This window comes from Biomphalaria glabrata, chromosome 16, assembly GCF_947242115.1.
Source record: "Biomphalaria glabrata chromosome 16, xgBioGlab47.1, whole genome shotgun sequence".
Classification (NCBI taxonomy): Eukaryota; Metazoa; Mollusca; class Gastropoda; family Planorbidae; genus Biomphalaria; species Biomphalaria glabrata.
In genome coordinates, this window is record NC_074726.1 from 31,559,051 (window position 1) to 31,703,229 (window position 144,179).

At 35.9% G+C, this 144,179-nt stretch overlaps 6 protein-coding genes and 3 long non-coding RNA genes across 30 annotated transcripts in view; 4 read left to right on the top strand and 5 right to left on the bottom strand.

Moving 5' to 3' along the window:
• The first annotated feature begins 5,700 nt into the window (after nt 1–5,700).
• On the top strand, nt 5,701–13,396 carry LOC129923365 (uncharacterized). Of its 2 annotated transcripts, none has more exons than XR_008775327.1 (3): nt 5,701–5,877; nt 10,685–10,785; nt 13,244–13,396. It is a non-coding gene; the product is annotated as an uncharacterized LOC129923365 (long non-coding RNA). The 2 variants fall into 2 exon arrangements; XR_008775326.1 differs by lacking the exon at nt 5,701–5,877 and adding an exon at nt 10,137–10,440.
• Nucleotides 13,397–20,961: 7,565 nt separating this feature from the next.
• On the top strand, nt 20,962–25,267 carry LOC129923364 (uncharacterized). The gene is made up of 4 exons (XR_008775325.1): nt 20,962–21,125; nt 23,140–23,199; nt 23,395–23,463; nt 24,799–25,267. It is a non-coding gene; the product is annotated as an uncharacterized LOC129923364 (long non-coding RNA).
• A 1,145-nt stretch (nt 25,268–26,412) lies between these two features.
• Nucleotides 26,413–28,997, top strand: LOC129923361 (protein hook homolog). 2 transcript variants are annotated; one of them, XM_056013894.1, is made up of 3 exons: nt 26,413–27,695; nt 28,459–28,535; nt 28,811–28,997. In XM_056013894.1, the coding sequence occupies exon 1, from the start codon at nt 26,579–26,581 to the stop codon at nt 27,635–27,637; it is 1,059 nt and encodes a 352-aa protein (XP_055869869.1). In that variant the 5' UTR covers nt 26,413–26,578; the 3' UTR covers nt 27,638–27,695; nt 28,459–28,535; nt 28,811–28,997. The 2 variants fall into 2 exon arrangements, with proteins under 2 accessions (XP_055869869.1, XP_055869870.1); XM_056013895.1 differs by lacking the exon at nt 28,459–28,535.
• An 11,216-nt stretch (nt 28,998–40,213) lies between these two features.
• Nucleotides 40,214–53,329, bottom strand: LOC129923363 (microtubule-actin cross-linking factor 1, isoforms 6/7-like). 6 transcript variants are annotated; one of them, XR_008775323.1, is made up of 7 exons: nt 53,190–53,329; nt 51,377–51,609; nt 50,882–51,106; nt 50,494–50,529; nt 47,645–47,746; nt 45,344–47,475; nt 40,214–40,565 (listed from the first exon to the last, which is right to left on the bottom strand). XR_008775323.1 is itself a non-coding variant. In XM_056013903.1 (6 exons), exons 2-6 carry the CDS (start codon nt 51,569–51,571, stop codon nt 40,554–40,556), a joined length of 570 nt encoding a protein of 189 aa, XP_055869878.1. In that variant the 5' UTR covers nt 51,572–51,609; nt 53,190–53,329; the 3' UTR covers nt 40,224–40,553. The 6 variants fall into 6 exon arrangements, 4 of the variants coding, with proteins under 4 accessions (XP_055869878.1, XP_055869880.1, XP_055869877.1 ...); XR_008775324.1 differs by having other exon boundaries at nt 40,222–40,565; nt 47,350–47,475; XM_056013903.1 differs by lacking the exon at nt 45,344–47,475 and having other exon boundaries at nt 40,224–40,565.
• A 336-nt stretch (nt 53,330–53,665) lies between these two features.
• LOC106074495 (dystonin-like) lies at nt 53,666–58,346 on the bottom strand. The gene is made up of 6 exons (XM_056013583.1): nt 58,306–58,346; nt 57,238–57,423; nt 55,820–55,939; nt 55,406–55,732; nt 54,588–54,797; nt 53,666–53,731 (listed from the first exon to the last, which is right to left on the bottom strand). The coding sequence occupies exons 2-6, from the start codon at nt 57,379–57,381 to the stop codon at nt 53,666–53,668; spliced, it is 867 nt and encodes a 288-aa protein (XP_055869558.1). The 5' UTR covers nt 57,382–57,423; nt 58,306–58,346.
• Nucleotides 58,347–62,743: 4,397 nt separating this feature from the next.
• LOC129923362 (uncharacterized) lies at nt 62,744–85,250 on the bottom strand. 5 transcript variants are annotated; one of them, XM_056013897.1, is made up of 8 exons: nt 85,172–85,250; nt 80,140–80,345; nt 73,599–73,648; nt 71,043–71,166; nt 68,293–68,475; nt 64,401–64,471; nt 64,086–64,207; nt 62,744–63,205 (listed from the first exon to the last, which is right to left on the bottom strand). In XM_056013897.1, the coding sequence occupies exons 4-8, from the start codon at nt 71,056–71,058 to the stop codon at nt 63,046–63,048; spliced, it is 552 nt and encodes a 183-aa protein (XP_055869872.1). In that variant the 5' UTR covers nt 71,059–71,166; nt 73,599–73,648; nt 80,140–80,345; nt 85,172–85,250; the 3' UTR covers nt 62,744–63,045. The 5 variants fall into 5 exon arrangements, with proteins under 5 accessions (XP_055869872.1, XP_055869876.1, XP_055869873.1 ...); XM_056013901.1 differs by lacking the exon at nt 71,043–71,166; XM_056013898.1 differs by lacking the exons at nt 73,599–73,648; nt 80,140–80,345; nt 85,172–85,250 and having other exon boundaries at nt 71,043–72,257.
• An 18,418-nt stretch (nt 85,251–103,668) lies between these two features.
• On the bottom strand, nt 103,669–108,734 carry LOC129923274 (uncharacterized). 2 transcript variants are annotated; one of them, XR_008775191.1, is made up of 5 exons: nt 108,515–108,734; nt 106,274–106,364; nt 105,385–105,448; nt 104,156–104,236; nt 103,669–104,033 (listed from the first exon to the last, which is right to left on the bottom strand). XR_008775191.1 is itself a non-coding variant. In XM_056013542.1 (3 exons), the coding sequence occupies exons 2-3, from the start codon at nt 104,177–104,179 to the stop codon at nt 103,734–103,736; spliced, it is 324 nt and encodes a 107-aa protein (XP_055869517.1). In that variant the 5' UTR covers nt 104,180–104,236; nt 104,333–104,381; the 3' UTR covers nt 103,670–103,733. The 2 variants fall into 2 exon arrangements, 1 of the variants encoding a protein (XP_055869517.1); XM_056013542.1 differs by lacking the exons at nt 105,385–105,448; nt 106,274–106,364; nt 108,515–108,734 and adding an exon at nt 104,333–104,381 and having other exon boundaries at nt 103,670–104,033.
• A 1,722-nt stretch (nt 108,735–110,456) lies between these two features.
• On the top strand, nt 110,457–112,266 carry LOC129923269 (uncharacterized). The gene is made up of 2 exons (XM_056013536.1): nt 110,457–110,552; nt 110,918–112,266. Exon 2 carries the CDS (start codon nt 111,541–111,543, stop codon nt 112,042–112,044), a length of 504 nt encoding a protein of 167 aa, XP_055869511.1. The 5' UTR covers nt 110,457–110,552; nt 110,918–111,540; the 3' UTR covers nt 112,045–112,266.
• Nucleotides 112,267–119,443: 7,177 nt separating this feature from the next.
• The window catches only part of LOC129923277 (uncharacterized), a 30,299-nt gene continuing 5,563 nt past the window's right edge, over nt 119,444–144,179 (bottom strand). For 7 of the 10 annotated variants that reach the window (XR_008775213.1, XR_008775212.1, XR_008775214.1 and 4 more), the window contains 3 exons: nt 122,632–123,881; nt 121,474–121,631; nt 119,444–121,345 (listed from right to left, as the gene is read on the bottom strand). This is a non-coding gene — a long non-coding RNA (uncharacterized LOC129923277). The remainder of the gene's footprint in view (nt 121,346–121,473; nt 121,632–122,631; nt 123,882–144,179) is intronic. The other 3 variants (XR_008775209.1, XR_008775210.1, XR_008775211.1) reach the window with 3 other exon arrangements.

Genomic DNA, 144,179 nt, shown 5'->3' on the forward strand with positions numbered 1-144,179 from the left:
CCGTCATCATCATCATCATCAAACTCCATTTGAGTGAGGGCTTGAGAGGCTCAAATCCTCTCTTGCAAAAGCCCTGGACAGAAACCCTGCTGTCTTGCGTAGTGCATACATGTCACCATACAGGTCGAGAATTTTTGGTTTCCCAGACCTGTCGAGACGGAGATCAGCAAGTCTGGTGCAGTCAAACAGAATATGAGGCACGGTTTCCTCTTCTTCCCCGCAGCGGGGGCACCGTGAATCGAAATTTGGCATAGCCGTGAGAAATATGACCCAATAGGACAATGGCCCGTCCTGCACTGTGCTATAATAGCTTGCTCAGGCCTGGACAGCCTCCACCACGGGGAAGTGCGGCCAGGGCGCATCATGCGCTCCCAGACTCCACGGACTTTTTGGGATTTGTCCCAGCACTCAAACCACTTTTCCATTTCCGTTTTTTTAATTATAGCGGAAACGGCACGACTCTAACACACCGCGTGGGTCTATTATTAGATTTAGTAGAATGACGCTAGCATGTATCTTAGTTTGAGGGAGCGCTCCTATTAAGGATAATTTTTACCGCGTTGTGGCCATAAGACTTTACCCCTAGGAGTCACAGGCCATTCATCCCCGTCGGAAAGTGCAAACTGACCGATCGGCGGACATATTCCACCACAACGCGTGTAAACTGGGACAATGGACAACGCAGTGATCGTCAAGTTGGGACAGTTTATGAACAATTTTAACGTGAACTGTTGTGTAAACCGTAAACTTATGTTAGTGTCTTATGTGTTGTTGGCAAGGTAATCTTTTCAGTACTGAATAAACATATTAAAGTTTAAAATGTCTTGTTATATGACGTACTTGAAAGGTGACTCGTATTTTCCTAGTTCAGTGACATTGCGGTCTGCGAGATACCGGGCCTGGCTGACAAGACGGTGTGTGTTGGAGTTATCCACTCGTTTGACAGTCACCACTGGATAATTCATCTGTAAGATCTGTAAGACTTCCTTGACGTCCATTCGACCGATAATCCGCACAACTGTCTATCAGAGAGCAGAAAAAAAAAAAAGATTTTTTTTATGTATTACATTAAACACTCATTAAATTTCAGTTTTTTTTTAGTTAATTTATTGTTTTCAATTTTCGCACAATATATACAGACACAATGAGCAGAGCAACAAACGAAAAAAAAATCTTGAATATTAATTTACAGAAAACTGTTTAAACCAGTAATGCCCAAAATACGGCTCGCGGGCTACATCTGGCCTGCCATGTGGTTACATCCGCCCAGCCGAAACGTCGGCACAAAGTGTAGAAAATCAATTAATCCATTAAGTTTAAATTGATGCAAACTGCCTTAGCTTCGCCAGCTCCTGGTTTTTCCTCAAGGTTGACCCCCTGACAACTAGGAATTAGATAATTTTACCAACATTTGGAAGCAGCTCAAATGCAATATGTTGAGCGCACCGGTGCCTTAAAAAAAATAGACTGTGGAGCCGCCGGCGCAGCAGACATAACCCATGGTGGCGTCAGGTCGTGCAGGAACCTGACTTCCAGAGGAATGGCACCATCATCTCTAGTCTAAATTCTGAAGCTGTTCGTGTGTAGTCTTATCTTATCTTATAGAATACAGACGTTACTTCAAAAAAGAAGATGATTACGGCCTACGCGTCATGCATTTAGTCATGCATATTAACCAATGACTTAAATTCTGCCAAGTCACTGGTTTTCCTGGCTAGCTCAGGCAACCCATTCCATGCTCTAATAGCACTAGGGAAGAAGGAGTATTTGTACAAATTTGTCCTAGCATATGGGACGAGGAATGTGCCTTTATCTTTGTGTCTTTCAGAGTATTTTATTAAATTTTGTTTTTGTATTTGAAGATTATGGTTCAGTGTTTTATGTGTGATTGCTACTTTACTTTTGAGCCTTCTGTCCTGAAGGCTTTCTAAATTTAGTGATTTTACTAAAGGTGTTGCTCTAGTCAAATGTGAATATTCGTTTGTTATGAATCTCACTGCTCTATTTTGTGTCTGTTCCAGCTTCTTAATGTTTTCTTGAGTTGAGGGGTCCTAGTCCAGTTCCAGATGTGGATACAATGCCGTACAAACCTAAGAATTAACACAAGACAAAGAAGAGTTGACTCGAGGCAGAGCTTAGAGTTAACTCAGGACAAACAAGAGTTGACAGGTGGCAGAGCAAAGAGTTAAGGGAAAACTAATAAGAGTTAATACAAGACATGGCTAAGAATGAACAGAAGTTAGAGCTGAAAGTTAACACAAGGCATGAGTTTACACAAGACAGATCTAAGAGTTAGCAGTGAAGAGTTGAAGCTGGAAAGAGTTTACATTTGAAAATAACTAAATACTAAACAAAGCTATGACATATAGGTGTATAGTCTATATATGGTGTACAGTACGTACATCCCTATAAGTTAACTCCCTTTAAGTTAACTCCCTTTAAGTTAACTCCCTTTAAGTTAACCTCCTTTATGTTAATTTTCTTTAAGTTAGCTCCCTTTAAGTTAACTCCCTTTAAGTTAACCTCCTTTATGTTAATTCTCTTTAAGTTAGCTCTCTTAAGTAAACCTCTTTTATGTTAATTCTCTTTAAGTTAGCTCTCTTAAGTTAACCTCCTTTATGTTAATTCTCTTTAAGTTAGCTCTCTTGAGTTAACCTCTTTTATGTTAATTCTCTTAAGTTAAGTTAACTCTCTTGTAGTACGCTCCTTTAAGTTAACCTCCTTTATGTTAATTCTCTTTAAGTTAACTCTCTTAAGTTAACCTCCTTTATGTTAATTCTCTTTAAGTTAGCTCTCTTAAGTTAACCTCCTTTATGTTAATTCTCTTTAAGTTAGCTCTCTTAAGTTAACCTCTTGTATGTTAATTCTCTTTATGTTAACTCTCTTGTAGTAAGCTCCTTTAAGTTAACCTCCTTTATGTTAATTCTCTTTACGTTAGCTCTCTTAAGTTAACCTCCTTAATGTTAATTCTCTTTAAGTTAGTTCTCTTAAGTTAACCTCTTTTATGTTAATTCTCTTGTAGTAAGCTCCTTTAAGTTAACCTCCTTAATGTTAATTCTCTTTAAGTTAGCTCTCTTAAGTTAACCTCTTTTATGTTAATTCCCTTTAAGTTAACTCCCTTGTAGTAAGCTCCTTTAAGTTAACTCCCTGAGACTATACTAAGAATATGACTGTGTTTGTTTATCCTAATTGGACATTTGTTGTTATTACAAGTACTCATTGTTTGTTTTTTTTCATTATAGAAAAACGGGGGGGGGGGAGAATATCAATTACAGAGACACAGCACACAGAGAATGGCTTTCTAAAGTTAACTCATATTTTGAAAACTTAAACTTTCTTGAGTCAATGCATATCACATTTTACAGACATTTTTCAAGAATTTACTTTCTAAAGTCATATCACAGACTTTGGGTTTCCTAAGATTTAGCTCAGATTTGTAAAAAGTTAGCTTTCTAAAATGTTAAGTTTGTATACATCAACTGTGGTTCAATGTAATCACTATCATATGAAGGCAGAGTATAACTTACAGGTAGGATTTTCCAAAAAAAAAAAAAGTCTTTAAAAAATTTTAAAAAATTGCGATTAGAGACGCCCCCAATAGTCCAACCAACTCTAATGGATACCTGAGATCAGTAGGAGAAAAGTAGAGATTGTTGGTCGTTGTGCTGGCCACAGGACAACCTTGTAAACCGAAACTCTTCGAAACAGATGAGCTTTACATCTCTGCACTAGAGATCGAAAGGTTCAAAAGGGGAACTTTGTAAATCTAGAATCTTTAGTATCCATACTGCATTCAGGATCAAAATCGTCTTCTTATTAATACTATTGGATTGTTTGTAACAGTTGACATAAATGATATCAAACGTTTTTTTGTTTCAAATAAAATCACACTGCAGTTTTTTTTAAAACCAAACATGAGTTACGTACCATATGCGTATTCTTCTGGCTTAAAGCCTTTTCTCCAGGCGTTAGTCATTGCTCACTCTGTTCTGACCATCACGTTATGTCTGGGCTGGAACCAGAAGTCATAGCCAATGGTTATATGGCTTCTTTCCCAGTTTCCCTTCAGACTAAAATCTCCAACCAACAACACAGACCCACCTGAAGATTTACCTATAAAAATCTTTAAAATATTTACATATATACGTTACAAATTAGATAATCTTTTGCAGTAAGTTTGTAAGCCTACCAAAGTGCTTGCCCAGAGTTCCAATTGTAAATCTTAGCCATTGAGTGGAAGGGCAAGGTTCAAATAACATTACAACAGTGATGCCCAAAATATGGCCCGCGCTCTAGATCCGGCCCTAGACGTGGTTCCATCCACCCTACGAAACGTCGGAACAAAGTGTAGAAATCCCCCCCCCCCTCCAAACGAAAAAAAAGTATTAAAAATGTATCTTTACCTACGTATGGGCCCTCTCGTTTTCTCTGATGGATTGGTATCATAATCACAACCACAAAATGAGTCGTTGGTAAAGCTACCTATACTGTTGCCTACATTTTAAGAAGAGAAATGAAGCTGTTTTCTGACGCGTAAAAATATAATTGTCCAACAACTTATTGGTTAAGTATTACATCTATAGGTTTCTACCAAAATAGTTGCAGAACAATATCATTTCATTTTTTTAAAAACTTTTCGGTCATGTGGCCCGCAAGACGAGTGCTAGATATTAAAATGCCCCGCGGGTGGAATTAGGTTGGGCATCACTGGTTTAAACAATGAAGAAAATAAGTTGATTGCATGTGTGTGTGTGTTTATATATGTGATAACTATTAACAATTTGCATGTGTATGTATTTAGCACATCTTGTTTTTTCTTTAAATTATAACACTAAAAAAAAAACTATTTAAATTTTTCAACAAGAGAGACAATTAGGACAGGAAGATGAAAGGTGGAATTTATTTGTTTACTTCCCTTTGACCAAAATAAAATACATTTTCAAGACAACCCAAACCGGATATGAATTCAAGAGGATGGACCAAATGGACAGTCAGCTGAATTCAGAGGTCCCTATAATGGTCACTCCCCCCCCCCCCCCCCCCGGGCCCCAAAAATTCAATCTCTACCACTGAATGCAATCTTACACTGCTTAGAGAATTGACGTTGCTGGTCAGTGTTGAAGCCTTCTAAGACATTTGGTGACGCTTGTTCAATGTAGACGCGGAACCGTTGATATGTTTGCCTTGTGTGTTATTTTTAATTAACTAAGACTTCAACTGAATAAAGTGAAAAATAAAAACGAAAATTTTTTAATTGTAATTCTTTCTAATTACTTTGCTTGTACATATCTTTCAGCTTGCTCAGTGCGTTACGGTCCTATCTCTTTTGTCGACCACTGGGGGTAGGGGGGAGTCTGGTATAAAGCTTCCGTGTTGCATTTAGGAGCCCAGAAAACATTAGTTATTTTAGAAAGAAAATCCGCTGCCGAGAACAAACAGAGACGGCGAAAAGAAAATCTAAATCTACCACCTGCGGACAATTGTTATGCTTGCCCTGCATGTGGCAAAATATGTAGGTCACATCTGGGGCTGCGCAACCACGTGACTTGGACTCACAAGACAAATCTTATTATTATTAGTTTTGGAACGAAGTATAATCGACTTGACTTTGAACCCGACATAGTGACGACATAGGCATTGGGATTCAAGATTAGGATTGTAGATTTTTAGATCCAATTATTGCTAGGTTCTCAAGGGGGATAACATTGTCGTAGTGACTGACTCAACTGTGGCCCATTCTGAATTAAAGATTGTTATGATGTTTTCTTCTCAAGTGACTGTCCATTGAGCCTGTTCGTTACTTTTCGCTCTTTGTGACGTCATGTAGATCGATATTTTCGGACTCGCACCTGTAATACACGATCTACAATTATCAAGGTACTTTAGAAATACTTTAAGTACAACTTACATACATACATTCGTTATACAACTTACTTTGTCTCTCTCCGCTAGCAGAGTGGTTACCGTGTTGGATTGATAAACCTAAGAAGGCTTGAGCCACGAGTTCAAATGGAGGTCATTTTCCTTTTTTTTTTAATTTTATAAATGCTTTTTTTTAAATTGAGTATCTAGATCTACAAATTTAATGACATGCCTGATCCTATGCTTAATATAAGATTTAAAAAACAAATATATTTTCTTGTTGTGACCTCTACTGGGAATACAAAAGTGTTTTATTTCGTAAAAAGTGTCTCTGTTATTTTTTCAAGAACACAACTATCTCCAATATATTTTGGACTTTTATTCACCAGTAGTAGTTTCTAAAAATGCAAAGAAATATTGACAATTAAATTATTACATATACTTGTTAGTTATTATAAATGACCTTAGAACATTTCTAGTTCAATTATTACGGCATCTAGTAACTAATAGTGATGTAAGCCCATGTGGGTTGTAGGTCTAGGCTTGTAAAAGGACAAGCAAAGGAAAACGAGAACTATGAACAATTCTGAACAAAGTTCTTACATTTGTTGTTGTGATACCATAAAATTTTTTTTTTTTTTTTTTTTAAATGCAATGTATCTTTTGGAAAGTGAATAAAAAAAAAGATTCTCAGTAATTGTGGGGGCAATCTAACACAATTACAAAACATGGTACAAATATGTCAGAAATCTAAAGCTCCATGCCTGACATCCTAGCTGGTAGTCTCTACTATAGTGTATTCACGAATCTATGAGTCCACTAGTTTGACTACATATATTCATTTGGTGAAATGTCGAAATGATATTTATACTATGGTTATTATGGAAGTACATGCATACCATGCACATTAGCGGTTTTATAATGAATTTAATATAATTTATATATAGATACTAAGATAGTTTTTAATTTCGTGCATATTTTTCAGTCTTATATTTTTGTTTTCTTTTTCATTTGGGGCCATCCTAATGATCCTATTCACTTCTTCTAGGACATCTCATTAGGCAAGCCCGGCGTTTGAGTCGCCTCCCTTAATCTGACAACCTTTCAATGCAATGTGAAAGGTCAAGGTTCTTACAAAGCTTCCCTGCTGTCCAAAAGCTCCATTGTTGGACAAAGAAATTATGTCCATGGGTCTGACCAGTGTGACATTAAAACTTGCCTTCATTGCCGTCAGTGGGCTGGAACGATGTGGTAAATAGATACAGGATGGCTGCCTGGTCGTGCGGTTTGCGCGCTGGACTGTCGTTCAGATTTATCGATGGTCGCGGGTTCAAACCCTGCCCGCTCTCATCCCCCGTCGTCCTGCGGGAGGTTTGGACTAGGAAGTAATTATCTTCAACTCTGAAGGAACATCCGAAACATGTAAAACATTTTTACATTTGTACCTGTCAATCAGATAGTATCAATTAATCAATTAAAAGACTGAACAATGATTGCTGCTGCGAGGAGAGGGGAATAACTGTTAAAAAAGATCATTGTTGCTTATTTTTACATTGTTTCGAATGTTCCTTCAGAACTGATGACTAATTCAATTATAAGTACTTAATTAACTAATTGGTTAGTTTTCTTTATTGATTCGTGTCTTATATCAATGAGTAAAAAAAAGCAAAATTTTAACTAAATAATGGAAAGGGTGTGGGAGAGATAACGTGTACAAACTTTTTTACAGACAGACAGACAGAATGAGTTGATATTAAATGATATAAAAATGAAAGTTGAGCATCGCATAAAAGATGTTTGAGATGCCACTGCGAGATGTTTGAGATGCCACTGTGAGATGTTTGAGATGCCACTGTGAGATGTTTGAGATGCCACTGCGAGATGTTTGAGATGCCACTGCGAGATGTTTGAGATGCTACTACGAGATGTTTGAGATGCCACTACGAGATGTTTGAGATGCCACTGCGAGATGTTTGAGATGCCACTACGAGATGTTTGAGATGCCACTACGAGATGTTTGAGATGCCACTGCGAGATGTTTGAGATGCCACTGCGAGATGTTTGAGATGCCACTACGAGATGTTTGAGATGCCACTGCGAGATGTTTGAGATGCCACTGCGAGATGTTTGAGATGCCACTGCGAGATGTTTGAGATGCCACTGCGAGATGTTTGAGATGACACTACGAGATGTTTAAGATGACACTACGAGATTTTTGAGATGCCACTACGAGATGTTTGAGATGCCACTAAGAAATGTTTGAGATGCCACTGCGAGATGTTTGAGATACCAATACGAGATGTTTGAGATGCCACTGCGAGATGTTTGAGATGCCACTACGAGATGTTTGAGATGCCACTGCGAAATGTTTGAGATGCCACTGCGAGATGTTTGAGATGCCACTACGAGATGTTTGAGATACCAACACGAGATGTTTGAGATGCCACTGCGAGATGTTTGAGATACCACTACGAGATGTTTGAGATGCCACTGCGAGATGTTTGAGATGCCACTACGAGATGTTTGAGATGCCACTGCGAGATGTTTGAGATGCCACTGCGAGATGTTTGAGATGCCACTACGAGATGTTTGAGATGCCACTGCGAGATGTTTGAGATGCCACTGCGAGATGTTTGAGATGCCACTGCGAGATGTTTGAGATGCCACTGCGAGATGTTTGAGATGACACTACGAGATGTTTAAGATGACACTACGAGATGTTTGAGATGCCACTACGAGATGTTTGAGATGCCACTAAGAGATGTTTGAGATGCCACTGCGAGATGTTTGAGATACCAATACGAGATGTTTGAGATGCCACTGCGAGATGTTTGAGATGCCACTACGAGATGTTTGAGATGCCACTGCGAAATGTTTGAGATGCCACTGCGAAATGTTTGAGATGCCACTACGAGATGTTTGAGATGCCACTACGAGATGTTTGAGATGCCACTGCGAGATGTTTGAGATGCCACTGCGAGATGTTTCAGATGCCACTACGAGATGTTTGAGATGCCACTGCGAGATGTTTGAGATGCCACTACGAGATGTTTGAGATGCCACTACGAGATGTTTGAGATGCCACTACGCCTATGTGTTCCCCATCCCCTGTTTCCGCCTATGACGTTACTTACACATCAGCTCCGTTCCCGGAGTACCAGGAGTAGTAAAGACCAACCAGCGTGTTGCTGATGTTTGAAGTGTAGCTCATCTAAAAATGCAAAGAAATATTGACCATTAAATTGTTACATATACTTGTTATTTATTATAAATGAATTTAGAGAATCCTTTTCTTTTCCATTGTCGTTTAGTGACTTATAGAGCTTCCGTTAATTTCGGGCTCTGTGTCATAATTACCAAACATGGATGAAACATGTCAGAACTCTATAGCCCCATACTTAAACTCCTAGCTCGTGGTCTCCACTATAGTCTAAACGTCAAGGCTCATTCACGAATCTTTGGATCCACTTGTTGGATTACATATGTTAAAAGACTACTGTTTTTCCATTTGGTTAATAACAGTGACCCAATAGATGATATCTTCCTAGATATTTCTAAAGTTTTTGACAAAGTTCACCACCATAGTTTGCTTAAGAAATTAAAAATATTTTGGCATTGGTTGTCCATTTTCTGATACGGAGAGAACAAACTGTTATCTGTAACAATAAATGGCTCTAAACCAACACCAATAACAGTAAAGGGGGATGTAATTTGAGTACAAAGTTCTCTACATTTTGTGAATAACCTTCACCTATCTACAATTGTGTGACAAGTATTTTGTGTAGTTTTTTATTGTTCTATATATTATGCAATCATCTGCAAATAACCTGACTTTTTGTTCCTGAATTAATGCCTTTTGGTAGGTCCTATGTGTATATTAGAAACATCAGTGGACCTAAGACTTCCTTGAGGCACACCTGTGTATTCTGTTACTGGAGCTTATTGAGAGCCAGAACCGTAGTGATGGGGGGAGTGGGCAAGGGGGCACGATGCACTGGGCACCACACACAGAAAGGCTTCAAAAAATACAATTATTGTAGATATTTTTGTTAGGTAATACATTATAAGGTTATTTGTGTTGTTTTAGTACGATTCACTCTCTGTTTTAATCAGGCCTTTTCCAAACACTGCTCAATACACACATCAAACTCAAGAACTTGACAACTAGAGTTCCAAAATATAGTAGTACAACACAATTGGCAGCACAATAAACTGAGTACAAATGTTTCACAGTACATCATTGTACTGCCGTACTAAACTAGACCACTGTCTCTATATCTCTTCCTGGATTGGTACGTTTTACTCGAGGACTCCACTAGGACCGATTGCATGGTCAACAGTCCCGGCCTCCTCGCTGTCCTATACTGAAATTACACTACATTACACACTCTGTCTCTGGTCCACCAAGGCTTCTGATCACATGACCGCAACACGGGCCATCTTTACGTGCAAACGTCAGACCAGTATTTGTCCTTTGTCCGTCGACGTAGTACGCTAAACTGTATTACTGGCCTGTGTCACATGTGTCAGCTGATTGTACACAGTTAACACTATCGCGTCGCCAATAGGATTACAACAGTAGGCCTATTATTATTAAATACATTTTATCAACAAGTCTATATTTCTATGTGATGTTCATGGGGCGGGGGGCGCCAATAGTGTACCTTTAGCCGGGTGCACGCTTTGCTCACTACGCCTCTGTCTATAACGATGTGCTCTTTACCTGGATAAATCCTGGATGCAATGAAGCAGTAATACCACAATGTTTAAGTAAAAGTGATAAACTTTAGATAAGACTACTAAAATGATATCTCTGTTACAGCCCAGGGTGAAGAAGGCGTGACTAAAAAACTAAAGTTAGTTGAAGCAGAGCTGGCAAAGTTAAAGATAAAGTATGCTGTAAGTTATTTGACTAATTTCATGGTAAGATTATTAGTCTATCTACTTATCTTATCTTATCTTTGATTTAAAAAAAAATGGGCGTGATGGCTGAATGGTAAAGGGCTTGACTTCTGAAACAAGGGGTCTTGAGTTCAAGACCAGGTGAAGACGGACTTTAAATGTTTAATGGATACCTAGCATTTGTTGTGGATAAGTAAAGGTGTTTGCCCCGTAGATCTGAAAGGTTCACATTTGGACCTATTAGCTCCTTCGTTCTGCGGTCGGGAACTTGTGGTTCTAGTCCTAAACCGTTTTAGAACTCTTCGAAAGTCCCCTTTCAATATGCTTGCTTTATACTTTTTAAATTACAGATTTCTACAAGTCTCGCTGCTACAAATTTTAATTTTAAGATAATTCTACTCTTTCATATAAACCATTTTCAATCTGGAAGATTCTTTTCATATTATGAGTGAGTCTGGTGTGAATGTACACTTTGGTTTCTTATAGTTATAATGTTTTTCGTTTGGTGTAATGCACAAATTGTAAGACAAATTTCCTTACGGATAATAAAGATTATTATTATTATTATTATTATTATTACCTTCCAAGACGGTTTATATATTTGAAATTGTCCTCTTTTCAGGAGCTGGAACATTCTCAAGAGATAAAGAATAAGCAACTTAAACAAGCGAAGGACATAAGTTATATCTTTTACTATCAAAGCGTAATTATATTTTTTTTGTAATCTATAAGATAAGAATTAAAATTTGAAACAAATATGTTTTAACATAATTTAACATAATAATTTTCACAAATATGTTTTCTCTTCAGAATCGAAAGATGGCTCTGAAAAAGAAGGACCAAACACAACACTGAATTGAAATTGTAAAAAAAAAAAACAACTTAAGACTTTGTTTATAAAACACATTTTTTTACCTCCAGGTTCTAAAACGGGAGCTTCAAGAATTAAAGTAAGTATCTAGCTTCACAATTAGTCTCTCAGTAGCACTTATTTTGTTCTATAAATTAGCCCAAGTAAAATCTGAAGAAAAAAAATAAAAAAATAATGTTTTTTATTTACTTCAATGAATTTTTTTTTCTAGTCTCACTTGTCCTCCTTGAATGTTGTCCTCCTTGAATGTTGTCCTCCTTGAATGTTGTTCTCCTTGAATGTTGTCCTACTTGAATGTTATCCTACTTGAATGTTGTCCTACTTGAATGTTATCCTACTTGAATGTTGTCCTACTTGAATATTGTCCTACTTTAATGTCTAACTTGAATGTTGTCCTACTTGAATGTTGTCCTACTTGAATGTTGTCTAACTTGCATGTTGTCCTACATAAATGTTATCCTACTTGAATGTTGTCCTCCTTGAATGTTATCCTACTTGAATGTTGTCCTACTTGAATATTGTCCTACTTGAATGTTGTACTACTTGAATATTATCCTACTTGAATGTTATCCTACTTGAATCTTATCCTACTTGAATGTTGTACTACTTGAATATTATCCTACTTGAATGTTATCCTACTTGAATGTTATCCTACTTGAATGTTATCCTACTTGAATGTTATCCTACTTGAATGTTGTACTACTTGAATGTTATCCTACTTGAATGTTATCCTACTTGAATGTTGTCCTCCTTGAATGTTGTCCTTCTTGAATGTTGTACTACTTGAATATTGTCCTACTTTAATGTCTAACTTGAATGTTGTCCTACTTGAATGTTGTCCTCCTTGAATATTGTCCTACTTGAATGTTGTACTACTTGAATATTGTCCTACTTGAATGTTATCCTACTTGAATGTTATCCTACTTGAATGTTATCCTACTTGAATGTTATCCTACTTGAATGTTATCCTACTTGAATGTTGTACTACTTGAATATTGTCCTACTTTAATGTCTAACTTGAATGTTGTCCAACTTGAATATTGTCCTACTTGAATGTTGTCCAACTTGAATATTGTCCTACTTGAATGTTGTCTAACTTGAATGTTTTCCTACTTGAATGTTGTCCTACCTGAATGTTGTTCTACATGAATGTTGTCCTACATAAATGTTATCCTACTTGAATGTTGTCCTCCTTGAATATTGTCCTACTTGAATGTTGTCTAACTTGAATGTTGTCCTACATGAATGTTGTCCTACATAAATGTTATCCTACTTAAATGTTGTCCTCCTTGAATATTGTCCTACTTGAATGTTGTCTAACTTGAATGTTGTCCTACTTGAATGTTGTCCTACTTGAATGTTGTCCTACTTGAATGTTGTCCTTTTTAAATGTTGTTTTTAAATCATTCTATTTCTATTTCGATATTTTTTTTCCTGGTCTCACTTATCCTACTTAATTATTGTCCTGCTTGAATGTTGTCCTTCCTGAATGTTGTCCTGCTTAAATGAATGACATTTACTTGAATGTTGCAACACTTTAATTTTGTCCCCCTTGAATGTTGTCCTACTTAAATGTTGTTTTTCTTTCTTTCCTTTTTTTTTTTTTAGAGAAGCAACAAACAACTGAAATAAATCAGCCAAATGTTCCTCATTCTTCGAGGACTCCCTTTTGATTACCCGAGGCACTCACTTGGATGGCTGCCTGGTCGTGCAGTTTGCGCGCTGGACTGTCGTTCGGATATATCGACGGTCGAGGGTTCAAACCCTGCCCGCTATCATCGTCGTCCTGCGGGAGGTTTGGACTAGGAAGTAAACTATCTTCAACTCTGAAGGAACATCCGAAACATGTCAAACAAAACAAAACAAGCCTGTAATTTTGTTTAAGACTAATGCAAGGCCTTGGAAATTGTTTTTAAGGAGGAAGAAAACACATGTCACTCTTTTATCTCTGGTTATATTCTTCTTCTAAATCTGTTTTCTCATTCAAAATTGTATACTTGTATATTTATATTTGCTTGTATATTTAATGAAAATTAAAATGCTAATTGTTGTTACTAAAAATAAATAGCAGCCTTTACAGAGAATCATTTTATTCATTGCTTAACTCTTTCTGTCCTGATTGATGATACCATCGTTGATGTGACCCCCAAAAATTAACTTAATTTTTGTTTTTTTTTAACTTTATTTGGTGTTATATAAAAAAATCTATACCATTTATAATATTTTCTAATTAAAACAAAAACATAATTGAAGTTTAATCGTAACAGGGCAGAGAAATATAAATGGCGAAAATGAATAATGAAATCTGAACGCGGAAAATAATTATTTCTGGATAACCTGTATATCATGTAATTAAATAGCCCACTGAACAAAAACCTATCAGAAAATTTTCCTTTGAAACATAATCAAACTAATGATAAGGCTTGTCTACGAGTCCGAAGATTAATGAGGAATGAAGTATTTCCTGTGTTTACGCAGCCCCAGCTGTGACCTACATACTTTGCCATAACTAAATAATGTACAACAGACAACTTTTTGATGTGAGAAAAAAACAAATTACCACAGCGATATGTTAAGGTGTTAAGGTTATCTGTTTCTATGGCCGATGGTTACGAAGGATGTCATGTGGCCAGCACAACGAACAGACATCATAAATTTCCCCATCTATCATAAGTTACGCATAAGACTCAGGGGCATCATAGAAATACCGATATTCGAATTGCCAGTCTTCATCAAGATTCGAATCCTGGACCCCTTAGTTTGGAGGCTAAGTGCTTTACCACTAATCCACCACACCTGTTTTTCCTATGAGATAATCTCAACGCTTGACACATTTTAATGTTTTTAATTGAATGAAAAAGATACCCATCATTAATGTAAATAGTTAGACCCAGGGAAACTAACTATTATATTGTTTTATTTATAAGTATCGGAACTCTGGCCGACGGTGTCATGTGGTCAACACAACGACAAGCCACTTTACCATTAAGAGTTTGGTGGTCTCAGGGGCGGCCTTCTCTGAGATTCGAACTCCAAGACAAATCTGTTCAGTAGCCAAGCGCCTTAACTCTTGACCACCATGCCTGTTAGGTGGGTTTTGTCCTCGCGCTCATCTAGGGTATGATGTACTCCGCCGTGCTCCTCACCTGAACAGTGTTTATTAACTTTATGCCGGGGTTATAATTTAGCCTTGGCTCCTCTGCCTGGGCACCCCTAACAGTCTAGCAATCAATTTATGCAATAAATATCTAGGAACGAATAAACCAAATATTAACGTATATTAGTGAATAACAATATTGCATATAACAACAAAGGTTTAATGAGTTAATGATATATATGATATTATGAGGCATACATTATGAATAAATATCAATAGCAATTACAGATTACATTCAAAAGGCTATAGCACACCTTAATCTCAGTGCCATAGTCAATCAGGCTTCACAACGCCAACACAGCGCCAACGGGCAATAGTCAACTACCAAGCCTAAAACTCAGACTTGACTCCAGCAGAGTCCCAAGCCTGCGTCCCTAGATAAGAAAAATACACACTCCTTTGATACCGCCATTTTCACGATTATTAAAGAACCGATTGTAAAGCTACGACATGTAGAAGATAGTAAAATAAACTGACTTACCCAATACTGGGGAATAACACCACACAGATAACTCAATCTCAAGGCACACCAAGAGAACACAAAGAGACTCATCTCAAGGCACAACAAGAGAACAATGACACCAATATAACGCATCCTTAGAAACAGAACTAATAAGACCTTATGGTGCTCAAACGAAAATACCCTACCAGATGCGCACGACAATGCCCAGCGTGAAAAATGCGTTTGCTATTAACTAGTGATTGGTGTTTAGAGAGTGGTATACACATCTCTAACATTAATATAGCGTTTGTTATATTTTGATATAACAATGTGTGTAGCTATCATATAATTTGAAATGGTAGACATATATTGTGATGGTTGAACAAATAGTGACACTGTCCTACGTATCTGTAACTAATTTTTAAAAATCTTTAATGTCCAAAGTATCTTTTTGTAATATTAATTGTTCTATACATAAGCAGCATAAAAAAATAGAAGAATCATACCAGCATGTCCCCCATACTTAGCACTTCAATTATTTCTTTTTAAAAATTATGTGTCGTTGGTTTTAGTGGTAACTAATGCATAAACTAAAACAGATTTATATAAGTGTTCCTTCTTACTCCTAACGTTAGAGCTTGTGGCGAGTTGCCAGAATCAGGAAAACATACGACTTAGTAGAGTTGAAGTCTGCAACTAATAAGATAATATAAAGATACAGATAAGATAAGGTTAGGGATAAAAATAAGATGAATATAAGATAAGATAAGATACATGAAAAGACAGGATAAAAGGTAAGCTATAATGAAATATTAGTTACAATAAATGAGATAAATTATAAGATGAAATCTTGAATGAATACGTTGAAACATATGATGATAAGTGATGATGACTGATAAGATATAAAATACGTTGTAAAGTTTAGTGAAGTTCCCCTTTCAGACCTTGCAATTCATAGGGCAGGGGATGTAAAAGTCATCTGTTTCTGCCTATGGTTGACGAGGGTGTCTTGTGGCCAGCACAACGACCAAGGGCTTTGATTTTTCCTCAACAAATGTCAGGTACCCATTATAGCTGTGGGGGGAGGGGGACTCAGAGGCGCTCAATAGTTCCGAAATTAAGAATTCCGGTCTTCACGAGGATTCAAACCCGGGAACTCCGGTTAAGAAGCCAAGCGCTTTACCACTCAGCCACAGTGCCTCGGTAAGATGGTAAATAAGTTAAAGTTATATAAGTCATAGTCAGACTACTTTTAATTTTCTTGTAAACTGAAAATAAATTCACAAATATTTTCTATTTTGTTTTGTTTTTAATTAGCAACTTCCATACTGTAGCCAGCTCAGTGAATTGTGATACAATCTCTATAATGGGCCTCTCTCTCTCTCTAACTCTCTGTCTCTCCATCTCTCTTTCTCTTTTTGTGTGTGTGCCTCTGTGTGTGTGGCGGGGGGGGGGGGGGGTATTCGTGAGAAGGTTTCCATGTTACCATTAGACTCTCACCAAAGACAGCGCCTCTCATGTCATGATTCGAACTTAAATCCCCCAGGGTGGCTTCTCGGTTTTATCTGCCACTCATGTAACAAATCAAAGATTTTTTTCTTGGAATTATGGATATCCGCCTCTGTTAAGATAAAACAGAAAGCCATAGATGTAAGATTGTTTTCTTGAAATGATGGGATATCCGCCTCTGTTGAGAAAAACCAAAAAGCCATAGATCTAGATCTCCTTCTATGATAAAGCGCTTTAAGCTATCGATCTAATGGAGTAGTTGTCGTGTCTTTTTAATATTCAAAGAGCTCTTCACCACAACCTGACAGCATCAAAAGTTGATGTCTTGAGAACAGAACGAGGATGTTTCTGTATTGTTACATCAGAATGAGGATATTTACCTTGTCGAGTATTGCATCAGACATAAACAGTGACGACACTCATTTAAGAACGAATATCCCAGTTTTGTTTCTTCTTTTTCTTTTGAAAGAATAGAAAGAAAGGAGAAGTGTTAATATATGGCAGAAAGAAATAAAATAGAGAGAAAGAAGAGGACGACTAAAGAAGGAGAGAAAGAGGTGATGAGTAGAATTTGATGAATTTAATAACATGGGAAAGAGGAGGGCATTACATGCAGAGAGGATTGGGAGCTCTTAACTATAAAGAGGGGGGAGGGGTAAATTAAGAAGGCAAGAGGCAGGCCTTATTATAGATATACAGAGAGAAAGCGATGGTAAGACAACATAAAAGAAAGGGCAGGCCTGTCATTGGGAAAAAATATATTCAAGGCAAGAGACTGAGAGGAATAGAGAAGTACGGTCAACAGATCTTGTGTGGTGCCCCAAAGGTTCAACAGACTTAAGTTGAAAGTGAAGGAAGATGGCCTGAATGCTGAGAGTGACGGAGTGAATTAAAAATATAGAAAGGAAAAGAGGGAAGAAATGAAAGGAGGAGAGGGTGAGCTAAAACTTGGAAGGGGAAAGAGGGGGTGGGGGTGTATTTAAGGCCTCAGTCATCCAGTACAACAACTTATTTGGAAGGCTCTCTGGACAGTGAGAACACATCACTGACCCATATCAAAGTGTGTTTTTGTTGTTATGAAAGGAAATATCCAGTCATTGAATCCTGACATAATTCATACGTGGATTACTTTTCCGTTCTTATATAGGTAGGGGAAATAATGTCTTTTTTTACTTGTTGTTATTCAGGCGTAAAAAGAATAATTGTAATTAGTAAATATGAAGTTATTTACTAGATGCGCGGTGGTTGAGTGCTATAGCGCTTGGGTTTCAAACTGAGTGGTCCCAGGTTTGAATCCTGGTGAAAACTGGTAATTTTAATTTTGGGCTCTTTAAGCATTCCTTGTTATCCCTGCGACAATGGACTCAACGCTCAAAAGCTACGGTCTGCGGGCTTTTTCAGTGCACGGACCAAAGGTTTGGAACTCACTCCCCATTGATCTCAGACAGACAACATGCTACACCACTTTTAAGAAGAACATTGAGATCTATCTGTTTAAAACTTTTTTTAGATTAGTTTGTCATTGTAACTCTCGTGTTTATGTTTGTAATGTTATTACAGCGCATTGAGCCTACATTTAGTTTGTTAACAGCGCTTTATAAATAAAACTATTACTATTATTATTGTTATTATTATTCGGTCTTGAAGACGAGCATAATTATTATTATCTTATAAAATACAAACCTTACTTCCTAGTGACAATCTAGTCATGTATGTTAATTTTAATGATTTATAATCTGCCAAGTCATTGGTTTAACACTTTCCATAGTAAAGACGGTTAGTCGTTGTGCTGGCCACACGACACCCTCGCTAACTGTGGGGCCAGAAAACCTTTACATCATTTGCCCTATTGATTGCAAGGTCTGAAAGGGGAGCTTTACTTTTTTTTTAACATATATTGAATCTGCTTTGAAGAGTACGGTCTGAGCCGGATCCGACATTGACACACACACACACACAAACATGCACGATGACGTAGCTAATATAATAACAGACATGACATGCGTATTTATATAACATTATAGAACCTTGTACGTCGCCGTCTCCTAATAATGATTAAATTATTTCCGTGGGTCTCTATACAAGGCAGAAAAGATTTACACTATCCTCGAAACGAAAGATTACGTAAGAGGGCAGAATTTATTTAATTTATTATTATATATAATAAGGCTTGTCTTCGAGTCCAAAGATTAATGAGGAATACAGTATTTCCCGTGGCTGCGCAGCCCCAGCTGTGACCTGCATATTTTGCCACAGCCAGGGCAAGCATAACCATTGTTCGCAGGTGCTCGATTTAGATTTTCTTTTCGTCGTCTGCGTTTGTCCTCGGCAGCAGATTTTCTTTTGGTCTCAAATGTGTATATATATATATATATGGCTCCTTTTGTCTCGAAATGCAATGGATGTGCCCAGGTGAGTCACTGGTTTTGGTTTAGTCTTGAGACGAGGCAGAATTTGGTGTGGCTAATCAAGCCAATTCTAGAACGGTATACTTGCCACAATTCATGCATGTGTATGCATCTGATTCAGGGCTAGCGGAAAGGGCAGCTTTCTTTTTCCCCTCTTTTTTTAAGGCCACTTCGTTTCTTTTGCTCTCAGAGATGATCATTCCAGCACGCACAGTCTGTCTCCATGCACTCCTGTCTTTTGGCTATTTCTTCCCTCATAGGCTACTTTAGTTGATGTCTGTGGCTCTCATGATAGCAGGTGTATAATGCTAGTTCTGAGCTATAATTTTAACACTATCTCACTGTGAGGCAGATGATCTTCGTATCAAATCTCATTTCTTACCACTTAAAAAGTGTCTAGAGTAAAAGCCATGAAGTAAAAATCTATTGATTATCTTATCTTCTTATATGTAATACAGACGTTACTTCAAAAAAGAAGATGATTCTTTCATATTGAAATTATTTACTGCCATAAAGAAACAAATAAACAAACAAACAAAAAAGCATAAAAAAAAACTGATTCCACAGTCCTAGAAACTGCACACACAAAAATAAATATATATATGAAATATACCTTTATTAAAAGATATCTTATCAATACTTCCTTTATTTTATACACCAGTTCCACCAAGTTATCTATTTTTAATTTTCGTCATGTACGAAAATATCCAATAAATCGTCTTTCTCCTTCACAATTTCTATATCTGAATAGAGTCTAGATTGGAATTATAGGTCATAGACATAAAATATATAGGTCTGTGATGGGAAGTTATACTGTTGATTGGTACAAACGTTAAAGCTCTTTGAACCCGCTTTGTTTACCAAGTTATTCAAGAATAACAAACTAGGGAGAGTTAGATCTTACATAGTGATTTGGAGCATTAGAGTCAATGTGCTATTAGGCAAAAGTCTAGATTTTAAAGTATTCTAGTTAGCTTAGTCTGCATCTAGATCTAATCATTTAATGTCATAGATGATCGATCTAATATCGAATCAAGGAAGATCAAGATGGCTTTCCCAGGAGCCAGGATCAAAAGATTAAATGAAACAAATGGTAAATAATTAAATAAAGACAATATTATTATATATATATATATATATTTATTAAACTATTAAAGATAAGATCATTAGTCTTAGAGACAATAAATTCAGTCACATAAGACTAATGTAGATATGAGAAAAAAACAAATAAACAGAAAAGTGGAGTAGAAAATAACCTGAAAACATAACATTACATAGACATAAGATTACATTTTTTTTTTTTTTAAATTTTTACACAGGTTGCACTTGTGACTTGGAATTAGAATATACTTTGTTAATGAGATTTAAGACAAAACACAAGAGGTTTAAAGATGTGTTATTTACTAGTTTAGACAAAAACCCTATAAAATGCTTAATGATAATGATAATTTTTTTAAAGTCAATTACTTTTTTTTTTTTTTAGTTATAATGAAAATATCACTTTTTTGTTTTCACCAATTCTCCAATACAGACGTTAGGATAGAGAACAAAGGTTAATTTTTTTTCATATTAGATATCATGCCTGGCCATAAAGTCTTTAGTGGCGCTTACAAAGTGGAAAATGCCATTTAACAAAGAAAATAATGGCCATGGACAGTTTTGGTGATAGTCTATGTCTAGAAAAATTTTGTGAACAAAAATAAAAACATATTAGGCTTTGTAAAGCCTAATATTCTGCATATATTCCAATAGTTTTTTATTTCAAATTCACTAGCTGGAGTCTACATAACGATTTTTTTTTTTAAATTCTTTCATAACTCTTGATTACAATTTTTTAATAATTGGTCAATAGTTGGTAAAGGGAGATTACTCTGACACCAATGTTGCTAACTAAAACAAAACAATCATCTGGCATTTCTTGTTGCTCAAGACCCCTTAATTCTTAATTTACTTTAATATTTACACTCTAAACTAGTAAGAATCATAAATACTAATAATGAAATCAGCTTTGATTTGTGAGCTAGAAATTTACTAGATCTACTAATACTAGATCTACTTCTACTATTAATTTCTTAATTAATAAGTAAATCTATCATCTACTAAACTCAATCTGACCTTAAAACTTTTGACCTGGGGAGGCAGTCTTAACTAGCCTTCCCCCTGCTTATCCAGTTACATCCCCTCCTTAGCCAGTGACATCGTCTCATCTCACACAGTTTTTTTCACTAAGCCACTAAGCTAAGTCGTTCATCTAACGACCTTTAAATCCTAGCTCTGGAGACAATTAATACCTTCATGCCCAGTGCTATTTTTGCATACACTGATGGGTCGGCATCAATAGATTCTGGAAGAGCAGGCTATGGAGCCTACATCAACTTTCTTGGCTCTTACACAATTAAAATCTTTTGACCATGTGGTAGTGTTTGCAGTTTTAATGCGGAGACCATGGTAGTCTTTGAAGCCTTAAAGGTCATTGACTCTCAACTCTGCGAGGGATATTTGAGGGCAACACAGATTGTTGTGGTCACTGACTCAAAATCTGTACTACAGGCTTTGCAAAGCCCCAGACCATGGCCCCCCAATATCAGCACTGTCATCATGGCTTCACATAACATCAAACAACGCTATGGCACCCCTGTAATAATGCAGTGGGTACTGAGTCACATAGGTGTGACTGGCAACACAATTGCAGACTCTTTGGCCAACCAGGGAGGGCAAATTCCACCCACTGAACAGGCTGTAAGCTTGCATCAAGCCCTGGCTATAATACAGAAATGGAAAAGTGGTTTGAGTGCTGGGACAAGTCCCAAAAAGCCAGTGGAGTCTGGGAGCGCATGAGGTGCCCTGACCGCACTTCCCTGTGGTGGAGGCTGTCCAGGCTTGAGCAAGCTATTATAGCACAGTGCAGGACAGGCCACTGTCCTGTTGGCTCATATTTCTCGCAGCTATGGCCAAATTTTGATTCACTGTGCCCCCGCTGCATGGAAGAAGAGGAAACCGTGCCTCATATTCTGTTTGACTGCCCCAGACTTGCTGATCTCTGTCTCGACAGGTCTGGGAAACCCAAAATTCTCGACCTGTATGGCGACATTTATGCACTAAGCAAGACAGCAGGGTTTCTCTCCAGGGCTTTTGCAAGAGAGGATTTGAGATGATGATGAAAACTTAAGTAATTGCTTTAGATGACCTGAGTGGTGGGACGGCTGAGGACTACGGGGATCACATCTTTCAAGCAATTCAAAACTTGACAGAAGTGTACTCTAATTTTCTCAAGGCAGATTTACACAAGTGCTGGGATACAATTATCCAAAATATTTCAAACACAATGTCTGACTGGGCTCGTGTAAATCATGCCACTGTGATGCGATTAGGTTTATAATAGATTCAATGAAACAAATGCAGTAGTCTAGTTAAGTTGGTTTATTTTTTTTTTTAGTATGATTAAAGTAAAAGTGCAATTCTGGCCATGTTTGGTTCCATCATTAGAGACAATAGTACTGAAATATTTGAAACTACTGATACTTGACATGTACTTCTAAATTCCTTTAAGTTCAGCTAAAGAACCTTTGGTAATCAGGTGTTATTGACAATCCACCCCTCCTCCATTTCCAGTCCCAGAACCATTGAACTATCAAGAGTCAATTGTCCCAGTATTGAAATCTAGTATAATTTACATTTGTTGCTGAAATAGCTCATCATTTTATCCAGACTAGAATTGACTAAAACTATATCTTGTTGTTATATCGCTATAGATCTATAAAATGGTCTTAATTATTTTTTTTTTCTAAATCTAGACCTATTCTATATATTGAGACAAGATTAGGCACTTACTTGAGTTACATAGTAAGATGGAACAACTGGACTGTATAGAGTGCTTTTAAAAACTTTGCCTATTATGAGATTTATTTAAATTGTAATTGTAAATTTTCTAAAGAATATTTTATGTATGCTAAAAAGGTGTATGACTTTGTTTTTACTTTGTCATTAGATAATATTCCTGGAGTCGGTAGTTACAATCTGTTAGGTGATCACCATGGTCCTATTAAAGGTCTGCCTTTTATATATTTTTATTATTATTATTAAGATATATTGTATTGTATCCATTGTATAATATTTATAAATCTTAAATCTATGCTAGCTTATTAAAAATACTAAGAATTAGCTTACAATAGATAACAAAAGAAAAGTCCCAATTGTAGTTTTTAAATAATTGAATAATATGTTTACTTTTTTTTTTTTGCAGACGTGGACCTCAACAGAACAAGATCCCTTAACAGATTAGATCAAAGTGGAAGGACTTATAAAGACATAGGTAAAATAAAGACTTTAACAATCTATAGACTTGGGCAAGGAAAAATATAATCATTAAATGTTACAGGATTATTGACTTTTAAATTAGTAAAAGAGTTTTAGTGTGCATGAGTGTGCATGAGGATTGCAAAGTCAAATAGTTGGATTCAAAACTTTTCTGATTTAGTTGGGAGTCATTTCCATATATATATATATATATATATATATATAATAGCTCCTCCTTCATGATCGAAGATGAGCACATTTCCTATTGACTCGAAAATTTATTAAAACTCACTCATTCAATGCATTAAACAACAGGTAAATATAACCTTTTGTATGTTTAGATAAGCATGAGAAACAAAAAACTTTTTTTTTTACTTTTGAAAATAATAAAGTTTTTATTTCATGTATTTATGGTTGTTGTTAACCCAAGGCTTAATCTAATAGCTTAGACCCCAAATTCTCATATCTGTTTCATAATTCAGGCCTATTGATTTATTGCCGCTAAATGGTCATCCTATGAAAAACTGTTTTAGACAACAAAAACTGTTTTGCAGGTTGCAGTTATGGCACATTCACACTCTCCAGGCCATGTTGTTCTTTTCTGGAACTCTATCTGACATTAAAATTATTCTATAAAACATAGTGTAAATAAACTAAAAGTAGTTATTAAAAGTAAACTAAGGGTCATAATTTTGTGCAGCAGATTAAAAGCCATCTTATAACACTGCATTTCATTTTCTTAGTCTTATGTCTAATTTAAAAAAATATATTGATGTTTAATTAAGTGATTGGGTGTGGTGGCTGATGGGTAAAATGCTTAGCTTCAAAACCCGAGGGGCCTCTGGTTGGAATATTCAAGACTGGGAATTTGAATTTCTGGATTTTTAGGATATCTCTGAGTCCGCCCAACTCAAATGGGTACATGACATTATTTGGGAAACAAAATTAGTTGGTCGTTGTGCTGACATATGACACAATCATCAATCGTTAGCCATAGAAATAGAAGACCTTTACGTCACCTGTCCTCTAGATTGCAAGGTCTGAAAAGGGAACTAAATCAAGTGAAATTATTAGCAAAAACCTTTTGGTAATTGATGTACAATGGATTAACAAAGGCAAAATACCTTTATGATTATAAACTTGTACTCTAGTGTCTTCTCTAGCAACAAAAGATAATATATGTAAATACTAGATATATTAATATTAGAATAAAGCTAATAATTAATAAGACCAAAAAGTTAAATATACTTGAACTATTCCTGACAGTATTTTTTATTAATCACTATAAGACTAATTTGTATTGGATTGGAAATGATGTCTATTCAGGGCTTTTTTTTTCCCCCTCAAACAGGGTACAGACTAACAGACAAAAATGAAATGCCTGGACACATAGAGTCCTTGCACATGAAACTAAAAGAAGCGCAGGACCAGATCAAAAGCTTGGACATTCTCCTCACTGGGGGCCAACAAACAAAAGGATATGTTTGAAACAAAATGATAAAGTCTTGGAACAGAAGTTGTCTTCAGGTGAACAAAATCTGAAAGAGCTAGAAAGTGAAAAGAACAAATTAAACAAAGCCATTTCACAATTGCAGAAGGAAAATACAGATTTGGAAAGCAAAAGAGCCAGCGCTGAACATGAGAGCCATGCTATTTCTGCTCAGCTGGAAAAGGAAAAGAACATTGTAAAGAATCTACAGAAAGAATGCTCGTCACTTCAGTCTTATGTCTGTAAACTTCAGAATGAGGTGAAAGAACTAGAATTCGAGAAAATCAAATTAGCCAAAATCATTTCAAAGTTGGAAAACACTAAAGCTAATTTGGAGAATTGTTTGAATGAGGAAAAAGAAAGAATGTGCCACTTTAATGTCAACAATAACACAGTTGCAAAGGGAGGGGAAAATCTATGATGAGGAAAACAATAAAATGGACAGAACAATCCAAGAGCTAGTGACAATGAATGCCAGTCTAGAGAAAACTAAAGATATCATCATTGCTACTCAGCTTGAAGCCGAGAGAGACAAGTCACAGAAAGAGTTAAAATCATCCATATCAGTATTACTAGAGGAATCAGAGGCAGAGAAAGTCAAGTTAAGCAGTAGAATAATGGAGTTACAGAAAGAGACTTTAGAATTGGGAAAGAAATTAGAAAATACTGAGCAAGAGTTTCAATCTGTTTCATCCCAACTTTTGGAAGAAAAGAGTTCAGTCAGCACTATCAAAGAAGAATGCTCAGCAATGAATTTTACCATTTTAAAAATGGAGAATGAAATAGCAGATTTGAAAACTGAAAAAATTAATTTAGTCCAAGGTTTATCAGAGTTAGAAAACGTTAGAGCTAGTCTTGAGAAAGACAAAAATGCCCTCTCTTCATGCATAGAGGAGGAAAGAGAAAAGTCTAAAAAAGAATGTTCAGTTTTTATGTCATTAATAACAGAACTAAAACAGGAACATGAACAGTTTCACCCGGAAGTGGTTCAATTAAAAATAACAATTGATGAGCTAGAGAAACAAAATGCTAGCTTAGAGAATGATAAGAAAGCTATTTCTTCCCAATGGGAATTTGAAAGAGACAAATCACAGATTGCACTTGAAGAATCAGAGGCAGAGAAAGAGAAATTGAATGCTGTGATATCAGAGGTACAGAAAGTGTCATTGGAGTTGGAAAAGAAATGAGAAGATTCAGTACAAAAGTGTCAAGCGATTTCTTCTGAACTGAAGGAAGAAAAGATCTCAGTCAGCACTTTCAAAGAGGAGTACTCATCGATGAAGTTAGCTGTTTCATCAATGGAAACTGAATTAGCAGATCTAAAAGCTGAAAGAACAACTTTAGTTCACACTAAGTCAGAATTAGAAAATGCTAGAATCTGCCTTTCTTCTCGCCTTGATGAGGAGAGAGACATGTCAAAGAAAGACTTATCGATTTTAATGTCATCAGTTGTAGAGCTAAAAAAATGATATTGAATATTTTCAAGTGGAAAAAAATCATTTAAATGAAACCATCAATGAGTTAAAGATGAAAAACACTGGGTTAGAAGAAGATAGAAAAGCCTTGTCTTGCCAGCTGGAAGATGAAAGAGAAAAGGCAGAGAGACATGTAGCAGAATTATTGGAAGAAAAAGTCAGACTAAATGATATTATTGCTCTTTTGCAGACAGTCTTTAGCATGGAAAAATCAATTAACTAATTCTGTTCAAGAATGTCAAGTTCTTTCAACGCAACTGAATGAAAAAAAGGTGAAATATTTAGAAATGAAGTCAACTATCTCAAGATTGGATGAAGAAGTGACATATTTAGAAAATACAAAAGCTAGCCTGGAAATGGAGAGGGATAGCATCTCTTCCAGTATGATGGAGGAGCGAGAAAAGTTTCATAACGAATGTTCAGTACTGACATCTTCAATCTTAGAATTACAGACCACAGTAACAAACTATGAAGGCAAGAACAATGTCTTGAATAAAACTGTACTAGAACTGCAATCTAAAAATGCTCATTTAGAAAATGATATGAATATCAGTTCTTCCCAGCTAGATGCTGAGAGAGTCAAGTCAGCAAAAAAGAATTTTGAGCTTAAGTCGACCATATCTGCATTGCAAGAAGAATCTCAGGCAGAAAAAGACCAATTGAAAATGACCATATCTGCATTGCAAGAAGAATTTCAGGCAGAGAAAGACCTATTGAAAATGACCATATCTGCATTTCAAGAAGAATTTCAGGTAGAGAAAGACCAGTTGAAAATGACCATATCTGCATTGCAAGAAGAATCTCAGGCAGAGAAAGACCATTGGAAAGCTACCATATCAGAATTACAGAACGACACCATAGACACCATAGAATTCAAAGAGAAATTAGATTACACTAAGCAAGAGTGTCAAACTGTTTTGTTTCAACTGCATAAAGAAAGGGAGTCTCTAAACTCATACAAATTAGAAAACTCACAGATGAAATCAACTATTTTGAATAAAGAGAAAGAAATAGCAGATTTGAAAGCTGAAATTAGAAATCTAGCTAATACTTTAGTGGAATCAGAATACATTAGAAACGACCTTGAGAAAGGCTTAGCTAATGAAAGGGAACAATTCAAGAAAGAATGCTCCGTTTTGAACTCATCAGTAGCAGAACTGACGCAGAAGCTTGAGCACTGTGAGAATGAGAGAAGTAACTTGAATCAAACAATACAGAGCTCATGACTATGATTGTCCATTTGGAAAAAGACAAGGAGGCTTTGTCATCACAGCTGGAAGAAAAGTAAGTCCATAATTATTGTTTGATGTACATTTCTCTCCTGGTACACTATGTTTAAAAATTATTCTCAGTTAAAAGATTAAAGTAAAGGTTACCTGTTTCTGTGGCTTACAGTTCACAAGGGTTTCAACTGGTCAGCATGATGACCTACCGCCTTACTTTTCCCTAACTAATGTCAGTTACCCATAAGCGCTGGGTGAACTCAAAGTGCCCAGAGATCCCAAAATTAAAAATCCAAGTCTTCACAGGATTCGAACCCAGGACCCCTAGTTCAGAAGCCAAGCACTGTACCGCTCAGATACAGCGCTTCAGTGAAAAGATGTTAACATTTTAGCTTTGAAAAGAAATTTTTTATTTAAAATTACTTTTGTATAGCGCATTTTTCATGCTATAGCAGGCTCAGTGCTCTCTGGTTCAAACACTTGTGGACTTAGTGTGTGGTATGTGTATGTTGGGGGGGGGGGGTATCTGGGAAAAGATTTTGCCTTATTGTAAGAGAGGTATCTGGTTTATTTCTGTGCCCACATGATAGGTAGCTAAAGTGCCATTCATCCATGTCCCAACAAAGTGACAATTTTGTATTGTTTTTAATTACCTGTTTCTCTTAGGGCTCTGTTGTTTGTGTGGTGGTGATATTAGATGTTGTAAAAGAAAATTCCTGATTAATCATGTCCTAAACCTATAACAGTTTGTCTACTAAATGGAATGAATGACTTGCACTTGAAAAAAAAATGTTTACAAAAATTGTTTTACATTTTATCACCAGCTGGAAACTGATTAAAAAAATAGAGCCTTTCAGAGATGTCTTGGATAATTTTGAAATGGAAAAAAAATTATTGTTGGGTTTGTAGCATTTATGTTTGTATATTTTCTTTTTAATAATTACTCAGCGATTAGCCAATTTCTTAGTTATTAATTAGAACTGAGCATTTTTTGTTTGTTAATAATATGTTTTACAACAAAGAATCTAATACAAATCTAATAGATGAGGCATATTTCAGTGCAACATGTAACAATACTTACTCGTGTCATTAAGATTAGTCTTTAAAAAATATATTTAGATATCTAATAGAAAAACAACTGAAAAGTGATATTTATTTATTTTTTTTAATCATCAGAAAGAGACAAATATACAAGTGAGCAAATGGAAAGATTGACCAAAGAAGCCATTAAAAACATGGGTCATCAAAACCATCGCCAGAAAGTCAAATATGTGAAGACTTTAAAAAAGGTAAATTTAGCTTTGCAGGAGGTTCATTTTCACTTTGTAAAATATGTAAACATTCATCATTCACTCTTCTTCCCTCCCCCATGTCACAACTGCCATAATAGTCTCTCAACATGTTTTTGCTCTATTACAAATTTTGTCCCAATTTTCTTTTGCAATGCTGTGTTCTATTTATAATTAAATTTGCTTTAGATTGTTCCGGTGATTACTACTACACATTGTGATTCTTCAAAAATGACACAGACACCTGGTGAACCAAGAATTCCGTTTAAAGGTAAACAAAGCAAGCTTTTTGCATAATAGATACAAAAACTACATTTAGTTTTTTTTTAAATCTAATTCAAGCATAGGATCCTGAGAAATAATAAGGCAATGACATGGATCACAAAAATCAAGACTTTTCTTTATTGCGTACAGTATGGCTGACAAACATAACCGCGTGTATGTTCCACATTGGGGCCCAAAATTCCACATTTTCAACCTGAGTGTTCCACATTCTGGGTCTTGGGGGTTGGCATGTCTGTGCAATCAAATAAAAAAAAAGTTGTTTTTTTCAGATCAAATTCTAATTTGCTTTGCTATCTATAATTACAGGAAAATAAATGCTCTCTGAATCTGAGTGCATGTGCCCAGTATGCATTAGCATACTGCTCCAGCCTGTAACATTTCCCTGCAATCACTCACTGTGTTTAAGTTAAAATGTTACAAGGAAACAGTGAAAAAAGCCAACCTCTCATGTCCAGTCTGCAGGAAGCGCATTTCAGTTTGGGCCAGGAAAGCTGCCAAGGAAAATAAATTGATAAACATGGAAAAGTGGACAGACATCCAAGAGGCCTTCCCTGAAAAAAGTGAGGCGCAGGCTGGAAGCCAGTGAAGAAAGCAAGTGAAGATGAGGAAGATGATTTTGAAGCCCGTAAGTTGAAATACATGAAATTAATGTTTTTTGGATTGTTATTTTGCTAGGTATCAAAAATAGTAATAAAATCCCATCAAGGATGTTTGAGAAATATAGAACATAAAGATAAAATCACCTTCAGTAATCCTTCAGTCTCTTTAGGGCATCCATGAACTGTTGGTAAATTCTCTCCTTTACTTTCTTTTGCCAGAATAAGCAGCTTTTCCATAGACAGGGCTGTACAGTTCATAATGTTGTCCCCCATTGCATCTTTTATCTGCCTCTCCTTCTTTTCCTGGAACTGTTCCCTGCAGAAAAAGTTTTGCAAGCCCTTTAAATAGATGTACAGTCTTAGCCAGCATTTTTTTTTTTCGACAATGATCAGAAAAATATCATTACTGTGATTCTAACCACCTTTAGAATGAAACAGACCAGACTAAAGGTAGATTCATGCAAAGACAATGGCTTTAACCTTGAGTAATGATAAAAAAATATTGAAAAGCTCCCATTTGTTTCAGAGCTGAACAAAATTATTGAAAAGCTCCCATTTTGTTTCAGAGGAAAGAAGACAAATTTCCTGTCCTGGAGAAATCAGACAAGAATATGAAGCTGCTATCCAGCAGGTGAAATATGAATAAACTTTATAATTCCTAGAAATGGAAACAAATTTTAAGTTTTAATTGTCATTCTTTTAGAGTAAACATGGTAGTTACGGTGACATGTTTTTTTTATAGTGCATCTTTCATTCATATTATTCCTTCATCATGTTGTATAAGTGTTTCTCTCTGGTTCATAGGTTTTATATATAGCATTCTCAATGTGCTATGGTCCAATCTCTTTTGTGGATCATTGGGGAGAGGGGGTATCTGGGAGGTTTCGGTGCTTCTCAGCTGCGTCCCACAAAATTCCCATACTGGTGTTGTTAGTTGATTCTCTTGTTTCATCTGACAGGGTGACTTGGCATATACTTGAATCACCTTCCTTGCTTAATTTCTGTTAGTTGATAGTAGTAATGGGGGAGTGACTGGCATCATTAAGTGGTCTCAATTAATTCAGTTGTGGCTAATTATAACTTAAAAACAAAAAGAAAGAAAATCTAGATCAAAATCATTTTATAGCAATTGCACCATGATATAGTCCAGGGGTTCTCAACCTGTGGGTCGCGACCCCCTTGGGGGTCGATTGACGATTTGCCAGGGGTCGCCTAAGACCGTCAAAAATAAGGATTGTTATTGTCTATTCTTCTATTGCTGTATGTGTGTGTGTGTGCGGGGGTCGCGGAAGAGTGGGGGATTGTAAAAAGGGGTTGCCGAGCATAAAATGTTGAGAACCGCTGATATAGTCGATCTGGTTGTGGTATTCTCCATTGGGACTGTGCCATGTGGTTATACACAATTTTTTGTGGCATCCTAGTTTGTTAGCCTGTAAGAGATTGTTGTATTTCGCAAATTCTAAAAGTCGTTGACCTCGTTCATTCGTTGAGAGGTTACTGTATCTTCCACAAGTGCCTTTCCAGGTTTGGTAGGAGTCACTTCCTACTTTGGCATTCCGGTCTCCTTGTACAACAAGGATGTCCTTTTTCAGGACTTTATTGACCACTTCCTATAATAGCTCATAAAACTCTTCTACTGCCTCATCCTCATATGTTGATGTAGGAGTGTATGCTTGAATGATGGTGATATTGAAGGGTGGTGCCTTTAAACTTATGGAAATGAGTCGACTAGATATAGGGTACCAGTTCTCAACGCAATTGCTGTCGTTACTGTGTACAAAGGTACTACCCCTTTCCAGTACCCCCTTTGCCCCTATTTAGACTTAGTTGTTTCAAAACTTGATTAACAAGAACATCTGGATATTGATTATAATACTTTAATAATGTTGATCAAGCATCAACTGTTACTGTCACGCAGACCAGATCTTTCTTTACAGCCCCTTTCTCTCTTTAAATAACTAAATATATGTAGATCTAGATTTATTTTTTAACTGAACTGTAGCTCTGTTCCATCTGCAAAATAACCACAACAGATACCAAAATCAATGAAATTCAATGACCAAAACAAAAATTTTACCCTAACAACTGTCCTACACAAAAAGACACTTCCAATGCAGGCTGGTGCAAAAGTAACTATTAATTATACCATTTCTCTGCCAATTCCTCCATAAAACAACATGTTGTGTTAAATAATATTTGCATTGAGCCCGATCTACTTCTCTGTGGCTATACATTACTGCTATAGCACTCTGTCTTTATAGCATCAGTTGTGCCAAGGCTTTGTTGAGTGTTTTCTTATATCAATAAACTCAAAAATAAATTCTTGTTCCTTTATGGACGTAGGTAGAACTTCACTGGAATTGAATCTCTTTTATATGAAAATGTTTATTATTCAATAGATTCAGCAAAAAAAGGACGAACAGGCAAAGAAAGAGGAGGAGGCCAGTAAAGTACTGTTTGAAACTCTGCAACAGGAAGAATTTTTGTCAGAGAAAGTGGAAATAGAAGAGAAAGCACTGATGCTTGAAAAGGTCAATAAATATTGTAATAAATAAAAACTTAATAATGTAAAAATAATTTGAATTTATTGATTTTGATTGTTTCTAATTCTGTTGAAGTGTCTTTCATATTTTTATTAATCAATGCTTTCATGTTTTTAAAATGGAATTGTGTTTCTTGTTTCAGAAAAAGTCTAAAAAAATAGCCTCCTTTTGAATCCAGTTGTCAGATTAAAGAAGTGTTTAAAAGCAGAGGAATTAGTGTTGAGTTGGAGAGCTAACAACTGTATTCCTAACACTGAAACTTTCCATGACTCTTCACAACTCACAGAAAACAGATCAGCTATACCTGCTGGCAATAGTTCAGAAAAGAATGATGACCTTAGGTTTGCAACAAAATTGCAAGAATTTTTTGACTTAATGGATAAAAAAAGAATAGTTGTGGATAGGTCAAAAGGATCCAGAAATGAATATACTTTGCGTAGAAAGCATAAATGTGATAAGTGACTGTTACATTGTGTTGTTGATTGTTATATGTTGGGTTGAGTTTTTTTTTATGTTTTAGTAATGTTTTTGTTGTTGGCTACTTTCTTTTTGATACTGTCACATGACCCATAACAGTCTGACCTTTTGCACTTACCTATACTATTGAATGACATCGTCATACAAAATAACAATTTAAAAGAAAGAATAATTATAAGTTATGTTATTTATCAGCCTCTAGGCATCAATTTATTGTTTATGTCCAGAATGTACAGAATGCTGTGTAAACATATGATGTTATTCTAAACACTGACTTATTGTTCTTGAGTTGTTGATTCCAAGTGCTTCCTATTCTATCTAGATCACATGTTTTTGAATCATATTGGTCTATATATATATAAATATACATTACAATTTATTGATGAATCTATTTATTCATCATTTGAAACCTTTCATTTACTTTTTTTTACTGCTAATTATCAAACAAAATTTCTAGATTACATGTATGATCTTTGCATAGTCTATGCCAAACATTTACCCTGTATTGTCATGTTATATTTGATATTTTCATGTATTAACTTACTGCCAAAGCCTTAAAGAGAAATACATTCATTAATCTCTGAAGGTAAATTTAGCATTATTTGCTAAAACTTTGTAAAAAAAAAAAACACTATTTGAAAATTATTTGAAAATGTCTAATTTTTTTTTTTTAAACTTTAGCAAGCATTGTTTATTATAATACTATCAGACTTAATCTAAATACATTTTCATAAACTAAATTGAACTAAAACTTTGACAGCACATTGATTAAAATGTAACAGACTTTGTTTTTGTCATGCCTTTTAATAAAAGCCTTAATGACTTATGCCATTTGTAATTGAATCCAGTCTGTATTATATAAACACAGAGAACAAAAACCTGAGGATTGTATGGAGATAGTTTGTACAAAATATAGCATCACTACATTATGTGCTCACCAAGAGAATTATGGGATAGAAAGATAGTAACATCAGAAACAACATACTCTAGTGGCTATTGTCACACAACTATGTACATACTCTAATGGATACTTGCCTTGATCAATATACAACTGACTTCAGTGGATCCTATCAATTTACTGTGTGGGAGACCAAAGTTCAACAACTATAATTAAGATGTTAAAACAATACATTCTAAACACAATCACTAGTTTGATGTGAAGGCACTGAACTATGTATTTCAAAACTGAGCTATTCTGTGCATGCAGTGTCTTCTGTTTTCTTGTCCCATGAAAAACCAAAAGGTCACTCAACACTATTTGATCACATCACTATCCTAACTTTTAACAGCAGTTAGTTGCATAAATAGTTCTGTACATATATATATATATTATACATATAAATTGTAACAAACCAACTTATAGTGAAACCCATCCCATGTAGCTATTATCTAGACATGAGTGTAACAGTGCTAGACAGCAGTGTATTCTAGAGGAACTACTGGGCACAGCCTAGCAATAATTTCTACACAACCTTTGGAAAAGGGGTGGGGGGAGTACAACATATGTTTCTAAAAATGGGATTATGAGTACAGGCAGGCTACACAATAACAAATAAATATGGCCGATGCAATAATGTCAACTTCTAAATGACAGATACAAGAATGTCATTTTCCGAACAATAATATGAATACATTATTTATACTAAAACATGTGTCTAGTGTTTTTGACAGAGTATTAAGAATAATCATAGATGTGTTGGTTAGCTAGAGACACATTGCATTGTGTTGGCTAGCTAGAGACACACAGACAAGACACATTACATTGTGCTTGCTAGATAGAGACACAGACAAGACACATTACGTTTGGTTGGATGTTTAGAACTTCAACAGATAGGCAAGAGACACAACCACTCCACCAATATACAAAAAAATGGTCTTGAATCTAGATTGATATATACCGCAGTCAACTTAAATCTAGGTTGATATATACTGCAGTCAACTAGGTCAAAAATATATCAATGTAGATTAATATAAAATTAATAGTAACTCACAGGAAACACATATCCTAAACAAAATAGGGGTCAGGAGGTATTTGAATACTATGTTTTTTTTTAGTAACAACATAACCAATAGACAGAATGAAGTTCCTTGTAAATATTTTGACCAGCACAACTTTTACTGTCAGCATAATGGAAACAAATCAAGATGAACAATAAAAGAATGACCAATTCTATGACAAGCATCATATATATAAATGTAACTCATACAGAAGCTAGTTAGATTTATACATGTCATAACAATACAGATATGTTTGTAAAATGTTTTACATGTTTAGGATGTTCCTTCAGAGTTAAAGATAATTACTTCCTAGTCCAAACCTCCCGCAGGACGACGGGGGATGGGAGCGGGCACGGTTTGAACCAGGGACCATCGATAAATCCGAACGACAGTCCAGCGTGCAAACCGCACGACCAGGCAGATATGAAGATACTGACCATAGAAAAAGGTTGAAAATAAAAAGTGAAATGAAATCTATAAACAAATACCTAAACTAACTTTTCAAACATTTTACATGTTTTTTCAATACCATACAATTGGTCACAACTATACACACAGACTTAATATTAACATCACAATCTCTGAATGTTTAATAGGCTTTGATTCACTCAGACATAAAGCATCCATTCACTCAAACATCATAAAAGCCTTCATTCACTCAAATATTAACTATTCATTTACTCAAACATAAAGCTTTCACTTTGAAAAAACAAGTTAAAATTACTTTTTTTTTTTTTTTAATTATGAGAGAAATGATCAACTATTCATTAATTCCTTAGCCAATGTTCCAGAGCTGTTTTCAACAAATTATTGTGCATTGGTTAAACTGATTCCCCCCCCCCCCAACCCCACAACCATACATTATTACTTAAAAATTAATTAATTAAAAGTTGTTCATTTTTACAAGTAAGATTGTCCCAGACTTGGGTTACAAAAGTCGGACCTTAACATTCAATTTTAATTAGTATCATAATTATGACAAAATTATGACAATAAAGATCTTATCTTATATAATACAGACGTTACTTCAAAAAAGAAGATGATTACGTCCTACGCATCATGCATTTAGTCATGCATATTAACCAATGACTTAAATTCTGCATGAGATAGGGTCTCATACATAAGGAACTTTGACTAAACCTAACAACTTGGTACAATAACTAACTATTGCTTTTATTACGGCAACAAGGTTTAGTTTAGGACATCACTGGCCTAAATGCAAATTTTCTCAAATAGAAAAACTAGTGTTCACACTGGTGATGACTGCACTCTAGAATTGACCAACACTATTAGTGACCAGCACAGCAATGAGTGGCAAACACACAAGTATGCTGACACAGAAATTAGTGTCCCTTTTCATTTGTTTCCAAAAGATGATGTTTTAAAGGGAAAATGGGAAATATTTATTCGGCTGAAGAGCAAATAGTTTACAAAGGCATATGCTCACATTAAATTCGCGGAAGACAAGTACCGGTGCTCGGATTAGTAGATCTATAGGATTTGAGTGCCCACTCGTGACGTCACACAGAAATTCCGTGAAAATCTGACCGTTTTGCATGCGCAGAAAAATTATGTCAGAAAAACATCAATTACTAAGTTTACCTTACCTTTACCTATCTCTTGGTCTGTTGGACCGTTGGGGCACCAGACAAGACTTGTCGACCGTCTTTCTCCATTCCTCCCTTTTTTTTGCCTTGTTTAGAACCTCTCTCAATGGCAGGCGCGTCCATTCTTTTATGTTGTCTTCCCATCGCTTTCTCTGTCTGCCTCTTCTTCTTTTTCTGGTACTGTTCCCTGAAGAAAGATCTTTGCGAGCCCCGTAGATCTTGTAATATGGCCATAGTTAAGCTTTCGTCTTTTTACAATAGTTAGCAGGTCATCATGGGCTCCGATCGCTGCAGTAAACTTGTCTCTGATCTCTTGGTTTGTAACGCGGTCTTTAAATGTGATGCCTAGGATCGTTCTGTAGCATCTCAATTCCATTTGCTAGGATCCTCCTCTCTAGCTCTGCATTTTTTATATGCTTGCGAGTTGTGGACTTTGAATTACTAAGTTATTCTTGCAAATTGAAAAAAAAAGAATAATATATTCATTTTCTGTAAATCAAAATCATATTATATCAAAAATTGTCAAAACCATCGGACTTTCACTTTAATAAACTCTAGCGGAATAACTGCAGAAAAAAATAACATGTATAGACATTCAAAGTGAACTGGATAGATGTTGCTTATAAGCTAGAGTAAATAATTCATCATGAAGATTTCTGAAAATAAAAAGCTGCTGTATTGCAGGTGATCCTGGGAAGATTATTAGACAAGTTCTGAAATCAGAATTGATGTTCCATGTGTCTTATCTTATCTTATATAATACAGACGTTACTTCAAAAAAGAAGATGTGTTCCATGATTTGCAAGTCTTTGTTTAACTTTGGTTAATAGTTTTGAAGGAGTCGGGGTGGCTGAGTAGAAAAAGCACAACTTGCCTTCCAAACAAGGGTCACGAGTTCAAACCCTGGTTAAGACTGGGATTTTTTTTATTTTGAGGATATTTGGTTGAGCAGAAAAAGCACTTGGCTTTCAAACCAAGTCCCAGGTTCAAATCCTGGGATTTTTAATTTCAGAATCTGGCGCTTCTGAGTCCACCCAGCTTTAATTGGTGTAGTGTGAGTGTGAAGTTTTCTTGTTTAAACGTTATGTTTTTAGGTATAGGAAGTGGTTTGTATTGGGCATGTTTTGATTTGTTCATTCATTTACTATCTCATGTTTTGTACATATTTAAAATATTAGGTCTATTGTATTTAGCCAGAAGCGTAGCTAGCCATGTGCGGCACTCCGATCATAAAATCTCGAAGCTGGTGTTCCATTAGTATAGCTCCATGGTTTTCATGCAAACATTTTTGAATAGGTGCTAACAACATCTAGCCCTGCTGGTTATTATTTGTTTCGATCGCCATCAAAATCCCTGAGCTTTTCAAGAGTCAGATCTATTTCATGCTTTTTGGTCTGACTTTTGAAAGAGATGAATAAAGTGAGACGGAAGTCGGGATTTTACTAGAGTTTTTGACAGCAAAATCGGAAGATCTCTTTGTTCTTTTTCATCTCTTTGTTTAAAGAGTTTTCTTATTCAGACAAAACCTATGGCCTGGTAGAGTTGAACTATCCTCTTAACCTAATCAACTATGGTAACAAACAGATTTCCAGATACCTGCACACCCAGGAGAGGACGAATAGGAGGACAAAGTTTTACAAAAGAGGACAAAAAGAGGACGAAGCTTGATGAAAAAGAAAAAAAAAAGAACAATAGAAGACAACGCTTGATTGAAAAGAGGACAAAGCTTGACAATGGAGGACAGTTTGACAAAAGGTGACAAAATGAGAACAGAGCTTGATAATAGAGGACAAAACGAGGACAAAGCTTGGCAATAGGTGACTAAATGAGGACTGAGCTTGACAATAGAGGACAAAAGGAGGACAAAGCTTAACAATAGAGGACAAAATGAGTTGGATTTTCGGAAGTCTATTTTGCTTTTATCTATATTTCTTTACCACTCCGTGCACGCAAAAGTGTGAGTTATTAAGAACCTTAAGTCGTGTAGTAAAAAGCTAAATAGGCCTACATTTTCTCCAAGATTTATTTTTTCCAAATCTCTTCCATGCGAACACATTGACACTGGAAAATTATCTCCCCATTTGTTTTTTTTATATCTTCTTTGTCTTATAGGAGAAAGGGAAAATAAGATAAGATAAATGTTTTATAAATGTTTTATAAATGTATCTTGTACCTTCTCACGCGAGATTTTGTTGCGGAATCTGATACAATCCACAAGCATCGAGACGAAGGTTTTATCAAACAGATTCGTAACAACAAAATAATTAAAAGTACTCCCTTTTACAACTTCTAGAGCGATTATTTTCCTCCAAATAATTAATGAATGTTAGATTAAAAAACACCTAACTGCTGGTAGACATCTATAGGCGTATTATATCTTGACTAATACAACTTTAAATAACTTCCTTTCGTGAACGAAACAAAATAAAACTTTTATTAAAATATTGACAAAATCTAGTTGATGTGAGATTTAAAAAACCTTTCAGTCTCAGGTTCTGGAGTCGTCTGTCCTAATTAAGACTGCTGACGACAACGCCACCTACGTTGCATCATTCGCACGCTAACATCTCCCCATCTTCACCATAAATAAACACACACACACACAATCCATAACAACCCTTACACCCCCCCCCCCCCCCGAGAAAGAATCCTCTTGGACCGTTGGGCCATCATGCAAGGTTTGTCGACCGTCTTTCTCCATTCCACTTTGTTTTTTTTTGCCTTAGATAGAACCTCTTTCAATAGATGGCCCGTCCATTCTTTTATGTTTCTAGAGTTAATGTCTATGATTATTTATATTCAATTTTCGTGGAACGAATTCAGGTCAAATTATCTCTAGTTACCAAGCGTATATCAACTCATTCTTGTCTGTCTGTCCGTCACGTAAAAAGATTGTACACGTTATTTCTCCTACACACCCATTCTCGGATCAAGTTAAAACTTGGCACAATTATTCATTGGCATAGACAAAGCATGAATCAATAATAAAAAACAATTAATAAATTAATTAATGCTAATTAATTATTTTGCTTGATACCAACAAGGAAAGCTGAGCCTTCAGTATTCATAGATATGGATCAATATGTAGGGTTTTGTCCTCTTAGATAATTGTACACTTTTTTTTCTCACACACCCATTCTCAGCCTTAAACAATTCATTCTTTATTTTTTAACTGGTTCACAGACTAGTGGTTCACAGACTTGTGGTTCACATACTAGTGGTTCACAGACTAGTGGTTCACAGACTAGTGGTTCACAGACTAGTGGTTCACGACTAGTGGTTCACTGGATAGTGGTTCACAGACTAGTGGTTCACAGACTAGTGGTTCACGACTAGTGGTTCACTGGATAGTGGTTCACAGACTAGTGGTTCACAGACTAGTGGTTCACGACTAGTGGTTCACAGGTTAGTGGTTCGCAGACTAGTGGTTCGCAGACTAGTGGTTCACTAGTGGTTCACAGACAAGTGGTTCGCAGACTAGTGGTTCACGGCTAGTGGTTCACGACTAGTGGTTCACAGACTAGTGGTTCACAGACTAGTGGTTCACAGACTAGTGGTTCACAGACTAGTGGTTCACGACTAGTGGTTTGCAGACTAGTGGTTCACTAGTGGTTCACAGACTAGTGGTTCACAGACTAGTGGTTCACGACTAGTGGTTCGCAGACTAGTGGTTCACTAGTGGTTCGCAGACTAGTGGTTCACGACTAGTGGTTCACAGACTAGTGGTTCACGACTAGTGGTTCACGACTAGTGGTTCACGACTAGTGGTTCATGACTAGTGGTTCACAGACTAGTGGTTCACAGACTAGTGGTTCACTGGATAGTGGTTCACGACTAGTGGTTCACAGACTATTGGTTCACAACTAGTGGTTCACTGGATAGTGTTAATATTTTCGTCTCCAGTCCACATATATCGCAGGTTAAGGTGACATTCGTTCTGGTGGTAGAGGAGCCAGCCATTTCTCGTTTGGCACGCTTTTCTTTCAGAGCTGAGACCCATGTTCTTATGTTCCCTGTACATCGCTTTCTTGGTCACCATCTCTCTCCAAGAAGTGCTGTCTAGGACTAAGTCTTCCCAGTGGTCAGTATCAATGTCCACTGCTTTTAGGTTGCCTTGGACGTCATCCACAGATCTGAGATGGACATGTATGATAAAAAAAAACAATTATTGTACTGCGTATGTGTGTGCATGTGTGTACTGTACAAATTATACATGATTTGATGATAGTGTGTGTTGTTGCCTGTTGTTGACTTCTAGCACCAATCAGCTGGCAGACAACTAAACCGCTATAGGCGTAATGTATCTAAACAAATAAAACTTCAAATAACTTGAATAACTTCATTTTGTGAACAAAACTAGATAGAACTTTAATTTTAATATAGACAAAATCAAGTTAATATGAAACCAAATACATGGAGTAGACTTTAGTAAGAATATTTCTTAACATGATCTAATTCACTACAATTACACAACCTTTCAGTCTCATGTTCTGGAGTCGTCTCCCCTAACTAAAACTATATAACGAGAGCGCCTATTTAGTTGATGTAAATCAGATGACGTTAATTTAGGTGATGTTATTTAGGTGGCGTTAATTAGGTGATGTTTATAAGGTAATGTTAATTAGGTGTTAATTAGATAACGTTAATTAGGGGAGGTTTTCCTTGTCTGTATTTGCCAAATACGAGCTATAAATCTACAAATAGAAAACAAAACCTGTATAAATACTCAGAAAGACACAGATATAAAGGTACATTTCTTATTCCATATGCTGAGATACATATATATACAAATGCTCCATCTTTCCTAGTGCTATTTGAGCATGGTATCAGTGGCACAAAGGGGTTCAATGAACCCGGGACCACGATAATCAGGGGACACAGTCTGTGACGTAGCAACACTAGCTCAACGGGGTTTATTTCACTTGAGCCCATGACGGATGACAAAAAGGGGCCACATGAGATTTAGGAGATGATATTGTTACGTCTCTCTCCTACTATCCAGGCTCTCTTCAAACTGCACCACACGACACAACGAACTTAAAGAACCTCACAACTCAGGGCTCCAAAGTATCAGCCAGTTTAATTTCAAATACATTACAAATACTGTACAGTTGGCAACAACATTACAATAACTGTCCAAAACCTAGCCTTGCTCCACCTGACTTCACACACCGTCTGTTTCTAACTTCGCCTCGTCTGGTCACAGTGCGAGGTAACGTGAAGTCACGTGATTCTGACACACTCGCTCTTATATAGTGTCTCTACTGGCCTTCTAGAATCGGATGGAACGTTCTTGACCACTCAGAATGATCACAATCGCCGAGACTTGCGTGCGTAATATTTACACACAGGTAGTTGCCGAACTGGCGTGTAGCCTACTGTCACTGGTCACAGTTGACCGCTCGTCCTGCGCTGGACTGGGGCGATTTGGGTAGGCTAAGAACACACACAGCACTACCCCCATCTGTGTCACCACCAGGTTTACAACAATATCAAAGTGAAAAAAAAAAACTCTTTTGTAAGAACCGATTAAAAAGTGGAATCTACAAAGCTTCCTCAAAATGTTCTTAACTTTCTACCCAAAACGTTATATTCGTTTTAAAACATTAGTCAGTGTTTTTAAGCTAAAGTCAGCGTACTAGCGACTTAAATTACTTCATTGTAAGAAACTGCTCTCAACCAGGTTAATTGTAGTGGTGGCTAGCTCTGACCGTGCATTTGAGATTACTTCATTGTAAGAATTTACTCTCAACCAGGTTAATTGTAGCGGTGGCTAGCCCTGATCGTGCATTTGAGGTAACAATAGTTGCTTGATCATTCCACTCTGTTTCTTCTTCTGTATATTTTATAAAACCATGAATAGTATTCAAGGAATGGGGCGGGGGCAGGGCCCTATGCGAAACGGATTTAGCGGGGCCCAGTCTGTGTGGGGATAAGAATAATAAGGGAAAATTATGATTATTGGTTAAATATGCATGAGTAAATGCATGACGCGTTGGACGTAATCATCTTCTTTTTAAAGTAACGTCTGTAATATATAAGATATAAGATTATGATCTAGAATTAGCGCGGGGCCTAAGAAAGTGCAGGGCCCACTGCTGAGGCATAGGTTGCAATGGCCTCACACCGGCCCTGGTTGGGGCAGGGGAAGAGTTTGGTTAAGAAAATATTTATGTGTTGTAGAGAAAGAGAAAATGGAAATGGGAAGAGGGTTGACAATAACATTTTAGTCTATAGGGATAGTCCTGATGGTCAGGAATCAAAATTGTGACATACTTGCTAATTATTCAATTTTCTGAAAGCTCAATTTGTTTCTTTTTTCTATAACTATAACATAGTTAATTATAGGTATTTTGTATTGACACTCTACCAAATTCTGAGATCTAAACTGACTTCTTTCTGCTGTGTTTATTAAAAAACAAACTTTTGCACTTAGAGGGCCATAAGAGACATTTGTATATAATGTTCTGCTTATTGTCCAGTGCACAATTGTAAGCGCAATTAACGATATGTTAAAAATGTTGGAAAGTTAGCAGCAAGATCTACATAAAGCAGATAGACAACTGTAGAAGATCTATAATGAAATAAATAATTAGAGAATGACTTTTTGAGTGTAAGATAAAAGGGGCTGCTAAAGTAGCAGAACTTTTAATTGTTGATGCAGTTTTTTCCCTCTACACCAGCGGTTCTCAACCTGTGGGTCTCGACCCCCTTGGGGGTCGATTGACCATTTGCCAGGGATCGCTTAACACCATTGAAACTATGGATTGTTATTGCCTACTCTTCTATTGCTGTATGTGTGTGTCGGGGGGGGGGGGGGTCGCGGCAGAGTGGGATTGTAAAAAGGGGTCGCCGAGCTTAAAAGGTTGAGAACCGCTGCTCTACACGATTGCGGAAAGTTAAGAAGCTGTTTGATGAGCCTACTACTAATGACCAAGAAGAGAATACTCAAAAAAAGAAGACTTTCAAATTCAACGCATTTTACGGTACTATTGATGTCATTGTTTCTCAGTAACATGACGAATTTCATGGGCATAAAAAAGTGGTCGAAATGTTTTAGTATTTGAAGCCCATTTCATTTCAAGTACTAACAGCAAAGAGTTGGAGGACGTCAACATTCTTCTAGTCTTATCTGTGACTCAGATGATATTTTTCTATGAATATTGTTCAGAGATAAAGTAAAGTTCCCCTTTTAGATCATACGCTCTATAGGGAAGATGATGTTATAAGTCATCAGTTTCTTTGGCCAACGGTTAACGAGCAGGGTGTCATGTGGCCAGCACAAAGACCAAGCTCCTTTACTGTCCCCAACTGAAGTCAGGTATTCATTAGAGGGTGTACTCAGGGGTGCCCTAATAGTCCCGAACTCAAATCCCAGTCATTACCGGGATTCGAACCCAGGACCCCAGATTTGGAAGCCAAGCCGCTTAACCATTCAGCCGCCGCGCCCATATTGTTCACAGATACAACCCATCAAAAGAAGCCTTTAATGACATCTGTGTGTTGAGCACCTTGCTGTACGGAAGTGAAACATGGTCAACCTACTCATGGCAGGAAAAAAAGCTGAATGTCTTCCACCTCCGATGCCTAAGGCGGATCTTTAAAATAAGGTGGCAAGATAAGATTACCAATGAGGAAGTGCTACAAAGAGCAGGGTGCCAGGACATCCGCTCTGTTATCAGCAGCAGACGCCTTGGCTGGCTTGGCCACATTCGTAGAATGCCAGTAGGTGGACTTCCACAGGACATCCTGTATGGCGATCTAATAGAAGGCCGCTGGTTGCCCACTTTTACGTTATACTGATATATGCAAACGCAACATGAAGCTCTTCAAAATCGACACTGGCAACTGGGAAGAGGTGGCACTGGATAGATCCACATGGAGAGAGAGCATAAAGGAAGGGTCACGGATTGCAGATGTCATACACAACAGAAGCAGAAAGAAGGGTGAAAATGCAACGGCGACTGGTGATTATATATGCCCAACCTGCAATCGCAGCTGTGTATCAAGGATTTAGTCACACAAGAAGTTGCAAAGGGAAAAGATCGTCTCTCAAGACGTAAAATGCCACAGAGATAATACCTTATGATTTGTTAATTCATTGCTACATTAATTGGTATCTTCAAACCATCACTTAATTTCAGACCAACATTTCAATGCAACATGGACAGTAAATAAATCCCCATACCATCACTTTATTATATTTAAACCTTTGCTTATTTATTTTGACTCAAATATTAAAATCCATTCCAAAATAAAAATGAGCTTATTAGTAGACTCAGTTACTAATTTTTGTCGAGAAGAAAATACATTTAATTATTCCATTTTTTTTCTCTTGATACAATTTTGAGATCATGAAACAAGCTTTTTAAGAAAACACAGACCATGTGCATGTTACCAGCAGACAGAATCTACCCACTGGCACTAAGATGTAGAACTAAATAGGAGATATGTTAAACACTATCAAATATTATATTTACACACCAACAAAAAATAAAACACTATTAATCTTTCCATAAAATATGAAGCTCTGATAAGTAATTATAGAAAAAAAAATCAAACAAGTGTGACATAACTAAGCAGGACATCAGAGGGTGACTTTTACAAAGTTAAGAAAAGTGTCAAAAGCTACAAATCACTTAATGTCGTTAATTTCAACAGTTATAATAAGCATGCATATACTGGATGTCAAGTGCTCCACTATCACTGTAGGATACTGATTTGAGCCAAGCATGTATACATATACTGGATGTCAAATGCTCCATTATCACTATAGGATACTGATTTGAACCAAGCATGCATTCACTGGATGTCAAGTGCTGGGCATCACTGTAGGATATAGATTTAAACAAATTTATCAAGCTTGCATACACTGGATGTCAAGTATTCTGCATCACTGTAGGATACTTACTGGAACCAAATATGCATATACCGGACGTCTTGTGCTCCACATCAGTGCATCAATACTGAACAACACGCTTATTTTGGATGTCAAGAGCTCTGCTCTGCATGACTGAAGGATATTCATTTGAACAGATTCAGTAAACATACACAGGATGTCAAGTGCTCTACTAAAGGATATTGATTTGATCAGATTCAGTAAGAATGCACTGAATGTCATGTGCCCCACATCACTGTAAAATACTGATTTGGACCATGCATTTACTGGACTCAAGTACTCCACATCATTGCAGGATACTGATTTGAACAAACTCAATAAAGCATGCAATGGTTGTCAAATGCTCTACTGTAGGATACTGATTTGAAAAGATTCAGGAAGAATGCACTGGTTGTCAAGTGCTCTACTGTAGGATACTGATTTGAACAGATTCAGTAAGCATGGACTGGTTATCAAGTGCTCTACTGTAGGATTCTGATTGAACAGATTCAGGAAGCATGCACTGGTTGTCAAGTGCTCTACTGTAGGATACTGATTTGAACAGATGCAGGAAGCATGCACTGGTTGTCAAGTGCTCTACTGTAGGATACTGATTTGAACAGATGCAGGAAGCATGCACTGGTTATCAAGTGCTCTACTGTAGGATACTGATTTGAACAGATTCAGTAAGCATGGACTGGTTGTCAAGTGCTCTACAGTAGGATATTGATTTGAACAGATTCAATAAGCATGCACTGGTTGTCAAATGCTCTACTGTAGGATACTGATTTAAACAGATGCAGGAAGCATGCACTGGTTGTCAAGTGCTCTACTGTAGGATATTGATTTGAACAGATTCAATAAGCATGCACTGGTTGTCAAGTGCTCTACTGTAGGATACTGATTTAAACAGATGCAGGAAGCATTCACTGGTTGTCAAGTGCTCTACTGTAGGATACTGATTTGAACAGATGCAGGAAGCATGCACTGGTTGTCAAGTGCTCTACTGTAGGATACTGATTTAAACAGATGCAGGAAGCATGCACTGGTTATCAAGTGCTCTACTGTAGGATATTGATTTGAACAGATTCAATAAGCATGCACTGGTTGTCAAGTGCTCTACTGTAGGATACTGATTTGAACAGATGCAGGAAGCATGCACTGGTTGTCAAGTGCTCTACTGTAGGATACTGATTTAAACAGATGCAGGAAGCATGCACTGGTTGTCAAGTGCTCTACTGTAGGATACTGATTTAAACAGATGCAGGAAGCATGCACTGGTTGTCAAGTGCTCTACTGTAGGATACTGATTTAAACAGATGCAGGAAGCATGCACTGGTTGTCAAGTGCTCTACTGTAGGATACTGATTTGAACAGATGCAGGAAGCATGCACTGGTTGTCAAGTGCTCTACTGTAGGATACTGATTTAAACAGATGCAGGAAGCATGCACTGGTTGTCAAGTGCTCTACTGTAGGATACTGATTTAAACAGATGCAGGAAGCATGCACTGGTTGTCAAGTGCTCTACTGTAGGATACTGATTTGAACAGATGCAGGAAGCATGCACTGGTTGTCAAGTGCTCTACTGTAGGATACTGATTTAAACAGATGCAGGAAGCATGCACTGGTTGTCAAGTGCTCTACTGTAGGATACTGATTTAAACAGATGCAGGAAGCATGCACTGGTTGTCAAGTGCTCTACTGTAGGATACTGATTTAAACAGATGCAGGAAGCATGCACTGGTTGTCAAGTGCTCTACTGTAGGATACTGATTTGAACAGATGCAGGAAGCATGCACTGGTTGTCAAGTGCTCTACTGTAGGATACTGATTTAAACAGATGCAGGAAGCATGCACTGGTTGTCAAGTGCTCTACTGTAGGATACTGATTTAAACAGATGCAGGAAGCATGCACTGGTTGTCAAGTGCTCTACTGTAGGATACTGATTTGAACAGATGCAGGAAGCATGGACTGGTTGTCAAGTGCTCTACTGTAGGATACTGATTTGAACAGATGCAGGAAGAATGCATGTACTACCTTTTTTGGGCTCCAACTGTAATTTCTTTTCCCAGGTAAATAAAGGAATTTGATTTCAATGATGCTTAAAGAATCTCTTAAGCTTAACATCCCATTTCAGTGTTTGTTCTCTTATTCAATTGACATCTGATAAAAATAAACAGAGTAACTAAAAGATTTTGGACCTAACAATTAAAATTTAAAAAACATTAAAATATTTATGGACATTGTTTTTAAGCAAAGGTTGTTTTAAAGGTAATTTTTAATACAACAGACCATTTTTGATGACTATTACAACAAGCTGTCTTAAATTTACCTTGAGTTCTTCAATTTGTCTCTGTAATGTATTTGGGTCAGGTGATGGTTGTTTCATCAACGCCAACTGGTGTTCTGCTTGTGGAAGCCAGCTATTGATAGACTGGAAAGAGGTTTTGAATTATTTTATTTTGTAAAAACATCTTAAAATAAAAAAATGTTTCTCACATTGTTAAACATAAATTTGTAATATCTTTTGTTACATTTTCCTTTTATTTTTTTCTCATTGTTTTGTATCAATACTTAGGAATTCTTTGATGAAGAACAAAAAAAAGTGAAAAAAAAATTAAGAAAAACAAAAAATAAGAAAACAAAAAAAAAATTTCAGAAATAAAAAGAAAAAAAAATTTTAGGAAAAGAAACAATTGGAGAAAAAAAAAAACTTGTCTAGATTCAGTCAATTACTAGATGCATTTGTTACAGTTGATTTAGTACAATTAGATAAAAAAAATGGATCAGGTGTCAGTGCACTTTAATTGATAGTTGATTGAAAATTGGCGAAAGCAAAAAAAAAAAAAAAAAAAAAAAATTAAAAGCTATAACTTACACAAGACAAGCTAGAACCACAGTAATTAAAAACAACAATGGAACTCTAATGACTGAAGAAGCAGATGTGCTGAGAAGGTGGACAGAACACTGCTAAGATCTGTATAACTTTAAGATAAATTTCTAACTATAGTCTAATTAACAAAGCAAACAGGGAATACAGAGACCTTGGTGAAGCTCCAATATCAGAGTCAGAAGTAGAGTTAAAGGTGGCTAGTCATCTGGAATGATAACATACTATCAGAACACAATGGCTCACATATGAAAATATGGAAAATATGGGATGAAGAAACATGGTAGAAAGAATGGACCAAATCTTTAATTATTCCACTGCCCTAGAAAGGAAATTGAGACAATTATAAAATTATAGAGCACTAAGTCTGATCAGTCATCCGAACAAGATAAAACTAAGAATAATTTTCAACAGACTTAAGATAAGAAGATAAGAAGAGGCACTGTTGAACAAAATTTAACATCAGACTGTTATATGAAAAATGCCTTCAACACTCAAAGAAACTGATACACAACATGTGGCAAGTGATGAGTTCAACATAGATAAAAACATTATTGAAGTTTTATACCAAAATGCAAATAAAGTCTTACACCAAAATGAAAATACCTCAATTGGAGAAAGTTTTAAGACATCCATAGGAGTGCAGCTCTTTTAAACATATTTCTGAAGCATATTATGATGGATTCACTCTTAGCTTGACCATAAACAGGCGGCCTATTTCTTATCTTATGTTTGCAGATGATATAGACCTCAATGGAAAAAATGCAGAGCAGTTACAAGATCTTACTTCAAAACTGGATGCTGCAGCTAGAGCAGTTGGCAAGGAAATCAGTGCAGAAAAAAAGCAAACTTACTAGATTGTGGTGGAGAAAGCATAAGGTGTTGTAAGCAGTTGAATGGCCAAACATTAGAAGAAGTTGATTTTTTTTAATACCTAGGGTCAAACATATTAAGAGTTAGAAGTTTAAAAAAAATAGAGATAAAAACCCAAATAAGCTTGGCATCCTTTATTTATATAAGGTAACTGTTGAAAATCTGGAACAGTAACATCAGTTTCCAAGTAAAATTAGAACTGTATTCTTAGATAGTGGTCTTTGTGTACTTATAAGGTTGTGAAAGTTGGATGCTGAAGATGAAATAAGAATTCAAGCCTTTGAGAGTAAATGCTACAGAAAAATGCTGCATATCAGATACCAGGAAAAGAAGACAAACGAGTTTGCACTTTTACAAGTCAACACTTTGGCTGGCAGAAAAGAAAAACTCCTCAATACTGTGAAAAGATGAAAGCTGAACTGGTTCTGTCATATTGTAAGACAATGATCACTATTAAAAATCATTCATGCCAAGAACAGCTGCTGACAGGGAAAAGTGGAGGGATTTAGATATGTGATATGTCACTGCATCTCTACGATGTAATCAAGGGACAGATGATGTTGATGTGATGATATATTCCACAACAGACATTTTATTTATGTACATTTCTATATTTAAATAAGTAATCAGATAGGACAATGTTTCGCAGAATGAAATATGAAATCTAAAAGTACTCTGAAAATACCCACAATATTAGAGATATGCAAACTCCAGTATTTAGTTTTCCTAAGTATTTTTTTTTGTTGAATGTTTGCTTTGAGTAAGCATACAAACTTCAATATTAGAGATATGCAAACTCCAGTATTTAGTTTTCCTAAGTATTTTTTTTTGTTGAATGTTTGCTTTGAGTAAGCATACAAACTTCAATATTAGAGATATGCAAACTCCAGTATTTAGTTTTCCTAAATTTTTTTTTTTGTTGAATGTTTGCTTTGAGTAAGATACAAACTTTACAACTAAATAAAGTCATCGAATTTAGTGAAAGAAAAACTATGTTATTGTAATTTTTTTATGGCTGAGAATTTAAAAAATACAAAAAATAAAAAATGTTCTACAGAAAAGCTATAAACAAGCTTACTTACTTTGAACTGAAGAACATTACATTTACAGGATGAATAAACAAATATTTTTGTTTATTTCATGGGAAATGCTGATAATAGTTAAAGGTGCAAAGGCTTTTTTTTTTTAACCAAGAAAATGATTTTGCTCAAAGCCACAATCACAAATGTCAATATAAAATTTTTTAGGTGTGGCAATTGTAAATCTTAGATATTACTTTAATTACTTAATTAACTGGGACTAAACTAAACATTAATTAGATGAAGACAACACAAATCAGTTAGATACTAAATTGGATTTGTTAACTAAAACAAAAAGACCTTTAAAAAAATTGTCATCTCTAGCTAATTTGTATATACCTGAATCAACTGACTGTTTGAATGTTGTTGGAAAATCTTAACAAAGTAAAATAAAAAAAATACAACATACACTTACAGCCTGAGAAGTTTTAAAGTGATAGGATGCTAATATTGTACAGTGTCCTAACATGTTTCTAATGTCTTTAGTGACTATTTGTTTTTGGAAGTAGACTATGTGAAATGTGTTTACCGGATATCAACATATTGTAACTTGTAAACTAATGATGATAAAGCTCAAGTGATTACTTATAAACTTTATTTCGGACAATTACAGACACAAATTTGGAGTAGCAGGAGCTTCAAAACTATTCATAATTCTTTAAAAAAATGTTGAAAGGAACATGATTAAATCTATTCCACAGGACATCTGTCAAACTAATGTACTTACATCAACTAGTTTCTTGAAATGATCAGCATGTTGGAATGCCCCCCTTAACTCATCACCTCGGTCACGTATCTTATCATTGACTTCATCAGTCATGTGACTAAGATCCTCCATCTGTTTCTGGATTTCAATGGCACCAGACTGACCACAAACATTGGAGAGGTCGTGACCTATTTGTCTACATTCTCCTACAAGCTCTCTGGCTTTCTCCAATTCCTTCTTAAATCCCTGTTAAATTAGAAGAGTTAATAAAATCTAAGACAATTCATTAAATCTCTTAATACAATGAAAAAGTGTAACATTTGATAGTTAGAGCATGGCTAACTGGAAGTTAATAGCTTATAGAAATGGAGATATTTCAAAACATATAAATTTATGAAATAAAAATAAAAAAACAAACAAATACATAAAGCTTAGCATATATAAATACAAAATTATTTATAGTTTTACCAATTATATCTATTTCCAATTTTAAAACAAATTTCATACTTAACTTACAGCTAGTTCTGCTTGTTGTTCCTTAATAGCTTCAGGGTCAAGGCCAGGCAGTTCCTGGTTATACATACAGTCTTTAAGATCTCTTAGTCCCGACATCACATCCACTGACATGTCATAGAATCTCTCAGACAGTTTCAGAGCAGTTGTCAGATTCTTGTCTCGAGCCTCCGCCATCAACCGTATATCTTTAGACATGTCACATATTTCCTTGTATTTGTGCCGCAGTTCTTCAGCTAGTGAAAAGTAAAGACAGTACCATGTGACTTAGTTTAACATATAGGTGATAAAGGGACAGTTTAACATGTAGGTGATAAAGGGACTTAGTTTAACTTATAGGTGATAAAGGGACTTAGTTTAACATGTAGGTGATAAAGTGACTTAGTTTAACTTATAGGTGATAAAGGGACAGTTTAACATAATGGTGATAAAGTGGCTTAGTTTAACATATATGAGATAAAGTGACAGTTTAACATATATGAGATAAAGTGACAGTTTAACATATAGGAGATAAAGTGACAGTTTAACCTATAGGTGATAAGTGATTCAATGTAAACTATGAAGGATGAAATGAAACAATACTACACAATTAAATCCATAACTTTTATATTTTGTATTACAATATTTGTGGACGGGAGTGTCTCTTCAAAGTAGGCTTCCACAGCCACATGAAAAAGTGTTCGAGATGAACTACAGTCACTCTACGACTCAAGGAGGCCAACTATTACAATATTTACACATGATCAGACATTCATTATATGACGGACGATTGTGCCATGGAACCCAAGGTTGCACACAAAAGCTGATGGTTTGTAAGTATTAAAAGTTAGATTTAAAAAAAAACAATAAATTGTATAATTTTTTACCTACATGAAGCTTAAAAACAATATTTTTTGTGATGTTAATTTTTGCTCATGTAATCTGGAAATTAGAGATTGTGATGACATAGTATTTCATATTGACACTGGCATTGCTTTTATTGTTGCAATGTGTGTGAATATGGGGATTAAAAAAAAACTACCAATGTTGAGTTGTGCAATGTAAATAGGTTAAAAAAGTTTTGTTTTTTTTAAAATTAAACACCACAGCTATACAAATAAAAATACTGGAAACTGTTTCTAGAAATGTCTGCTCCATAGAGCATTGAGTGGGAGAAACAATGTCAGCACCATGAAAAAAATTCAGTCTGCCTCAGGAAGACTCTTATGGTCTGCTGGCCAGACAAGATACTCTAATGAGGAACTATGGCAAAGAAGAAGTAGCCCATGAAGAAATCCTTCAGAGATGCTGGCATTGGCCACCTCCTTTGCAAGACTGCATCCAACCTGACAAGACAAACTCTCTCCTGGAACCCCAAAGGAAAGAGGACGTAATCATCTTCGTCTGTAACGTCTGTATTATATAAGATAAGAAGATAAGAAACAGGGAGAGCCCCAAAAAAACATGGAGCAGAGATTTGAATGCAGATGTCAGGAAGATGTTCAAGACGTGGGGACAGTTGACGAGACTTGTCCAGAACTTGGAGAAAAGCTGGTTGGTGGGCTATGCCCAAAACAGGACCACATGCATAGATGAGATTATAGAAATTATTTCACAGGTCTTAAAAAAACAAATTTTATTTAATGCAACCATTATTCCAAAACCAGATTTCCTTAAATGTGGACCTATAAGTTAGTAAAATGAATGAAATTTTTTTTTTTTTAATAATGCTGTGATTATAAGATAATTACAATTAATTATAACATGCTAGAAAAGATGTAAGCATTGACATTGAGGGTCAAATTGTTTTTTTCATACAATAAAAAAATACTCCTACCATCTGTAAGATCCTCAACACCATAAGCCTTGGGATTTTTAGCAACATCTTCAGCTTTAGCTAAAGCTTGTTTTTGATGCTCCAGATCTTCTAACACAGCCTGAGTAGAACATGTAAAAAAGTTCTATAGAAATTGAATGAAGGAATATCATTTTAGTTGGCAGCACCAGAAGAAACAGGTGATGGTAGCAGCCAGTGTTTGAACTCACGACCATCATGATGACAGTCCAAACTGCATACCTTACCACCATGCACTGATTTCATATCAATTCCTTCATTGAAAATATGACTTTGGCAGAATAATAAGTTGCAATCATTTTTGTTAAGGATATACAAGATTAACATATTATTTCAAAATATATATAATGATCAGTCATTTATATATGTATATGTATGTATGTCTATGTGTATATATATGTGTGTGTGTGTGTGTGTTCATGTTAGTATATATTTTCTCTGGAGAAGATGGAATGTGATCAGCATTGGTGACAGTTTGACAGTCCATCCAACTCATCCTTTAAATGATCTAATGTATCTCCAGCCTGAAACATTTTTAGATCCAGTTGAATAAAGCTTCACCCAAACATTGAAAGATTGCAATCTAATGTATCTAATATCTATTATATATTACAAATACATCAATCATTGAAGTACTTATGTATGCGTGTTTAGCCTCTAAACATCAGAATCATAATTTCCATTTTTGTATGCACTCATTTTAAAACAGCTCAGCACTTTAAGGGTTAAACAGATTTACATGAATATTTTGAACACAGATTCCTTTTACATCTAAGGTGCTTGGTAAGACAAGGTTTTGACAGAGAATGTATTAGCTATTCCAAGAAAAGTCAGATTTTGTACAAAGGACTAGCTTTTTTTTTGTTGTGGGCAGGAGGGGGAAAGGAGAAGTGATACTAGAATTCATGGGTCAAAAGCATGTGTGCATGTGTGTGCCGAGGGAGGTAGGATGTTATAAAATGGATCATTCTAATTCAAATCATAAGTCTTATGTCAGATAACATATGATGCACAGGAAAAATATGGGTGGGGGTCTAAGATAGAAAGAGATGGAGAGAAAAGGAAAAAAAAAAAGAAAGAGAGCAGACAGTTCTGATTCAGAATAATAGATACTGAAATTCACAATTTACAGGCTAGAATGTGTACTGGGGAACATTATTTGGAAGTTTTAAAAAAGAGATGTTCAAGCCAAAATAAATAATATATAAGCCTGGGAATAAATCATAGGCATAGACAGTGTGTAATTCTAATAAATATATTTGAATAGTTTGTTTGAAGATCAGAATAAAATATTCTTTTTTTTTTAAAGAAAACAATAAATAAAATACAGATATTTACAAATAATAAACAAATATTACATAAAAACAATGTAAAAAAAACCTCTTGGGTTAGTTTTCGTTTTGCATCTGTCAAATCCCTTGATTTAGTATGAGCCTTTGACTTCAAACCCTCATATCTCTTGTTAATGTCAAGTAACCTATTCTGAATGTCCACTGCATCTTGTTCAGCGCAGATATCCATAAGTTCAAGGCCAGTGGAGTTAAGATCATCTATAAATAACTTGCGATCTTCAATTATTTGCTGATTGGCCTAAAAAGAGACAAGAATATGTAAATATATAAACATAAACTCCCTGTCACTAGCTAATGCAATAATATTGAACAAGTGTTCAATGAGTATTTGCTTATTTCTTATATATCAGCTTCTGAAACATGATAAACCTCTGCTCCCAAATAACTAACTTTACAATTGATTAAGTTGAAGACCATAACTGGATAATGTGTCATAAGAAATTATTGTATTATTTTGACTAGTTAAGCTTGAAAGTGTTAGAAGATGCCGCCCAAATGACTTCCACTCTTATATGTATGCTGCATCCACAAAGTAGCATTTTTTGAAGGAAGAAATTTATATCATTTTCTTTCCCTTCTAATTAATGAGACCATCGTTGATTTGACCCCATTAAATTAATTTTTGGTTTTATAAACGTGTATTTGTGTTATATAAAAAGAGCATGCATTCTCCTATACCAAAAGTAACGTCTTCTGATTACAAACAAAAATGTTATTGAAGTTTAATCATAACAGGATAGAATGTAAAAATGTAAAAAATGAACAATTCTTGCAGAACATGGAAAATAATTACAGAGATAAAGAGTTAAATAAAATTTTTAATCCTATCACTACTTAATTTTGTACCTTTAAATTATCATGTTGTTTTTTCACTTGCTCCAGATTTAGTCCAGGCTCACCCTGAGCAACAAGCTCTGCCTCCATCTCATCCAGCCATGCACAGACCTCTGTTTGGTTTTCTCCGTAGTGAGTAGCTAATGGTAGAGCAGCCTCTAACTGGTGAAGTCTATCAGCACTCAGCTGACAAACTAGGTCAGCCTGCTGTGTAATGGTGTCTAGACGAAACTTGATCTCATCTGATTGGGAATTAGCTGTCTCTCTAAGCATATGTGTGCACTTGTCGATAATGTCTTTTACAGCATTGCGCTTGCCTTTTAAATCAGTGTTGAATATCTGTAAAGAAATTAAATATTGATGAATACTAGTTTACAGTGACTTCTTAAGGTAAGACTTGCATGTTTGACTGACTATTTAACTAACCTTGTGTTCTCTCAACTGTATACTCAAAGTCTCAGGATCGATGCTGATAGATTCGGCTGTATTGATTTCATTTTCAGCTTTATCTAAATATTTCAACATGCCATCAATTTCGGACAAAGCCTACAAAAAGTAAAAAATAAAATTGCATTTTAATTGAAGTCTAAATAAAAACTTTTTCTTTAAGAATCAAGACTAAAACAGAATTGGACTAGACAATGAATGACAATTTCACACACACACACACACAAAAGTTGAACTTTTGCAAAGTTAATTTAAAATCTTAATTATATAAATCAATATGATTTAATAATAACACGGTTAGGTTCTTAAAATCCTAAATGTATTTTTTTAGAGAAAGAAAAAAAAACTGTACAAATACTGGAATATCAGTAGTGAAACTCATTTTTGCTAAGATTTTATTAACTGTATATATATTTATGCATTATTTACATTTGTGAGCTACATACAAAAAAAAACAACTAGAGTTCACTTATATCTAGATGTTTATCTAGCCCTTTAAAAATGTTTTACATGGAGATAAGTATTCCTAGCCCAAACCTCCCACATATACAGTCCACCAAAGTGCAAACCACACATCCAGGCAGCCATCTACAACCAAACAGCCCATATCAAGTCTATTTCTAAAGTCTGAATCTAAGTCTAGGTTCTAGTTCCTGAAGGTCAAACTATAAATTGGTAGACTACACATCAATGCCTATAAAATATGAATACAGAATAGTGAATACAGTAATAGTATAATCATTCGACAAGCAGTTGAATAACATAGCATCATCCATTCTAAGTTTACATCTGAGAAAACAGGGAGTTCCATTATTTTTTCTTCGTAACATATTTTGAAATCTTGTTTCGTAACAAAATGTTTGTTGCACAGGAAGGCTTGCACAGTTCCTCACCATCATCTGTCCCTTGACTTTCATCACAGGGTTTCTGTTAACCTAATCCTTCCACTTTTCAGCAACTGTTCTAAGCAGGACATCAAGAGAGAGGCAGGCCTATTCTTTTATGTTGTCCAGCCAGCTTTTTTTGTGAGGACCATTGTTTCTTGCCCCCCCCCCACTGTACCTTGAAGGATGACTTTAAAAAATGAGTTCTTTCTAACAATATCATCAAACCTGCTCAGGAGTTTCTCCTTTTTGTCAACTAAAGTGTTACAAAAGATAATATCCTCTTTTTTTTCTTTAATCCTCACCAAAAAAGCATGCTTTATTAGAAAAAGTTCTTAAAGGCTGTAAAACCATATCTAATACAATTAAAGGCAATTGTCTTTAATTTCAAAGATTAAGAATGAGTGCAGTGTTTCATGTGAAACATCTAAGATAAAATATATTATATAAAATTAATAAATTTCTAATGTATAACAAAATATTTGTAACCTTCATTAGTAACCACAGACTGACCTCCAATGAGACCTGCTGGACTAAAAGTTCTGTTAGGTCATTCCATTTGGTCTCTACATCAGCCAGCAGTTCTTTTAATGCATATTTATCCTTGACCCCACTAGCTTCAGATAAATGACCACACATCTGTCTTAACGTTTCCATCTCTCCATCTTTCTCTGCCTTATCTTCATACAGACCTTCTACCTGAAACAAACAAGTGATCTTGATTGAACACCTCATCTAGAAAGAAAGAAATATAATTGCCAATAATGATCTGGAATAAGAGACATGGTGGCTGAGCGGTAAAGCACTTGGCTTCTGAACCGGGGGTCCTGGGTTCGAATCCTGGTGAAGACTGGGATTCTTAATTACGGGATCTTTGGGCGCCCAGCTCTAATGGGTACCTGACAATAGTTGGGAGAAAAGTAAAGATGGTTGGTAGTTGTGCTGGCCACATGACACCCTCATTAACCGTAGGTCACAGAAACAGATGAACCACATTAATGCAGAGACATGTCTCAATTTGACTATTTGTATTATTTTTATCTTTCAACAATTGGATACATTGAATTATACACTGAAGTGAAACAACTTTTAACTTTTTTTTTTTACAAACATTTGTTTAAACCTGCTGTGTTGACTGAATGGGAAGACTAATTTAGAGTAAATGGAATCTATTTTAAATTCAATCCACAGAATAAAATATAAATTCAAATTTTGAAATAAACCAGAAATCACAGTAATAAATAAAATTTTAAATAGAAACTAGATGAAAACTAAACAATAAATGACAATATTGAAATATTGAGTGGTGGTAGAACTGAACAAAGCTGACCTCAATATGTTTTTGGGTCTTCAGACAAAACCTTCATTTTTTAGTTGTTTAATTAGTTGCTTTCTAAATACTACTTAAACAGCCCACAAGCATGAAATAATTTTAATGTTTAGCTTATAAATTAGATGTTTTACTTCCTTAGAGAAGATAATTATGTTCATGTGTCAATCTAGTCAAGCATGTTAATCAGTGAATTCAACTCTGCTAAGTAGTGGTTTCCCTGGCCGTCTCTGGCAACAATAAATGTTTACCTTTGTTTTTGTTGGTTTAGGAGCTCCACTTTTTGGCTTGAGAGTTTGTAAAATGTTTTACTTATTTCGGATGTTCCTTCAGAGTTGAAGTTGAAGATAATTACTTCCTAGTCCAAACCTCCCGCAGGACGACGGGGGATGGGAGCGGGCAGGGTTTGAACCCGGGACCATCGATAAGTCCGAACGACAGTCCGGCGTGCAAACCACACGACCAGGCAGCCATCCAGAGTTTTGATGGACTCAGAGAGCCAGGTGTCCAACTCTACAGCTTTAGACTCATACTCAACTATGTTGGTCAAAAGTTCATCAAGTTCTTGAGTCCTTTCCTCTGCCTGAGTCTCAAGTGCTTCAGCTAGCTCCATAAGATTCTTTAATTTTTGTTCTGCTTCATTGTTGCCTTCAACATCTAAACATAATCTATATAGAACCAAAGGCAATATTTTACTTCCATCTATGAATGAAACTACACCAGGGAATATTTTTACAACTTTTTAATCAAATAATTCAGGGTAAATCAAACACATATAAATGCACTTGAAATTTTTAAAAATGTGCACGCTGCAGGATTATTTTCATAGAAAACCAAAATGTAACCAAAAACGAAGCAAATTTAGTTCTTTTACTTTTTGCAGAAATATGAAATTCAAAATAACTTTTTTATCCAAACATGTATTCTTTTTTGTCCTGTTAGTAATATTTTGTCCTGTTAGTAATATAATATTTTCTGAATAATGCAGATTTATTTTTGTTTCTTTCTCACTGTACTGTCCTACTATTACAACCTCATACACTAACAATGGTTGTCTGGTCGTGCGCTGGACTGTAGTTTGGATTTATCGATGGTCCCAGGTTCAAACCCTGCCCGCTCCCATCCCCTGTCGTCCTGCAGAAGGTTTGGACTAGGGAGTAAACTATCTTCAACTCTGAAGCATGTAAAACATTTTACAAAACAAACAAACAAGTAATGATGAAATTTGGATTTTCTTGTCTTTTCAGAGAAAGGTGTTTGATTAAACATAAGACTACACTCCAGATCTTTTGAAGTTAGCATTTAGTGTTTTTTTTCTCCTAATATTGTAATTTATTCCCCCATTAACCATTTTTTAAAAATTCAATGACTTATAAAGAATTCTTTTGTACATTTTGTAAAAAAATCTGTTCAGTTACACGCTGAATTTACTATTGAGTATTCATTTAAGGGTACAAAGTATCTCAAATCGTATGTATATTATACATAAGCAAGTCACTTATAGGTTAGTGTTCTCATCAAATAAAGACTAGAGAATTAATATTAACCTTTCCAACAGACTTCGATTACTAGCAATTTTGGCATTAAGTAGTCTCTGCTCCCTGTATTTGTTGAGATAACTTTTCCTTATCTAGACTTATGTCCCTTTGACTAGCAACTTGTTCCTCACATTCTCTCAAGCTCATCTCAATGCCTTCAAGTCGACCTGCGTACAAAATTCAAATTATACCATTTAGACTAGTACATGTCTAACATAAAATTTGGAATCCTACAATAAGAAATTAAAGTGCTAAAAAAAACCTTCTATTATTGATTACAATGGCTAATGAATGACAATATGATTTTTGTCTAACAGGGTTGTATAACTTTAAGTAGGACTTAAACAGCTACACTAACTGTAGAACAACTAAACAGATTTATATAATTACAATTGGGATGTTGACCAAGGACCTAATAAAAAATGACAAAGTAGATTTATGAAATAGTTACTTCAGAATACCTGATGAAAAAAATGTCTATAAAATTATCAAACTTTTAAGCAACAATTTAAATTTCTAATTAACTCTTTGTTGATTTGAACTCCTCATTTTGATGATTGTCGATGCATTTAAACTCATTTGTTGTGGGGGTTTTTCTTCCCTTAATGTTTTTAAGTAAATGATCTTGAATAGTTTCCTTTAGTTAACATCCAGATTCTTTCCCTTTCAACATGTTTTGACAGAGTATGATGTATTTAAAGTGGGGGGTGGGGTTTAAGTTTTCTACTAATTATTTATCATGTATGGGGTGCTGAAGTTTTCTACTGATTATTTATCATACATGGGGTTCTTAAGTTTTCTGCTAATTATTTATCATACATTTTCTGATGGTAGTGACATAAAATGCCTCAGATTTTCATTTTAAGTATTTTTACATGTGCTGTTTATTATGTTTATGAAGAAAAGGATAAATATCATTAAACAAATGCATTTTATGATTTTGGATCATAAAGTATTTACTAGTTTTTAGTCTAAGTACAGTTTATGAGTTTTCATTTTTGTTGTCATAATAAAAATTAAAATATTTCTTTTCTATATAATATATAAATTAAGTTTGTAGTATATAAAAGGCCATTAATTGTATAACATTAAATGACAAGAAACAAAAAAAATTGTTTAAATGAAACTTAGTAGAGCCCAACAATTGAGCAAAGTGAATAATTCCAACCAGGCACGACATGGCCTAAATTGTGCCGATGTGCCTCAAATCAACAAATCAACAAATCATGAATAATTCCAACAAAACATGGAAACTAATTATGATAAGAAGATTAGGCATTATATCAAAACATGTTAAGTTAGTCAAAGTCTAATTATAACTACAGCTCATACCCAAAACATTATGTTGCTCCGCGGCGGCTGCATCTAATTGCTGTTCCTGCTCAGAGATGTCTTCCTGTAATCTGTCATGCTCTTCCCGCAGAAACTCCAGCATGGCCTGAACTTCTTCTGCTTCCTCATTTCTTTCCAAGTCCAGAAGACCAGACACCAGTCTATCCCCAGCAGCCAGTAAGTCTTTTGGAAAAGAAAGTATCAAGTCAGGCTTAAGCTGTTTGTCACAGCCATCAAATACATTGAATTTATTCACTAATACACAAAAACAATACAGTCTTTAACTGATAATATACATTTCCTTCTGGACAATTATACATTCTTCAATAAATACTAATATATTTATTCTGCAAGGTTGTTAACGCCAGAAGTGGTAATGGTTCTAAGACCACCATTACCTATAAAATGGTTCCAATGGCACATGTCTCAAATAGCCTCTGACAACCTGTCCAACTCCTGGCCTTGGTGTGTGGTTCAGATACTAAGCCCGGCGGAACTGTTATCACTAACAGGAGAAGGGGCAAAGGCGAGCAACTGGCGCCTAAACCAGTAAGCTTCAGGCAGGAGGGGCTTGTTAGCCTTGGTTGGCTACCCATCTAGGAGAAGAAAAACTCTGAATCCAAACCTGCCCGCCTTGCGGCTATACCCAAACACGGGAAAGGCTTCGGAAGAAAACACTGAGAAAAATTCAGGAGCTGGTGACCCTTAGGCAGAATACTGCACACTGTGCTACAGCCTGGCAGAAGCTGCAGCACTACTGATCCCTGACTCAATAAATATGGCAGTAAAGAATATGAATACTTTGTCAACAGGCAAAAAAATATTATTTTGCATTGCAGGCTTTAAAAGTTGTATACCTTAAAGCTTTCTTTCTTGACCAATCAAATCAGATTTGATATTTCTTAGATTGTCTCTATCTATTGCAGCTCGATGAGGATCCAGACCAAAGTCTTCATCTTCTATTAACTTGTTCAGATTTTCTTGTATGATAGGATAAGCTTGGGACAGTCTGAAATAATCAAAAGTATGAACAGATAAGCCAAGAGATGCAACAACTTCTATGTGGAGTCACACAGCACAAGCGATGCAGCAACTTCTATGTGGAAAGCACTACTGAACAAATAAGCCTCATTACATCAAGCGATGAAACAACTTCTATGTGGAAAGCACTACTGAACAAATAAGCCTCATTACATCAAGCGATGCAACAACTTCTATGTGGAGAGCACTACTGAACAAATAAGCCTCATTACATCAAGAGATGCAACAACTTCTATGTGGAGAGCACTACTGATGGGGAAGCTGGCAGGGACAACTTCAACCATCAATACTCCTTTTTTTAAAATGTACTAATAGTGGAAGCAAAGACTTAAAATATTACAAATATTTTCAAATAAACAACTTATAAGAGGCACAAAGAACAACTTTTAGGATACCATTGATGTAACAGCATTCATTTTGATTAAAGAAAAATTTTGGCTACAGTTCACATGTTATTGAATCTATATATAAAGCTATTTAACCCTTAGCACTAATTGTTATATATATATTTCTTCAAGAAAAAAAAAACCCAGAGATTTAATAGTCTATATACTACAAAAAAAAATCCCATTTTTAAAGTGTTAAGAAATGATATAATAAGAATTGAAGAGAACATCATAACCAGCTTGTTCTGACAAGGACTTTCACAGCAAGTTCAACAAAACACAAACTTTAGAAGTCAAAAAGAAAGCCAGCAGAAATGCATTGATTTGTCTGTTAGAATTCTGGAATGAATGTGCTTCTGTACAACTGATCATATGGATTATTACCAAGTGAATTCTAACAGTACATCTAGAGAGGAGAATCCTAGCCATGGAATCTAGATACTATAGAAAGTTCCTATGTATACTTTCAACGACGGCATCACAAATAAGGAAATTCAATACAGGATCACAATGGCAACTGGGCCCATGATGTCCTGAAGACTACAGCGAGAAAAAGCAAACTTAAACTGTATAAATAGAGGTCTTCAAGATTTGAAAAGACCTTCCTGCAAGGAAAGGGGTACAAGGGAAAAACAGAAAAAGCATTGGGAAGAAAAACATTAAAGAAGACAGGCTTCATCGAAAGAGATTCTATCTAGTCAAGGCAAAAGACAAGAGAGGAATGGAGAAAGACAATGGACATCATGTGAAGTGCCCCAACAGACTCAGGGGTAGGTGAAGATGGAGGATAGAACAGAAACGGAATGCTTTTATTACTCATTGCCTGAACATTTAATTCATATGTAGGCACAACTCTATAGAGGAAAAAAAAAAGAATGTGTTGCAAATATAACTGTAATCTTATATACATATACAAATTTACATATATATAGAATAATTAGCATCATGAAGCATTCATATGTGTGAGTCACTAACCAGTAGAAATAAGACATCCTTTATCAATCATGCAAAATACTAATCAATTACACAATATTAATGATAATAATCAATACAATTTCCCAACACAATAGCAATGGTCATTCCTTAGTATTACTAGTCACCATATAATGGCCAATAATATATTTCTCTTATCAGAAATATTATGTCATGGTCCACAAAAAATATAACTAATGATGCTAATGGTCAACCTTAAATACAAGTAGTAATGATCACTGTTCATTGTACATTATAATTTTTTAAACTAAAATACAATTGTTAAAACATATTGTTAAGACTAAGATTGCTTTCAGCGACTACACACATCTTGGTTCTTTTCATGTTTCCTGATCAATGAGAGGTGTTGATAAAGTCTGACATAATAAGGAACGAACGAGTTTTTGTACTGCTCTGTTCTTGTCTTGATTGACAGAAGTCGCCCACTTCGTGACAACTTGATGTAGTTATGATGGAGAGGGTGGCAGTTGTCTTCCAAGATTTTTCCGATTTTTCTTAGACATTTTTGTTCAAAAAGTTAATTTAAATATTGTAGTGTTGTGCATGTTATTTTTGAATGCTTTTTTAATAATGTTGTCTAGGCGGTGCAACAGTTAAGATGAAGCGCTGCCTTGCCAACAAGTTACACCGATAAGCAATAAAATACCACCAGCAAACCAGGTTGTTGCTGGTCAGCCTTTATATATCACTGGCCAATCAATCAATATAACTAGTCAACCAATAAAATATCTCAGTACTGACCTTTCAAAGTAAGCTTTTGAAGTGTAAGTATAATTGGAGCCCAAGTCCTTAACCATAAACATTTCTTCTTTTCTTTGACTTGAGAGTTCTTCAGAATAATGTCTGGAGTAGATGCCAAGTTCCTAGACAAGAAAATAAGCCAAAATTTTATTACATACCCTAACCTAGAAACACCATTGTACAGTAGAGAGAACTACAACTTGAACTGACTTGTGTAGACAAAAGAATTTACAAGAACTTTTTCTAAAAACAAAATAATCCAAACAAATAAGTTGATTCGTCCCAACAAAATGACTTCAAAGAAAAATGACTTACTACAAACATACGAACTAAAACTCCAGTTTTGTTCCACCTCTGTATCGTACTGTTTATGACTCCAGCATCACCTGAGTAAGGAAAAATATGCGTTAGGGATCCAGTCACATTAATTTTTATGGACTTAGTAACAACTTAATTGTTGTTTTTTTTCCAAATAATTCTTTAAAAAAAAAAAAACATATGTACATGGTAATATAGTTGTTCATTAGTGATTTAAACTGTATTCATATCATAAACAATTACAAAGGCTCAATATAATAATAATAACTTCACAATGAAATGTAGAGCAAATTAACTGAATTTACTGAACCCAAATTTTCACTTTTGTCCCTTTTTTTAATTATACATCTAGAATTGTTAAAATTGTGTTTTTTTTTATAAGCTTAGTGGTGAAACACTTAAGAATGCATACATATTACTTTAAAAAGCCAGCACTAGGAAACAAATTTTATTAATGAAAATGGTGAATTAAATATAGCCAACTAAATGTCAGAACTGACCAGGACATGAACCAATATGACAACTCCACCTAGCAGCATTGCAGTGCCAAGTGAAATAATCATTAGTTGATCCACATCTCAAAAAAAAAAAAAAAAATCTTTCTGATCAGTGACATTTGCAAACATACCACCCAGAGGTATGTCAAACACATATTGATTTGGTTCTTTGTTCTGTGTTTCTTTCATGCACCACGTTATTTAATATGCTGTTTCCAAAGGCATACTCTGTGAACAACCACATCCCCCACCCAGCCCTGCCCCCACTCCAAAATACACTAGGCATATGTAAAACAAAATTTCCTCATAGATTAAAAACAATATTATTTCATTGGTAAGAGCAGTTTAATCAAGAGAAGGAAAACAAACTCACAAGTAAACTCTGCACTCTATCCAGAAGAAATGAAGAAATTAATTGTAGATAAAATAAATGAGAAATGGACGAGCTCCCATCCAAATCACAAGAAAGATGACGCTTACTATAAGCTATCCCGACAAGACCAACGTCTAATCTTTCGACTCAGGACCGGACACAACAGAATGCGACAACACATGTTCCGGAAGCTCAAAATTGGAACCAGTGAAATCTGCCCATGTGGAGTACCACCAGAAAATGCCGACCACGTCCTCCAAAACTGCTCTCTCTACCAAGAGGCCCGTATAAGACATTGGCCCCAAATCACCCCAATAGAAAAAAAAACTATATGGAGAGCTCCCTGATTTGGAAACCACTGCGCAGTTCATCTCATGTATTGGTCTAGTCATATGAACACTCCAACATAACAATGAGAACGATGAAGAAGAAGAAGAGAAAGAAATTGAGATAGCGACCTGCTACATCACCAGAAAATTTGTCAGTGGAAACTGATAATGTGACTACGATGAATTGTCTTTCCCTTTAACTAAACTCGACCCTGGCAGCGCCAGAGAATGAATAGTCATTCTTTTCTAACATAATAATAATAGTAGTCGTCATCTTTACTATTCATGATTGGATTTGATGTGTGTGTGAATTGGAGTTCTATATTTCTATATTCTCTATTACCTTGGTAAGAATCATAGATGCTTGGGTGTACTGTGTAGTGAACTACAAGTGCGAGATCAATACATAGCTAACACAGTCACAGAGAGTCGATACAGAATCCAAACTTGAGATAGCACAATGACTAACTTTTATTACAGAAGGGGACACAGTTGAGCCAGTCACTAAACTAAAAGTCTACATCAATAATGTCAAACTCACTAACAAGGGCGTCACTAAAATGTGGCGTTTTAAAGTCCGTCTACTGAAGTGCGCCTCGAAACTAAACTAAGTGCCATAAAGAAAGCATGCTTACAGATGCCGAATACTACTTAAAAATGTCAGTTTTTCAGCTTATAAAATTGAAAAAAGACAGACTCAAACTCAAATATAACCTAATAACAAGCAAAATAAAAATAATATTTAAAAAAGTATTAAATCTAGTTATATCAATTAGTTTGGATTAGTCATGTAATTAAATTTATAATATAAGTGGCCTATCTTGATTCTAGACAAACAATAATAAATATGCGCGATTAGAAATATTTTAAACAACTGTTTTTGTTTAGCTTTTAGGTTTTTAATACGCTATGATCCTATCACGTGTCTGCACCAGTTGGAAAAGGGATTGGGGGAAGAAAAAAGGGAGTATCTGAGTGATCGCTTTTTTAATGTATTTGTAAAAAAAAAGTGAGAAGCCTGAGTTCGAACCCGAGGTCTCCTCAGCCTCCTCAAGCCAATACGGTAACACCTCTGCCTGAGAGATGCCTATAAAAATGGATTTTACAAAATTTTCTTTCTACAAATAATAATAATTCAGCATATCAGTCAAGTGAAATTTCTTTCCCTTGCTCGAGATACCAAAACAAAGACACCCAACAATTCATTAACAATAATTAACTAACTAATTGGTTTTTTTTTTATTTGATTCTTGTACTGGCAGATAAAAGAAATTGTGCAAAATTTCATTTTTTTTTTTCCAAGATTGAGTACGTGAGAATTAACATGTACAAACGTTTCACCAGACAGACACAGGGAGTTGATACAAGCTTTGTAAATAATAAGGCATGTCTTCGACTCTGAATATTTATAAGAATGCAGTATTTTCCGTGGTTAAACAGCCCCATCTGCGACCTACATACTTTGCCACAACCAGCGCAGACATAACCATTTTCCGCCGGTGGTCGATTTACATGTTCTTTTCGAGGCACCACCAAATTTCAACAGCCACATGCAGATCTTGAGTTGAAACAACAACAAATAAATGTTTTCATAACAATGTAGAAACCAACCTGGAGCTCAATTTTTTCTTCAAAAAGCTGGTAAAGTAACTGACACTGCAGGGAGAGAACAGCCATGGATTATACTCTGTCCCAGGCTTTTTTTCCGCATCAGGAGAACCCATAATGTATCTCTCTGAAGCGTTGCAGAGATTGTTTTCTCCGTCATGACGTGCTGAGAGGCTGCAAATTGTAATAAATTAACTAGTTAAATTTCCTAGTATGGTTGTTTAAGAAAGTCTTGTCTTTTCCTGCCTCACATGGCTGCTTTGTGGTATACTCCCCGCTCCATATATTACAAAATCAAAGTCTCCTGCCCGCCATAACCTACAGGAGGCTTTCAATTGAATCTAATACTGCTCGGGTAGGCGAACTAAAGTAATAGCAAAATTCTTTATTGAAGAATTTCATGATAAATTAAACAATGTAAAGGACAGTGAATTGCGACTATGAATCTTATCTTATACAGACGCTACTTCAAATAAGAAGATGATTACGTCCTACGCGTCATGCATTTAGTCATGGATATTAACCAATGACCTAAACTCCGCCAAGTCACTAGTTTTCCTGGCTAGCTCAGGCAACCCATTCCATGCTCTAATAGCGCTAGGGAAGAAGGAGATTTTGTACAAATTTGTCCTAGCATATGGAATGAGGAATAATCTCATAAAAATGATAATGAATGCCTGGTCATTTGCTATAGTCGAAACGATGTCACCAACACAGTAGTTTCCCCCTCTCCCCACAGCAGTTCCCCCTGTTATGACATGATTAGGATTTAGTTATTTGTTTCGGGAATAAGGGGAAAGTTGTACTTAGTGACAAGTGACGTGAAAGATAGTTAAAAAACAAGAACTCTCTAAGCGACGCTTTAGAATCAAGACGCTTTCTTCTTTACAGTAAGAATAAGAAGAATTATATAGACAGCTAGTAATAGAGGACATCGGACGGTTCCCCTGAACTACCAACATGATTTACTTTACATTTGTGTTTGGTAATCCACTTATCATAATCAGCTGTTCCTTTCTTACTAGACCATTTTGTGCAAAGTCTACAGCTATTTGTAAGAATTTCTGCGTCTAAACATTTACCTGTTTCTATTGATATGGCTGTAACAACGCCATGATGGCTCGAGTGCCCTCGACGCTGCCATGTCCCATCAATGCTCACACCGCAGTCAGTGATGCCTTCTTCGTTGCTGATTCCAACCTTTTCTTTCACTTCCCTTGCAGCCTTTTCCATACTTTCTTCTGCAACTTTCTTAGATGCAAGGCCTATGGTATGCATTACAAATTGATAAGATGTTTCAGAAATAGGAGGTGGACTGTTTGTGTGTTGACAAAAATTCAAGAGCGCACTGTGACCTCGACCTATGGATCTTACAAATGATACCATTCTGTGATTTATTTCCCTAAATCCTCTTTTTTGACCATCTCTATTTTCTTTAGAAGATCTAAAGCTTTCTTCAAATGAGCAGTCAGCTGAAGTGCATTTCACAATTAGTTCCTGACAAAATCCAATTCTTGTGCTTTCATTCAAAAACAAATTTAGAGAATAGTTGAAGCATTTAGGACATATATCAAGTAACTTGCCAAGAAATTATTAAAACATGCTAGGTTTAAAAAGATATTACAATCCAGTGGATTATCTGATAAACTTGATTCAGATGAAATATCTACATTAGGTGAAGCAGCTTGATGTGTCTCTTGTTGTTCACCAACTTGTCCATGATCATCACTTGTACTACTTGTAGACTTTGCAGACTTGGTCTTATTTATTCCCATGAAATTTTCTTTTTCTACCACAACATTGCCTTTTATTATGCTTATCGGCCATTATTGTTACACAAATAAAAATGCAATATGAATATAGATCTAAATATCAAAATATACAAAAGAGTCTTTAACCGGCAGCAATCCAAAACGAAAAAATGTTGCTAGAAATTACACAAAATCCAACAGAAAATAAACATGCTTTTGTTGACTGGGACAGTGAAGTAATAGAGTACATTCCCTTAGCTACTTCCTTTATATCTATAAGCATATCGCATTTTAACTTCATTAGAAAATAATTAAAAAGTATTATTTACAAAAAAACAAAAACAAAAATATTTACCTGCTTATGGTCGTTGCTAAGGTAAACAAACACTACCCCACCTAATACAAAAATTATTTTAAAATACTTCTAGAAGGAATACTTGCCTCAAATAAACTGAATTTGATAGAGAAATGGTTGTACAATATAAATATGATGAGAATGAAAAAGTGATATTTTGGTCATTTCTTACTATTCTCTAACCTTAGATCCACCTTAAGTATTAAAAGTGTTTGCTGTTTTAACACCAGCGTCGACTCAATGTATCGATTGTTGGCCTTTCGTTGGTGTTATCTGTTCCAGTATTGAGTTCAGTGTTACCTCCAGTTGGACTTAGTTACATTTTCAAGTACTATACAATGCGGAAGAGCATAACACCCCTCTCCCCACAGCTGACGTACCCAACGAAACAAAACTTTTAACACTATCGCTAGGCGTATCAGCTAATCTATGTAACACATCTCCTTTATTTTTGCTATTAGCCCATTTGTTTATAAGTCTAATTAAGTAGACGCGGTGGTTGAGTGGTTAAGCGCAGTGGCGTCACTAGGGGTGTGCGGTCCGCACCTGGTGACACCCACCAGGGGGTGACACCCAAGTGAGTAAAATGCAACTTTTAAAACTAAAACATTAATACCTTGAATTTGAGAAAAATAATTTCTTGTAGACACCAGGAAAAGAGTTTCTGAAGCTCAGAAATGTAGAAAAACGCTCGGCGTCCGGGGCTTCGTCCCGGAACACTACGAGTGAGATTAAGGCACTCTAATCATCTAATCTAACCAGTTGAGTGGCAAACCTAGCATTGTTTATTTTAAACTGTTCAGAAACACATAGACTGAAACGCCTCATTCGACGTATAAGGCTGCAAGCTCTATCCACAGCCCTTTCCCAGCTGGCTCCACGGAATTCAGGACTTCTAAAAAAAGTGTGAGGCCATGCTAGACATGTTTTTGCGTTCCTCTTTTCGGCTTTCATCTTTAAGTCTGACTTTGGTAAACGTGTTTCGTCTTGTCTAATGTGATATGTCTCACAAATGTCAATCGACATTCAGTCGCCACTTTCCTTAGACGGCCTGTAGGGGAAAATATTTCTCTATTGGGTACATTATCTCAGTATGTTATTCCTAGTATCTTTCTCAGCCATCTACTCAGCCTCGTTTCAGCCTTCCAAGTCTCGAAGCGTGGGGGCCGCTGGGACAATGATTGTATTGAGAAGCTGGATTTTAATCTCCAGGTTAATTAATTTTGTTTATTCAGATAGGCCTTAATTTTTAAATCCGACATGCAACACCATGATATGATCTTCATCGCTTGAGATAACACCTTCTAAATAGGCTTGGTTAACTTTTCTATTTGTTCAAGATCTGTATAACCAATGCTTATGGGTGTATTGGGTAACCTGCACCCAATATGCATAACTTTGAGGGCGTCTTTATCCGTCATCTCGAGTATACATTAAATTGTATTTCAAAGTAATGCTATGTCGTCTGCAAAATCCAACTCGATTGAAATCCGAATGCAGCCCGTTTAATGTATTTTTATGACATCGTCGATGGCTACAAGAAAGTGAAATGGGGAATAAGATATACCCTAATCTTATATACGTCTCGATGTTTAAGTAGGCCACCGTCTGTTGTGACACAACAGCTTGATTCACTTTAGACATGTCGCTGAATCTGGACAAATTGTTGCGAGTTTCCTTATAGCAGCATTAATGCCTTCCAACAAACTAAATAGCAAAGGATTACCCATGTGCCAGTTCATGTGCTACCGTTTGAGAAGTAGAGATAGAATAGCGATCTTCTTGGCGATCTTCTATCACAGAAGAGCTCTTCCCGTTTGTTCGGCACATTGTTTCACCAAAAGCAATCCCTGAGAGAAATTAGGATTCCGTTATTAGAACATAGGTTAAGGATTTGTCCTGGATATGGTTTGGATATGTTCTTTCAGATTTGTAAGCAAGTCATAACTAAATGGATAAGTAAATTGTGATATCATGAGTGTTTTTTTTTACCTATTTGAAATAATAATATTAGTATAATATTACTAAATAATTATAACATATTAAATTAAATCAGATTCCATTTTGCCCTAACTGGCATGGGAGAATAAAGCTGACAGAAGAAGGCCTAACCCACAGGAGCCGAATACGAAAAGGAAACTTAAATAGACAGTTATGCTCCTACTTAGATCACTCAATCCTCATGCTCGGCTTCTCAGGCGCTCTCAAGGGATTAAAAAAAAAGTGTTAATAAGTTGAACAGATTTATTTACATGGACTAATGTCTTCCGCTCTACTAACTTGAGTGTCTCTCTTGTCACTATTCTTAGAGTATCTCTAATCTTGTAGTTTCTGTCTTTGTCAAACTACACGTATGGTTCCTATATTGCTACTCATTAAATTTCCTAAATTTATCTATAACTCAAGAACACTCTACAAAAAAAAAGGATTTGTCGACACTAGATGTAACAAAATATGAAGGCTGCAACTGGGTTTCGTATCCAAGTGAAATATTGCTTTTTTTCATTTACTTTTTACCTTTACCTATTCCTTAGTCTGTTGGACCGTTGGGGCACCAGGCAAGATTCGTCGACAGTCTTTCTCCATTTCTCTATGTCTTTTGCTTTAGAACCTCTTTCAATGACAGGCCCGTCAATTCTTTTATGTTGTCCTCCCATCGCTTTCTCTGTCTGCCTCTTCTTCTTTTTTTTTTTATTGGTACTGTTCCCTAAAGGAAGGGCTTTGCGAGCCCCGATGATTTTTTAATATGAATATAAATTTTTTAACGCTAGTTAGCAGGTCATCATGGGGTCCAATTGTTGCGGTAACCCTGTCTCTTATCTCTTGGTTTGTGATGCAGTCTTTGAATATGATACCTAGGATCCTTCTGTAGCATCTCTATTCCATTGTTAGGATCCTCCTCGTCAACGTCCAAGACTCACAATACAAATGCGGCCATGACAAGGGAGTGCATCAGTCTGATTTGTTGTCGAGGGCTAATATTTTGCCTTTACATAATAACAATTGTATTTATAAAGCGCTGTTAACAAACAAAACGTAGGCTCCATGCGCTGTAATAACATTACAAACACAAACATGACAACTACAATGACAAACTAATCTAAAAAAGTTTTAAACAGATAAGTCTTAATGTTCTTCTTAAAAGTGGTGTAGCATGTTGTCTGTCTGAGATCACTAGGGAGTGAGTTCCAAACCTTTGGTTCGTGCACTGAAAAAACCCTCAGACCGTAGCTTTTGAGGGAGAAATGTGGCACCGCTAAAAGCGTTGAGTCCATTGAGCGCAGGGCTCTCTGGGGGACATATGGAGTAATCAGTTCGCATATTATTATATGTTCTGAAAGTGCTGCTGTGGAGTGCAATTCGGGCCAGTAGTTCACATTTCATTTAGTGCCACCAAATGCATTTCCCCTAGGGCCACGATTTATCTAAGGCCGGCCCTGGAGGCAAGAAAAGTGATAACTCAAGATGTCTGACCAGCTTTAAAAAGTGAACACTAAAGAGGACACGTAAATGAACAACATAAAATAGACGTTCATGAACACCTTGCACACAAGCTCAAAGTAGAAATCTTGAGCTGAATTGTGAATAGAAGAACTTGAATGTGTAAAGCTTAGACTTAGAAGAAAGACTCGTTCCAATGATAAGGATTACAGGAAATTGATTAAATGAGAAATCATAGACCATCAAACGGCTTCATTAGTGAAGACTTCATTTAAAAACAACTTAAATTTTACTTGTTCGATTTGTTATTTCACTGCGAATCTTGAATCACGGTCTAATGAAGTCATCAGTCAAAACAAAGAGACGAAGACATTGAGAACTTTTAGTAAGAAAAAGGAAATACTTTTAAAATATGACCTCAGCGTTACGACCTAGTTTCCCACTACATGGCTGCCTGCTCGTGCGGTATGCTCGCCGGACTGTCGTTCCGTTGTCTCGATGGTCCAGGGTTCCTACCCTGCCCGCTGCCATCCCCCGTCCTCCTGCGGGAGGTTTGGACTAGGAAGTAAATTATCTTCAACTCTGAAGAAACATCCAAAACATGTGAAACAGTTTACATTTTAAAAAAAAAGTGTTAAGCGTATAATACATACACTCACATCGTATCTGGTTCGTAAAAAAAAAAAACCCCATTAAATTAAAAAAATATATTAAGCTGTTGTAACAAATCAATTGTCAAACAAGATTCTGGAAGGAAGTATGATCATGAGCTGAGGTAGGCCTATCACTTTAAAGTACTGTCAAAAGACAAAAGACATTAACCCGAAAAGAGAGCACTTACCTAAGGTATCTTGTTTATTATTGTTACCATCCGCTGTAAAGAGGTTATAACTGTAATGAAAAGAATGGATGCGATATTGTTCGATATTAATGTTAAATGTACTGAACTGAATTTAAATTACTCTATTTTTACAAAGCTTATATCAACTCATTCTGTCTGCCTTGTAAAAAGTTTGTACACTCTATTTCTGATAAGCCCAATCTCGGATCAAGTCGGACCCTAACCCGATATACAGTGCTTTTTTGTAAAAATAAAATTGGTGCCAGTACTCAATGATCGAGTGCCTAACTTTAACTACTAATAAATTAATAATAAACATTAAAATACAAGAAAAGTAATAATTTTAACCCCAAAATTGAAAAAGGTGCCGGCACTCAGTACTGGTGCTAGGAATGTGTTTGTGAGGGCAAATTATAGTGGTATGAATAGTGCACGCATGGGCGTACCCAGGACGGGTTGGGGTTCTGTACCATAGTTAAAATTTAACTTGAGATATGGATAAATGTACCATGCTTAGCAAGACAAGTGAATCTATAGGTACCATACTTAACAAGACGGATGAACTGATTGGAACCATGCTTAACAGGACATATAAACTTATAGGTACCATGCTTAGCAAGACAGATGAACTGATAGGAACCATGCTTAACAAGACAGATGAACTGATAGGAACCATGCTTAACAAGACAGATGAACTGACAGGAACCATGCTTAACAAGACAGATGAACTGATTGGTACCATGCTTAACAGGACATATAAACTTATAGGTACCATGCTTAACAAGACAGATGAACTGATAGGTACCATACTTAACAAGACAGATGAACTGATTGGTACCATGCTTAACAAGACAGATGAACTGATAGGTACCATGCTTAACAAGACAGATGAACTGATAGGTACCATGCTTAACAAGACAGATGATTTGACAGGAACCATGCTTAACAAGACAGATGAACTAATAGGAACTATGCTTAACAAGACAGATGAATCAGTAGGTGCCATGTATAACAAGACAGATGAACTGACAGGAACCAAGCTTAACAAGACAGATAAACCGATTGGTACCATGCTTAACAAGACAGATTAACCGATTGGTACCATGCTTAACAACACAGATGAACTGATTGGTACCATGCTTAACAAGACAGATGAACTGATAGGAACCATGCTTAACAAGACAGATGAACTGATAGGAACCATGCTTAACAAGACAGATGAACTGATTGGTACCATGCTTAACAAGACAGATGAACTGATAGGAACCATGCTTAACAAGACAGATGAACTGATTGGTACCATGCTTAACAAGACAGATGAACTGATAGGAACCATGCTTAACAAGACAGATGAACTGATAGGAACCATGCTTAACAAGACAGATGAACTGATTGGTACCATGCTTAACAGGACATATGAACTTATAGGTACCATGCTTAGCAAGACAGATGAACTGATTGGTACCATGCTTAACAAGACAGATGAACTGATAGGAACCATGCTTAACAAGACAGATGAACTGATAGGAACCATGCTTAACAAGACAGATGAACTGATTGGTACCATGCTTAACAGGACATATGAACTTATAGGTACCATGCTTAGCAAGACAGATGAACTGATAGGAACCATGCTTAACAAGACATGAACTGATTGGTACCATGCTTAACAGGACATATGAACTTATAGGCACCATGCTTAGCAAGACAGATGAACTGATAGGAACCATGCTTAACAAGACAGATGAACTGATAGGAACCATGCTTAACAAGACAGATGAACTGATTGGTACCATGCTTAACAAGACATATGAACTTATAGGTACCATGCTTAGCAAGACAGATGAACTGATTGGTACCATGCTTAACAAGACAGATGAACTGATAGGTACCATACTTAACAAGACAGATGAACTGATAGGTACCATACTTAACAAGACAGATGAACTGATTGGTACCATGCTTAACAAGACAGATGAACTGATAGGTACCATGCTTAACAAGACAGATGATTTGACAGGAACCATGCTTAACAAGACAGATGAACTAATAGGAACTATGCTTAACAAGACAAATGAATCAGTAGGTGCCATGTATAACAAGACAGATGAACTGACAGGAACCAAGCTTAACAAGACAGATAAACCGATAGGTACCATGCTTAACAAGACAGATAAACCGATAGGTACCATGATGGCTACCATGTCAAAAAGAGATACGATCCTTTACTTAACCGAGACGCTAGTGATATTAGCGCTGTTTGTGATAGCAATTCCTACGAATGTAGCTTCCACGACAGTAAGCCTACGAATGTAGCTTCCACGACAGGAAGCCTACGAATGTAGCTTCCACGACAGTAAGCCTACGAATGTAGCTTCCACGACAGGAAGCCTACGAATGTAGATTCCACGACAGGAAGCCTACGAATGTAGCTTCCACGACAGGAAGCCTACGAATGTAGCTTCCACGACAGGAAGCCTACGAATGTAGCTTCCACGACAGGAAGCCTACGAATGATGTGAACTTGAACAGTCCTGAGGATGTCAACTTGAATTCTGCACTCAAGCGTTGAACAAAAGCTGAGTCTCACGGAGAGAATCGAGTACTAGCAAACTCACCAACAAGGTCTGGATTCGACGTTTGTTCAGATACCAAGATCAGCGAGATACTGATCAGGAAAACCAAATGAAATATATAATTTATGACATTTTTTTTCAACTAATAGCTAAATTGTATGGATAAATGTTACTCAGCATATACAAAAAAAAATATTTTTTCCTTTTAATATAATTTCCCTTACATTCTTGTATTCATCATCATAGAAATTAGTCTCGAGAATAGGTGTCAGCAGTGAGATGAACCACAGTCGTTCTACGAGATAAACCACAGTCGTTCTACGAGATAAACCACAATAAACCACAGTCGTTCTACGAGATAAACCACAGTCGTTCTACGAGATAAACCACAATAAACCACAGTCGTTCTACGAGATAAACCACAGTCGTTCTACGAGATAAACCACAATAAACCACAGTCGTTCTACGAGATAAACCACAGTCGTTCTACGAGATAAACCACAGTCGTTCTACGAGATAAACCACAATAAACCACAGTCGTTCTACGAGATAAACCACAATAAACCACAGTCGTTCTACGAGATAAACCACAGTCGTTCTACGAGATAAACCACAGTCGTTCTACGAGATAAACCACAGTCGTTCTACGAGATAAACCACAATAAACAACAGTCGTTCTACGAGATAAACCACAGTCGTTCTACGAGATAAACCACAGTCGTTCTACGAGATAAACCACAATAAACCACAGTCGTACTACGAGATAAACCACAGTCGTTCTACGAGATAAACCACAGTCGTTCTACGAGATAAACCACAGTCGTTCTACGACTTAAGAAAGGCAAGGATGTATTAATTTTCTTATAAATCAAAGACGTTACTTCAATAGAGAAGATGATAAGATTTTACGCGTATTCATGTATCAATCTAGTCATACATGTTTATAAGTCACTTAAAATATGCCAAGTCGTTGGTTTTCCTGGCTGATTAAGGCAGCCCCTACTTCCTCTAATAGCACTAGGGAAGAGGGAGCACTTGTACAAACTTTCATATGGAATAAAAAATGTGCCTTTATCTATGTGTCTTTAATTGATGAATTGTTTTCAAAAGAGTATATTTATGCGAAAAAAACTACTTGCATCATTAATTTAAAAAAAAAAAAGGTATTGTTTGAAACTTGGTGGTGACACAGGTGGTCGTAACTGTATGTGTTTTTAGCCTACCCAAATCGCCCCAGTCTAGCACAGGACGAGCGGTCAACCGTGACCAGCGACAATACTCGCCAGTTCGGCAAGGACCAGTGTTGTAAATATTACGCACGCAGGTCACGGCGGAAGTGATCAACTGGAGTGGTCAAGAAGGTTCTAGAAGGCCAGTTGAGACGCTATATAAGAGAGATTTGTTTACTCTGTGTTAATGTTGTCGCCAATTGTGATGTATTTGAAATTAAACTGTTACTAATACTTAGGAGCTTTGAGTTGTGAGGTTCTTTAAGTTCGTTGTGTCGTGTGGTGCAGTCTGCAGAGAGTCTGGATAGTGGAGATTCGTAGCAGTATTTTTTTCAAAAGATTTTTAAAAAGCCATTGCATTAGAACTTTGTAATATTTAAAATATCATAATATCAGATTTTAAAAATATCTTTCTAGTTTTTTTTCTTTTTTTTGGGGGGGGGGGGGGGGGGCTTAAACGAGGGCCGGACCAACCATGCAAGACTATTAGCGGCTTTTTCTTTTTTTTTTAGTTGGGGGGGCGGGGCTACTAAGTAATGTAGGGTAATTCTTACCCTGTTAGCCTAACAGCATCACGTGATCATAAATGCCAACGATGCTACTCCCAGAGCCTATGTTAAATGCTTGTAGATTATCTATCGCTGTGTCCGCATTCATCTCATCGTAACTAGCGTCCCTGTCTATAAAACTTGAAGAAGCGACCGTCTGGGGAAAAGTCGGTTACTCTTTATTGTTAGGTATTTATTTGAAAAGAAAAAAAAAATTCAAACAATTTGTAAGGCTCTTTAATGAAGAACAGCACATATTAAAAACGAAGGCAATAAAAAAAACTAGACATTCTGGACCAAGATAGAATACATAAATAAATAACTTTTGAGCTAACAAATGTCAATTCCTCTCTATCCGGAAGAAATTAAGAAAACAATGGAGTAGATTAACCGCGGAATAGACCAGCACTCATATCGGCCTGAAAAAAGAAACATATGTGGATCGACCTTTAGGATTTTCGAACAAAGTATTCATTAAGCTTAAAGCTAATTACATTAGGGAAAATCACCAACAAAAAAAATTATCTGATTAAGAGAATTTGTATAGTTTCTGTATAGTAGGCTACTCGTAGCATTGCTCTCTGGCTCAATCTCTTTGGAGGGGATCTGGGCATGAGAGAATCTTTCTGTGCAGCCTTTATGCGCTCAGCAAACACAACTCAGCTCAGATATACATTTCTTAGTCTATATGAGGCTTCGAACTCAAGATCTGAATTTTTATTGAAAAATACACTGGCGTTATGGAAAAAAAAAACAGGCCGATATACTGTGTTCTAATGAACAACGTACAAATATGAACAGAATAACATTGGAAGCGTGGTCGAGAGGCCAAGTGCACTTGGCTTGGCTTGGCTACCTAGAAGGGGGCTCGAGGTTCGACACCCGACTCGGGCAGAGATGTGTTTACTGAGAGCACGGAAAACCAACTCCTAGATACCCCCTCCCCCCCCCCCCCCCACTGGTCCACAAATGAGATTGGACCAAAGCGCTCTGATCATGCTATAAGCATGAAAGTAGCGCTATATAAAAGCTATAAAAGCTATAAATATATACCCCCTCTGGGTTAGGTATATGAGATTGGACCAAAAGCGCTCGGAGCATGCTATAAGCATGAAAGTAGCGCTATATAAAAGCTATAATAATAAAAAAAAAGTTTTTAATGAAATACACATAATAAACACTGTGGGGCGAAATCCCCGTGGCCAACTAAATAATACACATTAATTTTGTTGTGATATCCAAACTTGGTAAAGGCTGAGAAAATCAACCCTGAGGAAAAATCGGAGAGTCGCTGACTTTAACCTGCGACGCAGCTGTACCAGCACCTGCCTTTAACCTGCGACGCAGCTGTACCAGAACAGCTGCATGGGGAGGGAGGCGATGTCATTCCAACCATCTCTAATGCACAGGCTTTCTTCACATTTCTATCAGACGTCCAAAAGTCGTCTCGCGACTGGAGGAAGCTTTAACTCTTTCTCCTAATCGACGATGCCAACGTTGATTTGATCCCCATTAAACTAAATTGATTTTTAGATTTATAAGCTTTAATATGTGTTATGTTAAAAGAGCATTTTGATACCAAATACAACATTTTCTGATAACAAACAGAAACGTTAAGTTTTTGAAGTTTAAACAAAACAATATAGTGAAATTACGTACAAATGAGCAAAACGAATAATACTATCAAAACGAGGAAAATAATTACGAAGAGAAAGAGTTAATAGCAGTAGTCTTATTGAGTTATCTATTTTTTTTTTTTGCGTGTGTTAAGCGTGTGGAATGGTATGCCGATGTGTGTACATTTTACTCGAGCAGCCAGTCTTGTGTGTGTGTGTGTGAGTGTATTTTTCACTGTTGATATGAATTTTTTTTTTAATGAAATCAAGAAACTATTCTAATGATAAACTATCCCTAATTTACCGGTACCTAAATTTCTGGGTCGATAAATTACCGGGTTCGTTAATGTCCGGTGTCAAATATTCCAATGCTTAAATTTCCTAAATCCCACACTTAACCACTGGACATGTAAACAATAATTTAGGGGTGCATTACTCCAGACACTTGCTTGCAACACAATCACATTCTTTTCAGTAAGTTTCGCACAATAAGTTTTTCTTCATTGTAATTTGTATGTTGACTATTGGAACTATTTCTTTAAAAAAAAAAATTTAAAATGTACTGTTTTTACCTTTTTAGGTCTGGTTTTCACTTTATGTCTATGGAAAATTCCTTCCTGGTCGGTGTCCAAAGTATACAAAGGAATATCGAGGTTAAAATGCCGCGAGCGTCTGAGATTAAGTTTGGTTAGAGATTTTGTTTCTGTGCTAAAAGTTACATTGACCTGGTCAGGCATTTGATCTCCTGTGACTTCACTCGCCTCATATTGAAGCATAACTGTGAAGAAAAAATAAGGCTTAAATTTACATGACGATATATAAGAGCTGTTACTATGACATCCATTAAATGATTTTTATAAAGTTCTTATGAATAATAACAATGATTAACTCTTTCTCTCCTAATCGACGATACCATCGTTGATTTGACCTAATTAAATTAAATTAATGTTTAATTTTATAAACTTGACTTTGTGTTAAATAAAAGAGCATGCTATTCCCTTTAATTCTGTACCAGATACAACTTTTTCTGATAACAAACAACAAAGCTATTGAAGCTTGGTCGTAACAGGGAAGTGAAATAGTAATGAGCAAAATGAAGACAAATAAAAACGGAGAGAAAGAGTTAAATGTGGGTGGAGTGAAAATGAATATCGAGGGCGGCTTTAGTTCAATAACTGATAAATATTTGAATATGTTACTCTATACGAGCTATGTCTGTTGATCTCAAACTGTATCGGATATTTCCATAGGAAACACTAGCCGAATGGGGGAGGGGGGGGGTAACTGTTGTGTGATTGAAAACATTCCAAAACAATTTCTTGCTTTTTCCAACTTTATGTGTAAATTAAGATGCTCTGTCAGCATTTCTAGAAATCACGTCAAAAAGCAAACGCCTCTTAAATTAACATGAAGAACCAGAGAACGAATATCTGTTATCTCAGCACACAAACATTATCAACATTGATCCACATAGATTGTTATTTATACAATAACTTTTACTTATAATTGCATTGTTCGTTCATTATTATTTAGTGTATAATTAAATAATGTATTTTGATTGGGTTTTTTTTTTATTCTTTTTTTTTTTTTGGGGGGGGGGGGGGGGCGAGGGGTAATCAAGGTTACAAAAATTATAAATGAGGTACACATAGGTCAAAAGTTTGGGAAACACTGCCTTAGTCTGTTGGACCATTGGGGCACCATACACGATTAGTTGACCGTCTTTCTCCATTCCTTTCTTTTGTCTTGGTTAGAACCCCTTTCAGTAGCAGGCGGAAAGAGAACCCAAACCGACCACAGGAAGACACAACGGTTATGTCTGCTTTGGGTGTGACAAACTAAGTAGATGACAGCAAGGCTGCGTTGCCAAGTAAAATACTCCTCCTTAATCTTCGAATCGGAAGTCAAGCCTTATAGATTGGCATTAAATGTGTCTCTCACCTTTAGCACAATGTTATTGGTTAATTTTTTTTACATGTAATTACAAAAGAGACTCCAATGAGCTCTTATACAAGGTAATACATTCTCACGTTATTACCCAAATAAAAATCTCTCTTCTATTACGTTATAACACCAGAGATTCTAACGACTTTTGTATATAAGGCAGAACAGTAGAGTCTAAGTTATTAGAATAGTGTTTATATTAATAGATCACACTGACCGTCAGTATTGAGATGAAAACAGAGAAAATGACAACAATAATAGACATTCTTCCAATATGTTCTCTCAATTACAGTCTGTTGATATATAAACGTTTTTGCAATATAAAATTTGCAAATTTAATGCATTTAAAAAGAACATTCAACTCTTGTCTTGTGACTAATGTACAGAATTACACACATTATACTTCTTGGTTTTCTGACTTCTTATTTGGTACATTAAACCGCTGTGGCTTCAATCGTGAAAATATCTTTGTTGTTCTAGCCCCCAAATAAATCGATCAGTTAGATATTTATTATAAGACATCAGTTAGGCCAGGTTCGTATATAATTTCACATTCACTTTCACCTATCCTTTGGTCTGCTGGACCGATGAGGCACCACACAAGATCTGTTAACCCTTTTTCTCCATTCTTCTCTGTCATTTGTCTTTTATAAAATTTCATTCTGATAACATTGAACCCTGCCTTTGTTACTTGCCTGGTTTGACAAAGTCGGGGGCCGATTTTCAGTTTGTTTCCCACAGACTGTCTTTGTAACCTTGCTATTTTTTTAAATTTTATCTTTATTTTTCATGTATGTTTCATCAAATACTTAAGCCATTGTAGGCAAACATAATAGACCCCAATTCATTTCAGGCAAAAACAAAAATATTAAATATATATCATGCTAGCAGTTCACACCGGCTACACCCGTTGATTTGTTCCAAGGTTTTATTAGTTAATATTGTTTATTATGGCCGGAACCCACTTCTTTTTAAAAATTATTTGAATAAATGGCCTACATGTTAATGATCTGTAACAATGAAGTTTAACGACCCGCTCCCTCTCTGTCCTTCTATCTCTCTCTCCTTTTCGCTCTCTGGAACCTAAATCGACCACCATCGGACAATAGTTATGCCTGCGCTGACTGTGGTAAAATATGTAGGTCGCAGCTGGGACTGCGTGCCTACGTGAAATACTGTACTTCTCATTAATCTTCTTCTTGTTGGGATTCTATAGATTACATGGATTGGGCACTTTATCACTAACATGGACATTCAGTTCAGACTAAGATAGTGAGTCTCTTTCGTTAATAAGTTAACAATTATTTTTATATTAGGATTATATCTAAAGGCGTACCAAGGATGCCAGCCAACCGGAGTGGCTAGTGCTGTCAGCGCCCCCCCCCCAACCTTACAATAGTGTACGTCATACATATTTGCATAGTCCAGTGAGAAATACATAACTTACAAATAATGAAAACGAAGCTAGCTAATGAACTATCTGTAGTAACAGTCACAGTCCTAGAAATACAGGTACATTTAGCCATGCTGCTTAAAAAGTTAAGTTAAGTGTCTGACTTACTTACTTACTTTGCATTCGGCTGGGGTTGAAAATTAACAAAGCGGATACAAATCAGTGAAATGATTAATACAATTATTCATGCTAGCTTATCTGAATTAGTGAAATATATATGTTTTGTCATGTTTTGGCGCCACCCCCTTACGGCCCCGCACCAGAGGCGGATGCTCTTCTCTCCCCACATTTGGCACGCCACTGATTCTAAATTGTGTCAATAGTGATTACTTAGGTTGGACTGCTCTCCATCTTGCAGTTTCAGAATGTATCCAGCTTTTATTGGACAAGTCAAGACTGGACGTCATTGAAAAAGGTCTGCTGCATACAGTAAAAACAGGAAATGTCAAGATTTGGAACATGTTCCTAGCACGTCCAGAGTAGTCCGATCTAAGGTCAAGGATGCAGGCTAGTAAACAATCTGTTTCCTTGTATAGCGAGACATTTAATCTTCAGCTCATTGGAACTACAGTGCCAGAATATTGGTGAATATTTGTGTCCATTATATCCCTTTTCGTTAATAACAATTTTTTCTTATAAAGTTGTCAATGTGATAAACACTGACCTATATTCAGCTGAATACAAGACAAAGAATGCATCAAAAGGATGTCGCGTTTCATTATAAAAAAACATGTGTGTGTATGAGTGAAGAGTGGTCCATTACAAGTCAAGACTACATATCGTGGACTAGCCAGTATTGCCTAACTGGCCCTGTATTGTTATGGCCCAATATATACAGCATATGAATTACGACTATGACTAAGACTGCTTTATTGATCCATGAGGAAATTTGTTGTGATTACAAGGACTCTTTTCTCATAAGTAGAATTCTGCAGAAACTAACAGATAGAGAGAAGAAACACAAGGAACACGAGGAACACAAGAAACAAGAAACATAAGGAACACAAGAAACATAAGGAACACAAGGTAATTACTTCAATTGTCATTACAGACTTAAGTAAAGCAAGGAATCAGCAGTACAATGGGGAGGGGGGACTGATTTAAATAATGCTACATATATAAGATCACAGACCTACATAATAATCATAAGGTTTGTGTTCGAGTCCGAAGATTAATGAAGAATGCAATATTTCCCGTGGCTACTCAGCCCCAGCTGTAGCCTACATATTTTGCCAAATCCAGAGCAGGCAAAAATATTGTCCGCCGGCGGTCGATTAAGATTTTCTTTTCGTCGTCTACGTCTGTCCTCTGTCGCGGACTTTGTTTGGTCTCAAGTGTGTGTATAAAAAACATGCAAAAAGAAAACTGAACCACTTCCACATGAACTGTCTAATAAAAATACGTAATGTTAAATGGCAAGAAAAAATAGCCAATACTGAAGTCCTTCGAAAAGCGGCCTGCAAAGCACCCACACAATCTTGATGCAGTTCAGGCTTCGAAGGGCAGCACCCATCTGCAGAATGGAAGACCGCCGCATCCCTAAACGACTCCTGTATGGCCAATTAATGGGAAGGAAAGCGCTCACAAGGTGGACAAAGCAAATGCTTTAGGGACACCCTCAAAGCTTCTCTGAAAGCCTTCAGCATTGCTACAGCCACCTGTGAGACAGGCGCATGATTTAGACTTAGATCTAGAAGACGATCCGATGCGAAAAGTTTTCCTAAACATTAATTTATTAAACTCTTGAATCTATAATACATGGGCACCCTGAGGGGTACATTGTGATGCACTGGAACCCGCCCCCCCCCCCCCCACCCCGGATTTTGACTAAATCTACATCTACGTAATAAACCAAAAAAAAAAAAAACAGTTCTGGAAGATGCATTTCATTATAAATTTTTTTTTTAAAATTGGCTAAAACGTGGCTACTCAGAATTCAGAGGCGCGCACGTACATGGTTGGCCATCCTTTCCATACGCCTAGGCTAATCACTACTACATTAACCAGTGGAAGCACTACTTGTTCAGTTGCTACTAGAAGTTAATTGATTTGATGGCGCGAACAAATGGCTAAAATTTCGATACTCAGAATCCAGGGGGGTGCAAGTGCCCCCCTTGCGGGCGCCCATGAATACAGATATGTAATGTGATTTCTTCGGAGATAAATAGATTTTAAAAAATATATTTTTAAGTTTTATTTCTTATTACCATATATTGTCATTGGAAATACGCCATTTTGATTTTAAGGCTTAATACTAGACTATCTCCCTTGAATTACTTGCCAACTTTTTTCTGTTGCTGTTTTGCAAACAAGCTTTTGTACTTTAAGCAATAACTAAAAACTATATATAAATTATGTAATAAAAGTAATAGCATAGATCTACAAAGGCGAAAAAAATAATAGAAAAAATATTAACATCAAATATATAACCCTCAACTTTAAGCTTGACATGTTGTAGTCATAGCGTAATTTAATCTTCGTTGTTTTTATATAATATATATGTATATTATAATATATAATAAGAACAAATACTTACACCACCACATCATTCAAGTACAATTTCTTTCACTTTTTCGATTCCAAACAAAATAATTAATTACCAATAGTTAGCAAACAAATTGGCTAATTTTAAATGACTGCTTGATGCACAGGGTTAATTAGATACACGGGTAGGCCTGACACACACACAAACCGTAATAGAATAAAGAGAAATAATAATAATAATAATAAAACTATTGAATGTAAAACATTGAACAATATAAAAATAAGCAATATCTACAACAAAGTTGAGAAAGTCATGATTGGATTGTGGCATGGAAGGGAAGATTCGGGAAATGTTACTATGGCATCGGAGTTAGTAACCTTGTGATGGCTCCAAATAGAGACTGGGCCGATAAAAAATCAATGATTTTATTAAATCTCTTCAATGGGATAAAAGAGCAGCAAGATGAAATAGTATGAGTGTTACTACTTCTCTGGACCAAATAGGGGAACGAGGGGGGAGACACTGTGAGAAGCGTGCGAGGTTCGACACCCGACGCGAGCAGAGTTGTGGTTACTGAGCGCCTAAAAGCCAGCACGGAAAATTTCTCCCAGTTGCCCCCTCCTCCCACTGGTCCACAAATGAGATTGGACCATAGCTGAGCATGCTATAAGCATGAAAGTAGCGCTATACAAAAACTTTAATTTATTTTATTTATGAGTGTGACAAGCAGAGTGAATTTGTCATACACAACTGCTTTTGAAGCTGGCCGACGATATAGGATCCAAACTAGAGAGATTTGATCGGGACATCGTTTATGTTACGTCACATTTTAGACTTAGACCTCAGTTGAACTGTCTGTCGGTGATCTAACAAAGAAAGTGAACGACTTAGACCTCAGTTGAACTGTCTGTCGGTGATCTAACAAAGAAAGTGAACGACTTAGACCTCAGTTAAACTGTATGTCGGTGATCTAACAAAGAAAATGAACGACTTAGACCTCAGTTGAACTGTATGTCGGTGATCTAACCAAGAAAGTGAACGACTTAGACCTCAGTTGAACTGTATGTCGGTGATCTAACAAAGAAAATGAACGACTTAGACCTCAGTTAAACTGTATGTCGGTGATCTAACCAAGAAAGTGAACGACTTAGACCTCAGTTGAACTGTATGTCGGTGATCTAACAAAGAAAGTGAACGACTTAGACCTCAGTTGAACTGTATGTCGGTGATCTAACAAAGAAAGTGAACGACTTAGACCTCAGTTGAACTGTATGTCGGTGATCTAACAAAGAAAGTGAACGACTTAGACCTCAGTTAAACTGTCTGTCGGTGATCTAACAAAGAAAGTGAACGACTTAGACCTCAGTTAAACTGTATGTCGGTGATCTAACAAAGAAAGTGAACGACTTAGACCTCAGTTAAACTGTATGTCGGTGATCTAACAAAGAAAGTGAACGACTTAGACCTCAATTGAACTGTCTGTCAGTGATCTAACAAAGAAAGTGAACGACGAGATCAGTATTGACCAAGATAACTCACCGTACCTTGCCCTTCCCCTTTACGAGCCTGCCGGTGATCCTAACAGTAATTGATGTAATACGGAGCCGGCGCTGGCGAAGCTCCGAACAGGGAAAGGTGATTACATCACACCTAGTTCTGCCGTGAAAACTACGATAGTACGTGTCGGCGCGTGTTGAAAGGTACGGAAGAAGAAAGGGTAAAAATAGCCACCTGTACGGTAGAAGAGACAAACTGTCTCCATAGCAGAATGTAAATACTAGTGGATTAATGAAAAGAGAGGGGGAAGCGGTGGGTGGAATCGCTACCCACCCCCAACCACACATTGTTCAACAAATTTAGTGTAGAAGAGGAGCCATTTTTCTTTTCTTGATCAGGTTACACTCGCCCTATATCCCCCCCCCCCCAATCTTGTAGCTGGACCATCCTTTGTCACACTCAAAAAATTTTTTCAGAAAAAAAAAATCGCGAAACGTGAATTAAATCTCAAGCAGAACTCTACGTCCTCTCCCCTAGCTCTAATTGTAAGTCTCTACTACGAGTCAAGGTTTAGTCACAACTATTTAGATGTACTTGTTAGATGACATATGTTAGAAGACCGTTATGTCTTCCCTCTGTTGACATAATGGAAACGTTATTTCTAGTCTCATGGATCGTCCATGAAGGACAATAGCGCCGTAGGAGCTATGTGAATTTAACTTATTTGTTGATTTTGATATGAATACAGGTGATACAGGAAAGTTTATTATTCATTGCATATTTTAGGTATTAATTTTTTGCTTTTCTATTTCATTTGAGGCCACACTATTCACTTCGCATTGGGCCTCCCTATTCGTTTTACCTCCAATTATGTAAGGCAGGCTCTGCTTGTAGACAGTAGACTCCACTCAGCACTTTAAGGGTTAAACTTCCGTTTAGATTACTTTCGATTCCGCGAGGAGTGTGGTGTCTTCGTTTCCTTTTTTTAAGGAGTGTTTTTTTTTTGTTTGCATTTTTTTTTCTTTTTCTACTATGTCTATAAAGACATTTTTGATTGAACGCAATGATCTGGAGGGTGGCTTGGTCCACCCACCAGGCACTCTGCTACTAAAATTGTCCGGATAGGGAGCAGTCAAAGCTTCGATGGCGTCCATCGTCTCCGCCTTGAGGCTCGGGCCGGAGGAGGTGAACCCCTTTCTATGGTTCCTCCCGAATAGTTATGGGAGATTTCAATCATCTTTCGTTGGATCAACACTTGCCAACATATACTCAATATGTTAATTGTCCCACACGGCACGATAAAACCTTGGACATGTGTTATAGCAACATAGAAGTGGCCTACACATCTCGATCGTTATTTCCCCTCGGAGAGTCGGACCACACTTACACCCGTGTACAAACCGATTTTAAAAACAACAAAACCCGAAGTACGGTCCATCCAGATGGTCTGACGACGCTGTTTTACAGCTACAAAGTTGTGTGGAGCAAACAGATTGGGACGTGTTTGTATACAACTGCCCAGACAGATGAACTTACAACTGTTAATTCGTACATCCAGTTCTGTGAAAGCATGATTGTACCAAAGAAGAAAATTAAAACATTCAGTAATAATAGACCCTGGATTACCAACATTGAAAATTAACATTCTGTCGTCATCGAAAAGTACATAATAGTCTATTTATAAAGCGCTGGTTATGTGTATGTGTTTATCGTGTGTGAATGTCGTTCGTATGTGCATCTAAATTGTGCATCTTTATTGTGCATCTATATTGTGCATTTATATTGTTGTATAGTAGTTACGCTGAGGTTGTCAATTGTAGTCAAACCGAATTTCCATTTGATTGGATCAATAAAAGTTATCTTATTTTATCTTATACTTTCTTTGTCTATTCTCTTTATACTTTCTTACTCTATTCTAATAATACTAATATATCTTGATTAGAGAACTGCTGTTCGCCGACGATACTGCACTCATGTCTCATTCACAAGAATAGGATTGCAGAGGCTTGTGAATGCACTGGCAGCTGCTTGTCAAGAGTTTGGCCTCACAATCAGCCTCTCCAATACTGAAATCCTGGCACAAGGTGTTGCAGAAATACCAGTGATACACATTGAAAATCATACACTTGCAGGAATTAACATATTTGGGAACAACAATAGCCAGCAACCTAGACTTAGACACTGAGCTGACAAAAAGAATAAGGAAGGCTTCTGCAGTAATGGCAAAACTCTCCAAGCATGTGTGGGAAAATACCCAATTGACCACGGCAACAAAAATCCTTGTCTACAATGCCTGCGTTCTGAGCACACTTCTTTATGGCAGTGAGAGCTGGGCAACTTACATGCGTCAAGAACACAGATTAAATAGCTTCCACCTACGCTGCTGCGACGCATACTGTGCATCTTCTGGAGGGATCTAAAAAAGGACTGGGTCAATTTTAGTGTGGTAAATGTGTAATTTAACATGTTAAAGAAAATAAAATTAAGAAACAGTAAAAGAAGGATGTATAAATGGTAGAGACCATCCTCCTGTTTAGCGAGACCTCTACCGGCCTTTTTTGTTCACTCAAAAAAAAACATCAATAGTATGATAGTTTGTTAGTCGGAAGAAATTGGTCCGTTCTGCCGTAAAAAGGAGGTAGACCATAGAATCGCGTTGGTCAAGAAGCATTAAATTGTTTTATTCAAAAGAACCTAGTGAATCAGTGGCGTAGCTAGGGTGGGGGGAGGGGAGGTCCACATTTTAAACACCCCAGGGCCTACCACTGGAGGGATCCTCCAAATGAGAGCCCGAAATTTGTTTTTAGATTAAATATTATTATTATAGCTTTTATATAGCGCTACTTTCATGCTTATAGCATGCTCAGAGCGCTTTGGTCCAATCTCATTTGTGGACCAGTGAGGGGAGGGGGTATCTAGGAGTTGGTTTTCCGTGCTGCCTTTAGGCGCTCAGTAAACACAACTCATCCCGAGTCGGGTGTCGAACCGCGAGCCCCCTTCTAGGTAGCCAAGCCAAGCCAAGTTCAAGCGTACTTGGCCTCTCGACCACGCTTCCCATTATCTCATATCATGATGTCAAATGTCAAAATTAAGGAGCTGCCAGGGCTCCCAAACCCTAGATACGCCAATGTTGTGAATCAATCTTGTCGCTTAGATAGAAAAGTTCTATTTAGAAGATGAAACGACGTAGCTTAAATTGATATTTTAATTTTTAAATTTTTTTTTTACATTTTAATAATAGCGCTTTTACTCAGATATAATTATAAGGCTTCTCTTCGAGTCCGAAGATTAGTGGGGAATGCAGTATTTCCCGTGGATAAGCAGCCCCAGATGTGACCTACATATTTTGCCACATCTAGCGTAGGCTTAACCGTTGTCCACTGGTGTTCGATTTAGATTTTCTTTTCGCCGTCTACATCTGTCCTCGGCAGTGGATTTTCGTTTGGTCTCAAATGTGTATCCCGTAAAACACAATTCAAATGCAACCATTTTTGAGTTTGTTTTTCCAAGAATGGCGCCTTTTTATTTCCTCTTTGTAAGCAGTAACGTCTAGGACATTTGTACCGACACAAAATATAACAAGGCCAAAATAAATATATACAACTAGATTACTTTAGTAGATGTGTATTTTTGGGAATAGACAGACAGACAGAAAGATAGATAGATAGATAGATAGATAGACAGACAGACAGACAGACAGACAGATAGATAGATAGATAGATAGATAGATAGATAGATAGATAGATAGATAGATAGATAGATAGATAGATAGATAGATAGATAGATAGATAGATTTGTTTATGTTTGCTTTTGCCAAGATATAATCTTACCCACTTTTAGGTAGCCAAGCGCTTTAACATCCGGTCGCCATGCCTCGATATGTAGATCTAGATTTAGTTTATTTGTGCATGAATTAGTAGACAGATGTCAAACCTATACCTTGGAATAATGCAGAGTTTCTTTTTTTTTCCACAGCAAATTGGTTTACTAACTTTTTATTGGTAGACCAGACGCTATGCTGTCACAAAAATTTGAACTAAAGGATTTATCCAACAGTCATACCAACTTAACGGCCATGCGTGACAGCAGGAGTGGATGTCATGTTAATATGCATGACTAAATGCATAACGCGCAGGACGTAATCATCTTCTTTTTTGAAGTAACGTCTGTATTATATAAGATAAGAAGATAAGAATGCCTTGGATGGGTTCGTCTTTCTGATGCTGTCTGCTGCTGTAGCTGTAGGGGTGGGTGTCATCGTCCATTTCGCAGGAGGCAACAGAGAAGTGGTCTATAGGTGTCATCCTGAGACCATCCTAGGTGGACAGATCTCAGAGTACTTGAAACTTATCAGTCAAGGGCATAGAGAAATATGAAAGAAGATTTTCTAAATTATGTTTTGATATGTAAACTTTATTTAAGATAAGATAAGATACGATACAACATAAGAGAATGGACGGACCTGCCATTGAAAGAAGTTCTAACTAAGGCAAAAGATAGAGAGGAATGGAGAAAGACGTCGACGACGGTCCATTAGACTTAGGGATAGATAAAGTTAAAGATAATATAATGTTTATTAATATAATCAAATGGAAATTTAGTTTGACTATAATTGAACACCTCAGCGTAACTACTGTAATGATAACTGTATAGATGCAAGTACAAACAACATTCACGCACGAAAGAATTACACACTCACAAACAGGCTCTATGAGTTCTACTTCTTTGTACTTCTCAAAGACGACAGCTCCTAATACAAGTATTTCAAGCAGATATTATCTGATAATTTATACTGATGGCTAGGAATATATTTATTTCAAAACATTTTTTTTTTGAGGACACATTTATTCATATATTAAGAAACAAACATTAATAGCAGAATTGTTTGAATGGGCGCGGTGGCTGAGTGATTAAGCGCCTGGCTTCCGAACGTGTGGTTCTGAGTTCCAATCTCGGCGAAGACAGAGATTTTCAGTTTCAGGATGTTTGTCCATTCAACTATAATGGGTACCTGACTGTAGTTGGAGAAAGTAAAAACGGTTTATCATTGTGCTGGCCACATGACACCATGCTCATGTTAGAGACAGATGACATTAACATCATCCGCCCCATAGATCTTGTGCTGGCCACATGACACCATGCTCATGTTAGAGACAGATGACATTAACATCATCCGCCCCATAGATCTTGTGCTGGCCACATGACACCATGCTCATGTTAGAGACAGATGACATTAACATCATCCGCCACATAGATCTTGTGCTGGCCACATAACACCATGCTCATGTTAGAGACAGATGACATTAACATCATCCGCCCCATAGATCTTGTGCTGGCCACATGACACCATGCTCATGTTAGAGAGAGATGACATTAACATCATCCGCCCCATAGATCTTGTGCTGGCCACATGACACCATGCTCATGTTAGAGACAGATGACATTAACATCATCCGCCCCATAGATCTTGTGCTGGTCACATGACACCATGCTCATGTTAGAGACAGATGACATTAACATCATCCGCCCCATAGATCTTGTGCTGGCCACATGACACCCTGCTCATGTTAGACACAGATGACATTAACATCATCCGCCCCATAGATATTGTGCTGGCCACATGACACCATGCTCATGTTAGAGACAGATGACATTAACATCATCCGTCACATAGATCTTGTGCTGGCCACATAACACCATGCTCATGTTAGAGACAGATGACATTAACATCATCCGCCCCATAGATCTTGTGCTGGCCACATGACACCATGCTCATGTTAGAGACAGATGACATTAACATCATCCGCCCCATAGATCTTGTGCTGGCCACATGACACCATGCTCATGTTAGAGACAGATGACATTAACATCATCCGCCCCATAGATCTTGTGCTGGCCACATGACACCATGCTCATGTTAGAGACAGATGACATTAACATCATCCGCCCCATAGATCTTGTGCTGGCCACATGACACCATGCTCATGTTAGAGAGAGATGACATTAACATCATCCGCCCCATAGATCTTGTGCTGGCCACATGACATCATGCTCATGTTAGAGAGAGATGACATTAACATCATCCGCCCCATAGATCTTGTGCTGGCCACATGACACCATGCTCATGTTAGAGAGAGATGACATTAACATCATCCGCCCCATAGATCTTGTGCTGGCCACATGACACCCTGCTCATGTTAGAGACAGATGACATTAACATCATCCGCCCCATAGATCTTGTGCTGGCCACATGACACCTTGCTCATGTTAGAGACAGATGACATTAACATCATCCGCCCCATAGATCTTGTGCTGGCCACATGACACCATGCTCATGCTAGAGACAGATGACATTAACATCATCCGCCCCATAGATCTTGTGCTGGCCACATGACACCCTGCTCATGTTAGACACAGATGACATCCGCCCCATAGATCTTGTGCTGGCCACATGACACCATGCTCATGTTAGACACAGATGACATTAACATCATCCGCCACATAGATCTTGTGCTGGCCACATGACACCATGCTCATGTTAGAGACAGATGACATTAACATCATCCGCCACATAGATCTTGTGCTGGCCACATAACACCATGCTCATGTTAGAGACAGATGACATTAACATCATCCGCCCCATAGATCTTGTGCTGGCCACATGACACCCTGCTCATGTTAGAGACAGATGACATTAACATCATCCGCCCCATAGATCTTGTGCTGGCCACATGACACCATGCTCATGTTAGAGACAGATGACATTAACATCATCCGTCACATAGATCTTGTGCTGGCCACATAACACCATGCTCATGTTAGAGACAGATGACATTAACATCATCCGCCCCATAGATCTTGTGCTGGCCACATGACACCATGCTCATGTTAGAGACAGATGACATTAACATCATCCGCCCCATAGATCTTGTGCTGGCCACATGACACCATGCTCATGTTAGAGACAGATGACATTAACATCATCCGCCCCATAGATCTTGTGCTGGCCACATGACACCCTGCTCATGTTAGACACAGATGACATCCGCCCCATAGATCTTGTGCTGGCCACATGACACCATGCTCATGTTAGACACAGATGACATTAACATCATCCGCCCCATAGATCTTGTGCTGGCCACATGACACCATGCTCAAGTTAGAGACAGATGACATTAACATCATCCGCCCCATAGATCTTGTGCTGGCCACATGACACCCTGCTCATGTTAGAGAGAGATGACATTAACATCATCCGCCCCATAGATCTTGTGCTGGCCACATGATACCCTGCTCATGTTAGAGAGAGATGACATTAACATCATCCGCCCCATAGATCTTGTGCTGGCCACATGACACCATGCTCATGTTAGAGACAGATGACATTAACATCATCCGCCCCATAGATCTTGTGCTGGCCACATGACACCATGCTCATGTTAGAGACAGATGACATCCGCCCCATAGATCTTGTGCTGGCCACATGACACCATGCTCAAGTTAGAGACAGATGACATCCGCCCCATAGATCTTGTGCTGGCCACATGACACCATGCTCATGCTAGAGACAGATGACATTAACATCATCCGCCCCATAGATCTTGTGCTGGCCACATGACACCATGCTCATGTTAGAGAGAGATGACATTAACATCATCCGCCCCATAGATCTTGTGCTGGCCACATGACACCCTGCTCATGTTAGAGAGAGATGACATTAACATCATCCGCCCCATAGATCTTGTGCTGGCCACATGACACCCTGCTCATGTTAGAGAGAGATGACATTAACATCATCCGCCCCATAGATCTTGTGCTGGCCACATGACACCATGCTCATGTTAGAGAGAGATGACATTAACATCATCCGCCCCATAGATCTTGTGCTGGCCACATGACACCATGCTCATGTTAGAGACAGATGACATTAACATCATCCGCCCCATAGATCTTGTGCTGACCACATGACACCCTGCTCATGTTAGAGACAGATGACATCCGCCCCATAGATCTTGTGCTGGCCACATGACACCCTGCTCATGTTAGAGACAGATGACATCCGCCCCATAGATCTTGTGCTGGCCACATGACACCCTGCTCAAGTTAGAGACAGATGACATCTGCCCCATAGATCTTGTGCTGGCCACATGACACCATGGTCATGTTAGAGACAGATGACATTAACATCATCTGCCCCATAGATCGCAAGATCTGAAAGGAAAAACGTATTGTTTAAACACGAAACACAATAATAAGATAAGAGAATCACTCACACACGCTGAGTGCTTTTGTTTTTTGCTAAAGTCTTCTTCTCTTTGTTTACGTCTGTCATTGGACATTTCCATAAAAAGGCGATAAAACTATATGCGGCTATCTTTGGTGTATCCGGTGTATAAAAACTAAGGACGCATTGATACGGTTGTTTTATTGAAAGGTTAGGCCTAAATGATTTGTTTTTACACACTGTAGCACTTTAGAGTTGAATTTTCGAAGCTCGTCCCTTGATAGCACTAAATAAGTCGATTAGAGAGGACAGAAGGCTCAAAAGTAAAGTAGCAATCATACATAAAACACTGAACCATAATCTTCAAATACAAAAAACAAAATTTAATAAAATACTCTGAAAGACACAAAGATAAAGGCACATTCCTCGTCCCATATGCTAGGACAAATTTGTACAAATACTCCTTCTTCCCTAGTGCTATTAGAGCATGGAATGGGTTGCCTGAGCTAGCCAGGAAAACCAGTGACTTGGCAGAATTTAAGTCATTGGTTAATATGCATGACTAAATGCATGACGCGTAGGACGTAATCATCTTCTTTTTTTGAAGTAACGTCTGTATTATATAAGATAAGATAAGGGAGAAAGTCTTTTTTTTTTTTTTAAATCCAATTATGAAATACAAACCTTATCTAAGGGAAAGAATTCCACCTTGCAAGCATATCTCTCGTTAATGTAAAAATTATTTTCCTTATGCGATATCAAACAAAATAATTAATTACCTATATTCAAATGACTAATTGTTTAATTTTGTTTTTGATTTATTTTTTATTAGCTACAATAAATAATGGTTTCAATTTTCAACTTGATTCGAGAACGGGCGAGGTAGAAATAACATGTTCAATAACCTAAGGGGACGAAATTCTGCATATTTAGCCGTATCTGTGACTTCTGATGGAATTAATTTCTCTTGTTAGTTTCAAGCAAAATAATTATTTACAAGTAATTAATAAACTAATCGGATTATGTTGTTTGTTTTTTTTTTAGCTGATTCGTGTCTTGTCTTTGCCAAAGAATAATCGTGCAAAGTTTCAACTTGTTCCGAGAATGGATGCTGGAGAAACAAGGGGCACAAACTTTTTACCAGACAGACAGATGGACAGACAATGTAAGTTGATATACGCTTTGTAAATATGGCAACTGACTAGTGTATTAAAGGAGATTTGATACGAAGATCAACTGTCACGCATTGAGCTATTGTTAAAATTATAACTCAATTCTTTTTACTTATCTTATAAATTACTGACGTTATTTCATTAAGAAATATAATTACGTCTAAATAGCCAAGTATGTTAATCAAAGACTAAAAATTCCTATAAGTTGTTGGTTTTCCTAGCTGATTTAGACAACCCAATACATGCACTAAAAGCACCGAAAAGATGGAGCACTTGTACGAATTTGTCCTAGCATATGAAATAAGAAATGTGTCTATGTCTTTGTTTCTGGGTTTTGTGTTTCTCTGTATTTTCACCTTGTGTCATAGATGTTCTCCTGAATTGTCTGAATTTAGTAATATTTTTTAGTAGGGTACCTCTAATCAAGTGTGAATATTCGTTTGTTATAAATGGTTACAAGGAGGGTTGCCTGGTGGTGCGGTATGTGCGTTCGGTCGTCTCGATGTTCCTCGGTTCAAACCCTGCCCGCTGCCATCCCCCGTCTCCCTGAGGGATGTTTGGACTAGGAAGTAAATCATCTTCAACATCCAAAACAAGTAAAACAATTTACAAACAAACATTTTACAAACAAACATTTTACAAACAAACATTTTACAGACAATTTAGAAACAAACATTTTACAAATAATTATTTTACAGTCATTTTACAAACAAACATTTTACAAACAAACATATTACAAACAAAAATTTTACAAACAAGCATTTTACAAACAAGCATTTTACAAACAAACATTTTAGAAACATTTTTAGAAACAAACATTTTAGAAACAAACATTTTAGAAACAAACATTTTAATAACAAACATTTAACAAACAAACATTTTACAAATCTCAAGGCTCAATTTTGCCTCAGTTTCTTTTCTTATTCTTTTGTGAGCAACAGTGAATTCATTGTTAGTGTCACTGGCGTAGCTAGGAATCTGCCGTTCTTTGGGGGCCCTGGAGTTACTTCTTTGGTGGCCCCTGCATTTTGAGTAATATTTAATAATTAGTGTAAAAAAACAAACCCACTCATTTAGGGGCCACGGACATGTGGCCCCACCCTAGCTACGCCTCTGGTTATTGTTTAGTTTATCGTGAAAATCACCATTTGCTATTACAGCAGAAGATTATAAGCCATCGCAACTAACCGTGTCGAAAGAAAGCCTTGGTGAGATCCACAAAGGCAGCATATATATTTAAGTTCCGCTCTCTGCATTTTCTTGTAACTGTCGCAAAACAAGTATCCAAAAATACCGGCTCTAAAGTCACATTGGTTCTTGTCAGGGTGAGGGTTGCTGGGCATAACTCTAGTGTGTAGTGACGTGCTGAGATCTCTTCTTGCCTCGTAATTATGAAACCTTTGCTTTGGCCACTTCAGCCATCGCGTAGCATTACTGTGTACTAAGTCTATGACACACTTACATGTAAATATATATAACGTAACTCCACAGATGCAGACGAGGAAAGTTTAATCGTAAAAAAATGGGTTAGTCGGTCAAGCAAAACTCATGCAAAACTCATGCAAAGAGCTTTCATGCTACTGATTGAAGTGTGATGCCTCTATAGTTGGAGCAGTTAGACTTGTCACTCCTTTTGTATATGAGAATTGCAGTTTCAAGTTTCTCAAATGGTGAATCATTGAGCTCCTCTCCTATAGCTTTTTTTTTTTTTGGAATATTTACCACGGATCCCTCCGATACAAACCATTTGTCACCAAATAGCAAGCCATAGTGTTCTGTCCAGCAATTTTGTGTATCCGTCTTGCTAGTTAAAAGAGTGGAATCATCGGAAGATTTTAGCGGCGACGTAGTATGGTTACAGTCTGGTAAGATGAGAGCTATAGGCACATAGAAGCGACTCGTGGAAAGAGCGTGTGTCACCAGTGTTAGCATAAACCAGGATAGTTCAACTTTAAGCCACCATTTACTTCTATGCCCGGACCTTTGACTGCGGAGTGTTACAAGAAGCTTTATAGAGAGATCTGGCTGCATTGTCATTATTGTTTGTAAGAACAGAACAATAGCAGTTGTGCTTTTTCCTTAGCAGTTCTTGAATTTCTTTCTTGTTCTCCTCACACCAGTCTCTATTGGGTTAGGCTGACACGTCACGTGGTAACGTTTTTAGCTGGCTCTAGCTACTAACTGGATCATCTTCCCTAGGGCTTTCTGTGATCAACCTCTAGTATCCCCCTTAATTTCTCTTGTATTTTTGTCATCCTTGAGAATGTGTTGCGTTCATATGCGCTGCCCATTGTAGCCATTCGACAATAAGCAGTAATGTGCATATACTTGGGATGTTTCGTAGCACGCTTCACGGGCAAAAATAAGCGATTGAATCTCGTTTTTTTAAAAATATATATGATTCATCCCTTTATAAAAAAAGACTTAATTACATCTATTCTTAGGTTTCAAATTATCATTCTTCCCTAGTTCTATTAGAGCATGGAATGGGTTGCCTGAGCCAGCCAGGAAAACCAGTGACTTGGTAGAATTTAAGTCATTGGTTAACAATCATGACTAAATGCATGACGCGTAGGACGTAGGACGTAGGACGTAATCATCTCTTTTTTTTTGAAGTAAGGTCTGCATTATATAAGATAAGTAAAATCCGAAGTAGATGGTTAAATTTGGTTGTTGTGCTGGCCACATGACATCCTCGTTAATTAGCTATCAGCCATAGAAGCAGATTACTTTTAAATCATTTATATCCCATAAATCGCAAGGTCTGAAAAGGTGTCAATATATTGATATTACATTTAAATACGTAAAATTAGATCTATGAGATCTTATGAAATGTGCATAGCTATTGTTATTGTTGCAATTGACTTTCAAAAAACTATAAATAATTTTAACTCCCGTTTATTTTTTATAAAACGAATGATGACAAAAATGACAAAATAAATAAATTAGCGTTTGTCTTATATTATTCTATAAAAGAGAGGTTACTTCAAAAGAGAAGATAATTAGATCTACGTCCGGAAGCTCAAAATTGGAACCAGTGAAATCTGCCCATGTGGAGTATCACCAGAAAATGCCGACCACGTCCTCCAAAACTGCTCTCTTTACCAAGAGGCCCGTATAAGTCATTGGCCCCAAATCACCCCAATAGAAAGGAAACTATATGGAGCTGATTTGGAAACCACTGCGCAGTTCATTTCATGTATTGGTCTACTCATCTGAACACTCCAACATAATGAGAACGAAGAAGAAGATCTACGTCCAACGTGTTTAATGTGCCATTCTAGTCATACGTGTTAATAAGTGACTTAAACTCTGCTAATTCGTTGGTTTTCTTGCTTATTCAGGCAACCCATTTCATTCTCTAATGGCACTACTTTACTCCACTAAAAAAAAAATTAAGTCCATCTGGAATAACCTGCCCAGTGTGCAGCTGAATATTCCGGGCTAACATAGGTTTCAACAGCCACACGAGGAAGCACAAAACCCCAGTGCAACGCCCCCAGACACCTGGATGACAAAAGTGGTCATCATGGAACAACGATGGACAAACTATATGATATATGATTTAGATCTCTTGTAAGGCCAACTAAGCGAAGGAATGCACTCGCAAGGTGGTCAAAGAAAGCGCTTCAGGGACACCCTCAAAGCTTCTCTGAAGGCGTTCAGCATAGACCAAGGCACCTGGGAGACAGAGGCACATGACAGAGCATCATGGCGTCGCGCTGTGAAAACTGGCGCACAGGTGGCTGAGGAAAAAAGAACAATGCTGGCAGAAGAAAAACGCCAGAAAAGAAAAGCAAGGCCCACGACACTAGCTCCAGCTGGAATAACCTGTCCAGTGTGCGGCCGAACATTCCGGGCTCACATAGGTCTCTCCAGCCACATGAGGAGGCATAAAACCCCAGTGCAAAGCCCTCAGCCCCCTGGATGACAAAGTGGTCATCATCGAACCACGATGGACGAACTATATATATATATGATTTAGATCTAGTCGACATAACGCCATAACTTAATTTTTCGTTTTATTCAAGTCCTTTTTATAAGTAGCATAAAGTTTTTCTTTTCTTCTTCAAATAAAATTGTTATTTAATGAGACCTTAATCCTAATTATACCTAGACAGCGCATATAATTTAATTTATATATCTTATTTTAGTATTTAATACGTACAAATAAAAATAAATAAATAAAATCAGCTGTCGTTGACGCGAAAAATTAAATTATAAACAATTACACCTCTCAACGATTTTCTTTACATGATTGATCCCTTTCCAAATAATTCTTTAATCGTCTCTTTTCAAAAAGATCACTGATTAGTCTAGGTCTAGTTAGTAAACTAAGATCCACCATGACAGTCTAATAACTAGGGGTATTCGATGGGAAGTTTTACCCAAATTACTGAGCCACGGTTGTGGCCACTGATGTTGTGGACTACCTATAATATTCTAAGAATACGTTTTTTAATTGAATTCTAGACTAGACTTACGTCTAACTTACAGTGATGCCTTCAAACTTTAATCAGATTACACTAGACTACAGACATTATACTCAATATAAATATACTGATACTCAGTGATAGTGATAGTATGTGAGAAAACTGTCTAAGATCAGACAGTATGATAATGAGTATGGAGACAGACTGTGCAATGCTCAGAATGCTGGTAAGACCCTTACTAATACTAATAGCAAAAGGACTGAGCCAGCCCTATTAATCCAGATGCCAGATTATAAATAATTCATGAATATGGAGGTAAATAATTAACAAAATAATTTTTCTTTCAAATCTAGCCATGATTAATGATAATGTTTTAAAAGGTCTCCGGTTCGAATCCCAGTAAAGGCTGGGATTTTGGATTTCAGATCTTTAGGTCATTCCACCCTTTGGGTTGGAAGACATGAAGCGACAGTTTCTGCGTACTAAGCTGATCCGCCATTTTGTTTGTAAGTTTACATTAGTAGCCTTACTCTGGCTATACTGACCATAGTAAATCTAGATGTAATACAATTGGGTTTAAGTTTCCAAAACACAATCTCTACTTTGACCTTTTTAGTGCATTAATTTAAACAAAATGCCTAGCTACTGCTGCATAAAAGGGTGCTAAAAAAACTCATATACGTCAATAAACAAGAAAGGAATGAGATTTTTTAGCATTCCTAGACGACCTAGGCCTAGAACTTGGCTAGGCTCTAGGGATGAAGAGATTACTTCAAAAAGAGATTACTTCGAAAAGACTTGGCTGTTGTCCTGGGGAGGTTTGGACTACGAAGGAACTTCCAAAATGTAAAACATTTTACAGTACAATTTAGTGGATTTAATTATAATAAGATAAAGATAGATCTATATTAACTAGATGATACAATAGTTTGTCCATCATGGCTGAGGGCTTTACACTGGGGTTTAGTGCTTCCTCATGTGACTGGTGAAACCTATGTCCACCTATGTTAGTCTGGAATGCTAGTTATACTATATTCTAGTATAAAGACTAGATTTTATATCACTATGCTCCAACAATAGTGTATCACTTACTCCTATGGCTAAAGTCAAAAGTAAATGCTACAGATCTAGATTATATATCTTAACATATAGGATTTATAGGTAAATCTTCTCAGGCTACATTTAGTAGATCTACTGATCTAAATAGTAATTTAAAAAAACAACAATAAAGTAACATGTAGGTCAAATACAAGTTGTAAGTTAGAAATCTAATCAAGATTCGTATCTAGAAGGTTTTTTCATGGTCTAGATCTAAGACTTAAAACTGTATCTAGAATCTAGAGCTAGATCTAATAATTAATACAAGTCTAGATTATAAACATGCATCTAGATCGTGATAGTATTATAAATAGCCTGTAATTGGTCTAGATCTAGTATAGAGCTTGAGTCAATATAAATAGATTCTACATAATAGTATACTCTAAACATACATACTAGATCCACACACATAGATTGTGACATAGTACTCGACTCTCAAGCTCTAGCTAGATTGACTAGAATCTTTCAATCTAGATTAGATTTAGATTTAACTTTTTAGAAATGATTTCCACAGGGGATGGGAATGTGCAGGGTTTAAACTCAGAACCATCTGTAAGTCTGAACAGTCCATTGCGCAAAATGCATGACCAGGCAGACATCTTTATTTGAATTAATAACTAAGATACTTTATAAAAAAAAAAAATAGTTCTTGGCATCCATTGTTATTCAAACAGTTACATAGAACAGGTATTGATCTAGAAATAAAATGTTTTTTTTAATAAACAAGTTAACTTTAAAGACCTTACGATCTATAAGGCAGATGATGTAAAGGTCACCTGTTTCTGTGGACTAGGTTAACGAGGATGTCTTGTCCAGCACAATGACCAACCACCTTACTTTTCCCCAACTAATGTCAAATACCATTTAAATCTGGTTGGACTTAGAGGTATCCCAAAATTCAAATTACCAGTCTTCAACGAGATTGGTCGTACCAGGTTCCACTAAGGGTCTCTTGAATGAATAGATCTACAATTTTCATACTAATAGATAAAATAATAATAATTAATATATATATATATATATATATATAATTTAAGACTAAGACTAAGACTGCTTTATTGATCCTTACGGAAATTTGTTGTGATTACAAGGACTCGTTTCTCATATAAAGACAACACAACAGAAAAATACACATAAATACAACAGACAACATAAAGAGTTCATTCGGCGACTACACACAGGTATCTTGGTGCATTTAATTTAACTACTATAATTATGAATGTACAAAAAATATATTTTTTAACACACATTAATTCAAATATTCTAGGTAAACCTGCCTATGTATTAGCTGATATGTTCAAAATTCATCCCACAACTGCATCTAAGATATTCATATACTGTTTTGGATGTTATGTATGTCAACATGTCCGATTTGATTTTCTGGCCCAATAAGGAGAGTCTCAGGCCCAAAGAAATTATTAGTACTTATGGCAGGAAGGTGACAGTAATAAATGACTGTTTTGAAATTTTCATTGAAAGACCTAGCAGCATTAAAGCACAGGCACAAACCTATTCTTCCTGTAAAAAAATATTTGTAAAATGTTTTACATGTTTCGGATGTTCCTTCAGAGTTGAAGATAGTTTACTTCCTAGTCCAAACCTCCCGCAGGACGACGGGGGATGGGAGCGGGTAGGGTTTAACCCTCGACCGTCGATAAATCCAAACAACAGTCCAGCGCGCAAACCGCACGACCAGGCAGCCATCATATAAGCACAACATAGTAAAATATCTGATTGGAATAACAACTCAAGGTGTTGTCTCATTACTTTCAATAAATGAATTAAAAATATTTATACTAAGCTTTATAGTTTCTTTGGATTTAATAGCCTGTACATTTTTATTTTTAGAAGTGATGTTGTTCACAAGAGAATCAAATTTAACTTTTTGTTTTTTAATGAGGTGATGTCAATCTCAGAAACCTTAGTTGGCAAAACTTTTTTAAGCTCTGATGGATTTATCCAGTAAGATGACAACCTGTAACTAACTGTCTTACTCTCTTTTAGTCTGGTGTTGGCTTCCAGCATAAATAAAGTGGCTGCCACATGAGTGCAGGACTCTCCAAGTCCAACTGTACAAGAACAGTGGGCTGATAGAATAATACCATCTCGACTTATCCAGGGCTGCAGTACCTTTTCTGCTAACCACTGAGAGTGAAGAACCTAATGAAAAGAAAAAAAAATAATTAAAAATACCTGTTCATATCAAGACATTGGTCTCATATACATGCAAATACAATGAATATCAAGATATTTAGTATAATATAACAATATTTATTACTTACCTTTGCTAGTGGTTTAAAAGCCATAATATCTTGAACCCAACCATCTAGGAACTGGTTGTAAGCTGCTAAACTCTTGTAAGCCTGTAGACATTTTCAAAAATAAAAATAGCGATAACATTTTAGTAATAAATGTAGAGCTCTTGTATAATGAAAAGAAAAAAAAATAATAAAAAATACCTGTTCATATCAAGACATTGGTTGGACTTCGAAGCGTCCTAAAAATATAGAAATTAAAAACCTAAGTCTACACCAAAAATTCAATCGAGACTAGTCAAGTGCTTCAGCCGCAACAACCAAAAGGTTTGGGCTAAGGTGTAATTAGCTTCAAATTTTAAGGAGCATTTGAAAGTTGTAAAAGAAACACAGAACTAGTATCAGATCTAGGACCATTAGATTTATCAAGTTACTAGACCCGATGAGCCTAGTCCTTGAATAAACTTTAAAAAGTCTTCAGGCCTAGACTTAGATCTAAACTGGATAGTAAAGTTTTCTTTGGTTTAGAAGTTAGATCTGATCTAGATAATACTAGTATCTAATAATAAGTAACTATTATCTGTAACCATAGTCCATATATATATTTATAAGTTATCTCTAATCTAATAAATTATAATACTAATATGTAATATATATATATATATATATATATATATATATATATATATATATATGAAAACCTTCCAGATACCCCTCCTCTCCGGTCCACCAATGAGATTGATTGGACCATAGCGCTCTGAGCATGCTATAAGCATGAAAGTAGCGCTATATAAAAGCTAAATTTATTTATCTTATCAAGTGACCTAGAAGTGAAGACTAGATCTAGCTAAATCTATTGGATAAAGATTAAGTCTCATATGCTTAAAATATGCAGCAACAGAGATATGTAGATTTTAGATGTTATCTAGATCTATTCTATAGAGTCTAGATGAGATCTAGAATGACCTACTAAGTATTATGTAGGCTAGACTCTAGATCTAGTCACACTCTAATCTGAGACATCATTCAGATTTTGTATATAATATATAATAGATCTATATAGCCATAGATCTAGATCTAGAATACTAGACCTTGAAGGCTTGAGTAAAGAGTAGATCTCTATCACAATCTATATGAATGTTGTATATATGTCTAGATATGCTAACTTAAATAGCTAGAATATAGATCTAGAATCTAGTCTAGATTAGTAGATCTAGATCTAATCTAGGTCTAACAATAAAATTGATTCGGAATACCTTGAATTCATCCTTTGTGATTGTGTAGGCACTTTCAGTAGAACAAGATTATAAGTGAAGAGATCTGGATAACACAAGGAGGGCAGCAAATCATTTTCTTTATTATGATGGCTTGCTTTCAAAGTGTAAGGATCAATATTATTTATTTCTGTAATTTCCTGACTATATCTTTCTTTGCTCGACTTATCCATGGTAAGTGCCTAAAAGCGTGTGTTGACTGTGCATAGAAACCAGATTTTTACCAACAATATGTGTGCAGTGCCATGATCACATGACTATGTCTACCAAGCTAAAGGTACCTGATGTGATGGGGAAGGTAAAGGCGGGTGGTTGTTGTGCTGACAACCTCATTAACCATGGGCCACAGAAACAGATGACCTTTACATCCTCAGCCCCATAGATTGTAAGGTCTGAAAGGGGAACATTACTTTGATTTACTTTAGTGGAAAAAAAAGTTTCTTCTTCCATTTTTTATTCATTAAACACTGTTTTCTTGTGTTCTTTTCACTCAAAGAACTATAGGACTACTTTTAGCCTAATCAATTTGATGGAGTCGTGGTGGCTGAGTGGTAAAGCTCTTGGCTTCCATGCTGGGGGTTCCAGCTATGAATTCTGGTGAAAACTGGGATTTCTAATTTCTGGATGTTTGGGCGCCTCTGAGTCCACCCAGCTCTAATGGGTACCTGACATTGGTTGGGGAAAAGTAAAGGTGATTGGTCGTTGTGCTGGCCACATCACATGACACCCTCGTAAATCATAGGCCACAGATACAGATGACCTTAACATCATCTGCCCTATAGACCACAAGGTCTGAAAGGAGAACTTTTACTTTTTTAATCTGTTTGATATAGTTATATTCAAACTCATTTATGCTTTCACTCATACTAACCTTTATAGATTTATGATTGCCCAATCCATGGTTCAACAAATTTAAAGATCTTACATGGCAGTATGATTAAAATGACAGTCTTTAAAGTCAACTAAAAAAAAAGTAAAATTGAAAAAGATATAAAATGGAAATATTAATTGGGAGCAAATCACAACATTTTGAAATAGAAATGTACCAGCTACATCATGCTAGATGCAATGGATACCAAGTCACAACATTTTGAAATAGAAATGTACCAGCTACATCATGCTAGATGCAGTGGATACCAAGTCACAACATTTTGAAATAGAAAAGTACCAGCTACATTACGGTAGATGCAGTGGATACCAAGTCACAACATTTTGAAATAGAAATGTACCAGCTACATCATGCTAGATGCAGTGGATACCAAGTCACAACATTTTGAAATAGAAATGTACCAGCTACATCATGCTAGATGCAGTGGATACCAAGTCACAACATTTTGAAATAGAAATGTACCAGCTACAATACACTAGATGCAGTGGATACCAAATCACAAAATTTTGAAATAGAAATGTACCAGCTACAACACGCTAGATGCAGTAGATACCAAATCACAACATTTTGAAATAGAAATGTACCAGCTACAACACACTAGATGCAGTGGATACCAAATCACAACATTTTGAAATAGAAATGTACCAGCTACAACTCGCTAGATGCAGTGGATACCAAATCACAACATTTTGAAATAGAAATGTACCAGTTACAACACGCTAGATGCAGTAGATACCAAATCACAACATTTTGAAATAGAAATGTACCAGCTACAACTCGCTAGATGCAGTGGATACCAAATCACAACATTTTGAAATAGAAATGTACCAGCTACAACACACTAGATGCAGTGGATACCAAATCACATCAGTGTAACTGGCAACTCAGATGTAGACTTCTTGGACAACCAGGGAAGGCTAACACCAACCACCTAGCAGGCTGTGAGCTTCCATAAGCAAATTACATTTTGAAAAAGAAATGTACCAGCTACATCACTCTAGAACACAGTGCTACATCATATGATTCAGCAGTCAATTCTACAGAAAATTGTCAAAGTAAAAAAGTAAAACAAAAACCTAACTCCAAACAATAAAAACAACAACCTTCAAAGCAATGGAAGAGATCATTTTTTCCCTGGTTTCTCTGGACAAAATAAGAGAAATAATAATCCTTAATCAGTTTACTAAAATGAAAACCTAAGAGAGCTACCCACTCAAAACTTAAACCCACAAGTCTGGCACTCAAAACTAACTGAAAAGACCTCATTTCATACAAGAATCTCAAAGAAACACCACTTATAAAATATAATTTATGAATCAGGTAAACAGTGCAATGACTCTCTCCCCTGGGACCTAAGCTCTCTTTCTGCTGTAAGAGACAGTATTGAAAACATAACCAAAAAATCTTATCACAATCAGAAAGATCTCAAGAAAATGGTGAATATTTTTCTACAAATCTAATAAACCAATAACTAGTGGGTCAATTATACAGATGAATCATCTTAAGAATCCACCAGTAACAGAGGAGCTGTCTTATTCAATAAATGGCTCAATTGAGAAAGATTAGAAAATTTAATTGCCACTGGCGATCTCTCATGCACACTTTCTAATGAATAAACATTTCTTTCTAATGTTTAAAAAAATCTGATGCCTCCTCTATCAAAAAGGTCAGGACAGCTCTTATAAATCTCAACAATAATAGCAAGAAAACTGTTCTCCAATGGATCCCAGCACACTTTCAAATAGAGGAGAAGAAAAATCTGACACTGCCCAAATGGGAGAATAACTAAGCAGTCTTAAATTCCATGGGAGGTGCAGTGGCTAAGTGGTAAAGCACTTGGCTACTGAACCAGGGTGCAGGGTTTGAATCCTGCTGAAGACTGGGGTTTTTAATTTTGGGATCTTTGGGCACCTCTTGAATCCACCCAGCTCTAGTGGGTACCTGACATTAGTTAGGGAAAAGTAGAGGTGGTTGGACACATGACACCCTCGTTAACCATAGGCCACAGAAACAGATGCCCTTTACATCATCTGCCCTATAGACCACAAGGTCTGAAAGGGGTACTTTACTTTTTCTTTTCTTAAATTCCACTATATCCAGAAGAGAATAGAAAAAGAAAAAAAGAGTAGTATAAACCAAAAATATAACAGTTGTCACTCAAACATCAGGATTAAGGATGCATGTTACATTCTATCAGGACACAGTCAATGAACTATTTTTCACCTTTGAACAGGGCACAACATAATGAGGCAACACTTATTCTGAATGTTGAAACTAGTGAAAAGAACATGTGGCCTTGTTTTATCATGAGGCCCATACAAAATACTGGCCCCCAACAGTCCTTTAGAATAAAGATTGTATGGAAAGCTGCCTGATCTGAAAATAATGGAGTTCATCTTCGATAAATATATATATATATATATCTGAACCCTACAATTTATAATGAGAACACAGAGAAAAAAAAAACACAAACAGTATGTAATATTTAAGTTAAACTTTTGTCACACAGTCTCATATTTGTTTATATTGACTTTAATATTCACATTTATTCAAATAAAATAGCTGTATATTTTATACATTTATCCTTAAAATGTGGTGCAGTATTGGTCACTAGTTCAAATGTTTGATGTGTTTAAGGCTATATAAGGTTATAACTATTCCTTTGGCTCACATTGAATTAAAATCATACATTGTAATAATTTGTGTGTGTGTCTACATCCTCTTATTGTTTATTTGTGTTTTCAGGTGGCGATTTTATTGTTTACCATGGAGTTGTCTACTTTTCAAATTTTACTGACCAAGTTTTGTACAGTGACTGATCCATCTGCAGTTTCCGAACCAGTAACTGATATCTCAAAAAAATATTGCTTTATTGATGGTGTCTGGTCACCTCAGGTAATCTTTCTCTTTTTCTTTTAATATGTAAAGAAAATTATATGTATGTATTTTTTTTATATAGAAATGGATACTGTTTGTCTAAGGTGGATACTGTTTGTCTAGGGTGGATACTGCATGATCTTTGCAGAAGCTGTAGAACACCTTTCCACCATGGAATCCATACATTGAAATGAAAATGTTCAGATTTTATCCATGATCACCTGTCTGAAGATTAGGAACTAGATATAGGTCTTGAAGTATTACACTCAATGATCTATTTAAATAAATAAAAAGAACTCTACTGTTTAACCACAAATCTTAATAAAATTTAGAAAGACCTTCACATAAGCCTTGTTCCTTGTTAATTTTTATTACCTTTTCAATATGTTTAATTTGTTGATTTTTTCTTGAAAAATGTGTAGTTTTGGATACTGGATAGACAACACACATACCCACATTCTCATTATAAAATAATTAGTTTCTATTTTTGGAAATTATGACAAATAATATAATCCATTAGCTTTGTGGAGAGGTATCAGATTGCTCTATAAAAAGATACTAGATTCAAGAAACACAAGGAAGGGAAAAGAGAAATCTATTGTACATAAGTAAGAAGTAATGGGATGCAGTATGCACAGTGGATATTAATAAAAAAAAAAAGTAAAGTTTACCTTTCAGATCTTGCGATCTATGGAGCTAATGATGTCAAGGTTATGTTTCTATGGCTAGTGGTTAATGAGCAGGTCGTCATGTGTCCAGCACAATGACTAACCACCTTAATTTTCCCCACCTAAAATCAGTTACCCGTTAGAGTTGGGTTACTGAGGGGCACCCTAAAAATTCAAAATCCCAATCTTCATTGAGGCTGGAGGTTCAAACCCAGGACCCCATTGTTTTCCTATGAGGTACACAAATCCTTTAGCCGACAAAAAATCAAAATATTGATATAGAAACGAAATGAAAAATGACTGAGCTTTTGGCCCATGACTTTGAAATGCTAATATCTATGTATACTTCTTTATGTTGGCAGAGGATCAACATGATTTGTTCATTGAAAGACACTTGAAGGTGTAAGTTGTAAAAGGTTTTGAAAGACTTGCCAAAGCAAGGCATTCTTGACAGGAATAAACATTGGGAGCAGCTGTAGCTGACTCAGCTCAGAGGATGACATCACAGTTAATTGACATCTTTCTGTTAACAATGCATGGATTATCTTATCTTCTTCATTCTAGGGGAATTATGCATTGAGTGAAGACATCTTGCTGTAGAAGAGAAGAAAAATCAGATAGTTCACATGATTTACAATATGGCTTTGATTTTCTTATGTTAATGGCTGGTAAAGAACTGAAACATGTAGGCTGGAGATCACTTGATAGAAATCAAGGTAGGACTGCACTTTTGCACAGAGTAAAGTTGAAGCATGTAGTTACCAAGTGTAAAATAATATTCAAATTGCTATTAGCTAAACTAGTGAAACCTGTAATTTAACATACATTAACATTCTTTTCTTATTTGAAGTCTACTGTTAAATTTCAATTATAACATTAACCCTATCAAGTAATTTACAGGTCATGTTTCTGTCTATCAAGCTATTTACTTCTCATATTTCTATGTATTCTGCCATAAATTTCTATGAATGAATTCAGCCTTGAGTGGTATATTTTTGTCTGTATTTGCAAATACATATTTGTGTTGCTTTTTGTATTTCTGACTTGCAACTTCTGAATTGAATCTCCTTTCTTTACACAGAAATCTCTGATCTACATTGTATGAGAAAATCATGAAGTGGTTGTTGTCATTGATCCAGAAACTAAGTTGCAATCTGTCTTGATAAATATATCATACAGATTTAATGGTGGCCTACTCAACCCGAGGCGGCTTAAAGCAAAAACAAAAACAAACGCAGCAGTAATCAGAGACTTGCTATTTGCTGACGACTGTGCCCTAAATGCCTGCTCTGAAAACGATCTGCAGAGCATCGTCAGTGACTTCTCAAGAGCATGCTCAGACTTTGGCCTTACCATCAATACGAACAAGACTGAAGTCTTACATCTACCTGCTCCTGGGAAAGCCTACATGGATCCAAGCATTACTATAAATGGACAGGATATAAACGCAGTGGACAAATTCACATATCTTGGCAGCACACTCTCCAGAAATGGAAAAATCGATAGTGAAATCGACCTGCGTATCGCCAAGGCCAGTGCATCCTACGGCAGATTGTCTACAAATGTCTGGAACAGACGTGGTATCTCCACAAACACCAAGCTAGGGGTCTATAGAGCCGTCATCCTCCCTACATTGCTATATGCCTCAGAAACATGGAGAGTGTACAGTAAACATGCAAAGAAACTAAACCACTTCCACATGACATGTCTGAGAAAAATACTAAATGTCAAATGGCAAGACAAAATACCAGAGTGTGTCTGCAAAGCATCCACACAATCCTGATGCAGTCCCAGCTGCAATGGGCAGGTCACATCTACAGAATGGAAGACCACCGCATCCCTAAACGACTCCTGTATGGCCAACTAAGCAAAGGAAAGCGCTCGCAAGGTGGTCAAAGAAAGCGCTTCAGGGACACCCTCAATGCTTCTCTGAAGGCGTTCAGCATAGACCCAGGCACCTGGGAGACAGAGGCACATGACAGAGCATCATGGCGTCGCGCTGTGAAAACTGGCGCACAGGTTGCTGGGGAAAAAAGAACAATGCTGGCAGAAGAAAAACGCCAGAAAAGAAAAGCAAGGCCCACGACACTAGCTCCAGCTGGAATAACCTGCCCAGTGTGCGGCCGAACATTCCGGGCTCACATAGGTCTCACCAGCCACATGAGGAGGCATAAAACCCCAGTGCAAAGCCCTCAGCCCCCTGGATGACAAAGTGGTCATCATCGAACCACGATGGACGAACTATAAGTTGCAATCTGTCTTGGTAAGCAGTATTGAAGTTAGGGTGATAGCTTTTTTGGTCACAATAATTTATTTTGAAAATTAAAGAAATTTTTTTTGCTTTAGTAGACAGATTTATAATCATTAAACATTGTTTTAAATGTCTAAAAGATTAATTAAAACTTGTAAAACTGTTGTGAAATTATTTTCACTGTTATCAGTATTTTTTAATCCTAGATTTATCACTGCTTTTAGTTTCCTATATAATCGTTGTGCTACTATTCAAATGTTGTGTAAACATGGGGGTAGTGTTGTAACCCTGCCTTGCACCAGTGCTTGAGGTGCGCACTAGCGCACTAGTGAACGTAAACAGGAAGAGACTAGAATGGAGAGAAGAACAGTGCATCAGGGATTGTGAAGATTCTGAATGTTTGGGAAACTAAGAAGCAAACTTTTGGTGCTGCCTGAAGGTTGTAGAAGGGACCTGGAACGAAGCGGGGAAGGCTGTCGTTGGTCCACATTCGGGTTGCTGTCTAAAGGACTGGTAAATTAGTAGAAAGACTCTGAGGAAGCTGAAGGATGCTATGTGTTTGTCCTAGTGAATAAACACCTGTCTTTATTTCCTGTTACACTGTGTTGTGTTGCATGCCTATTCGTTGAGTGCCTAGCCGAGAGTTGCAACAATTGGTGTTATGACTCTACAATGCACGCTGTCATTAGGTGTGAGACTGCGCACCATGAGACACAGGACAGAGACATGAAATAAGAGAGGAAGTCAAGATGGCCGATGATTAGAGATGAAAACGACGCTTGTGATGTGATTAGTGTAATTCTAGATCTAGTTTCCTATTTGGTTATTAAACATTCTATTTTGTTATTTTATACTCCTTTCGTTGAGGTTATTTGGCTAAGTTATAGCAATTAATCTGGGTGGAAAGACATGCTCCAATTTGATTCCCTTTTCTGTAATTCATCTAATTCTCTTTGTAAAATATCTGTGTCTTGTGTTGTTTTTATTGTTCTATATATTATGCAATCGTCTGCAAATAATCTGACTTTTGTTCCTGAACTAATGCAATTTGGTAAATCATTTATGTAAATTAAAAATAGTGGTGGACCCAAGACTGTTCCTTGAGGTACACCTGAGTTTACTGTTATCGGTGTTGATCTAGAGCCATTTATTATTACAGTTTGTTCTCTCCCTATCAGAAAATTTTTAATCCACTGATGCAGTGGACCATTAATGCCGAAATATTTTAATTGTTTAAGCAAACTATAGTGGTGAACTTTGTCAAAAGCCTTGGAAAAATCTAGTAAGATAGCATCTATTTGTTCACTATTATCTAAACCTTTTGAAAAATCATCACTAGTCCTATTAGTTGTGTTTCACATGATCTATATTTCCTAAAGCCATGTTGGTATGGGGTGAGGACATTATGTTTGTCTAAGTGGTTTATGATGTTGCTACATATTATGTGTTCTAGGATTTTACATGTGATGCTGGTAAGTGATACTGGTCTGTAGTTTCCTGGGTCAGATTTTTCTCCTTTTTTAAATAGGGGGGTGACATTAGCTTCTTTCTAGTCCTTTGGTACTCTGCCCTGGTTAAGCGATGCCTGAAAGAGTATTTTGAACACTGGGGCTAGTTCATTGCTTAGTTCTTTGAGTAATCTAGCTGGAATACCTTCAGGTCCAGACGCTTTTATTTGGTTTGGTGTTGGCTAATAGTTTTTGAATTCCATTTTCTTGTACTACTAAATCTTCTATGTTGTCTACTTGGTTCAAATTAAGTAATATGTCTTTGTCTCCTGGGGCTGAGAATGCTGATGCAAAGTATTTGTTTAGGATGTTTGCTTTAGTTTCATTATCATTATGTATTATGTTATGTTCATCTTTTAAGGCGCTATGCCTGTTGTTTCCATTTTCTTAGACTTAATGTATGACCATAGGTTTTTGTTGTTATCTTTAGATATTACATTGTTTATGTATTCACTCTGCAGCTGTCTGCTTACTTTTTGGGTTAGGTGTTTAATTTTTATATACTTTTTTGTAAACTCTTTCTGCCTTGGTTTCTTTAAATTTTCTATATAGGTTTTCCTTCTGTTTACAAAGCTTCTTTAGTCTATTATTAAACCAGCATTTATTTATTTTGTTTGATGTGTATTTAGTTGGTATATGATTTTCTATAATGCTTTTAAGATGGTTTTTAATGAAATTCCAGAGGTCATCGACTGGTTGGTTAATGTCTTTTTCTAATAAGAATGTTTGTTGAAAGTTTAATGCAGCTTGGTGTAGTTGTGTTAGGTTACATTTATTCCAGAGTACAATTTTTCTTTGGGGTTTTGTATTGGCTACTGCTTTTATCTGACTGTGTATTTTTATGATCTCATGGTCTGATAGACCAGGGATAATATCATAATAAACTACTAATCCAGGTCTGTTGGTTAAGAAGAGATCTAATGTGTTGTTTAATCTAGTTGGCTTTTTAATGATTTGATATAAACTTAGGTTGTGTAAAGTTTCTATGAAAAGCTCATTTATGTCCTTAGGGTTTTGGTGTTTATCTATGGTTAGTGTTTTCCAATTTATATCAGGTATGTTGAAATCACCCATAATCCAAAAAACTGCATTTTTATCTGTCTCTTTAAGTGTAGTAATCTGATTACATAGTTCCTGCATGTATTCTAAACTAGAATTTGGTGGTCTGTAAATGCTGCCTATTATTAGGGATGTTGAGGTGGTATTAATTTTACAAAATGTAGATTCTATATTTTTGAGTTAGGTAAGGTAATTTCTTCTGCTATAAGAGTGTTTTTTATTGCTAAAAGAACTCCTCCATGATTATCAGCCCTATCTTTTCTAAAAATTTCATAATTACCATTGAAAATTTCTGCATTATAAATTTCAGTGAACGAATTGTGTGTCCCCTTACCTGTCAATTCTGTTTAGTGATGGTCAAGCTCAACTGATATTATTCTAAGCAGCTTTTATTCTGAGAATCATTCAACCACAGAAGCTGTGAGGGATATCTGAAATCCATTGCTTACTTGTCTAGCAGAAAGATTTCTATCTGTTTAGTGATAAAAGATTGAGATTAATTGTATAAAACTTTTTGTAGTCGCCAAATAACACACTTCTATGCTCAAGACAATACTGTTCATGAATGGTTTAGTTTTCTTGATGCTGAGAGTGTTCATGAAAGAGGGATCAAAGGTCAATTTGGGTGTTTGTTTTTTAAGACAACTTGCAATGTTTATTAATTTAAATTTACCAGGTACCTATTATTCATTTACTTTGGATTTTAAGATATTTGTCATTGAAATTTAAATAGGTATAAGTACAGTTAATTAACCACAGGATTCCATTAAAAAATGTAAATGCTAAAGAAATTTAAAAAGAAAACATTTCATTTTTGAGATTACATCATCTTTATGTGGAATGTTTTTTGAATAAATGGTACCTGTACAGGTGATTAGACCTATTAATAAATGATAACTGGATATATTTGTATTTGAAACCACTGGCATGTATTTTACTTGTTACTAATAACTTAATTTACTTTTTAATATATGCATTATCTTCTATTTTGAAGTAACATCTGTATTATATAAGATAAGATTATCAACTGTAGTTTTCTTTTAAGAGTTCTTTATGAAAATGTTACCACTGAACACTGCTATATTACTAGACTTTTTTCAACTATGTTTTGTAAATGAAATATTGTACAATGACATATTTATTGTATTACATAATTAAGGTTTTTATAGCTATATATTAAAAACATCTCATATTTAATGTACTCTCTGCACTGAACAATTTTTTTTAAAGTGATAAAAATTTTGGTTTATTCATATCAAGTTTGTTTTGTTTGTATATATGTAGAATATGTATATCATAGTGAAAGCATTTATTTACTTGCATTTTAGTTTTTATAATCATTTATAGAATTCAGTGTAAATTCATTGTACATTGAACCTCGTTGGTAGTGACAATGTTATTAAGTTGACATGAAGTATTTATGTATAGTCCTGGGTGTTATCTACATTGTTCATTAGATGACTGCCTAACAGTGTTTTATCCCATGGGAACCAATAGATCAGCATGTCAATATATCTGTTGTAGTAATGTTTAGAGTATACAACTCTAGCAATAAATATTCTGATCAAGTTTATATTTTTGGAACAGAATATGCTAATGTGTTAAATACATTTTTTTTTATTTTAAGAATAACAACTGGTACTTTATTTTATCCCTTTGTATCTTTCTTTTTTTTTTTAATGTCTAATTAGTATAACTTCTAATTTAATTGTCTCCTTTTTAAAATCAACCATCTAAATTAGGGATGGCAAACTTTTTCTGTTGAGGGCCGCATTAAATTTTTTTTTTTAGGAATAGGGGGCCACATATATATAATTTGTATTTACAACTTAGAAAAATATGCTAGATGTATATTAATTTACTTGTATACTGTATTAGACATTCAAATTGAGGAATTATAACAAGATTTAGCAATTTTTGAAACTAATTTAACTAATATTTTTAAAAATTTTGTTACTGTCTTTTTACATCACATTCATTCTTCACAACAATCCAGTTATACTTAATGTGAAGTATTTAATTGTGCATAATGTTCCGGAACTCTGGAACTAGCTTTACTAGTTCTTATCTTTGTGACTGCTGTTAAATTACAGCCAGTCAGCATCCACTTGTTCTTCTGGTTGCATATGTTCAAACAAAAGAAAATATTCTTGTGCATCCAAAAATGTCAAAGTTTAGCATCAAGTCTTTTTAAGTGTGGAAATACAGCTTATGCACCCTTCAAACTGCTTCTCTTTTGGGTCATAATTTGCTAGGAAGTATTTCCTCGGGAGCTGAATCAGCTTCTGTACTAAATGGTGAAGTGAGGATATTCAAAAATGGTTTAAGTTCTTGACGTCTTAACATTTGTTTTCAAATTCCATAAGTCTTGTTCTTTTCTTTTTACTAGAAATAGTTTCACCTTTCAGCAAAGGAAAATGTGTCACAGTCTTAGTTGACATTGCATGATCTAAAGTTCACGTCATGTTAAGAGTTTAAAAGACACATGGAATTCCTGATGTAGAAAACAGGAAGTAGAATGAATAAAGTTGACTTTGAGTTCAGTCAAGTCAAGTCAGTAAGGTTTTGCTCCCGGTCCAGGAAGGTTGGACGTTGCTTCCTGGACTGGTGTATATATATGTATATAGCATGAAAGTCGATGGACTAATGATTGTTGATTAATTATATTTGAGAGTTGATTTCATCATGTGCTTATTGAATATTAAAGTATTATTCGTATTGCAATGGATATCTATAGTTGGAGCTCCAGTGTCACTAGTAGCAATTGTTCTTATTGTTACCCGCTGAGATGCGGACGTGATTTGTAACTAACTTATATTGGATACTTTTGATACCGCTGTTATGTGGATAGGATTGTTATTATTTTTTGACTTGTAGCACTAACAAGGAGTGCAGTGTACTATTATTATTATTATGGTAAAATAAACTTCATGTTGTCTGCTGAAACGGACTTGAGTCAGTGGTATAGTATGTTTAACATTTACAAAATGATAAAACCTGTTTTCACTTGCTTGACTGGAGAAATGGAAAAGCTTGAAAAGATGCTCATAAATTTCATGATGTGCAAGTAGCCCATTGCAACTCTTCATTAGAAACATTAGTAAGAAAGCCACTGTCAGTGTCATTAAGGAAAAAAAAAATTTTCCTTGAGACCCCATATTCTTTTCAATACCTTGCCCATGTGGTACTTCTTGAAACTGTCTGTGGCTCTGATAAGTTTGATCACTGAGATGATTAGGTCAATAATATGTCTGATATTCACTGTTTTTCTCAGTCAAAGCATGGGCTCCATCAGTTGTTACACTTGACATCTTGTTCCAAGCCAACCCAACACTTTCAACACAGTTCTACATAAATACTGGTCTGAGTGTGTGTCTTGTTTCGAAATATTACCAATAAGCATAATCTTCATTTGCTTAAAACTTTAGAGAATGTTTATTTAGCTTCTTCATCATAATTGATTGACTTGATTTTAGGCACATCGGCACAATTTAGGCCATTTAAGTATCATAATTGATAAGATATTTAAAATTATTTATTTTTAATATATTTGCATTTTTATATGTTTAATCTGTGGGCTCACCTGAATTCTGTAGGTTTCCGCGGGCCGCAAAAAACACTTTGGCAGGCCGCATGTGGCCCGTGGTCTGTAATTTGCCCACCCCTGATCTAAATGAATTTAGTTATTTCTACTACTAAAAGTAATATTAGGACTACCAATGTACAACTAAATATTTATTTGTGCAGCACTTTCAGTTTTATTGTGATATCGTATACATTGATTTGATTGACTCATTTTGATGTATATGTATACCTTGCAATCAAAGTGGCATTCATTTTTTTTTTAAATTGTAACTGGTCTGTGCTAAATTACTGAATTCATATTAAGAGATAACTATTAATGTATTTAAAAGTTAATGGTAAAGGGAAAATAGGTCATTGTGCTGGTCTCAATACACCTTGAAATGTACAGTAATTACTTCAATGAACAAGAAGAAATTAATCAGCAATGAAATTACCAAAAAAGATATGACAGGAAATGCTACTAACATCTAGTCAGTGATTACCCTCTACAAAGTCATAGTCAACTAATCTAATTGACTTCAATATTCAATCATTATCAAAAAGAAACCATTCCAAAGACAAAGTGAATGATAGACAAAAAATGGGAGAAGCTTTTAGATGTAGGGCAAAATGTGAAAATATTCAAGTGAAAATAAATTTCCCTTTTCAGACTTTGCGATCTGTAAGACAGATGATACAAAAATCATGTTTCTGTGTCTTATGGTCAATGAGGGTATCAGGTGACCACCACAATGACCAACCGCCTTTACTTTTCTCCATTAAATGTCAGGAACCCATTTGAGCTGGGTGGACCGAAAGGTGCCTAATTGTTTTTCTTTATATTAGGACCATTATAAAAAAAATGGTCTTCAAACCCTAGACCTATGTTTGGCAGCCAAGCACTTTACCGCTTAGCCACCACACCTCCAAGTGAATTCTATAGAAACTTTTAACTGTTTGCTCATCTTTCATTCTACAACTAAAGCAAGGTAATTATTTATTGTTAGGGACAATGCTGTCTGGAATGAGAGAATATGTTAGCCTGTCAGGGCCTAAGGTCATGTCTAGCCTGGGATAACAAGAAGTTACAGTTGCCAGATTGTAACACTACTGGGTGGGTTGTATCTGTGCACCTCTGTGACCAAGGGGTTTGAGTCATCTAAGCAACCAGACAACTAAACTAAACTAAACTAGCAAACTAAAAGAAATCTAGAAACATAAAGAAGAAATTCAAATGAGACTTTAATTTCAATGACTAAGGCAGCAGTTACAATCTAGTACATAAACATTAGAAGTGGCCATCATGACAGCACTGGGCAGGGCTTGGCCATATTTTTAAAACAAACTTTAGAAAAAAAAAACTGCTAGTTATTTTGACAGTTGTTCAAATATAAAACAGATTTACACATAGTAAAATTTTAAAAAATAAAAGAAAAATTCTGAAACTTACAGGCAGTCCCAGGTACAGAATAATTAAAACTGACACAGAGACCACTGGTCAACAGTACAGGAAACAGCATAGGCTCTATTTTAAGTACTCCACCCTAACCCATATAATAGGCAGAAATACAAGTATACAGCTTAGCACTAGCCTACAGAAGTAAAATTTAAAATACATAAAAGTAGCTTTGGGAGCGCCAGTTCACAATTATAAAAATTTACCTGTTAATAAAGTCTAGGTCTAATGTTTGTTTTGTTGGTTTTACATGTGTTCCATCAGAAAGAGAGATTACATCCTAGCCGTAACCTCCAACAGGACAGTGAGTGTTAACACCAGAGACTATGGAGATGACAAAGTGGATACCCCATGATCACCAATAGATAATACAAAGTGAATTAGTATTTGAAAATTTTAAACACACTAAGGGGATAAACTCATTGCTTTAGTGAAGACTGACAATACCAAGTAGTAAATATTATTATACTCTTTATTTATAGCAAAATATGTAGGTCCTAGCTGGGGAATACTGCATACTTCTCACTAATCTTCGGACTTGAAGATAAGCCTTATTATTATTATTTATGGAAAATTTCTCCTCTAAGAAATCAGACAAAAACTCAAAACTGTATTCATGGTAACAGCAAAACATTTATATTATAACAGCATAGAATATGTTAACAGTTTTATTTTAAATATAATAATATAACAATATTATAATAGAGCTAAATAATGTCAAGTCGCTATTTATACTGTAAAAAAGCATAGAACAAATTGTGCAGGGATGTGACACAAAAAATTATATGATAGCACACAAAAGCAGGGGAGATAACAAATTGAATTAAAAGCATAATCTAGCAAGGCTTTGGCGTTGTGACTGTACAGAGTATTGAATGTTAACTGAAGACACGGATAGTTGTTACAACATTTTCCGGTGGAAGTGATGTTCTGCTTTAGAATTCATGAATAAATAAAGATATACAAGTTTGCTTAATACTGGTACAATAATAATAAGGATAATATACCAAAGCACCTTCCTCCTTCAAAATACAAAAACATGTAACTGAAACAACAAGAAGATTGAGGGGAAAAAAAGGAATATTTAAAAAAAAAATGAACAAATGACTGGACTGATTGTCAAGATATACCTAAATATAGAACAAGATTTATACAAGTCAATTATGGTGATTCCACCTAAATAGTTCTCACAAAGTACATCACTTGAGTACTTGTACCTGTTCATTGTTCTATCCATTGTATCTGTTAGGTTTTCTGACCTTGCGACCACTTCCGGTAATGTAACCATGTTGTGAGGTTGGGTTACAGGGTTCAGGATGTATAACTGTGGGTGTAGAAGTATTTGTCGCCACTCTAGTAGGTGAGCATGGTTACTCAACCTGAGGTTAGGAGCATTCTTCATTGTTTCCTACTGAGTCCCATATTGCAGCTTGGTCACTAAAATTGTCTTGAGAAGGTCTGGTTTTGAAGTAGCATTAGGGAAATGTTAATTTCTTTCAGACGCAGTAGGAATGTAAAAACATCAATGCCAATTAGCAATCAAAAGATAATGACATATTCCCTTAGAGCACAAGGAAGTCTCTAAATGATGGTAGAAAAGGAAAATCTCTAATAGATCCGGTGTGTCTGTGTCTTTGCCTCTAGGAATTGTTTTACTTCTCAAGATGTTCACTGTCAATACAAGAGAACAAAATTTGATAAAAACATTTTTATAGTCAGTGAAACACAAAACTTGGCAAAGCTTTACTCAGGGGTTTAGTATAAAGAAAATATAAAGAGATATACACAGCATTGCTTACCATTGTATTCCATACATCTCTTGACCCATTTTTTGGTTTACATTTCATCTTCATGTTGGTCTACATCTTCATCATGCTGGTCTACCTCTTCATGTTGGTCTACATCTTCATCATGTTGGTCTACATCTTCATGTTGTCTACCTTTTCATCATGTTGGTCTAAATAAGAATAAAAAAATTAATAAGAAAAACTTTTGCCTTGAAAAGGAAAAAAAAAATTCTTTTGTTGCTTTTCTTTTCATGTTAAACAAAACTATTATGATGATGCAGGTTTCACTTTATGTTTTAACTTAGTATTTTATGAATAAACTTTTAAGAAAAAAAAATACACCCAAGACATCTAATACAGCAGCAAAGAATAACAAACAAATAAAGTTTTAAAAATTTTAAGGTTAATTAAGTCATTTAAGTCTAAGGAACTTATTGGAGATTTTCAATTATGCCAGAAAACAATAAATAACTAGCTATGTAGTGTATCTGGTGTACAGAATACAGAAAGCTTTAATATTTAGAGTGAAAATTATGCTATTAAGTTTGTGCATTTCTAGCAAAATGAAATCACAACTAAGTTCTTTTGCTTGCAGTACAAACTCATTGGTTTTGTTGAGTTGGCAACAGCAGTCTTTCCTTCAAAATCTCCAGGTTTATTCTTTTTTTTTATATATATATTTTTATTTCACTTTATATTGTTTCAGCAAATCTCTTTATTGTTTGCTTTTCTTTTTCTATCCTTATCTATTGTATTTCTTTTAGAATGTACTTAAAAATCAAAAGTAAGCTAAGAGCAGATTACTAAGTTTAAAATTCCCACCAGATAAGATCCAAACAAATGAAAATTTAGTTTGATTATGTTTACCCGGAGGATTACCACTATAGCAACGACAATATAGATACAAACAGGAACAACATTCACACACAAAACATACAAAGACACAGTCATACACAACCACTGGTTAATAAACTAAACCTCTTTGTGATGTGACTAATGACCATGAAACACACTGACAGAAAGTGGAGTAAAAGAGTTATAAAATCTTTCTGTTCTAGCCTTAATGAAGAGGAAGCGACCACTTTATCCAGATCTGATGTAACTGGTTTAGTGGCTGCAGATTGTCCTCAAGAATGCATAAATGAGATCAGATGTTTCAACATTACTTACATGTACATTGCACTTGATATTCTTGTCGAATGTTTGACATGTTTTGAATGTTTCTTGAGAGCTGAAGAGAATCTACTTCCTTGACCAAATGTTCAGCAGAATAAATGTCATCAGGCAAGATATGAGCATCAAGATGAACATACACAGTCCAGTGCACATATCACATGACCAGGCAGCCATCCTTTCTTATGAGAAGACAAAGTCTTAGTGTAGTGACCTCTCTTGCTTAAATTTTTTCTTGTAACTTGGTGCACAAAATAATTGAAAACTGAAATGACTTCAACAAAAAATTATGAAAATCTAGGAGAGAAAAAAATTCTAAGTAGAGGAAAAGTGACAATTATAATACACATTTTGTTAATGTTTTATTTCTTTGATTTTATGCACATCTGCACAATTTAGGCCATGTCGTGCCTGCAGTCCCTTAAGGACTACTCTCTCTCTCTACATAACAGGGGCTAAATTCTATACAGTTAAATCATTAAAATCAAGGTCTATTCACAGTTAAAATAGTAAGGGTAGTAAAAATTAAAATAATTTGGTAAAAATCTAATGTAAATAGTACATGAATAAGATGATAATTCCCCTCTCCCTTTTCGAGTTAGTTGTTAGTAACACCAGGTTAGTAGCAACAAAATCATGTAGAAATAGACATGGCTTTATTTAATTTAGTCTGACTGTTGTTGACTTGTAGCACCAAACTGCTGGTAGGCAACTAAACTGTTGAAGGCATAATATATCTTAGCTAATAAGAACATGAACAACTTCCTTGTGAACGAAACTAAATATAACATTTATAATACTTGTGATCACATGAAATAAATGTAGTAGACTTAAGTAATAAAATTTCTTACAATCTAACTCACTACAATAACACAGCCTTTCAGTCTTACATTCTGGAGTCGTCTCCCCTAACTAAGACCCAGTGACGACAATGCCACTTTTGCATCATTCACATCCAATCGCTTACCTCTTACCACAGTCACCATAAAAACACACACACTCCATAACACTTCTGCTTGTCCAACATTCTTTCACTGAATCAAGCCCCAAGCATCCTACTTGTCCATATGTTAGACTTTGCAATGACCATGTTTTTAATCATACTAGTTACATTTAGCAGACACTCTGGCACATATTGGAAATAATAGTGCAAATATTATGACTAATCAAGCTTTAAAAAACTCTAAATTAGATTCTTATTTCTGTACCTTGATATCTGTCAACAAAAACAACTGATACATTTGAACCTAAGGAAGAACAAAAAGAATCTGAAATATAAAGTTGTGTAGCAAAAACTTGAAAGAGTTCAAGGTAACAAAACTTAATATATAGATATAAATTGCAGATATAGGCGAGAACCTAAAAAATTGGAATTTTATTTTGTAGCTTGATATCTGTTAACAAAAAATTAAACTTCAGTAAAAAGAAGTGTGATTAAACATTTCAAATATATAAATTCATATGTTGCTAATGAAACTGAAAAAAAAAAAAGTGGTTCTGGGAGTAATAAGCAGGACTACACATTTGTAAAAACACTGCAGATTATATATAATATATAATAACCATAATCATATATATTTATTTATTTATTTATAATGGTAATCAAAACTAACACAATATAATATAATATATATATATAGAGAGAGAGTTGAATGAATACTTGATGTGCCCCAACAGTTAATAGGACACTTGAGGTGCCACATAAGTTAAAAGGACAAGCAGTTGTTAGGACACTTGTGGTGCCCCAACAACTGATAGGACAAACATGAGGTGAACAACAGTTGGTATGATGGATGAGGTGCCCAACAATTGATAGGAAACTTAGAGTGCCCCAACAATAAGACCATTGAGTTGTTAGGATGAATGAGATGCCCCATGATAGGATACTTTAGGTACCCCAACAGTTAATAGGAGTCTTGTGGTGACCTAACAGTTGGTAAGAAAGAAGAGGTGCCTTACCAACTGATAGGATACTTGAAGTGCCCTACCAAACAATAGGACAAGAGGTGCCCTACAAATTGATAGGACACTAGAGGTGCTCTACCAATTGTTAGGATACTTAAGGTGCCCTACCAATTGATAGGATATTGAGGTGCCCCATCAGTTATAAGGACATTTGAGGTGCCTAAAAAGTGTTGAAACACTTGTGGTGCCCCAACAGCTGATTGGACAAACTTGAGGTGCCCAGCAGTTGGTATGAGGGATGAAGTATTCCAACAATTGATGACCATATAGGTGCCCAACAGTTGGAAGGTATTGATATTTTTTGTTTTTGGCACATCAGCACAATTAAGGCTATGTCATGCCCATAATCTCTCAAGGGTTATTCCCCCTTCATAGCTCAAGAGCTAAGTTTTATACAGTTGGGTCATTAAAAACAAGATTCATTCACAGCTCAGATGGTGAAAATAGTAAACATTTACATAAATTAATAAAAATCTATTTTTAATATTATATATTCACAATTGCTTTGCCCTATCACAAATCAAACACTCGTAGACAGTTAAAGGATGAAAAAGGTGCCCCAAAAATCGACCAGACACTTCAGGTGCACCAGCAATTAATAAGTAAATAGTATATTGAAGTTGGACAGTGATTGTAAATTTTGACACAGGCAGACAATATTTTTATGCCAATGTATATTACATATCTCATCAAGTAATAGTAATTTTGTGCAGTACAAGTATATATATTGCATTGAAGTTGAACTGTAATTGTAAATTTTGACACAGGCAGACAGTAAATTTGTGTATATTATATATCTCATTAGTAAATAGTATGTAAGCACTCGTAGACAGTTGAAGGATGAAAAAGGTGCCCCAAAAATCGACCAGACACTTCAGGTGCACCAACAATTAATTAGTAAATAGTATATTGAAGTTGGACAGTGATTGTAAATTTTGACACAGGCAGACAATATTTTTATGCCAATGTATATTATATATCTCATCAAGTAATAGTCAGTAATTTTGTGCAGTACAAGTATATATATTGCATTGAAGTTGAACAGTAATTGTAAATTTTGACACCATAGACAGTAAATTTGTGTATATTTTATATCTCATTAGTAAATAGTATGTAAACACTCGTAGACAGTTGAAGGATGAAAAAGGTGCCCCAAAAATCGACCAGACACTTCAGGTGCACCAACAATTAATTAGTAAATAGTATATTGAAGTTGGACAGTGTAAATTTTGACACAGGCAGACAATATTTTTATGCAAATGTATATTATATATCTCATCAAGTAATAGTCAGTAATTTTGTGCAGTACAAGTATATATATTGCATTGAAGTTGAACAGCAATTGTAAATTTTGACACCATAGACAGTAAATTTGTGTATATTTTATATCTCATTAGTAAATAGTATGTAAACACTCGTAGACAGTTGAAGGATGAAAAAGGTGCCCCAAAAATCGACCAGACACTTCAGGTGCACCAACAATTAATTAGTAAATAGTATATTGAAGTTGGACAGTGTAAATTTTGACACAGGCAGACAATATTTTTATGCAAATGTATATTATATATCTCATCAAGTAATAGTCAGTAATTTTGTGCAGTACAAGTATATATATTGCATTGAAGTTGAACTGTATTTGTAAATTTTGACACAGGCAGACAGTAAATTTGTGTATATTATATATCTCATTAGTAAATAGTATGTAAACACTCGTAGACAGTTGAAGGATGAAAAAGGTGCCCCAAAAATCGACCAGACACTTCAGGTGCTTGTAAATTTTGACACAGGCAGACAATATTTTTATGCCAATGTATATTATATATCTCATCAAGTAATAGTCAGTAATTTTGTGCAGTACAAGTATATATATTGCATTGAAGTTGAACTGTAATTGTAAATTTTGACACAGGCAGACAGTAAATTTGTGTATATTATATATCTCATTAGTAAATAGTATGTAAACACTCGTAGACAGTTGAAGGATGAAAAAGGTGCCCCAAAAATCGACCAGACACTTCAGGTGCTTGTAAATTTTGACACAGGAAAAAAATATTTTTATGCCAATGTATATTATATATCTCATCAAGTAATAGTCAGTAATTTTGTGCAGTACAAGTATATATATTGCATTGAAGTTGAACAGTAATTGTAAATTTTGACACCATAGACAGTAAATTTGTGTATATTTTATATCTCATTAGTAAATAGTATGTAAACACTCGTAGACAGTTGAAGGATGAAAAAGGTGCCCCAAAAATCGACCAGACACTTCAGGTGCACCAACAATTAATTAGTAAATAGTATATTGAAGTTGGACAGTGTAAATTTTGACACAGGCAGACAATATTTTTATGCCAATGTATATTATATATCTCATCAAGTAATACTCAGTAATTTTGTGCAGTACAAGTATATATATTGCATTGAAGTTGAACAGTAATTGTAAATTTTGACACCATAGTAAATTTGTGTATATTTTATATCTCATTAGTAAATAGTATGTAAACACTCGTAGACAGTTGAAGGATGAAAAAGGTGCCCCAAAAATCGACCAGACACTTCAGGTGCACCAACAATTAATTAGTAAATAGTATATTGAAGTTGGACAGTGATTGTAAATTTTGACACAGGCAGACAATATTTTTATGCCAATGTATATTATATATCACATCAAGTAATAGTCAGTAATTTTGTGCAGTACAAGTATATATATTGCATTGAAGTTGAACTGTAATTGTAAATTTTGACACAGGCAGACAGTAAATTTGTGTATATTATATATCTCATTAGTAAATAGTATGTAAACACTCGTAGACAGTTGAAGGATGAAAAAGGTGCCCCAAAAATCGACCAGACACTTCAGGTGCTTGTAAATTTTGACACAGGCAGACAATATTTTTATGCCAATGTATATTATATATCTCATCAAGTAATAGTCAGTAATTTTGTGCAGTACAAGTATATATATTGCATTGAAGTTGAACAGTAATTGTAAATTTTGACACCATAGACAGTAAATTTGTGTATATTTTATATCTCATTAGTAAATAGTATGTAAACACTCGTAGACAGTTGAAGGATGAAAAAGGTGCCCCAAAAATCGACCAGACACTTCAGGTGCACCAACAATTAATTAGTAAATAGTATATTGAAGTTGGACAGTGTAAATTTTGACACAGGCAGACAATATTTTTATGCCAATGTATATTATATATCTCATCAAGTAATAGTCAGTAATTTTGTGCAGTACAATTATATATATTGCATTGAAGTTGAACAGTAATTGTAAATTTTGACACCATAGACAGTAAATTTGTGTATATTTTATATCTCATTAGTAAATAGTATGTAAACACTTGTAGACAGTTGAAGGATGAAAAAGGTGCCCCAAAAATCGACCAGACACTTCAGGTGCACCAACAATTAATTAGTAAATAGTATATTGAAGTTGGACAGTGATTATAAATTTTGACACCGGCAGACAATATTTTTATGCAAATGTATATTATATATCTCATCAAGTAATAGTCAGTAATTTTGTGCAGTACAAATATATATATTGCATTGAAGTTGAACTGTAATTGTAAATTTTGACACAGGCAGACAGTACATTTGTGTATATTATATATCTCATCAAATAATAGTAATTTTGTGCAGTACAAGTATATATAATTGTATTGAAGTTGGACAGTAATTGTAAATTTGGACACAGGCAGTAATTTTGTGCTGATGTATATTATACATCTCAAGTAATAGTCAGTAATTTTGTGCAGTAAAAGTATATATATTTATATATACATTCTATTGAAGTTGGACAGTGAAAAGATTAAGAAGCACTCTTCAAAGTGATGAGCTATATCAGTGCTAGTATTCAATGACATTACAGGAAGATAATCAGTATTGAAATATATTACTGATAATTTTGATTTTCATTTTTAATTTTTATGTTCTATATTTAGAAAGCTGTTGACAGTATTGTTCTTGTCAAAATTTGGTATCACTGATATTGTGTCCTTGTTCAATTTTGTCTTTTTTCAATGTGTAAAAAAATATATATATATGATCAGAACATAAGGTTTTAGAGGTCGCAGATTTAACACTAGTAGATTTTTGTGTTTAGACTATTGTTTATTTTAATGTTTACATTGTATTAATATTGTGCACAATTTCTTGGGGTCTTTAAGTCATTTTTATTTATATTTGTAAGTATATGTAGTATTTCTTGAAAATTTTCTGTCTTTTTTTCCTGCTGTGCTTGTTTGTTTTTATATATTGACCAAATCTTGCTTTTGGAACAGGATGTGCTTTAGGGTAAGAGAGTGAGGTCAATGTGTTGCTCGAATCCTCAATTTAATCAAAGTTTTCAGTGCACTGAGTCATCATCATATCATCATTTATATAATTGTAACATTTTGGTATAAACTTTGTTACATTTTTTTTTTACATTATAATATTTTATTAATTTTGTTTTCTCTTTCTATATGACCAAATAATATATTGTAAAAACATAATAATTGATTATGACATTGATTATTAGATTGTTGACAATTTAGTGTGTTATGTTAATCACAATAGTATTGGCTTGATAATATTGTCAGTGATTGTAAACTATAAAAGATATTAGATATCATTATTATCTATAAAAAAAGTATAGAATGCCATTGTACTGTTGATAAGTATTAATAGATACATGGATGGATATACTGAACTAAAGAAAGTTGCTGAATCGTTTGGTCTTAAAGATGAAGAAAAGAAAGATGTTTTGACATAAATGGAAAGGAAAGAAAATCAAGTTGATATTGAAAGAGTTGGCGAGAGCACAAAGAGAAGAGAGAAATGCAACTAGATGCTGAAATAAATTAAAAGGAAGCAAAACCAGACAAAGAATCAGAAATAAAAAAAAAAACAACTGAAAAATAAAAGCTGCAATTCAAAACAAGGGAGACAAAACAGAAACTACCAAGCGTGAACATATAGAGAATATTTACAAAGCACAAAGAGAAGAGAGAAATGCAACTAGATGCTGAAAGAAATTAAAAGGATGCAAAACCAGACAAAGAATCAGAAATTAAAAAAAAAAACAACTGAAAAATAAAAGCTGCAATTCAAAACAAGGGAGACAAAAAAACTACCAAGCGTGAACATAAAGAGAATATTTATAGGCAAAAAATGAGGGACCTTATGAAACTGATGAAATAAATAGTTATTTTCAGACTATCTGTAAAACTTGCAATTACAATGAAGATACTTGTTCTAATATATTCATCTGTAAACTAAGTGGCAAGACTTTGAGTGTTATTAACTCATTAATAGAAGAACAAAGAAAGAAATGCATCCTGTTAAAAGCAATATTATTGGAATCTAGATCACCAAAGAGAAATTTATTATCAACATCAAAGACAAGAATCTAATTCTCCAAACTATAATGTACCAAGAAATAAATAGATAAGGAATCGGAAATCAGAATAGGTAACAAAGTAATAATGTTAATATAAATGAAGTTCAAGCAACAGTGTATAATATTGAACTAGAACTATAATTTCTTCCAACATATGTTAATGGTGTACTAGTGAAATATACCACAGTCATTACAAATGATAAACGTGTTACACAAGATACTATGACAGGTATAACTAAGAACATATGACAGGCTTAACTAAGATAATATGACATGTAAAACTAAGAAAAAATGACAGGTAAAACTATGAAAATATGACAGGTAAAACTAGAACTTATGACAGGTAAAACTAAAAAAATATGACAGGTAAAACTAAGAAAAAAATGACAGGAAAAACTAAGAAAATTAGACAAGTAAAACTAAGAAAATATGAAAGGCATAACAAAGAAAATATGACATGTTAAACTAAGAAAATATGACAGGTAAAACTAAGAAAATATGACAGGTAAATATAAGACGAATTTCTTTATTAAGCACTCAAAGAATGATTTCACTGGGAATTGCAAATATATTTTGATCACCACATTAAATGCAGAGGTCAAAGACCAGCTAATTATCACACATTTGTTGTTATATTTATTGTTACAAACGTTCAATGGAATATAAATGAAGACGTCTAACACAGTTATACATCCGTATGAATTTCTTTTTTAAGCACTCAAAGAATGATTTCACTGGGAAATGCAAACACATTTTGATCACCACATTAAGTGCAGAGGTCAAAGACCTGCTAATTAATACACATTTGTTGTTATATTTATTGTTACAAACGTTCAGTCGGAATATAAATGAAGACGTCTAACACAGTTATACATCCGTATGAATTTCTTTTTAGGCACTCAAAGAATGATTTCACTGGGAATTGCAATCATTTTGATCACCACATTAAGTGCAGAGGTCAAAGACCTGCTAATTATCACACATTTGTTGTTATATTTATTGTTACAAACGTTCAATTGGAATATAAATGAAGACGTCTAACACAGTTATACATCCGTAAGAATTTCCTTTTCTAAGCACTCAAAGAATGATTTCACTGGGAATTGCAAATACATTTTGATCACCACATTAAGTGCAGAGGTCAAAGACCTGCTAATTAGCACACATTTGTACACAAATGTTTGTAGATATCCTCATTACAATTCAATAAAGTTGTTACAAAACCTCACTGGTTACATCACTTCACAGTGTCTCAATGGATAGGGTAGAGATGAGCGTGATACAAACGACAATCCCAACTGTTCCTGCACAATCATCATATATCTGATGGTTTATATTTTCATCCTTTTTTTTTAACTCTTGTTTTGCAAACATGCATCAGTTGAATAGTTGGAGCCCAATAAAAAGTTTCAGGCTTGCTTTTTTCACTGACTCCTGTTTTGAGCTTGTTGACCTACAGCTTCATTTTGATGAACTGACTGTAACAATATTTTTGATGACGTCGTGTTCAAGCTATTGAAGGTGGTCTACAAGCATCCGGTTTGAGGGCTGAATCAGCCTCACAAACTTCGCACTCAACTAATGTCGAGTGAGTTGAATCAGCGTCAAAGCTTGCACTCAACTAATTATGTCCCAACTATTATTCAACTGAGCCGAAATAACCGGTTATTTTACAAACTCATTCTTCTTTGTTGTTTTTTTGAATGCCTTTTAACATTCCAAGTTATGATGATGCTTTGTCCAAGGCATTGTAGCACGTGAAAAAATGCAAAACAAGAAAAAGGATGTGCACTGTTGGGTTGTCTACAAATGCACAGACATAACCAACAATTTCGTCTTGGATCAACAATTCAATTGATGACAATATTACTACATCTAGTCCTCAGCTAAAAATCCTAAATTTTTCAAAAATGAATACAATATCCTTTCCTATAAGTACGAAGATGGTCATGGAGACCGATCTTCTTTGAAAAAAAATCCTCAACTACATCCTTTAAACATGAAGATGGCTAAAGAGCCCAGTCTTCACTTTAAAAATTCCTCCATTAATCATTCCTATGAACACAAAGATGGCTAAGGAGTCCAGTCTTCGCTTTTAAAATTCCTCCATTAATCATTCCTATGAACACGAAGATGGCTAAGGAGTCCAGTCTTCGCTTTTAAAAGTCCTCCATTAATCATTCCTATAAACACGAAGATGGCTAAAGAGTCCAGTCTTCGCTTTTGAAAAGTCCTAAGCTAAACATAGTAATGTCATCAATTAAATGTGTTTTCTCCGCAACTATTTAGTTGGTCTGCAAGTGCAAATGTTGATTAGTGTGCGCTGCATCACGAGCGGCGATATTTCCTTTGATGGACACGTTCATATGTTCCTTGAGTGTGACTTAATTATTGATTTTTACAAACGTTCAATTGGAATATAAATGAAGACGTCTAACACAGTTATACATCCGTATGAATTTCCTTTTCTAAGCACTCAAAGAATGATTTCACTGGGAATTGCAAATACATTTTGATCACCACATTAAGTGCAGAGGTCAAAGACCTGCTAATTAGCACACATTTGTACACAAATGTTTGTAGATATCCTCATTACAATTCAATAAAGTTGTTACAAAACCTCACTGGTTACATCACTTCACAGTGTCTCAATGGATAAGAGATGAGCGTGATACAAACGACAATCCCAACTGTTCCTGCACAATCATCATATATCTGATGGCTTATATTTTCATCCTTTTTTTTTAACTCTTGTTTTGCAAACGTGCATCAGTTGAATAGTTGGAGCCCAATAAAAAGTTTCAGGCTTGCTTTTTTCACTGACTCCTGTTTTGAGCTTGTTGACCTACAGCTTCATTTTGATGAACTGACTGTAACAATATTTTTGATGACGTCGTGTTCAAGCTATTGAAGGTGGTCTACAAGCATCCGGTTTGAGGGCTGAATCAGCCTCACAAACTTCGCACTCAACTAATGTCGAGTGAGTTGAATCAGCGTCAAAGCTTGCACTCAACTAATTATGTCCCAACTATTATTCAACTGAGCCGAAATAACCGGTTATTTTACAAACTCATTCTTCTTTGTTGTTTTTTTGAATGCCTTTTAACATTCCAAGTTATGATGATGCTTTGTCCAAGGCATTGTAGCACGTGAAAAAATGCAAAACAAGAAAAAGGATGTGCACTGTTGGGTTGTCTACAAATGCACAGACATAACCAACAATTTCGTCTTGGATCAACAATTCAATTGATGACAATATTACTACATCTAGTCCTCAGCTAAAAATCCTAAATTTTTCAAAAATGAATACAATATCCTTTCCTATAAGTACGAAGATGGTCATGGAGACCGATCTTCTTTGAAAAAAAATCAACTACATCCTTTAAACATGAAGATGGCTAAAGAGCCCAGTCTTCACTTTTAAAATTCCTCCATTAATCATTCCTATGAACACAAAGATGGCTAAGGAGTCCAGTCTTCGCTTTTAAAATTCCTCCATTAATCATTCCTATGAACACGAAGATGGCTAAGGAGTCCAGTCTTCGCTTTTAAAAGTCCTCCATTAATCATTCCTATAAACACGAAGATGGCTAAAGAGTCCAGTCTTCGCTTTTGAAAAGTCCTAAGCTAAACATAGTAATGTCATCAATTAAATGTGTTTTCTCCGCAACTATTTAGTTGGTCTGCAAGTGCAAATGTTGATTAGTGTGCGCTGCATCACGAGCGGCGATATTTCCTTTGATGGACACGTTCATATGTTCCTTGAGTGTGACTTAATTATTGATTTTTACAAACGTTCAATTGGAATATAAATGAAGACGTCTAACACAGTTATACATCCGTATGAATTTCCTTTTCTAAGCACTCAAAGAATGATTTCACTGGGAATTGCAAATACATTTTGATCACCACATTAAGTGCAGAGGTCAAAGACCTGCTAATTAGCACACATTTGTACACAAATGTTTGTAGATATCCTCATTACAATTCAATAAAGTTGTTACAAAACCTCACTGGTTACATCACTTCACAGTGTCTCAATGGATAAGAGATGAGCGTGATACAAACGACAATCCCAACTGTTCCTGCACAATCAACATATATCTGATGGCTTATATTTTCATCCTTTTTTTTTAACTCTTGTTTTGCAAACGTGCATCAGTTGAATAGTTGGAGCCCAATAAAAAGTTTCAGGCTTGCTTTTTTCACTGACTCCTGTTTTGAGCTTGTTGACCTACAGCTTCATTTTGATGAACTGACTGTAACAATATTTTTGATGACGTCGTGTTCAAGCTATTGAAGGTGGTCTACAAGCATCCGGTTTGAGGGCTGAATCAGCCTCACAAACTTCGCACTCAACTAATGTCGAGTGAGTTGAATCAGCGTCAAAGCTTGCACTCAACTAATTATGTCCCAACTATTATTCAACTGAGCCGAAATAACCGGTTATTTTACAAACTCATTCTTCTTTGTTGTTTTTTTGAATGCCTTTTAACATTCCAAGTTATGATGATGCTTTGTCCAAGGCATTGTAGCACGTGAAAAAATGCAAAACAAGAAAAAGGATGTGCACTGTTGGGTTGTCTACAAATGCACAGACATAACCAACAATTTCGTCTTGGATCAACAATTCAATTGATGACAATATTACTACATCTAGTCCTCAGCTAAAAATCCTAAATTTTTCAAAAATGAATACAATATCCTTTCCTATAAGTACGAAGATGGTCATGGAGACCGATCTTCTTTGAAAAAAAATCCTCAACTACATCCTTTAAACATGAAGATGGCTAAAGAGCCCAGTCTTCACTTTAAAAATTCCTCCATTAATCATTCCTATGAACACAAAGATGGCTAAGGAGTCCAGTCTTCGCTTTTAAAATTCCTCCATTAATCATTCCTATGAACACGAAGATGGCTAAGGAGTCCAGTCTTCGCTTTTAAAAGTCCTCCATTAATCATTCCTATAAACACGAAGATGGCTAAAGAGTCCAGTCTTCGCTTTTGAAAAGTCCTAAGCTAAACATAGTAATGTCATCAATTAAATGTGTTTTCTCCGCAACTATTTAGTTGGTCTGCAAGTGCAAATGTTGATTAGTGTGCGCTGCATCACGAGCGGCGATATTTCCTTTGATGGACACGTTCATATGTTCCTTGAGTGTGACTTAATTATTGATTTTTACAAACGTTCAATTGGAATATAAATGAAGACGTCTAACACAGTTATACATCCGTATGAATTTCCTTTTCTAAGCACTCAAAGAATGATTTCACTGGGAATTGCAAATACATTTTGATCACCACATTAAGTGCAGAGGTCAAAGACCTGCTAATTAGCACACATTTGTACACAAATGTTTGTAGATATCCTCATTACAATTCAATAAAGTTGTTACAAAACCTCACTGGTTACATCACTTCACAGTGTCTCAATGGATAGGGTAGAGATGAGCGTGATACAAACGACAATCCCAACTGTTCCTGCACAATCATCATATATCTGATGGCTTATATTTTCATCCTTTTTTTTTAACTCTTGTTTTGCAAACGTGCATCAGTTGAATAGTTGGAGCCCAATAAAAAGTTTCAGGCTTGCTTTTTTCACTGACTCCTGTTTTGAGCTTGTTGACCTACAGCTTCATTTTGATGAACTGACTGTAACAATATTTTTGATGACGTCGTGTTCAAGCTATTGAAGGTGGTCTACAAGCATCCGGTTTGAGGGCTGAATCAGCCTCACAAACTTCGCACTCAACTAATGTCGAGTGAGTTGAATCAGCGTCAAAGCTTGCACTCAACTAATTATGTCCCAACTATTATTCAACTGAGCCGAAATAACCGGTTATTTTACAAACTCATTCTTCTTTGTTGTTTTTTTGAATGCCTTTTAACATTCCAAGTTATGATGATGCTTTGTCCAAGGCATTGTAGCACGTGAAAAAATGCAAAACAAGAAAAAGGATGTGCACTGTTGGGTTGTCTACAAATGCACAGACATAACCAACAATTTCGTCTTGGATCAACAATTCAATTGATGACAATATTACTACATCTAGTCCTCAGCTAAAAATCCTAAATTTTTCAAAAATGAATACAATATCCTTTCCTATAAGTACGAAGATGGTCATGGAGACCGATCTTCTTTGAAAAAAAATCCTCAACTACATCCTTTAAACATGAAGATGGCTAAAGAGCCCAGTCTTCACTTTAAAAATTCCTCCATTAATCATTCCTATGAACACAAAGATGGCTAAGGAGTCCAGTCTTCGCTTTTAAAATTCCTCCATTAATCATTCCTATGAACACGAAGATGGCTAAGGAGTCCAGTCTTCGCTTTTAAAAGTCCTCCATTAATCATTCCTATAAACACGAAGATGGCTAAAGAGTCCAGTCTTCGCTTTTGAAAAGTCCTAAGCTAAACATAGTAATGTCATCAATTAAATGTGTTTTCTCCGCAACTATTTAGTTGGTCTGCAAGTGCAAATGTTGATTAGTGTGCGCTGCATCACGAGCGGCGATATTTCCTTTGATGGACACGTTCATATGTTCCTTGAGTGTGACTTAATTATTGATTTTTACAAACGTTCAATTGGAATATAAATGAAGACGTCTAACACAGTTATACATCCGTATGAATTTCCTTTTCTAAGCACTCAAAGAATGATTTCACTGGGAATTGCAAATACATTTTGATCACCACATTAAGTGCAGAGGTCAAAGACCTGCTAATTAGCACACATTTGTACACAAATGTTTGTAGATATCCTCATTACAATTCAATAAAGTTGTTACAAAACCTCACTGGTTACATCACTTCACAGTGTCTCAATGGATAAGAGATGAGCGTGATACAAACGACAATCCCAACTGTTCCTGCACAATCAACATATATCTGATGGCTTATATTTTCATCCTTTTTTTTTAACTCTTGTTTTGCAAACGTGCATCAGTTGAATAGTTGGAGCCCAATAAAAAGTTTCAGGCTTGCTTTTTTCACTGACTCCTGTTTTGAGCTTGTTGACCTACAGCTTCATTTTGATGAACTGACTGTAACAATATTTTTGATGACGTCGTGTTCAAGCTATTGAAGGTGGTCTACAAGCATCCGGTTTGAGGGCTGAATCAGCCTCACAAACTTCGCACTCAACTAATGTCGAGTGAGTTGAATCAGCGTCAAAGCTTGCACTCAACTAATTATGTCCCAACTATTATTCAACTGAGCCAAAATAACCGGTTATTTTACAAACTCATTCTTCTTTGTTGTTTTTTTGAATGCCTTTTAACATTCCAAGTTATGATGATGCTTTGTCCAAGGCATTGTAGCACGTGAAAAAATGCAAAACAAGAAAAAGGATGTGCACTGTTGGGTTGTCTACAAATGCACAGACATAACCAACAATTTCGTCTTGGATCAACAATTCAATTGATGACAATATTACTACATCTAGTCCTCAGCTAAAAATCCTAAATTTTTCAAAAATGAATACAATATCCTTTCCTATAAGTACGAAGATGGTCATGGAGACCGATCTTCTTTGAAAAAAAATCCTCAACTACATCCTTTAAACATGAAGATGGCTAAAGAGCCCAGTCTTCACTTTAAAAATTCCTCCATTAATCATTCCTATGAACACAAAGATGGCTAAGGAGTCCAGTCTTCGCTTTTAAAATTCCTCCATTAATCATTCCTATGAACACGAAGATGGCTAAGGAGTCCAGTCTTCGCTTTTAAAAGTCCTCCATTAATCATTCCTATAAACACGAAGATGGCTAAAGAGTCCAGTCTTCGCTTTTGAAAAGTCCTAAGCTAAACATAGTAATGTCATCAATTAAATGTGTTTTCTCCGCAACTATTTAGTTGGTCTGCAAGTGCAAATGTTGATTAGTGTGCGCTGCATCACGAGCGGCGATATTTCCTTTGATGGACACGTTCATATGTTCCTTGAGTGTGACTTAATTATTGATTTTTACAAACGTTCAATTGGAATATAAATGAAGACGTCTAACACAGTTATACATCCGTATGAATTTCCTTTTCTAAGCACTCAAAGAATGATTTCACTGGGAATTGCAAATACATTTTGATCACCACATTAAGTGCAGAGGTCAAAGACCTGCTAATTAGCACACATTTGTACACAAATGTTTGTAGATATCCTCATTACAATTCAATAAAGTTGTTACAAAACCTCACTGGTTACATCACTTCACAGTGTCTCAATGGATAGGGTAGAGATGAGCGTGATACAAACGACAATCCCAACTGTTCCTGCACAATCATCATATATCTGATGGCTTATATTTTCATCCTTTTTTTTTAACTCTTGTTTTGCAAACGTGCATCAGTTGAATAGTTGGAGCCCAATAAAAAGTTTCAGGCTTGCTTTTTTCACTGACTCCTGTTTTGAGCTTGTTGACCTACAGCTTCATTTTGATGAACTGACTGTAACAATATTTTTGATGACGTCGTGTTCAAGCTATTGAAGGTGGTCTACAAGCATCCGGTTTGAGGGCTGAATCAGCCTCACAAACTTCGCACTCAACTAATGTCGAGTGAGTTGAATCAGCGTCAAAGCTTGCACTCAACTAATTATGTCCCAACTATTATTCAACTGAGCCGAAATAACCGGTTATTTTACAAACTCATTCTTCTTTGTTGTTTTTTTGAATGCCTTTTAACATTCCAAGTTATGATGATGCTTTGTCCAAGGCATTGTAGCACGTGAAAAAATGCAAAACAAGAAAAAGGATGTGCACTGTTGGGTTGTCTACAAATGCACAGACATAACCAACAATTTCGTCTTGGATCAACAATTCAATTGATGACAATATTACTACATCTAGTCCTCAGCTAAAAATCCTAAATTTTTCAAAAATGAATACAATATCCTTTCCTATAAGTACGAAGATGGTCATGGAGACCGATCTTCTTTGAAAAAAAATCCTCAACTACATCCTTTAAACATGAAGATGGCTAAAGAGCCCAGTCTTCACTTTAAAAATTCCTCCATTAATCATTCCTATGAACACAAAGATGGCTAAGGAGTCCAGTCTTCGCTTTTAAAATTCCTCCATTAATCATTCCTATGAACACGAAGATGGCTAAGGAGTCCAGTCTTCGCTTTTAAAAGTCCTCCATTAATCATTCCTATAAACACGAAGATGGCTAAAGAGTCCAGTCTTCGCTTTTGAAAAGTCCTAAGCTAAACATAGTAATGTCATCAATTAAATGTGTTTTCTCCGCAACTATTTAGTTGGTCTGCAAGTGCAAATGTTGATTAGTGTGCGCTGCATCACGAGCGGCGATATTTCCTTTGATGGACACGTTCATATGTTCCTTGAGTGTGACTTAATTATTGATTTTTACAAACGTTCAATTGGAATATAAATGAAGACGTCTAACACAGTTATACATCCGTATGAATTTCCTTTTCTAAGCACTCAAAGAATGATTTCACTGGGAATTGCAAATACATTTTGATCACCACATTAAGTGCAGAGGTCAAAGACCTGCTAATTAGCACACATTTGTACACAAATGTTTGTAGATATCCTCATTACAATTCAATAAAGTTGTTACAAAACCTCACTGGTTACATCACTTCACAGTGTCTCAATGGATAAGAGATGAGCGTGATACAAACGACAATCCCAACTGTTCCTGCACAATCAACATATATCTGATGGCTTATATTTTCATCCTTTTTTTTTAACTCTTGTTTTGCAAACGTGCATCAGTTGAATAGTTGGAGCCCAATAAAAAGTTTCAGGCTTGCTTTTTTCACTGACTCCTGTTTTGAGCTTGTTGACCTACAGCTTCATTTTGATGAACTGACTGTAACAATATTTTTGATGACGTCGTGTTCAAGCTATTGAAGGTGGTCTACAAGCATCCGGTTTGAGGGCTGAATCAGCCTCACAAACTTCGCACTCAACTAATGTCGAGTGAGTTGAATCAGCGTCAAAGCTTGCACTCAACTAATTATGTCCCAACTATTATTCAACTGAGCCGAAATAACCGGTTATTTTACAAACTCATTCTTCTTTGTTGTTTTTTTGAATGCCTTTTAACATTCCAAGTTATGATGATGCTTTGTCCAAGGCATTGTAGCACGTGAAAAAATGCAAAACAAGAAAAAGGATGTGCACTGTTGGGTTGTCTACAAATGCACAGACATAACCAACAATTTCGTCTTGGATCAACAATTCAATTGATGACAATATTACTACATCTAGTCCTCAGCTAAAAATCCTAAATTTTTCAAAAATGAATACAATATCCTTTCCTATAAGTACGAAGATGGTCATGGAGACCGATCTTCTTTGAAAAAAAATCCTCAACTACATCCTTTAAACATGAAGATGGCTAAAGAGCCCAGTCTTCACTTTAAAAATTCCTCCATTAATCATTCCTATGAACACAAAGATGGCTAAGGAGTCCAGTCTTCGCTTTTAAAATTCCTCCATTAATCATTCCTATGAACACGAAGATGGCTAAGGAGTCCAGTCTTCGCTTTTAAAAGTCCTCCATTAATCATTCCTATAAACACGAAGATGGCTAAAGAGTCCAGTCTTCGCTTTTGAAAAGTCCTAAGCTAAACATAGTAATGTCATCAATTAAATGTGTTTTCTCCGCAACTATTTAGTTGGTCTGCAAGTGCAAATGTTGATTAGTGTGCGCTGCATCACGAGCGGCGATATTTCCTTTGATGGACACGTTCATATGTTCCTTGAGTGTGACTTAATTATTGATTTTTACAAACGTTCAATTGGAATATAAATGAAGACGTCTAACACAGTTATACATCCGTATGAATTTCCTTTTCTAAGCACTCAAAGAATGATTTCACTGGGAATTGCAAATACATTTTGATCACCACATTAAGTGCAGAGGTCAAAGACCTGCTAATTAGCACACATTTGTACACAAATGTTTGTAGATATCCTCATTACAATTCAATAAAGTTGTTACAAAACCTCACTGGTTACATCACTTCACAGTGTCTCAATGGATAGGGTAGAGATGAGCGTGATACAAACGACAATCCCAACTGTTCCTGCACAATCATCATATATCTGATGGCTTATATTTTCATCCTTTTTTTTTAACTCTTGTTTTGCAAACGTGCATCAGTTGAATAGTTGGAGCCCAATAAAAAGTTTCAGGCTTGCTTTTTTCACTGACTCCTGTTTTGAGCTTGTTGACCTACAGCTTCATTTTGATGAACTGACTGTAACAATATTTTTGATGACGTCGTGTTCAAGCTATTGAAGGTGGTCTACAAGCATCCGGTTTGAGGGCTGAATCAGCCTCACAAACTTCGCACTCAACTAATGTCGAGTGAGTTGAATCAGCGTCAAAGCTTGCACTCAACTAATTATGTCCCAACTATTATTCAACTGAGCCGAAATAACCGGTTATTTTACAAACTCATTCTTCTTTGTTGTTTTTTTGAATGCCTTTTAACATTCCAAGTTATGATGATGCTTTGTCCAAGGCATTGTAGCACGTGAAAAAATGCAAAACAAGAAAAAGGATGTGCACTGTTGGGTTGTCTACAAATGCACAGACATAACCAACAATTTCGTCTTGGATCAACAATTCAATTGATGACAATATTACTACATCTAGTCCTCAGCTAAAAATCCTAAATTTTTCAAAAATGAATACAATATCCTTTCCTATAAGTACGAAGATGGTCATGGAGACCGATCTTCTTTGAAAAAAAATCCTCAACTACATCCTTTAAACATGAAGATGGCTAAAGAGCCCAGTCTTCACTTTAAAAATTCCTCCATTAATCATTCCTATGAACACAAAGATGGCTAAGGAGTCCAGTCTTCGCTTTTAAAATTCCTCCATTAATCATTCCTATGAACACGAAGATGGCTAAGGAGTCCAGTCTTCGCTTTTAAAAGTCCTCCATTAATCATTCCTATAAACACGAAGATGGCTAAAGAGTCCAGTCTTCGCTTTTGAAAAGTCCTAAGCTAAACATAGTAATGTCATCAATTAAATGTGTTTTCTCCGCAACTATTTAGTTGGTCTGCAAGTGCAAATGTTGATTAGTGTGCGCTGCATCACGAGCGGCGATATTTCCTTTGATGGACACGTTCATATGTTCCTTGAGTGTGACTTAATTATTGATTTTTACAAACGTTCAATTGGAATATAAATGAAGACGTCTAACACAGTTATACATCCGTATGAATTTCCTTTTCTAAGCACTCAAAGAATGATTTCACTGGGAATTGCAAATACATTTTGATCACCACATTAAGTGCAGAGGTCAAAGACCTGCTAATTAGCACACATTTGTACACAAATGTTTGTAGATATCCTCATTACAATTCAATAAAGTTGTTACAAAACCTCACTGGTTACATCACTTCACAGTGTCTCAATGGATAAGAGATGAGCGTGATACAAACGACAATCCCAACTGTTCCTGCACAATCAACATATATCTGATGGCTTATATTTTCATCCTTTTTTTTTAACTCTTGTTTTGCAAACGTGCATCAGTTGAATAGTTGGAGCCCAATAAAAAGTTTCAGGCTTGCTTTTTTCACTGACTCCTGTTTTGAGCTTGTTGACCTACAGCTTCATTTTGATGAACTGACTGTAACAATATTTTTGATGACGTCGTGTTCAAGCTATTGAAGGTGGTCTACAAGCATCCGGTTTGAGGGCTGAATCAGCCTCACAAACTTCGCACTCAACTAATGTCGAGTGAGTTGAATCAGCGTCAAAGCTTGCACTCAACTAATTATGTCCCAACTATTATTCAACTGAGCCGAAATAACCGGTTATTTTACAAACTCATTCTTCTTTGTTGTTTTTTTGAATGCCTTTTAACATTCCAAGTTATGATGATGCTTTGTCCAAGGCATTGTAGCACGTGAAAAAATGCAAAACAAGAAAAAGGATGTGCACTGTTGGGTTGTCTACAAATGCACAGACATAACCAACAATTTCGTCTTGGATCAACAATTCAATTGATGACAATATTACTACATCTAGTCCTCAGCTAAAAATCCTAAATTTTTCAAAAATGAATACAATATCCTTTCCTATAAGTACGAAGATGGTCATGGAGACCGATCTTCTTTGAAAAAAAATCCTCAACTACATCCTTTAAACATGAAGATGGCTAAAGAGCCCAGTCTTCACTTTAAAAATTCCTCCATTAATCATTCCTATGAACACAAAGATGGCTAAGGAGTCCAGTCTTCGCTTTTAAAATTCCTCCATTAATCATTCCTATGAACACGAAGATGGCTAAGGAGTCCAGTCTTCGCTTTTAAAAGTCCTCCATTAATCATTCCTATAAACACGAAGATGGCTAAAGAGTCCAGTCTTCGCTTTTGAAAAGTCCTAAGCTAAACATAGTAATGTCATCAATTAAATGTGTTTTCTCCGCAACTATTTAGTTGGTCTGCAAGTGCAAATGTTGATTAGTGTGCGCTGCATCACGAGCGGCGATATTTCCTTTGATGGACACGTTCATATGTTCCTTGAGTGTGACTTAATTATTGATTTTTACAAACGTTCCATCGGAATATAAATGAAGACCTTCTAACACAGTTATACATCCGTATGAATTTCTTTTTTAAGCACTCAAAGAATGATTTCACTGAATTGCAAATACATCTAGATCACCAGATTAAGTGTAGAGTCTCAATGAATGAGAGATGAGTGTGATACAAATGACAATCCCAAATGTTCCTGCACAATTATATACATGTAATGGATTAAATCTTTTTTTTTTACATTTGTTTTGCGAATGTGCATCAGTTGAATATCTGGAGCCAAATAAATAGATGCATCATGAGCGGCAACATTTCCTTTGGTGGAAACGTTCATACTGATTGTTCATTGAATGGGTTAGGGTTAGGATTTTTTGCATGCAATTGTATCACATGGAATAGTAGATTTTTGTTTTCACATTAACTCCCAACATGAAAATATAATGCACATTTTTCCACACCTTAGAAATGAAACATTTTAAGAGTATTCAAGTCAACTTAATATGTCATTATATCGCACATAATCACAAGAAACCATAAATGTTTTTTTTCACACTATCACACACTGAAGAATTGAAACAGTTTATTTAGTTAAAGATCTACATGAAGTCAAGTCAACTTGTTTATGCAATAGTACATATCACTGTGAATT

Excerpts from the sequence above, each read along its gene's own strand:
- LOC129923361 (XM_056013894.1), top strand. The coding sequence starts at position 26,579 with ATGATATTATTGCTCTTTTGCAGACAGTCTTTAGCATGGAAAAATCAA.
- LOC129923363 (XM_056013902.1), bottom strand. The coding sequence starts at position 51,571 with ATGTCTAAAGATATACGGTTGATGGCGGAGGCTCGAGACAAGAATCTG. Across the intron at positions 51,107-51,376 it reads AACAACAAGCAGAACTAGCT|GGATTTAAGAAGGAATTGGA; the intron begins GTAAGTTAAGTA and ends CTAATTTAACAG. Across the intron at positions 50,530-50,881 it reads ATTTCAAGAAACTAGTTGAT|ATTTTCCAACAACATTCAAA; the intron begins GTAAGTACATTA and ends TACTTTGTTAAG.
- LOC106074495 (XM_056013583.1), bottom strand. The coding sequence starts at position 57,381 with ATGGAAACGTTAAGACAGATGTGTGGTCATTTATCTGAAGCTAGTGGG. Across the intron at positions 55,733-55,819 it reads TACAGTTGAGAGAACACAAG|ATATTCAACACTGATTTAAA; the intron begins GTTAGTTAAATA and ends ATTTCTTTACAG. Across the intron at positions 54,798-55,405 it reads AACAACATGATAATTTAAAG|GCCAATCAGCAAATAATTGA; the intron begins GTACAAAATTAA and ends GTCTCTTTTTAG.
- LOC129923362 (XM_056013896.1), bottom strand. The coding sequence starts at position 68,596 with ATGGTATCATTTGTAAGATCCATAGGTCGAGGTCACAGTGCGCTCTTG. Across the intron at positions 64,472-68,292 it reads AGCCATATCAATAGAAACAG|GTGATGCTGGAGTCATAAAC; the intron begins GTAAATGTTTAG and ends TTCCTTACTCAG. Across the intron at positions 63,206-64,085 it reads TCAAAAGCTTACTTTGAAAG|AGTTGTGCCTACATATGAAT; the intron begins GTCAGTACTGAG and ends TTTCCTCTATAG.
- LOC129923274 (XM_056013542.1), bottom strand. The coding sequence starts at position 104,179 with ATGGCTTTTAAACCACTAGCAAAG. Across the intron at positions 104,034-104,155 it reads CTTTTAAACCACTAGCAAAG|GTTCTTCACTCTCAGTGGTT; the intron begins GTAAGTAATAAA and ends TCTTTTCATTAG.
- LOC129923269 (XM_056013536.1), top strand. The coding sequence starts at position 111,541 with ATGTCTGAGAAAAATACTAAATGTCAAATGGCAAGACAAAATACCAGA.